The 143,077-nt window shown below is 43.3% G+C and overlaps 6 protein-coding genes and 1 long non-coding RNA gene across 17 annotated transcripts in view; 2 read left to right on the plus strand and 5 right to left on the minus strand.

The window, feature by feature from the left end:
- Positions 1–1,834: 1,834 nt before the first annotated feature.
- Positions 1,835–86,245, minus strand: LOC308482453 (protein C19orf12 homolog). 5 transcript variants are annotated; one of them, XM_081015574.1, is made up of 4 exons: positions 86,227–86,245; positions 5,721–5,797; positions 3,579–3,747; positions 1,835–2,238 (listed from the first exon to the last, which is right to left on the minus strand). In XM_081015574.1, exons 3-4 carry the CDS (start codon positions 3,736–3,738, stop codon positions 1,973–1,975), a joined length of 426 nt encoding a protein of 141 aa, XP_080871700.1. In that variant the 5' UTR covers positions 3,739–3,747; positions 5,721–5,797; positions 86,227–86,245; the 3' UTR covers positions 1,835–1,972. The 5 variants fall into 5 exon arrangements, with proteins under 5 accessions (XP_080871700.1, XP_080871699.1, XP_080871697.1 ...); XM_081015573.1 differs by lacking the exon at positions 86,227–86,245 and adding an exon at positions 26,730–26,821; XM_081015571.1 differs by lacking the exon at positions 86,227–86,245 and adding an exon at positions 6,175–6,856.
- LOC308482451 (protein C19orf12 homolog) lies at positions 9,032–16,110 on the minus strand. Of its 2 annotated transcripts, none has more exons than XM_081015569.1 (3): positions 14,302–16,110; positions 12,372–13,652; positions 9,032–9,774 (listed from the first exon to the last, which is right to left on the minus strand). In XM_081015569.1, exons 2-3 carry the CDS (start codon positions 12,532–12,534, stop codon positions 9,500–9,502), a joined length of 438 nt encoding a protein of 145 aa, XP_080871695.1. In that variant the 5' UTR covers positions 12,535–13,652; positions 14,302–16,110; the 3' UTR covers positions 9,032–9,499. The 2 variants fall into 2 exon arrangements, with proteins under 2 accessions (XP_080871695.1, XP_080871694.1); XM_081015568.1 differs by having other exon boundaries at positions 12,372–12,547; positions 13,575–16,110.
- LOC308482452 (protein C19orf12 homolog) lies at positions 16,241–22,328 on the minus strand. Its single transcript, XM_081015570.1, has 3 exons — positions 21,996–22,328; positions 19,214–19,389; positions 16,241–18,520 (listed from the first exon to the last, which is right to left on the minus strand). The coding sequence occupies exons 2-3, from the start codon at positions 19,371–19,373 to the stop codon at positions 18,255–18,257; spliced, it is 426 nt and encodes a 141-aa protein (XP_080871696.1). The 5' UTR covers positions 19,374–19,389; positions 21,996–22,328; the 3' UTR covers positions 16,241–18,254.
- Positions 39,974–65,874, minus strand: LOC308482445 (uncharacterized protein F13E9.13, mitochondrial-like). 5 transcript variants are annotated; one of them, XM_081015562.1, is made up of 8 exons: positions 64,340–64,598; positions 64,065–64,140; positions 63,581–63,648; positions 62,887–62,969; positions 55,884–56,064; positions 48,448–48,598; positions 47,633–47,760; positions 39,974–42,490 (listed from the first exon to the last, which is right to left on the minus strand). In XM_081015562.1, exons 1-8 carry the CDS (start codon positions 64,398–64,400, stop codon positions 42,300–42,302), a joined length of 939 nt encoding a protein of 312 aa, XP_080871688.1. In that variant the 5' UTR covers positions 64,401–64,598; the 3' UTR covers positions 39,974–42,299. The 5 variants fall into 5 exon arrangements, with proteins under 5 accessions (XP_080871688.1, XP_080871687.1, XP_080871686.1 ...); XM_081015561.1 differs by lacking the exons at positions 63,581–63,648; positions 64,340–64,598 and adding an exon at positions 65,770–65,874; XM_081015560.1 differs by lacking the exons at positions 63,581–63,648; positions 64,340–64,598 and adding an exon at positions 65,496–65,703.
- CCNE1 (cyclin E1) lies at positions 65,992–83,627 on the plus strand. Its single transcript, XM_081015551.1, has 12 exons — positions 65,992–66,118; positions 66,940–66,982; positions 67,465–67,555; positions 69,661–69,729; positions 75,743–75,888; positions 75,983–76,118; positions 77,843–77,989; positions 79,175–79,270; positions 80,844–80,978; positions 81,065–81,176; positions 81,271–81,428; positions 83,024–83,627. Exons 2-12 carry the CDS (start codon positions 66,969–66,971, stop codon positions 83,144–83,146), a joined length of 1,227 nt encoding a protein of 408 aa, XP_080871677.1. The 5' UTR covers positions 65,992–66,118; positions 66,940–66,968; the 3' UTR covers positions 83,147–83,627.
- Positions 86,246–116,195: 29,950 nt separating the features above from the next.
- LOC308482456 lies at positions 116,196–136,115 on the minus strand. The gene is made up of 4 exons (XR_013989273.1): positions 135,556–136,115; positions 128,264–128,369; positions 116,562–116,635; positions 116,196–116,353 (listed from the first exon to the last, which is right to left on the minus strand). It is a non-coding gene; the product is annotated as an uncharacterized lncRNA (long non-coding RNA).
- Positions 136,116–136,152: 37 nt separating this feature from the next.
- The window catches only part of URI1 (URI1 prefoldin like chaperone), a 48,379-nt gene continuing 41,454 nt past the window's right edge, over positions 136,153–143,077 (plus strand). Inside the window, exon 1 of one of the 2 annotated variants that reach the window (XM_081015536.1) lies at positions 136,153–136,366. In XM_081015536.1, the coding sequence (XP_080871662.1) occupies positions 136,295–136,366 (72 nt within the window). In that variant the 5' untranslated portion in view covers positions 136,153–136,294. The remainder of the gene's footprint in view (positions 136,367–143,077) is intronic. The other variant, XM_081015537.1, reaches the window with a different exon arrangement.

The following is a 143,077-nucleotide window of genomic DNA, read 5'->3' on the forward strand; positions in this document are numbered from 1 at the left end:
GTCCTATGGAGCGAAAAATACGGTAATAGTACAACTCTTATTCTCGGTACCACAATTTAAGAAGGATATTGACAAGCTGGAACGTGTGCAGAGGAGGATGACCAAGATGATAATGTGTCTGGAAACCAAGCCTGATGAGGAACAATTGAGGGAGTTGGGCATGTTCAGCCTGGAGTAGGGGAGGCCGAGAGGAGATATGGTAGCCATTTTCAAATATCAGAAGGGCTGTCACATGGAACAAGCTTGTTTTCTCCAGCTCTGGAGGGTAGGACTCAAAGCAATGGCTTCAAGTTACAAGAAAGGAGATTCTGACTTAACATTGGGGAGAACTTTTGGACAGTAAGAGCTGTTTGATGGTGGAATGGACTCTTCAGAAAGTGGTGAACTCTCCTTCATTGTAGGTTTTAAAGCAGAGATTGGATTGTCATCTGCCATGGATGCATTACTTGATATTCCTGCATTGTAGGGAGTTGGACTTGTTCCCACCCATCCCAGTGAGTGCTCCCTTTTGTCTTTGTCCCCACTTCCCAATTTGTTGATTTGTGTGTATTCATTTTGCACAAACTGAGCATGTGCAGGAATCAGCAGAACTGTGTGTGCGAACAGTAACACACACCCAGGCATTCCCAATTTAATACAAGCTTGCATGGGCACTCATGTTCAATCCTAAAATGGCACCATTTCACATTCCAAAACAGGAAAGTGCTTTGATAAGCAGTATCTGAATGAATAGAGTACAGCCAGCCAACCGACCAATTTCCTAAAAAATGGATATGAAACATTTGCATTGTGAATAAACTGAAGCAGCTCTTCCACATGTGCAGGCTATCGCTTTTTCAATTGCAGTGGTGCCGGCCCTACCATTAGGAAGAGTATGGTAGCTGCCTCTGGCAGCAGACACTGTGGGTCAGGCAGCAGTGGTCAAACGCTTATGAAAAGAAATCCATGTGGCCTGCCATACACTGCCTAAGATGCCATCAGGTGCATTGGAAGATGCTGTCCCATCCACTGACATCTGGATGACCACATGTTCCCCATCCCTGGCCTTGAGTCAGACAAAACATCCTGCATAAAATCAATGAGTTCTGCTCTTGCAGACAGCATTTGAGAGAGACTGGTTTGTGAAAATGTCCACGGGCTGTATTCAGTGTTCTCTGACCACTAGTTCAAGGGCTCTTGCACCAATGGGCAGCTGAATTTTAATGTTGGAAACAGAAGAATCCCGCCCAACAGGTTATGTAATCTATTGCACGAAAAGTTACCAGCTTTTGCATGCCCTTGCACAGGAGCATTCTGCTGGTGCAAGACATCTCGCCTACTTAGTGACTTTAACTTGACGCTACATTGGATACAAAGGCTGACAATTTGCTGCCTGGAATAAACTTTCTCTGTGTCCATTGTGCAGAAGCCAGCTACTATTAAACTAGCAACTGAATCTTCAGACTGGTGGGTTCTGGGTTGGTTTGTTTTTTGCAGGTGTGTTCTGTAACCCAACATTGCCACAGAAATACAGTGGTACCTCGGGTTAAGTACTTAATTCATTCCGGAAGTCCATTCTTAACCTGAAACTGTTCTTAACCTGAAGCACCACTTTAGCTAATGGGGCCTCCCGCTGCCGCCGCACCACGGGAGCACGATTTCTGTTTTCATCCTGAAGCAAAGTTCTTAACCTGAAGCACTATTTCTGGGTTAGCGGAGTCTGTAACCTGAAGCGTATGTAACCTGAAGCGTATGTAACCCAAGGTACCACTGTAGTGCATTAGTGGTGGGTTTGTACTGGTGCTGTGCAAAACTCTCTGCATCCTTAACAAATAGTTCCTAATGACTCTTAAAGTAGTATTGTAGTCCTTTAATTGTGTAATCTCTGCAAAGCCTAGGACTTGCACCAAACATCCACAGTATAGTTGGCGGGATCTTCAGGCAGCATTGACTTCTCTATGTTGCTCTTCACAGATTGCTGCTCTTATGGTTTTTACTCTCCATACTTGATTGTAGCGCCAAGCTCCTTGGTGATGTAGTTTGTCACCACCATGAGCAATTTCTCTTGAACAGATGAGCTTCCCATGACCAGTGCTGTGAGCTGTGCCACATCCATCCAATCCATGTTCCTAACAATGGCCCGGACATCTTCATAAAGCTTTTTTTGCTCTCTTGGAGGCAGTTCCAGAATAATCTGAGGGACGGGCTTAAATTGTCCACTGGCCATTGAGGCTGCAATCAAGCCACCAAGTGCCCCACCTAGAAAAACAACACAGAGAGGTGTTTTAAGCCACCCTGCTCTCAAAGCATTACGCCTCTATCTAGAAAGCATTTTTGCAGATTCAGTCCTTCTGCTGCATTCATTCACTCACTCATACACCCACACACCCCTTGTCTTCTGATGTGGAGATAGATTAGAGCAGGGGCCAGCAACCTTTTTCAGCCATGGGCCGGTCCACCGTCCCTCAGACCATGTGGTGGGCCAGACTATATTTTTTGGGGGGGAGGGAAATGAACGAATTCGTATTCCCCACAAATAACCCAGAGATGCATTTTAAATAAAAGCACTCGTTCTACTTGTGTAAAAACACCAGGCAGGCCTCACAAATAACCCAGAGATGCATTTTAAATAAAAGCACTCATTCTACTAATGTAAAAACATGCTGATTCTCAGACGGATTCTCAGACGGATCTGCGGGTCGGATTGAGAAGGCGACTGGGCCGCATCCGGCCCACGGGCCTTAGGTTGCCTACTCCTGGATTTGAGCTCATAAACTTGAAAACCCAGCCAGTAGGCCCACTGAATTTACTGAACATGTGTTAGCCATGTCCTTTGACTACAAATATGGTCACGCTGAGTAGGATTAGCATTTGATACAACCTAAGTAACGAACCAGCTCTTGGGGGCTGCTTTTGGAAAGGAGAAATCCCTCAGAGTAAGGAAAGTTAGGAGTAAGCTAGAGCAGGGAGTTGAAAAACACATGGGGTGGCATTTGGGAGGTGTAGACATTTTACCCATTGACAGCTGTAAGGCGGAAATGGAACAGGGTAGAAGATAGAGGGGAAATAGCTCACTGGATTGAGATTGAGAGGATTTCTGGTTCTGATCACATCCATCCCAAACTGCAATTTAGTGTTAGTTCAATGTGTTTGTTCACCTCTGCCACCTCAAAAAATCCACTCTAGCTGTACTTGCACAGTGCATAGTGCTACTCCAAACCGTGGTCTGCCACAAATGTGCTGTCTCCCAAGGAGCAGATTGCAGAGTCCTTTTAGCTCTGCACGGCACAACAAGTAAGCCAGCCAGGATCATGATTTAGTGAAGCTGCCTTAGATTGACACCCTCTTTACTGCTTCCACTGACTAGCAGCGGCTCTCCAGGGTTTCAGGCAGAAGTCTCTCCTAGTCCTACCCTGGCAGGTGCTGGCAGTGGAACCTGGTACCTTCTGCTTTCCAGGCAGGTGCTCCTTCCACTGAGCCACAGCCTTTTCCCTTCCCTTCACCAGCCTGTGTTTCCGTATTCATTCACTAATGTTTTAGTTCAATGGCAAGATCATTTTGCACTGAGGTTTCCCTTTGATAAGGGAGCATGTTCTCACCCACTGCAAGTCCAACCGGTCCGGCCATCAAGCCTCCAGTGAAAGCACCCAAACCTGCCATAAGTGCTCCTCGTCCCGAATGTTTGATGGCCGCCTTCATTCCCCGCACTTCAGATAGTCGGCACAGAAGTTGAATCACATCATTCACATGAATCGGCATTGTTTAGACCTTGAATTTTTTTTTAAAAAAATGTACAGTGGTCACAACACATGCATGCACAATTCAACAACTTGTTTTAAAATTATACAGACAGAAAACACACACATAAGTGTGCTGGGCAGCTGCCTTCCACTTTGAGTCAGGCCACTGGTCCATATAGCTCAGGGTTGCCTGCACTGATTGGCAGTAGCCCTTCTGGATTACAGGCAGGGAGTTTTTGTTGGGAATTCCATTCCACCCTTTGCTGTAGATATGTGGGATTTCTCAGCGGCAAGGCTGAGAAGGGAGACTCTTCGGCTGGGGCCAAGCCAGCTGGCTTTCCTTCCCATGGTTCTGACAGTTTTCTCTTCCACACCTGGAGATGCAGGAAATTGAATGTGGGACCTTCTCCTTGCAAGGCAAATGTTCTACCACTGAGCCGCTTCCCCTCCCAGCTTCCCACAATATCTTAAGCTTGACAAGCCTCATGATTCATCTGTTGGTTTTGAACTGCAATGCTTTGGGCAAACCTTTTTGGGTCTTAGTTGCTGTTCTTTTCTCATATGCAGCCAGAGACCAAAGATCTACTCCCTGTTTTGATTGGAATGCAAGAAGATACAGTGGAACCTCGGTTGTCGAACGTAATCCATTCTGGAAGACCGTTCGACTTACGAAACGTTTGACAACCAAGGCGCAATGGGCGGTCGGCAATTTCAATGGAGAAAATTGAGAAATGCGCCTCAGAAGCCATTTGACTTCCATGGTGCATTCGAAAATGGAAGCAATTACTTCTGGGTTTTCAGCATTCAAAAACCAAAACGTTTGGCTTCTGAGATGCTCGAAAACCAAGGTTCCACTGTACAAGGTTGCAATCAACAATCTTCTTCCACAGCTGCAAAGAAGAAGAGGAGGAGGAGGAGGAGTTTGAATTTGACATCCCGCTTTATCACTACCCAAAGGAGTCTCAAAACGGCTAACATTCTCCTTTCCCTTCTTCCCCCACAACAAACACTCTGTGAGGTGAGTGGGGCTGAGAGACTTCAAAGAAGTGTGACTACCCAAGATCACCCAGCAGCTGCATGTGGAGGAGCGGAGACCCGAATCCGGTTCACCAGATTACGAGTCTACCGCTCTTAACCACTACACCACACTGGCTCTCTTTGGTCTTGTTTTATGACCCATATTTTAGGCCTTCTGGCACCCCCATACTTCCATTTAATTTCTTGTTATCTTACAATACATTTCTGTGTGTGCTTAATAACCTCATTTATTATTGTTTTTGTTATTATTATTTGAACCTATTAATAGTGGGGGGGTTTTAAAAACATAAGTCAGAGTCACTTGTAATCATACATTAAAACAAATATGAAATTAAAACAGAATAAAAACAAAAGGCAAAAAATGCAATCTTTTTTTAAAAAATGTAAACAGCAAGACCAAGGCATCCCACCCACTGAAGGAGCCACAGACAATTAAAAACAAAGGTCTGGCAGAAAATAAACATTATTATTATGTTTTAGTTCAGTGCAGCTTACACCCAAGTGCAAGCAGAACTGCAACCTTCATGATTTAGTAATAGAATAAGGTGTAATACAAACCCTATGGGTGGTATTCGGTGTTAGTACTACTCTCGAGTTGACCCACTGAAATTACTGAGCATAAGTTAATCATGCATATTAACCTCAAAGACTCTGCTCTGAGTAGAATTAGCACTGAATGCCATCCACAGAATTTGAAAAAGGAATATAATCTGAAAAGTGAAATGTTGCATTGCAACTAATTTTTTTAAAAAACACCCTACTCCTCTCCTTTTTCGTAGCTCAATGAATAACAAATCCTACCTTGTTTCATTTAGCAGAATGCCCAGTAAAGGATTCAGGCAGCGGTGCCTGCATACAAGGGAGTAAGTCTCATTGATGTCAGTGGGCCTTACTTCTGAACAAACATGTTAATAAAGGAAACTCAATTAAAAATAGTTTAAGAGATTTTACAATATCACTCACGCAACAGCTTCTCTCCTAGAGGAACCTCTTCAGATAGAATAAGACAGCAAAATGGACCTCTTCAAGAGATAGTTCTTCTGGTTCAGGAAGCAGGCAAATTAAAAAATGAAAGTAAGCAACTTTGAATAAAACCTGACTTTCAGTTTAACAAAAACCCACTGCTTACCATTTATTGCTAACCCAATCAAGCCTCAGACACGCCTCCTTTAATCAACTGGCTCCCTCTCTGCTCCTGTGTCTCACACAATCTTGTCAGTTTTAACTTCAAAGCTCTCAGTAGCCAAGTCTGTTATTTCTCAGCCTGAATGTCCACATAAGAGTCACCTTTGCTCCTTCAGTTTCACCACACCCTAGAGTACAAAGGTTCTCCCCTTCTCAAATAATGCCTGGAATTCTCTCCCAGAATACCTAAGTCACACCCCACCTTTGCTGTCAAATTCTTCTTGAAACCCACCTGGTCCAAGGTACCTTTTGCTTATCCTCCTAATCCTGGACTCCTGTGTCCTCTCCTGGGCACCACAAGTTAAGAAGGATATTGGCAAGCTGGAATGTGTGCTGAGAAGGTGGAGCAAGATGATAAAGGGCCTGGAAGCCAAGCCTTATGAGGAACTGTTGAGTTGTGTATGCTTAGCGTGGAGAGGAGGCGGCTGAGAGGTGATAAGATTGCATCTTCAAATATCTAAAGGGATGTCACTTAGAAGATGGAGCAAGGTTGTGGGGTGGTTTCTAGCTGGGATAGTTGAATCTGCATTTCCTCCCTTCTAACCCTGTGAGTAGACATGGGTTAAGAGAAGGAGGTGTCTGGACCAGGGATGAAGGAGGGGAAAGGACCTTCCATGCAAGTAATGGCAGGGAGTGGGAGGTCTGGAGGTGGGTGAAGGTATCCATTGGGGAGGAGGAGAGCTAGTTACATCAAAGCACTGGCTTCCTCTGTTTGCCCACCATATATCAGAATCTGTGAATGTTGACCAAGCAAATCCCTTGTCTGTCCAGAATAAAGCATCTATCATAAAATTAGAAAGTTGGAAGGGGCCTCGATCATTGTCTAGTCCAACTCCCTTCATAGCAGAAATCACAGCTAAAGCATTCCTGACAGAGGACCATCCAAGCGCCAGTGAAGGAGAGTCTACCAACTTCCTAGGTAGTCTGTCGAACAACTCTTACTGTTAGAAAGTTATTCCTAACATTTCATGGGAATCTTTTTTCTTGTCATTTGAATCCATTGGTTTGGGTCCTAGCCTCCGGAGCAAGAGAAAACAAGCTCACTCCATCTTCCATGTGACAGTCCTTTAGATATTTGAAGATGGCTATCACATCTCCTGGGACGCGGGTGGCGCTGTGGGTAAAACCTCAGCGCCTAGGGCTTGCCGATCGCATGGTCGGCGGTTCGAATCCCCGCGGCGGGGTGAGCTCCCATCTTCGGTCCCAGCTCCTGCCCACCTAGCAGTTCGAAAGCACCCCTAAGTGCAAGTAGATAAATAGGTACCGCTTTATAGCGGGAAGGTAAACGGCGTTTCCGTGTGCTGCACTGGTGCTGGCTCGCCAGAGCAGCTTCATCACTCTGGCCACGTGACCCGGAAGTGTCTCTGGACAGCGCTGGCCCCCGGCCTCTTCAGTGAGATGGGCGCACAACCCTAGAGTCGGACACGACTGGCCCGTATGGGCAGGGGTACCTTTACCTTTACCTATCACATCTCCTATCGGTCTCCTCTAAATCCATGCTAAACATCCCCAACTCTCTCAACCATTCCTCATAAGGCTTGGTTGCCAGACCCTTGAGCATCTTGATCGCTGTCCTCTGCACGTGTTCCAGCTAGTGCCCTCATGATTTGATTGTCAGTGAGAGGGACAACCTGACATGTGTAACTGGGCAGATGTGCTCAGAAACGCTGTGCTATCAGCTCCATCATGGAGGAAGCTTTGGAGTTGATGCAAGGTGTCTTCCTTGGACGTACAAAAAGGTCTCACCAAGGAGCTCAGAGTGGTGTACATGGTTCTGCCCCTCCCCATTTAATCCACACAACCCGCCCCCCTGCCCCGTGAGGTAAGATTAGGTGAAGAACGGCAGTGACTGGCCCAAGATCACCCAGTGAACTTCATGGCTGAGTGATTTGAACCCTGGTCTCTGCCAGGTCCTAGCGCAGCACTCTATTCCACTACATCACTCTTGCATATGTGCAATGCCTACACTAAATCCTGGAAGGCTCTGCTTTCCCTTTAGCCCATATTGGACTTCAGAAATTGAGTCAGTAAAGTCATACCACCTTATACATAAGTTAATGGAGAAGGGGGGGGGCTCTCCTATCTCTCTGCCTTAACATCTTCATAAGTCTCGCCTTTGCTCCTCTAGCTTCACCCCACTCCTCAGTTCAATGGTTTCCTCTCTCCTCAACTACTTCCTAGAAGTCTCTCCTTGAAATCCCCCAACCACTGCTTTATCAAATTCTTCCTCAAAGCCACCTTGGTCCATGAAGCATTCGGCTTCACCTCCAAATCCTCATCCCGATGTCGTGAGTTTCATGGCCAAGTGGGGAATTCAGACCCTGGTTTCTCCCAAAACCTAGCCCTGCGCTCTGTCCACTGTGTCTCTCTGGCATATGTGTGATGCCAAAGGGAGCTTTGCTCCCATGCAAACAACAGCTTCACAGGAGCCATTCTTATCATGACCACAGCAGGGAAGAAAATGGTTAAAATCCCTCCTCTGCACCACCATCAGCAATTGTTGGCTTCATTCGCACCTCAACTCACAACCCAGTGACTGCAATTTGCATGCAACATGCAGATTTAAAAATAATAACAATGATGCCGACACTTTTATCACCATGTCTACTTTGGTTCAGAGACAAATGACCATAGCTCATCTCCTGAAGGATTCTCTGCTCTGGTTGAAAGCAGCTTTCAGAAGTGTTTCATAGCCTAGATAACAGGACCCTTGTACCTGGAGATGAGAGCAATCAAACACTGGAGCTACAGTCACTCCCCCAGTCTACAGCCAGACCCATATTTACATCACAGGAGGCTGTCCAATGTGCCTTGCCTGCATTTGCAAGCATTTTAGTGTGGATTTCCCCTAATAAATATTTTGCTATGCAATTTTGACTAATATATGCATTTTTGCATACATTGGCTGGCTGGCTAGAGAACTTCATCACAAAATTTTGAGAAGCAAATTTTGAAGGACAGCTCACATATTAGTTCTGGAACGCAAATTAAAATGCGAATTCTATTAAAATGAAAACAAACTCGATTTTCCCCCTCATCCCTACACAGGAGACTTGTAAACAGTTTTTAAAATGCAATCACACCAAAGCTCACAAGGGGCAGATTTATTTGAATTCAGCTGCTAAGGAGGGGTGGAAACAGAAACTTTGTTTTTTCTATGTTCTTGGCACTCTGTTTCAAAAAGGCACGTTCCAACTCTGAACTTTTCTTTTTCTAATCAAGATTAGCAGGGAAATGGAAGAAAACAAGCATATAAGGATAAAAATGGGAGACAAAAGGCACCCCGCACCAATGGATCTAGAGCTGTGCGTGCGCCATACATTTAAAGGACACCGCTTTCTCCCAAAATAATCCTAGGAACTGTAGTTTACTCCTCGCAGAGCTATAATTCCCCAGCAACCTTTTAAAAGCTACAGTTCCCAGGATTATTTTGGGGAAAGTCAAATGCTTTAAATGTTTGGTGTCTGCTTAGCCTAGGACCTGCACCACACATCCCCAGTGAGGCTGGTGGTATCTTCATCTGGCATCCGCTTCTGAATGCACACACATTGGTTTCGTCAAGGTTTCGTTTTGTCGAACTTGATTTCGGCTTTGAGTTCATTGGCGAGATAGTCCATCACCACCCCAATCAGTTGCTCTTGTATGGCTACATCCTCCATGATCAGGTTCATGAGCTGCACCACGTTCGGCCACTCCATGTCCTGGATGACTCGAAAGGCTATCTTGTACAGTTGCTGCTGCTTCGCAGGAGGCATTTCCCGAATAATCTGACGGGCAGGCTTAAATTGTCCAGCTGTCATCTGGGAGCCGACCAAGCCACCAACTGTACCCCCTAGAAAAGCCACACAGAGAAAAATATTGTTTTGTAAGCCATCCTGCTTTGAAAGCTTTGCAGCCCAATCCAGAAAATCTTTTGCAGATTCAAGAGTTCTGGTACATCTATGCATTAATAATAATAAATATTCTGCCCATCTGGCTGGGTTGCCCCAGCTGCACATGCACATGCACATGCACATGCACAGGTACACACAACACACACCCCTTTGTCTTCTGGTATAGGTGAATATGAGAGCCCAGAGGACCCTGCCTTGGAATGTTTCATTTCATACAAGGATTCTGTCCTGGTTCCCAGTTGCTGAGGAACAAGGACTTGAAGGAGGAGCCTTCCAATAGGATTTAATGTTTAGATCACCACAATATACATGTAAATCGCTAGCTTAACCTAATACAGGGCAATACATATAATTAATTCTGCATGCATCTACAACAAGGGCAGGTGATCTGCCTCCCAAAGCTTTGAATGTTGCTCTGATACTGACACACACCCTTGCTATCCTATATATAGGAATGAGGCAGGCTCAGCTTAGTGTAGCAAGCGTTTCTGCAATCTCTCACTTAGGTGGATTCATCTATTCCAGGCATAGGCAAACTCTGGACCTCCAGATGTTTTGAGACTACAATTTCCATCATCCCTGACCACTGGTCCTGTTAGCTAGGGATGATGGGAATTGTAGTCCCAAACATTTGGAGGGCCGGAGTTTGCCTATGCCTGATCTATTCTTTCCTCTTTTGGTGCCTTCTGGATCTAGGTGATGAGGGAGGTGTCTCTGCCCCCATCAGAAGTGGGCTACACCAACTGAACACCCCTCTCTGGAGAGGCCGGCCCCTCCCAGTGTCCAATGGCACTGGGGCTGGGGGCGCAACAGGCATTGTGCAAGTGTCAAAGAGAGGATCTGACAGCTGTAGAGAGGCAAGTGGTGACAGAGAAGGAGGCGGGGCAAGAGAGCAGGTTGAAGGAGCATCTCTCCCCTCCCCAGGATCCTCACTCTTAAAAGGTAAAGGGACCCCTGACCATTAGGTCCAGTCGTGACCGACTCTGGGGTTGCGGCGCTCATCTCGCTTTATTGGCCGAGGGAGCCAGCGTACAGCTTCCGGGTCATGTGGCCAACATCACTAAGCAGCTTCTGGCAAACCAGAGCAGTGCACGGAAACACTGTTTACCTTCCCACTGGAGTGGTACCTATTTATCTACTTGCACTTTGTGCTTTTGAACTGCTAGGTTGGCAGGAGCAGGGACCGAACAACGGGAGCTCACCCCGTCGTGGGGATTCAAACTGCCGAGCTTCTGATTGGCAAGTCCTAAGCTCTTTGGTTTAACCCGCGTCCCTCACTCTTAGGCTGCCCCAATTCCAGCAGAGACCTACACATCCCACTGGCCCAGGTCATAGAAGCATAGAATTGCAGAGTTGGAAGGGACCCAGGGGATCATCTACTCCAACCCCCTGCAATTCAGGAATAACAGCTATCTGGTCCTCAGCAGTCCATCCATTTGCAAAGTGAAGGAGTGAAGGAGTGAAGGAGACATTAGCGTATTTAACACTGATCTCCTTGAGGGTCTATATACCCCAAACTTGACTCTTAAGAGTTAACCCCTCATAAAAAAAAAGAAATTAGCAAGATTTATATATACTGCTTAATTAGAAGAAGAAACGATTCTCTAAGTGGTCTACATGACTAGGACTCTACTGTAGCCAATCCATTAGGCTATTAACAGAAGGGGATCAGTGGAGGCTGGCCCGTTAGGGAGAATGGGGCACTGCCCCACCAGCAAATATCCACCTTTCTTTCAACCAGTCCTGCTATGGCTCTACATTTCATTGTCTCCACCTGCTGTTGATTGCCTTGCATTCTGCTCTACCAGTCCCAACAGACTTCAACCACCAATGTTAGATATTGCACATGGGACGTCTCTGCCTCTCTGTCTGGCAAGTGCTCAACCACTGAGCTACAGCTCTCGCTCTGTAGAGCCTCAGAAGGACAAGACATTGCACAAAAGGTTCCCTGGCCCTAGCGTAGCATGTTGTCCAAACCCAGAATCATGGTGGCACACTCTCCTTCTGAACCACGGGCAGCTACAGATTGTGGGTAAGGAAGAGAGAGATGAACCATGATCCTGGGTTAGGACAACACACTGAGCAGGGCTTAGCTGCCAAGCTAAAAGGACCAGGGAGAAACCAAGCAGCACTCGGAGTAGATAATCGTTTGGGCTCACTGTGATGTGTGAACCAGGTCTTTGACTGCCATTAATTCTGGGTGATTGTCCATGAAAGGAGTTAAGACTCCTTCCTGGACAGGAACACAGGAAACTGCCTTATACTAAGTCAAACCATGAGTCCATCTTGCTCAGTATCATCTTCTGCATTGATTGGCAGCAGCTCTCCAGGGCTTCGGGCAGCCCTAACTGGAGTTTCCAGGGATTGAACCAAGAACCTTCTGCCTGCAAGGCAGATGCTCTACCACTGAGCCACGGCCCTTCCCCAGCGCTAACCATAACATGTATGCCTCCATACCCATTCACTACCGCTTTAATTAAATAGGCAAGGCAATTTTGCACTGAGATTTCCGGTTCATAAGGAAGCACATACTTACCTACTGGAATGCCAACTGGTCCGGTCAACAAGCCCCCAAACAGGGCCCCCAAACCTGCCGCAAGGGCAACTCGTTTGGGTTGCTTGGTGGCAGCCTTCATTCCCCATATATCAGATAGTCGGCCCAGAAGCTGCATCATCTCATTCACGGCAATTGGCGACATGTCTGGCTTATACCTTGAAAGCAGAAAGGAAGATCCACTTCAATGAGCATGCCCACAAGATGCTGCCATATACAGTCAGGCGATTTGGTGCATCTAGGAATGACTTGACATAGTATATGGCAGAATAGAGCTCCTAATGGAAGCAGCTCTGCACAGTTTCAGGCAGGGAACCTCTCTCAGCCCTGCTTGGAGCTGAATCTGGGACCTTCTGCATGCAAAGCAAGCCCTCTAAAATGAGAGCCTTTTTCTTCTAGACACCCCACAGTATCTGCTGCTGAACAAGTCTCATGACTCTTCCCTCGGTATTGAACCACATTGCTTGGGATGAATATAGTTGGTCAGATTTGCCTTGCTTTTCTCTCTCACAATCACAGACCTAGAAATCTGCTTCTTGCATTGTACTCAACTAAGTCCTACTTGGAGAAGGCCCACTGAAATTCATGAATGAAGTGAGGCATGTCTATTAACTTCAATGATTCTCATCTGAGCAGGACAAGCACTGAATACCACCCCTTGTTTAGACTGGCATACAAAACCCAACATTGCAGACAATAACCCATTTATACCGGTGCCAAAAAAGTTGTATATTGCCTTATGGTTCTCATATTTTCGAGGTTTCTCACACCCCATGCCTCCATTTAATTTACAGTCTTACAACACAGTTCATGGGGGCTTACGCCCAACTGCAGGTAAGACTGCAACCTTTGCAATTTAGTAAGATAATTAGTTGTCAGGGTATGGGCGTGTCTTTATTTGCTTTATTTGCTATAATCAAGAACTCTCAAAAAGAAAAATAATCTGAAAGTGAAACTAAGCCAAACAAATCTCCATTCCCCCTTTGTGTCTCAATAAATAGCAAATCGTATCTTGTTTCCTTTAACAGAAAGCCCATTAAAGAGGTTAAGGTCAATAGCTAAGACAGCAGCACATTTACAGGGGTGAAACCCTCATTGAAGTCAGAGGTCCTCACTTCCAAGTAAACGTGTTTAGGAAACATATAAGTAATATTAATAGCTTAAGAGAGTTGCAATATCACTTACCCAGTTGCCTGACTCCTAAAGAAAACTTCTTTGGCTACAATATTTCCACAAACTGGACCACTTCAGGAGAGGGTTCTTCTAATTCAGGATGCAAATGAGGAAATGAACCTGAGCAGCTTTGTAGAAAACCCCACTTTCAGTTTTTCAAAAACAGGTGCTCCTCTTTGCTGACCCAATCAAGGTTGTGCCTGAGCAGCTTTGTAGAAAACCCCGCCTCCTTAAATCAAACCCTGCATTGGCTTCCTGCCTGTTCCTGTATCCAACACAGTCTTCAGCCTTACCTTGGAGCCACTCAGTCCTCAGCCATGCTGCTGTTAGCTCCCCCACTTCCAATATCTTCACTGGTCTCTAGAGTCTTACCTTTGCTCCTTAGACTTCACCAGGTTCCTCAGTCCAGAGGTTTCTTCCGTCCTCAAGCAATCCCACCAGCCCTGTCTTGCCAATTTGGAATTATCTTGCAGAAGACCTTGATGGTGCCACCCCTTTCCCACCTGCCTAATCAAATAATTCCTCAGACTCACCTGACCTATGGAGCCTTTTGCTTAACTGCCCAATCTCCATCCTTCTGGTGTGATTAATTTTACCCATTGTTTTGTTTTGTTTTTTGTTTAATCAAAACTGTAACACCGAAAGCTGCCTTTAGAAGCCCTAAGCGCTGAAAAGATCATGGCATCTCCCCGCTCTCTATATGCAATTCAAAATAAAAACAATAAACAAAACAACTTACACAGCGTATTCTGTTTTTCTGCATATATAGATTAGAAAGGGGAAAGAAACAAAGTTTGTATAACTCATATGAATAAATCTTTAATAATAAAACATCAATTTATTACTAAGCTTGATAGGATCTGATTTCTTTCCATTATTTCCATCTATGTTGACAGGATGGTCCCTGGTACAGGTGGGATAAGTGATAAAAATAGAACAGAAAAATCTAGTGCCATGTAAGTAGGTGTAATAAATCTTTCCCAATGACTACTTTGATGCTTTCCCCCCTTTGAAATATCATATGCCAAATTCTTTCAGAACTTTGGTTTTTTTGTGGGGTCAGGGAGCCCCTGCTTTGCTGGTACAATAAGCATATGGTTGGTCTGTCTGTTGGGTAACCCAGCACCACTTATTCCAGTCAGACCACTGGTCCATCTAGCTCAGTATTGCCTAAATTAGGTAGTTCTCTCCCTCCCCCTCCCCCCAGTCCATTACAGCCTCGTGATTTCACATCAGCCACTCACATAATTGCAGGCCCAGATGATCAGTCGTCAAAACATTTCATTTTATGGATAGGCTGGTGAAATAGGGTGTTTCGAAAGAAGGACCTGCTATATGTGTTAGAATTAGAAAGGCTTACAGTGTAATCCTAAAGCATGTTTGCTCAGAGGAAGGGATGGGAGAATATGTCAGTTTTCTCAGTTCATTGCTTTCCCCGTCTTAAATTCAGCTGTCCACATTTCCACAACAGTTTGCAAAAATAAAGCCCACCTCAAAACACACACACATCAGCAACTGAGTGCCAGTTTCTCCAAAACATACACATTTTAGCATGCAATTTTGCCTAGCACAACACATATTGGGGTGTTATTTCCACTAATTGTAAAGCACACTTTACCCCAGCATAAGTATTTTTGTGCACATTACAGTGGTACCTCAGTTTACGAACTTAATCCATTCTGGAAGTCCATTCTTAAAACAAAACCGTTCTTAAACTGAGGCACGCTTTCCCTGAGGCCTGCCGGTGCCCTTCCGCCGTTCAGATTCTGTTCTTAGACCGAGGTAAAGTTCTCAAACCAAGACACTATTTCCGGTTTTGCAGAGTTTGTAAACCAAATCATTCTTAAACTGAGGTACCACTGTATTTGGATAGAGAACTGCACTGGAAAATTTGGAGAAGTGTGAATGTCAAATGATGGCTGCATTTCTGTTCACATCTTGTTCTGGGAAAAGTGTGAATGAAGCAACTTCACCTTTCAAAGCAAACAGAATTGAATTTCTCCCCCAACTCCCTACTCAGAAATTCCAGTGTTTTCAGTGGGGCTTACTACCAGGTAAATGAACCCAGAATTTCAGCTTTACTTAAAGGAGCCCCTGCAACCACCAGTAGCTTGGTGCTGACTGCATGTTGGTGGAGCCATTATCCGGGAGTGTGATGTTAAAAACAATTGACTCAACAGGTTGTTTTGGGCCTTTGATCCTCTGCCAAATACGGCCACCACAAATAGACAAGGAAAGGACCTGAATCCAGTCTAATCCTATGCACTGGATGGGTGCTTGTTGACTCAACGATGGGAGGATGACTGCCACTCCCTGGCTGTTCTGCCATGCCCCATACCCCAACTGTCCATTAGCTGGGGATAAAGTAATGCCACTGCTAACTGAGTCTGCTCAGAACTCAATCAGAGCATCTGGCTCCAGGTTTAGGAGGGCCTTTGGAAAAGGCACCCTCCATGATGACAAGATTCAGTAAGTCAGCTTTCTATGTTCCTATGCAATCAGAATTGAAAGTGAGGTTGTGCGCATTCTACCCAAATTTCGAGCCAGGGCAAACTCAAACAGATCGGTATCACACGTGGCTTTTAATTGTGTGTTTTTTGTCTCCAAAGGCAGGTGAATCAGCTGTCATGCAAACACACGCTATATAATAGTTTTAAAAAAACAGATCTACCTCTGAGTTTCAGTATGATAATTTATTTATTTCCAACACACACACACACAAAACTAAGATAATGCTACATTATTGGCTCTGTATGTTGCATCTTCAAAAAAGGCACCTTGAGGCTTCAAAGTTTTATTTTTCTCCGACAGCAAAAGGAAACATGATTGATTTTTAAAGTAGCAAAAGTCCCTAATGGCACAGTCCTAGGATTCCTGGGTGATTGCACCAGGGGCCATGCAATATTTCAGACCTCCACCTTGGAGAAAATTGATAGAAAGGAGGAGAGGGCTGTCAATGGCTATTAGCCATGATTGCTCCGCCTCCATTGACAGAGGCAGCAATGAATCTGGCTACCAGTTGCTGGAAACCACAGGAGGGGAGAAGGCCCTAGTGGTCGGGTCCTGCTTGTGGGTTTTCCCCTTGAGGCATCTGGTTGGCAACTGTGAGAGCAGGACGCAGGACTAGATGGGCCACTGGCCTGATCCAGCAGGCTCTTCTTATGTTCTTCGAGAAGTTTTTTCTGTTTCTCATATACTAGAACCAGGGAACCATCCAATAATCCAGTATACCTACTGGATCACCTTATCCCATGTTCCCCATCATCAACTTCAATCAGCGGAACTGGCACGATAGGTGCCACGTAATACCCATTCCGCATTTGCAAGAACTTTATCATTTAGCGTGGCAGCACCTATACTTTGGAACTCCCTGCCTCTTGATATCAAGCAGGCGCCTTCACTGTACTCTGTATGGTGCCTGCTTAAAAAATAATTATTTATTTAGACACCCCTACCCAGATGCTTAGAAAGCAGAGGTGAATATTAGTATTTTGCTATTTTGACTTTATGTTTTAAACTATTGTTGTAATTTTTACTTGGTTTTTCAAAATATTTTTGTAAACCACTTTGAGGTTTTACAATCAAGCGGTGTATAAATTTTATGAAATACATACATGAACATTGGAAGATTCAGGGTAGACAAAAGAAAATGGGTCCCCCCCCTTCCAGATAGCAACTAGTTAATCTGTGGAACTCACTTCCATGAGATGTAACAATGACCATCTCAAAAAAAAAAAAAAAGAATTAGATAAATTAATGGAGGGGTATCAATAGCTACTACTCATAGTGGCAGAGTAGCACCTTCAGCATCAATGCGAGATGTCCATCTCTATATATGTTGTTGTGGGTATAGGGTGGGGTGGGGTCACTCTGGATGATGCCCTGAGCCCCTTCCAGTTCTTAGGATCCTGTATCTGTGTATCCTGTATCTGTGTGGATTGAAGGTATAAGGGAGCAAGCTTGCCGAACCCCTATATTAAGGTAATGACCTTGGCTAGCTAGTTACCAAAGAAGCATTACCAAAGAAGGTGCTCTGTGCCATAGAACAAATGGGAGGGTTGCCAGTTTTTCCCCCATGTGTGGGTGTGTCCGTGGATTCGGACTTCTGGGGATGTCTCTGATGCACCCAGCTTACACGGCAAAGTGTTTCATTGTGCAGTGTGAATGGCCTATCCCATAATAACAGTGAGCTTCATTCATGCCAACAGAATTCTGTTGTGAGCTCCATTTAACCAGAGGCATCTAAACCAGGATGATCCCTTTGTCAGCATTATTCAGTTAGGACGCCAGATAGATAAGCACTACACCGCCACACACACACACACAACCAGCTACCGCAGGACTGCCGCAGGCACTTGCCGGTCCTAGTAGCCACAAGTGGTCAACTTCCAGTGAACATAATTCTCTATGTGCGTATACATGTGCTCTCGCGAGTCGACACGAGGCCTGAAACTGAGGTATCCACAGCAGCCAGAGCGATGATAACGATATAGAAAGGCAGAGGCTCATCAAACCACTAGAAACACTATTCTGAGATTGGTTTGAAGAACAGAAGTTAAGAGTGTCACAATCTCCAGTTGCAATGGGAAAATCATTGATCCAAACAGATTTAAGATATTCTCCACGCTACCAAAAAAGAAGGGGGGAGGGGGAGAGAAGTCTACTTAAGCACGCTCAATTTCACATCAGACCCTAGTTTTCATACTTGATTTCGGCTCTAAGCTCGTTGGTGATGTAGCTCGTCAGCATGCAAAGCAGCTGGTCTTGGATGGCTCTGTTGCCCATGACCAGGGCTATGAGCTGCGCTGTATCGGTCCAGTCTAAATTCCCAATGATGGCGTAGGCGTTGTCGTACAGCCGCTGCTGCTCCGTGGGAGGCAGTTCCAGGATGATCTGAGGGATGGGCTGAAACTGCCCAGAGGTCATCCAGGCGCCAAGCAAGCCCCCAACAGCGCCCCCTAGGAAAGCAGCACAGAAATGTATTTTAAGCCACACGTCGCTCACCAATGCCAAACACCCCCATGTGGCAAATCATGTGCAGATGCACAGAATCCAGGGTGCAAACCTCCTGATGGGGATGAAGACCAGAATTTGGCTTTAGGGTATTTTGTTTCATATATTGGTTGCTGTTACATTTTGATGGCATATTATTAAGGCTGCAACTCTAACCTTGGAGTCAGCCCCATTGACCTTGACAGGCCTTATTTTTGAGTAGACATGGTTAGGCTTGTGCTATGAATTTATTGTTGCCACCCCATCTTGCAGGGCTGGTTTTTTGTTTCCTGTTTTTGAGCAAAATCAGGATATTAACATTCTAATTCGCTTGTTCTCCAAATTGGGAAGTACTATCCCCTCCCCTGGGAATTGTTAAGAGGCAAGTGCAGGGCAGCGCTGGAAGAGTAAAAGACTATCAGACTTTTGAAAAGCTGGTATCACTGGACCAAGGGCATGAACTTTGTTCAAAACAAATAGTTTGGATTTGGAATAAATGTGCAATTCGTTGTTGCCATTTTAAATTTTATAGTGCCATGCAAACCACTATGGAGCCAAGTTGGGTTGCGGGGTCCGAAAAAGTTTGGGAATCGCTAGCTCTAAAGCAAAAAGGCAAGGTAGTTTCTACAGACCCTCTGCAAAAAGAGAGCCTCACTTACCGACGGCTATGCCAGGAGGGCCACCCACCAAGCCTCCCAAGAAAGCAGTTGCCCCAGCCACGATCGCTCCTCGCCCCGAATGCTTGAAGGCCGCCCTCATTTTCCGCTCGTCAGACACATGGCATAGGAGCTGCATGACATCGTTCACGCTGACCGGCATCTTGCGTAGCTCACACCTTGAAAGCAGATGGAAAGGTAAAGGTACCCATGACCGTTAGGCCCAGTTGCAGACGACTCTGGAGTTGCACGCTCATCTCGCTTTACTGGCCAAGGGAGCCGGCGTTTGTCCGCAGACAGTTTTTCCAGGTCATGTGGCCAGCATGACTAAGCCACTTCTGGCGAACCAGAGCAGCGCACGGAAACGCCATTTACCTTCCCGCCGGAGTGGTACATATTTATCTACTTGCACTGGTGTGCTTTCGAACTGCTAGGTGGGCAAGAGCTGGGACTGACCATTGTGGGGATTTGAACCACCGACCTTCTGATCGGCAAGCCCTAGGCTCTGTGGTTTAGACCACAGCGCCACCTGTGCCCATTATGGAAAGCTACAACACCTTAATAGAAATGCGAGAGAACCTAACTTAGGCTCAAGGGCCACATTCCACCATGAGCAACTTTCTTCTGGGTGGGGGTGCACCCCAATGGTGGGCAGGGTGTAGCGGATGTGACTCAGACAGCAGGCAACTGTGAAAAAGTATACACATGCTTCCATCCAAGCAAGCAAAGAGGCGCTGTCGAAGTTCAAAGGCACATTCCAACCAGGCAAAAAGGCCCTGAGATGGACCACTGAGAGAACCCTGAGGACCAGCCAGAGAGGTCTGGAGGGGCAGAATTGGTCCCTGGGCCTGAGGCTCCCAACCCCTAACCTAAGAGCTCTTTTATACCCCATGTAGCTGCTGCCCATCTCTATTTACGAAAATATTTGTATAGCGCTTTATCATTAAAAAATATCAAAGCAGTTTACAGCACCAGATATCAATTAATCAGTGTGAAAGGATGTTTTCTTAATTGCTTCATTGCCACGCTTGCTGGGGCTGAGGGGAAGTATAGTTCTGCAATATCTGGAGGGCCAAATGTTTCCTATACTCAATGTAGGAGGTCGCAAGTTCAATCCACCACACCTCTAATTAAAGGCAATCTTGGGTAACAAGATTATTATTATTTTGCCTTTTCCCCAGACAGGGACCCAAGGCACATTACAGAGAAAAATGCACATACACAGATAAAATTGAAAAGATAATCATTAATAGTAATTAAACATCAAGACAATCAAAATACTATTAAAACAAAGATCTATTAAAAATACAGGTAACAATAAAAACATAACAGCACCAGACCTTTCTAAAAACAGTCAGTTCCTAAAGGCCTGTTGCAATAAATCCACCTTCACCTGCCAGTGAAAGGGCAACAAGGAGGGAAGCGGTCTAACACCTTTAGGAAGGGAGTCCCAAAGTCTGGGAGCAGCCACCAAGAAGGCCCTCTCCCATGTCCTCTCTCATCCCTGCTGAAGACCTCAGAGAGAGATTCTCTGTCGGAAGAGGAACAGTCTGCACAAAACACTTAGCCATGGTTGAGTTGTCCCACAGATGTTCAGACAAACCATGGCTAGTGTCTCCCAAATTTGCCTTGCTTCCCAGCTGCTCTTGTCTTGTGCCTTTGTGGTTCTGGGTGGCGTTTTGGTGGTCAAATTAAGGAAAGCTCCTAGGTTTACGTGCATTACCGAACCACAGTTAAAACAAACCAAGGTTCCTAAGTCAACAACAAACCATGGCTCCAGATCACCATTTGTTAGAAGTAAAGAAACCATCATTAAGCCACTGGGCAGGATTCACATATAGCATCACGCCATGATTTAGTGTTGTGGGGAAACCAGGCACTGGAGTAGGTAAACCAATGGTCTGTGAGACCAAGCAGATTTACTTGCAAGCACGTCAATGGGCTTTACTTCCTGGGGGGGGGGAAAGGCTTCATTGTCATCTTAAATTTCCAGCTCTCATGACTGCAGAAGTGGTGGTGGTAGGGGAATTAAAAATTCTCAGAATAAGTTTTTTTGTGGTTGCAAAATAGGAGTTCTGATCTGTTCCTGGTTTTGCAGACAGAGCAAACCTTCCATGGTTTCATCATTCTCATTGCAATCCAGAAACTCCCAGCTTTGCAAAAAACAAACAAACAAAAAAAACAAACACCTTAGAGTTCGTGGGATTGATGCCCTTACACAAAAAGATTGCTTCACGGGCATGATCACAGAAGTGATCTCACTCCCAAACCACAGGAGACTATTGCGATTCGAACACCTGCTCTGAAACCCAGCCACACCTGAGGTCCTTCATAGCGGATTCAGATTCCTTTGATTTTTGCAGGGATTAAGAACCCACCAGTTGCCTGCATATTGGGGGGTTTCCCCTCTCGTTTGATAGAAACCGCTCTGGCTTCCTTCTTATTCGCCCCGCCAGAGATTTTGCATTAGCCACGCTGCCTGTCAAAACAACCACGCCTGGGGCTTCTGTCGTTCAGCCCCCGCCCTCCCCTTCCAAGTATCAGGCAAAAGTCCCTCCCTGCATTTCAGTCCACAGCCTCCAGCAGTGGACAGACAAGTGGCCACGCATTGCTAGCTACGGTCTTTCTGTTGTCATCAGCGGGGCCAAAGCAAGAGAAATCCGTAGTGTTTAGCCGTGATTTTCAGAGCAGCAGAGCTGATCGTTCAGAATCGCTGCGCGCTTCCTGCAAAGGAGGGTCCCAGTCCACGCCAGCTGCTAGTCCGCAAGCCTAAACTCTCACTTACCTGAGAGGAAGCCCTTTTAACCAGCCTGGAAAGGCTTGACCTGGAAACCCGTTAGTCCTTGCGAATGTGCTTCTTTAATTTTTGGACTACAATTCCCAGCACGCAAAGCCGTGAGCAAGGGGTGATGGGAGATGTAGTCGGCGCCTTTGCAAAGCGGCCTCGGAGGGGATGGGGAGCCCCTTCCGTCCAGCCCCGGCAGGCAAACAGGGCGCTTTCCTCGAGTCTCTCCCCAACCCCCTTTGCAAACTCCTACTCTCCGCCCCGGGGCCATGCAATTCGCCCCCGGATCCGGAAGCCTTCCTCCCTCGGCCCGGGTCTGCGCGCACAACTCCGTCTCGGCCCAGCCGGGTCTCCGAGGTCGCTCCCGCCCAGCCGCGGGGGATCACAGAGGGCGGATCTGGGCCTCGCTTTGCGTCCCGACGCACAGCCACGGTTGCAACTGCGCCGAGCTTGCTCAAGTTTCCGAAATGTCGGCGGGTCTGGGGCACCGAAGCCCCAGCTGCAAACTATAGGGCTAGCTTGTCTTTCTCTTGCGCCGCTGTCAGGGCTCCTGTGCTTGCAACAGCTGCTTTTTAACAGGCAGGCGTTCTGCAGGTGAAGAGCTTTGCGGCTGCGCCTCCTGAGTCCCGGTGTGCCAGAGGCGCCGGAAGAAGCGGAAAGCTTTTGCGGAGAAGGATTAAATCTGTCCGCTTTCCACGCGCGCCTCCTTCCTCGTTTTGCCTTGGAAATGCTTAGGGTGGACGTCTCCCCTCCCCTTTGGAAAATAATAATACTTTATTATAGATAGGCAATACATAATTATTCAATAAATATATTAGCTTTAAATATGTTAAGTATATTAACACACACATATGATAAGTGTTGTTGTTTTTAATGTCTTGCCCACCCTTTATCAGCAAACCCAGGGGAAGTTTACGACAATTTAAATTCCAGTATGAATAAACGTGTTTCCATTTGTTTTCTTCCTTTAAAGCTGTCTCTCCTGCCTTCCCAAGCAACTCGAATTTCATGCTAAACTCTTTCTACTTATGCTTATATATACTGTAGTATCTAGCAACCTTCCACATACATGATCTTATTGATCCTTAAAACGGCCCTGCAAGGTACGCACATATTAGCATTATTATATCACAAGGATCAGGAGCTGCTGAGAGACAAGATTTAGGGTGCTTGGAGGTCTGTGGTCCTGGGCGTCGGATGACTCCAGGGGGTCGTACACTCGGTGGGGTGGGGCCAGCAAAGTGGAGTTTTTTAGCTGCCTCAATTGCAACTTTTAGCTGCCTCAATTGCAACATCAGTATTGTCCGCTGCCCTGAGGGCATTGATCTTGCGGATTTCCTCAATGGTCAGTATTGTAATCCTAGGGCTCTTTAAGCCTTCCCTTCTGTTTCTTTCTGTCAATTCACATTCTTGCATTGTGCTGCTTCTAGCCAGCTCTGCTTTTAAAAGGTTCTACATACTGGAACACTCTTTCAGACTGTCTGCTTGTCCACTTCACCTGATTCTGAATTCTTCATTCTCCATACCACCTTCCTCTTCTCTTTTCTCCTGTCTTTTCTTCCTCAGTCTCTTTGCTTTGGGGGTTGGGTAGGGGGAACCTCATTTAGCCCTGGTGCAGTTGCTGCATAGGGTGGAGGGGGGCTAAGTATTCCCCCCACCTTTTCCTGGGTCTGGCAAGACTGCTGTTTTTTTTTTCTAACTTGTACTTGCTGCCATACTGGGCACAGTTTGGCATGGCACGGGTAATCAAACCCCTAATTATTTTGGCTGGGTCCTCTTCGAAAGGATTCTGATTTAAGGTGCTTGGAGGTCTGTGGTCCTGGGCGTCGGATGACTCCAGGGGGTCGTACACTCAGTGGGGTGGGGCCATCAATTGTCCGCTGCCCTGAGGGCATTTATCTTGTCCACTTTCTAAATTAATTCTGAATTCTTCATTCTCCATATCACCTTCTTCCTCAATTTCCTCTTCTCTTTCTTTTCTCCCTCAGTCTCTTTGCGTGGGGGTTGGGTAGGGGGAACCTCATTTAGCCCTGGTGCAGTTGCTGCATATTCCTCCTTTGTCTTCAGTGTCTGGCAAGACTGCTGGTTTTTTTTTCTAACTTGTACTTGCTGCCATACTGGGCACAGTTTGGCATGGCACGGGTAATCACAGTTCTACTTTTCCTAAGCCATGGGGGACGGTCAGGAACTTCACATAAGTGTTGAAGTCTATTTTTTTCTTCAGGTTTTTGATACTGGGATACTGGGACACTCCCTCCTCCTAACGTCATTTCCTCACTCAGTCACAGACCACACGTTGCTTCCAACCTCTCACACACTCAAAACATTCACTGGAGTGGCCCCACACACACATTCCGAAAAACCCATGCACCTCCCCCAATCCCCTTTTTATGAAAACCAAACAACCAACCGGCAGCGCTTCACAACTTCGACCGGGGCCCAAGAGCACTTTTTTTTTTTTTACTGCTTCTTCTGGGCACAAAACCAACAACCAACCACAACCGGCAGTGCTTAGACTTCGACCAGGGCCCAGCAGCACCCTTTCTGCTGCTTTTTTGGGCAAAACCAAAACCAGTGGCACCTTTTACTGCCCTACTGGTGGAGCTGATCAAACTCTCTTTGCTCCCACCTATCCCTGTGGAGCTTACCTTTATCCTCGAGGTACCTTCTTTCTGCACGGCCGTTGCTTTTTCTCCGGTCCTTGCAGTGTGTCCACTCAGGAACGGGTGGCAATTCCTCCCACGAACTTGGCAGGATGTGCACTGGAACTGCTGACACGAACCAAGCTGTTCACCGCAGGGACGCCTTGAACCCACATCCCTTATCCTCAGGGAATCTGTTTTTCCCGGCCAAACGGACCAAGAAATGTAGCCTTATGAGGCTTTGCCCTCGGGTGGGAAAAATATTGCGCCCGGGAAAGGGAAGTGGGAGTCAACAGACACTCAAGGAATAGTTTCGGAGAAAAGGCTTTTATTTCTACCATCCATGAACTGGTAGAAGGAGCAAGTGTGATAAGTCACAAAAAGCATGCACGAGTTCACAATCATGTGCACAAGCATATATACCCCTTTCTAGTTCCCTCCCCCTTTCTCCTCCCTCAGGAGTCCTGCCCCATGTTGAGGTTCCTGAGCATGTACAGAAAGCTGTCTTGGGACTAATGTGGACTCTTGGCACCCTTCCCAGGAAAGGGGGGGGGGAGTTTCAGAGTGTTCAGATATGTTTCAATCTCTTGTTCTGGCATTGTTCCCGGACAGAAAGCAAGTTGCAATGTGGTTCTTTAGCAAGACCAGAAGGCATGAGAAAGGCCTGAGAAACAATGGACTGTTCTCTACCTTTGTTACAGCAGAGCGGAATGTTTCTGATGCTTAGCTGCTGAGAAAATGATTTTGAAAAGCTTTGAGAAGCTTTGAGCCTGCTTTTGGGGGGGGTGACTTCGGGCCTAGGTGAGGTCACCTGTCCTCACCTTCATTCCTTCAATAGAACCGGAGAGTTGTTGGAAGGGACCTTGAGGAGTCATCAAGTCCAACTCCTGCTGCTTAAATGCAGGCTCTATTATGCAGGATGTGACCTGGAGTCTTTGCTGGCCTGATGCACCCCCCCCCCCCGGCAGATGTAGTTGGGTCACTTCGCATACAAAAAAATGGAGGGCGGGGAGCACACCAGGAAACCAAGGATGTTGATGAATTTTGTTGGGGGGGGGGTCAGAACAGCAGGAGGTGAGAGGTTGCCTCTGAAATTGCTTTTGTTACATAAACAGCCCCATCTGGCGGTTGCATTAAAATTTCGCCCTGTAACATGCCCAGCAGTGTTTGGCTAGTAGAAACTCTCTTAAGGACACATGAAGATCAATCTGCATGTGGTCATGGGAAACTTATATCTCCAAATGCACCTGTCCTCCAGGAACGACAAGGATGTGATGGAAAGTACAGGCAATGGATAGGAGTCTTCCTTCCTCTTGGTGCTCTTACACTTCACTGTCTCAGAGCCAGGTTCCCTTTGAAGAGAAGAAGAGTTTGGATTTGATATCCCGCTTTATCACTACCCGAAGGAGTCTCAAAGCGGCTCACATTCTCCTTTCCCTTCCTCCCCCACAACAAACACTCTGTGAGGTGAGGGGCTGAGAGACTTCAAAGAAGTGTGACTGGCCCAAGGTCACCCAGCAGCTGCATGTGGAGGAGCGGAGACCGAACCCAGTTCCCCAGATTACGAGTCTACCGCTCTTAACCACTACACCACACTGGCTCTCTGATGCCGCATCAGAGCATCCCTAGGGCATCACCCACAGTGTAGTTTAATGAGCATAGGAAACTTCCCATGCCTTCATTGTCCATATGATGCTCTCCTCCAAAATGCTGCCTTCCCACACTTTTTACCTCCTCAGTCAAGATTTTCGGGCTACCCCTGATATAAGAAAACCTGGATTGCGGGAGGGGGGAGTGTAGCAAGGAGGAGAGCATCGTATGAACCACAGAGAATGAATGGACGTACAGGAAACTCCCTAGCCATATTAAGTGGCATTATGGATGAGCTCTGGGAGAGTGATGGAGGGAAGAATCATAGAATCATAGAGTTGGAAGAGACCACAAGGGCCATCGAGTCCAACCCCCTGCCAAGCAGGAAACACCATCAGAGCACTCCTGACGTATGGTTGTCAAGCCTCTGCTTAAAGACCTCCAAAGAAGGAGACTCCACCACACTCCTTGGCAGCAAATTCCACTGTCGAACAGCTCTTACTGTCAGGAAGTTCTTGCTAATGTTTAGGTGGAATCTTCTTTCTTGTAGTTTGGATCCATTGCTCCGTGTCTGCTTCTCTGGAGCAGCAGAAAACAACCTTTCTCCCTCCTCTATGTGACATCCTTTTATATATTTGAACATGGCTATCATATCACCCCTTAACCTCCTCACTCCAGGAAGAGTGGTGGAGGGATAGATGGCAGGTGAGAAAAGTACATGCCTGTGAACCTCTTTTGTGCTTTAGGATTGCATCCACTGCCTGCCTATCCTGGTTTATGCTTGATTGGGGCATTTGAAGGCATAAGTATCCCATCCTATATATGAATTTCAGGATTTTTATCCCCCCCCCCCCTTTCTAACCTACCAGGATACTGAAGTTTTAAATTATATTTGTATAAATATTTATTGATTGCTTTTAACTTTATTGTATTTTACATTGTAAGCCACCTGCATATATTTTATGAATGTGTGGCTCATAAATATTCAAATAAACAAAAAAATTAAAATAAATTGGCTACGTACACATTAGCGACTTAAACCCTAGCAAGGTTGTCTGACCTTCCCAGCTGCATTTCAAGTCATATTTGCACATCACTGGAGGGGTGGGGATATCTTCATCGGATGTGCATTACCTGTTTGGTTTATGTGTGACTGCAGCTTCCCCCTGCAACATGTGCAATGACTGTCTCACATGTGCCCTGCTCAGCTTAACTGCACAGTGAGTATCGCTTACGTTTTTCAACTGGAGGAAGACTGTTTCTCAAGAAACTGCAGGATAGATATGGACTGTGGCTAATGGCATGTGCACTAGGCTTCAATCACCAGCAGTGGGAGCACACTGGCGCCAAAGCAAATGGTAACAGCCCTCAAGTGCAGTTGAAGAACCTGCCCCATTTCTTGTGCTGACGTGAGATTCAGTTCCCCCCTTTTTTTACATGGAACAGGCAGCAAAATGTTGGGCCAGCCAAGTGCAGCAGAATGATGGGATACAGCCATCGGAGACTGGTTCATTAGGGCAAATGGGGCAATGCCCCACCAACCCAACCACACTCTGTCTTCAGCCAGCCCCCACCCAGCCTACCTGCCTACTTCCACTCAGTCCAGTGGGGGATGGCACTGCCCATCACCTTCCTCATCTCAGTATTCCCCTTGTGGAGCTCAGCAGGGAGAAGGCAGATGGGACAAAGTCGGAATGAGTTGGCTCCGCTGGTCATTGGCTCTGGTGCCCTCTACTGTCAGTCTCCCTGCTTTCTGCCCTACCAATCCCAGGGTGTAGGTAGGATATCACATTTTGCATGATTTCCCTCATGAAAAACTCCCTGCATGCAGAATTTCAGAGAACAGCTTGTCTCAGATCCTTTGCTATGGTTAAGCCATCCATCAACAACCCCCACTCCACCCCAGTTATTTCAGCTTTTTCCTCACAGATTTTGCTTTCCCAACCATGATCGCCTCTGCAAACATTCTCACTTTTATACAAAGCCTGCCTTATGACAGAATTCCCAAATGTGGTATTCAGCATTGGACAAATTGCCTACCAAGCCTGCAGTGCTGCCATGTGCCTCCTTTACTATCTCTCAAACGGTAGATGTCTCCCTTTGCTTGTGGCTGTGTGATCTGCCTTGCATGTGCGCTAGGCAAACATTGCCAGCCCGTATTAATTTTCCTTTCCCATGCTAACATTCCCATCATGCTTTGTAGAGAAATCCACAGGGGAGAGCAGATAACGTTGAGTACAAGCACAGAGAACAGAGCACCATGAAAGCAACAAATTATAAACTCCACCAAAGAGAGATTCGCGGCGTTTATTTTATTTCATTTTTTTGCTGTCTCACTCTGCCCCTTCTTCCCCATCAGTAGGATCACAGGCCTGGTACTTTAGTCAAAGCCTGCATCCTTGCCAGCAGGTTCAAGAGAAGCATCTGTGAGCACTAAGTGATTCCTTTCAAGCGGAGATTCTCAGAACGGCGGCAGCAACCAAACGGATTACAGGGGACAAACAGCAGGAGAGAAAAGCCGCTTCACAATAATGCGGCGGAAGACAATGGGGTCGCCGTTCCAGTAGCAAAGCAGTGCATGGGAGGGAATTGCAGTGAAAAGGGAGTCTGGAACTTGTGCACCTTGGGGGCTGCGAAATTTGGCGGGACGCGTGTTCCTCTTGCTTGTTGCTCTACCAGTCAAACAATGAGGCCAAACCCCACATGTGTAAGGGCTGGTAGTACGCTGGCATCTATATATATAACTAAAACAAAAAATAAATAAATCTGCTACCTAATCACACTGCATGCAAAATCAGGAGAACAAAAGGAGTCTGCGATGCTTCTCTTACCAGTGGGGAGATAATTAAGAATGAATGAAATATTGTTCTGTGGATTTGAAACGAAATTGTTCTTAGGAACAATTCGGTTTGTTTTGTTCGGGGTGAAGCTCCTTCCCCCGCCGCTGCCCCCCTTAGGGTTGTCTGCCTATGTGGAGGGGAAGAATTGCATGGCATTTAAATAAATACCCGACGCGATGGCAAACTTTATTTGCATAAACACACAAAACAGGTCCTTCCATTATGATTGCAGGAAAGATTTTTGTCTCTGTCCCAATTCAAAATATTGCAGTCAGTCACTGGAATAGGAAGGGAGAATGCATTAGGGATATCCTACGAGACTACTCAACACCGTCTCACCACCAATCCCCACCCGGGCTCTGAGCCTTTATCCCTTGGGGGTTCCCCTGCTGTTGCCTCACCCCGCCCCCAGCATCCAGCCAGTCCATGACATTTAGGCTGCAAGCACTGAACCAACGAAGTGGTAAGGATTCCACTTTGGGAATTTAGAGGGCAACAGGTGAGGCAAACAACCACTTTGAAAATGTACCTAAATATTCCATACTTTAAAAAACAACAACATGAATTAATATGAATATGACAACTGTGACTATTATTATGTGACCTTTCAGGCCTGTTTTGTGATCTTGTTTGTGGTAGAGTGGGCCCACAAACTGACGTTTTGGGTTCCCCTTTCCTTGCAGTATCTGATGATGAGATGAATGCAGCTGTGCTGCAACAATTTTACAGCTCTTACAATGCCCACCCCCTTTTTAAAAATGGAAATCAAACACATTTCCCCAAGGTACTCAAAGGAATTTGGCTAGCTCGCAATAACTCTTTAGTGTGTCAGCTTCTGTGAGGCACCTAAACCACCTCGTTCTGTTTTCTAATTTCTTGATATCACTAGGGTGTGCTATAGCTCATGAAATCTCACAGAGGTAGCACGTTACCCTATGCTTTAAATTAGGGGAAATCAACTTCAGTGAACAAATACCCACATATGACATGACGCACGTTATCTGGAAAAGGAGGAGATCTGTATTTATTAGTCTACACAGCATTTGTTTTGGAGTCTTCTAAAAATTAAAGCAATTATATATAGCTATAGCATGTTTAAGTGTTCAAAGCACTTTACATACATTATTCTTCCCAGTGCCCCCCCCCCAAAAAATCTTTAGGGATACTCTCATTTTCCTACTCATATTGAAATAGTGCCCCTCAATGAGGCCAAACTTAGATTCACAAAATGTTTAGGGGTATGCGTCCCCCCATAAGAAAACACTGGTTCTTCCTCTCAAAGGCCTTTGACTTTGAAAGAACAGTAGCTCACCTAAGGCCTAGTTCTGACTGAGGGGTATAAGATTATGATTATGATTTACCATGATATGTATGTCCCACTCCAAGGGCTCAAACACATATGCTTCTTTTATCCTCTCAACAGCCCTGTGAGGTAGGATAGGCTGAGAGACAGTGGCTGTTGAGCTTTGTGGCTAAGTGGGGGATTCGAACCCTGGTTTCCCAGGTTCTATTCAAGCACTCCAACTGGACTACTGCAACTTTGAACTGTAGGTGGGGACCCATATGCTCTTCCACAGATTCTCCCATCTCTTTAAAGTATTCTTTATGCCCATTTAAATGATTCATCAATTATAAACTTTTCTTCATTTGGGTGGCAGCCCTACTCTACAGACACCCAAGTTCTCTTCTCACAAAAAAACAAATTTCTGGACTTAATATTCATGGGAGAAAGCACAGAAACCTGCGGACAGTGATGCCAAAACCAAGAGTAAAAGTGTCAAGGGATTATGGGAAAGGAGGAGAACGGCTCCACACCGTCCCTGAGCACAATATTTTTAGCTCGCCGCTTGATTGCTCTGGTATTGTTCCTCCTTGTTCTGTTTTTATTAAGACGCTGCCTTTCAATCTTAATTCATTGGAAAGCTAAAGATGTTTTCTAAAAATAACTTCGGAGCTGCTAAAAAATTCAGCCTTTCACTTGCAAGTTTCTGCCAGCTGGGCCTGTCTTGCTTTAGAACTGACACCCTTGAGAATTTACAAATAGGATTTAAGAAGAAAGGGCGGGGGGAGGAATGAGATGGCTTGTGAGCATGACAAACATACATATATATCCCTAAAAAAAACACAACCACACATCCGACTTCAATTTATAAAAATATTGTGCAGAACCCTCTTTGCGAAAAACAATTATTTTAATTATTTCACTGCTGATTATATTTCCCTAACATTTTCTTTGACTGGGTAAAGGGAAAGGGCAGCGGGGGTGGGGGCGGGGACGGGGAGAGGCATGTCACAGAATTATAGTTGATTTTAGACTACCCATATTAGGCTTTACATTAATATGGTTTTGCGTATTCAGCAGGCCTTTTCCTTGTTCTGTTACCGTGGAACCTTGGTTTTCGAGTGTCTCGGAAGTCAAACGTTTTGGTTTTCGAACGCCGAAAACCCGGAAGTAACTGCTTCAGTTTTCAAACGCTTTTCGGAAGTTGAAAGTGCCACATGGCTTCTGTATCGAGTTTTCCCTAAGTAAATGCTTCCAGAAATGCATGCTTCAATTTTCGAATGTTTTGGGAGTCGAACGGTCTTCCAGAATGGATTACATTCAAAATCCGAGGTCCCACTGTATACAAATGAAGAAGCAGGGCTTAATTTGATCCCAGGCTTAATTCTGCAGGCACAGTAGCACAGAAAAACTTCCTGATCCCAAACCAGGTCATTGGTTTCTTTAAGCCAAAGATTGTCTGCAGTGGTGGCAGTTGACCTGTGGACCTCCAAAGATGTTTACTGGACTACAGTTCCCATCATCCCTGACCGCCAGCTGCATTGCCTGGGGCTGATGGAAGCTGGGGGTCCAACATTGTCCAGAGGCCCACAGGTTCCCCATCCTGGGTGTAACACTGACAACTTCTCTCCAGGGATTCAGGCAGGAGTCTCAGCCCTACATGGAAATATGAAAGACTGAATTGGAGATCTTTTGCAGCCAAGGGCATGCTCTAGCAAGGAGCTTCAAGGCCTTCTCCTTAGCCTGAATCTGACCACTGTTTTCAAACCTGCACTGGTACGTTTTGGTTTAAGATTTCCAGAGCAATGCTGAGTACAGTGCTACTCGCAGCAACATAAAGGAAGCGGAAGAGGAAGAAAGCCGTCCAATAAATCTGGCAGTGATGCAGCAACCATGAAAAAATTGGTTCTCTCCCTCCAGCCACCTCTGATTACTGGGCAATGGTTCAAGTACAGTGGTACCTCGGGTTAAGTACTTAATTCGTTCCAGAGGTCAGTTCTTAACCTGAAACTGTTCTTAACCTGAAGCACCACTTTAGCTAATGGGACCTCCTGGTGCCACCGTGCCGCCAGAGCACGATTTCTGTTCTCATCCTGAAGCAAAGTTCTTAACCTGAAGCACTATTTCTGGGTTAGCAGAGTCTGTAACCTGAAGCATATATAACCTGAGGCGTATGTAACCCGAGGTACCACTGTACGCCGGAATGCAGCCCCAGGTTTCATCTCACGGCGTGATCCACAAAACCAGCAAAAAATAAATAAAACAAGGGAAAGCTCCCCCGATTTTCTAGGTCAGGCGTCAGCAAGCTTTTTCAGCCGTGGGCTGGTCCACCGTCCCTCAGACCAAGTGGTGGGCTGGACTATATTGGGGGGGGGGGAATGAACGAATTCCTATGCCCCACAAATAACCCAGAGATGCATTTTAAATAAAAGGACACATTCTACTCATGTAAAAACACGCTGATTCCTGGGCTGTCCGCGGGCCGGATTGAGAAGGTGATTGGGCCGCATCCGGCCCACGGACCTTAGGTTCTCTACTCCTGTTCTAGGTAGGATTTTTTCCCTGGAAGCAATTAACATGGAAATGAGCAGTAAAACATCTGCTGGATTCCACTAGATTTCCACAAGTGGCTTCTACGCCGCGTGAAAGATCACATAAAACATGGAAATTATCAGGCAAGGAAAAGTGGGGGAAATGGAACAAAGCGATCTCTGAAATCAGCCATATTCTCTTCAGCTTCCCTTCTTGCTACTTGTTAAGCTACTTAATTTCTCAGAAATCTGCTGTAGAGACAATGAAGGTCCCCTGAACACCAGTTAAGTACAGGCGAGTAATGAGAATAAATCATAACCACATACCAATTTCCACCACTCTTAGATGGAGTTAGACCTTCGTACATAAATATCCGCTGCAGAAATAAATCAGAGACATTAGCAAGAGCCTTGCCATATGAAGCAGCAGCAGAAGTCTTAACAGTTATCAGGCCAGTTAACAGAATAAACCTATTAAATAAATAAATTTGCTCTCCACCAATTTATGTCACCACTGTACTTAAAAGTGAAACCTTTTAAATGAACAGATTTACTGTGTATGGAGGTCTCCACTGGGCCTGGGTAATTACACAAAGGCAAGGCGTTACTTTTTAAAGTGGATGAATGGGCTGATACTTTTTTGATTTACTGCTAGAAACAGAAAAATGGTAATGGCATGAAATAAGCTTTTGCAAAACCCTTTTGGCAGACGGAAAACGTTTGATTTACCTAGGGCATCCATCAGGTTCTGTATTTTAGATCAAAGCAGATAGATGGCAAGGCAAATGAGTATTATTTTGCAAGGGAGGTGGAGAGGCATGTGTGTTACTGCTTCTCTTGCTTCCTGACTGCTTCCTAGACAACAGACACGAATGTGAATGAAGGGAGAGCAGCAGCAAAATGGGAGGCAGACCCTTGACTGTTGCATCCACTATAGTTGTCATCACCACCACCACCACATTAATTATAATGCAATGCACCAGGTTGAAAGCTCTAGTTTTCAGTGCAAATATCAGCCACCAACAAGAAGGCTCATGCATTCAAAATAGTTTTCTGGGTGCAAACCTGGTGGTGACTTTACGGTGACTCTGTAAACTGCTTAGAGGCAAGACTACTGTAGTTAATCAGTATATAAGGTCCTTAAGGTCCATATATAGCAACACCCTAGAGATCCAGGGCCCTAAGGAAGTTAGATTAGCCTCAACCAGAGCCAGGGCCTTCTCAACACTGGCTCCGGCCTGGTGGAACGCTCTGTCTCATGAGACCAGGGCCTTGCGGGATCTGATTTCTTTCCGCAGGGCCTGTAAGACAGAGTTGTTCCACCTGGCCTTTGGCTTAGAATCAGTTTGATTCCCTCCCCCTCTTTATTTTTCCTTTCTCCTCCTGTGAAGAGGCTGAATCCTAATGTTTTAATGTTTTTATTATTGGTTGTTAGCCACCCTGAGCCCGGTCTTGGCTGGGGAGAGCGGGGTATAAATAAAAATTTATTATTATTATTATTAATGGTTTAAATCAATAAACACAAGTATCAGTGTTGGATGGGAGGAAAACACCCACACACCTTCTATTTGTCTTTGTGTAGCAATATTTTTGCACTTCTATAGATCTAGAAGCAAAACCCTTTGAGATATGGAGGCATGCGGATTTCTGTACTGTACCAGACAGATTTATGTAGTTGAACATACTAATGTCCTTTGACCTGCTTAAAAATAAACATGACCTACCAAATTGTCCTTTTTACGAGTATTTATGGCAGGGGCACTTTGTAAACTTAAGAAGTAATTTCCCCCAAAGGAAATCTGCACTCTCAAACCTTGATAAACTGTTGAAAATGCAAAGTGCTACAAAATGTCATAGTTTCTCTCTCCAGCAGCACCAATCTCTAGCAACATACAAATCTTTTACAGGCTGCATTATCTTTACAGTCAGGTCTTACTAGAAATAGTTATCTGTTGCTTCCAATTAAAAGAAGTAACCAGCATTATACTGGCAAAAAAACTGCATTCTGCATCTGCAAATCCTAAGTGGCAATACACAAACTACAGGACAAATGAAGGCTGCCCCTTCTGTCATTTTATCTTAGCTCAGAAACCTGCAGTCCTGAAACTTTCATCTCTTAGGTTTCTAGTCCTCATGACTAACGTGGCAATAAGGTTAAGAAACCGAGGACAGTATGCTTGAAAAGGCCAAGATAACGAAGCAGTAAATATCAAGAACCCCACATCTCAGTGCTGTTGTCTTAGTCCAGGAGAGCAGGGGTCATGTTGAATACAAGGATCTAGCCTCTGCCTAATGCAAAGGGTGACATCACCACCATAATCCCTTACCTGAGTCCCCCAGATTCAAGTGAGCTGTGTCGTTAGAGATCCTGAACAGCTCAATAGAAAAGCAATTTCAGAATGTAAGGACTAAAATAGAATAATGCAATTATAGTGGGAGCATAAGTAAATTCTGATACATGGAATTGTCCAATTGTGGACCATTAATGATTGAAACAAGAAGATTCCTCATTTCTACTACAGTGGTACCTCGGGTTAAGTACTTAATTAATTCCGGAGGTCCGTTCTTAACCCGAAACTGTTCTTAACCTGCAGCACCACTTTAGCTAATGGGGCCTCCCGTTGCCACCACGCTGCCGGTGCACAATTTCTGTTCTCATCCTGAAGCAAAGTTCTTAACCCGAGGTACTATTTCTGGGTCAGCGGTGTCTGTAACCTGAAGCGTCTGTAACCCGAGGTACCAGTGTACTGCTTTGCCTTCAGGTGCAGATATGCCTAAGGCTGTATAGGAAGGAAGGAAGGAAGGAAGGAAGGAAGGAAGGAAGGAAGGAAGGAAGGAATCTAAATAAATAAATAAATAAATAAAAAAAAATTGTCCAGTAGCACCTTAGAGACCAAATAAGTTTGTTCTGGGTACTGTATAAGCTTTCGTGTGCATGCACACTTCTTCAGATACACTGTAAAGGAATACACAGTTACTTGGGCACAAATTCCATTAAGCTCAACAGAGTTGACACATAAAAGATTGGGCTGTAAAGTCTGCATTGCAAAGCAGAGGGAGAACTTTAAAGATCCTGCTGCAACAGGTTTCCACTCATAAGTAATGACAGGGATGACGATGACAACAACAAACTTCCAACAAAAAATAGTAAAAACACAATACATCAAACACTAAAGACTTCTCTGAACACGGACTATCCTGCTACCATTTTCAGAGACTGGACAATGAAACGTAGTCTTAAGTCTAGCTATGGAAGCCCCACCATGGATAAAAAAGAACAAGATTTCATACACTGGCTACAATCAATTCAGAATAAGGAATCTGGGGGTCCCTTTAACCACACGTTCAGGATTGGGGACTCCTCAGTTAGCAAAACCTGTGGTTCTGACCCTTTTCTGTGGAGTGTTAAGTCTAACCCCTCCTTTACTTGGTCCTTTCTCTTTACAGTCTATTTTTTTAAATAATTTTTATTAAAGTTTCAAAGAAAGAAAAAGAAAAAAGAAAAAAAAATCAAAAAAGATACACAAATACACAATACAAATCTCAAAAAGAGAATAACAAAAACACACACAAAAAACAAGAATCAACAATAAAAAAGAAAACATAACAATTAAAAACAATATCTCTTTTCCATTTCCGTTTTTAAATTTACTTATTTTCTGGACTTCCTCATACCTCCCTCTTTTGTATTCCAATCCAAATTGTTTATCCAGCAATTTCTTTTCCACTTTTTTGATCCCAATCTTTAATTTTAATATAATATTGAAATATATAACTTCAACTTCTTTAAACCTAATCTTTAGTCTTAATGTAATGTAACATTAAAATTTTACCTCTTAATTATCAAATTTCCATTTCATCAAACATCTTTAATCCTAATCTTTAATCTTAGTCTATCATTAACCTTAACCTGTACAGCTGGAAACCGCTTATTTTCAGTCCAACATCACTCTAACATTCTTTAATTTTACAATGCTTCTGAAGATAGTCTTTGAATTTCTTCCAGTCTTCCTCCACAGACTCTTCTCCCTGGTCACGGATTCTACCAGTCATTTCCCCCAGTTCCATATAGTCCATTAGTTTCATCTGCCATTCCTCCAGCGTGGGAAGTTCTTGTGTCTTCCAATACTTTGCGATGAGTATTCTTGCTGCTGTTGTTGCATACATAAAGAAAGGTCTATCCTTTTTTAACACCATTTGGCCGACTATGCCCAGGAGAAAGGCCTCTGGTTTCTTAGGGAAGGTATACTTAAATACCTTTTTTAATTCATTATATATCATTTCCCAGAAAGCCTTAATCTTTGGGCACGTCCACCAAAGGTGAAAAAATGTACCTTCAGTTTCTTTACATTTCCAACATTTATTATCGGGCAAGTGATAAATTTTTGCAAGCTTGACTGGGGTTATGTACCACCTGTATATCATTTTCATAATATTCTCTCTTAAGGCATTACATGCCGTAAATTTCTAAACCTGTGGTCCACAACTGTTCCCAGTCAGCAAACATAATGTTATGTCCAACGTCCTGTGCCCATCTTTCTCTTTACAGTCTAAGCCCATATTGCTCTTGATAGAAACTGCAGTAACTTTGGAAGCCTGAAATGTGTGCATAAGGACAGATCCTACCAGACAAGAGGCAGCTATCTGACATTTTTAAAAGGGCAAATCGAAAGCAATCAACACCCAACAAAATGCTGTTGCGTAGACTGGAGTGATAGCTTAGGATACTATAACGAACCTGGCAAGTGCTGTAGTGTTTTAATGTAAATTAACGCAAGATAATCTCTTTGCATATTTAAGCGATGCACTTCAAATTAATTAATACATATTTAAGAGATGTCTCCTTGAACAGCTGTTATTTACTTCCAGAGTTTCCTCCACATTAACATGGCTTGCTTTGTTCTCCTCCAAAGTTATTCATGCTTCTTATGGTTACTTTGAGAACCCGCATGGTGTAAAATTGAGCATTCCTTTCTCCCAAAGAGATGAGCTGCTCTGATAACTTAATATTTTAACATTAAACATTCAAGCAATTTTCCAAAACAGAAAGGTCAAATCCTACTTACAGCATCTGCTTGCAACAGACAAGCAGATGCTTAACGCTACTACACAAATACTTGCAGCGGTGAACATGATAAAGGGGAGGCAATCAATCTTCCCCTGTGGATTTTAAAATCAGATTTACTTTGATGCTAGCCCACTAAATCCCAGAGTTAGTTCCTTTTTTTTGGTGCCTCATAATTTAAGGCCAAATTATGGGCTTTTCTGCAGCTTCTAAAGTGCTTGGACTTGGTACGTGGAGCTGCAGTAATTAAACAGAGACGCCATGAAGCTTTTGATGCATGTTCTAAATACTGTGCACATTCAGGAAATGGATGTTTCCCCCCCAGGTGCATGCATTCTTCCTCTTTTGCAGCTCACTGGGACATAGTTGCAGCATGCGAATGCTTGTTTTTCTACAGATCTGTGTAAAAAACCATACTCTTAAATTTGCATATTTATTTATTCATCCAGTCATTCATTCATTTATAGACCACCTTTCTGCCAAGGTGATTTTATTATTTTAAAGGACTAAAACAAATGATGTTGAAGAAAATAATAATTTCATAAAACTGTGTCATTTTGATAGTTCCATTTAAAAAATAAATAAAAAATTGGAGCCTATGGCCTAGCTAAACTGAAAAGCCCTGTGCCTAAACTTTCATAGTACAGAACTGTATGTAGTGAATGTTCACTCCAAAACCCTGAAATCTATGGTGGCCATTGTACGCATGAAAAGAGAATCGGCTAGGCATGGCAATTGTGATTAATCTTGAACTGTTTCGCAGGTAGGTGAAATAGGATATTGGGAGACATTTAATGAATAGGAAAATTAGTCAAAGTCTTAAGAAAGAAAGACACTGATAAATGGTTATATGGAATCGCATGATGTTATGATGAAGGCTGATCTGGAGAGCTAAATGGTTTTGACTGGCTCAGGATGGTGACATTGGGGACTCATCTTTGTTGTTGTTTCGTCGTCTTAGTTGTGTTCTACTCTCCATGACCCAATGAACCAGAGCATGCCTTGGAAACTCTTTCTTCTCAAAGCTTCTCCTTTTTTATGTCCGTGGAGTTTTCTTGGCAAAATACTGGAGTAGATTGCTAGTTCCTTCTCCAGGTGGATCACATTTAGTCTAAACTCTCGGCTATGACCTGTCCGTCTTGGGTGGCGCTGCACGGCAGGGAGTTATTCAAGCCCCTTTGCCACGACAAGGCAAGGGAGGGGACTCATCTACACAGCTGCAAATAAACATTTTATAAAGAGCAATATACAAACGTGACACTAGATGGTAACCGTGAGCTATGCAAAATTCAATGTATTTTTCAAAACATTTTTAAAAAAAGCTTTTTCACACCATTTTTAAAAATGTGTGTGTAGATTCCACCTGCATGTGTGTGTAGATTGCAACTGCAAAGGCTGATGCGATCCTCTGATGGCTGAATAGAAGTCATGTGCGTAATCTGGAAGTATATAAGAAATATTGCTTTGGATGTGGTTCTTTGCTACTCCCCCCCCCCCCAATGTTGTCCCTATGAGCATTTGTATTTCCTCAGGCAGTGGAAGCCCTCAAGGCAGTGCTCCACCGGTGGAGAAGCGGTGCCGGCTTTGGCGCTGATTTATGGTGAGATCTTGCTGAAATCTCATGAGATCTCATGGAGTGCAAGACCTCACAAGAGCTCTCACCATAAATTGGTGCTGGTGCTGCTTGTCTGCCAATGATGGAGGTGGCAGGCAGCGCAGTGGCAGACGGCATGGCAAAGCCAAGTGGCAATTTCCGTTTCCCCTTAAGTGGCAAAACGGGCCACATACCTTCAGACTTGTGCCCTGGGATTCCAAGGAGTTTGTGCTTCAGACAATGAAATGCTCATTGAGATCAAGGCAGCATATAAATTCAATACATTAATACATAAGCAAAACAACTGAATAAGTAAATCTGTGTCAGATTGATCCTGTCCCGGGATAAGTGACCACTGTCACTTATCACAGAGCCTCAAGGAACATACCAGATTGTAGAATGGCCCATCTTGAAAACACTCTGAAAGACTGAGCTTAGACATGCATGCATTTATTACAAAAGGCCTGCCATAACTCGTGTTGAGCTGTGCATGTGAAACAGCAACTATACAAGGAGGGAAAATATATATGAGACAACATCTCAAGCACACTTTTCACCAAAGACAGTTCACAAATGATTATTTAGCATCTTATTTATTTATTTATTAAAGTATATACTGCCTATATGTCATCCAAGCAGTTTACAAGTATAAACTCAATTATAAAATCCGTAAGCTATTAAAATTCACAATAAACCAATTCAATCAAGGCAACAAAAGCTTCCATGGTTTAAAAAGGCAAGAAAACAAGCCAGTTAAAATTTCTAATAATTAGAACAGTTAAAAACCACATAATTAGATCTCAAGTTCAGGGGAATACCTGCCTAAACAGGTGTGCTCTTCAAGAGCCGGCAGGATGCCAATAATGATGGGGCCTCTTCGCATTTCAACAGGGAGGTCATTCTACAAGACTGGTGCTATCGGTGATAAAGCCCACCTCAGTGCTGCACATTCAGCAGAGAGTCATCAAGTGATGAACAATTTAGCTGTACTTCGTATGTTGCAGCTGCAGTATGGGCACAACACTGGGACCCTGGCACAGTTGGCAGTAATTACTGCAAATAACCAGCAATGGTTAAGATGCTGGGCTTCCACACAAGCAGTTTTGTCTGGACACAGCTTCAACAGCACCAGCAATGATTACACTTTGAATTAGATGAGTATAAAGGAGCGAATCGAGTAATCTTATTCCCCCCCCCGTTAACGTGCATCACTGCAGTAACACATTATAGCTTCACCTTCCCAGTAATGAATGAATGTGACTTCTAGCAAGTCAGTATTTGTAAAAAGAAACACACACACACACACACACACACACAAAACCCACCTCACAACTATCACCACTCCTAAACAGTCATTATCGGTGTCTCTTAATGCAGTTTTTAAATGGCTTCCTAGAATTGTGTTTATAACACTTGAAAAACATTATGCTGTTTTATTAGCTGATGTCTTGGGTTCTAATGGCAGGGAAATCTAAAAGTGTGCCTTTGAAGCTAGTGTTGATTTCATTAGGGGGAAAATGTAGCATGACAAAGGAAACATTTGGACTGCTTTGGGGCAGCAGGGGTGGGATGGGGAGAGACTTCAGACTTAGAACTTCTTCCTGGTCTTACAGCAAAGGTGGCTAACTTGTGGCCCTCAAGATATTGTTAAGATTCTCCCTCTCCCACCAGCCCTAAGCCAGCACAGTCAATGGTCAGGAATGATGGGATTTGGAGTCCAACACAGGATCCCCTTTAACCGGTGCTTCAAGAAATTCCGTAACAGACTTGTAAGTTTTCTGTAAAATATGTTCTATAAAACTTTAAGTCTCCCATGGTATTCTTGCAGAGAAGCTGGTAAAATGTGGGTTGGATGAGGTAACTGTTATGTGGATTTGTAGCTGGTTGACTGACCAAACCCAAAGAGTGCTTACTACTGGTTCCTCATCACCATGGGAAAAAGTGGCAAGTGGGGTGCTGCAGGGTTCTGTCCTGGGCCCATTGTTGTTTAACGTCTTTATAAATGACTTTGATGAAGCAATTGAGGGGTTTTCCATCAAATTTGCAGATGACACCAAACTGGGAGGGGTAGCTAATGGTGCAGAAGACAGAATCAGGATTCAAGAGCACCTTAACAGATTAAAGAACTGGCCCCAAATTAACAAAATGAATTTCAATAGGGACAAATGTAGAGTTCTACGCTCAGGCAGGAATAACCAGCTGCACAAATATAAGATGGAGGACACCCGGCTTGCCAGTAGTATATGTGAAAAGCATACAGGGGGACTTAGTAGAACAGAAACTCAACATGAGTTAACAGTGTGATACAACAACAAAAATAGCTAATGCTATTCTAGGCTGCATTAACAGAATTATAGTGTCCAGATCAAGGGAAGTAATAGTCCCACTCTATTGTGCTATGGTCAGATCACACCTGGAGCGCTGTGTCCTGTTTTGGCCACAATTTAAGAAACATATTGACAAGCTGGAAGCTGCGTAGAGGAGAGTCACCATGATGATCAAGGGTCTGCCAACCAAGCCTTATGAGGACCAGTTGAGGGAGTTGGGTATGTTTAACCTGGATAAGAGGTGACAGAGGAAATATGACAAGCATCTTCAAATATCTAAAGGGCTGTCACATGGAAGATGGAGCAAGCTTGTTTTTTCCTGCTCCAGAGGGTAGGACCCAAACCAAAGACTTCAAGTTACAAGATAAGGTGCTGGGACTAAAGGATACAGTGGCATAAGGGCTGTGTATGATTACCGTAGGATCCAACAATGTCACACTCTCAGTGCAGCAGTGTAATCCATGAACCGCTTCACACGATCTGGGTCAATGTTATTTGCCCAATAGCTTTCTTTCTTGAAATATGAACCAACGATCAAGGCATTTGCACCCAAGTAGTTCTTCAAGTTTTCCAGAGTCACTCCAGATCCAACCAGCACTGGTATCTTCACAGCACATCCAACTTCTGGAGAAAATTAAGAAGGGAAATTGATTTAAAAATCCTTATAAATGAAGGCAAGTTGTGGCAATGGCCACATACGGTGGCCAGCTTCACATACTTCTAAGGTTTAAGAGACATAGGTGCAGTTCAAATGTATTTATCATACATCTTCTTAAGAAATACATGAGGCTTTTGCCCACATGCTACATCCTGCTGCCATTCCATCCTTCCTTGGACCTTTGGAGCAATCAATCACAATTGCCTATGACTTCCAAACCACTAAACTGTGGTTCCTGGGACAAACAAAAACCAAAACCAAACAGAACCTTAAACCAACTTCACTCCGTGGTTTAAGGTTCTGACTTGTTGGTTTCCTGACCACTATGTTGTGATTAACCCAGAAAATCTTCATATGGCCATGGTTTCCTGTAACATCCAAATTGGGGAATGGGAAGCACAAGGGTTTGTGGCAGGCACAGTTTATTAAGCGGAATATGTACATTCAAACCAGGAAATAGAAGTGCGTTCTAAGGAAAGTCCTTCTCTATTATGAACTCAGAACACAAGGAATAAAGCACTAGGGGGATCTTTTGAATGAACAACACCTATCCACCATCCATGACTCACAGTGTCCTCACTTCAGCTGCTCTGATAGCAAACAACATTTGGTTTCTCTAGGCATAAATACCAGGAGGCGCTAGGGCTTTTGACCTTGCTTCATCAACAGCAAAAACTTTGCTGAAGTTGGTCTCAAGTAGCCCAGTGCTAGAGAAAGGGATCCAGTACAAGGGCCAGACCCAGAAGTGGCCAACCCTCCATAGGCTCCATTGACTGGATGGCAAGGCTGTCCACCTGCCATGTCAAGGGATGCAAAGCTCAAGCTTCTTCCTCAGCATACTCTGATTGAGTTCAAGCTATGGCTGCAAAGAAAGAATCTGGACTACACTCTAAAGTGTGCTCCAATTTATTCCTTTGCAGCCAGGTGGTTGTTTTTTTCAGGCACCTTTTTCTGTTGCCACGCAGGACGGCAGAGAAGTGTGCCAAATAAAAACAAAAACATCAGATTGGGAGGATACATACGAGTCTTTCTGTGCAGCCTCAGGGTGAACTTGCCAGCACCCAACGTTACATGATGTCAACCATGTGAAAGATGGCTGTAGTTCACTCAAAACAGCCAGGGAGACCAACCTACAAGGCCTGGTGGACCTAATTAAGCCCATGGGTTGAAGATTACTCCTCACTCCTATGAGCAGTCTTTAGCAGAGCTAAGAGTCTCTCTGCAATCTGCCTCTTGCTCAGGCATAGCAAACTTGGCCTTCCAGATGTTTTGAGACTACAATTCCCATCATCCCTGACCACTGGTCCTGTTAGCTAGGGATGATGGGAGTTGTAGTCCCAAAACATCTGGAGGGCTGAGTTTGCCTATGCCTGCTCTTGCTGGTCTGCTCCACTACTTCCGCCTTTCTTTATTCCTGGGCTGACTTGTTAAGTGTTAACATTCCTCTTTATATCAAGATGTATTCAGTAACCACTGCACCATACGAAATGCTGTCATTAAACTGCCGTGTAGCACACTGTCTTTTTTTTTTTTAATTGCTCCATTAATTCGAAAGAGCCGGCAAACACAGCAACAAGGCATACAACTCCCACTTCCTATGACCAACATCAAAAAAAGAGAAGCACAGCAATGCTGGAAGCAAATGTGATATAATCTCACTCTCCTCCCTTTTCAGTTCAGCTTTCAAAGAGACAAGTGATCAGATCAAAACACAAATTGGCTTAAGCTGTCAATGGGTTTATTTTGTAATATGATGAAAGGAATCCAATTGTGTCTACACTTAAGCAGCAGCAGGGTTCCAGTGGCAGAGACAGGCTCAATTTGCTGTCATAGATCTCCATTAGAAGATAGACAAGCACTCTCTCCCTCTGTCTGTCTGTCTGTCTGTCTGTCTCTCTCTCACACACAAACACAAAGCTTGTTTGCTTCGTTTTCACCATTCAGAATTGCTGCACTAGAATGAGCTATGCTAGCTACCTGTGAGGCCACAAGTGCCACTGAGTAAACACTCAGGAGCAATTACAGCAAAGAATCCACACCCCGTGTAGGTGTGTCGCAGAAACCTTCGATGCATTGTTTTCTTGGAATCACAGAATTGTAGAGTTGGAAGATACCCCAAGGGTCATCTAGTCCAACCCCCTGCAACGCATGAATCCTGTCCACAGCTGTTCTTGGGCAGGCTCGAAATACCAGCCTTCTGGCTAACAGCCAGACACATTGATCCATTGTGCCACCTGGGTCATCCCTTCCATTAACCCCCCTCAAAAGGGAAGTAAAAAACTGTCGGCATTGATTATATTCTGTGCTTGAAACAGCTGAACTCTACACCAAGGAAATAGCAATAACAACAACAACAATCCCCCATTTTAAGAAATCGTGCTTGTTAGACATATTACAGATGACATTCCTTGAATGCCACCCTGCAGAATTTCACAGCATTTCTAACCCTTTAGATGGTAAAAGGCAACTAGGTTAAGAAAGTAGACAGTAAGTTGGCCAAGACTACATTTCTGTAGCTACTGCAAGTCCAAAAAAACTTTGGTTTTGGAGACATCAGGCTATTTTGCACCACTTTTAACAGTCATGGCTTCCACCAAAGGGTCCTGGTGACTGTAGCTTGTAAAGCAGGCATCCCCAAACTCAGCCCTCCAGATGTTTTGGGACTACAACTCCCATCATCCCTGACCACTGGTCCTGTTAGCTAGGGATGATGGGAGTTGTAGTCCCAAAACATTTGAAGGGCCGAGTTTGGGGGTGCCTGTTGTAAAGGGTGCTGACCACACAAAGCTTCAGTCCCCAGGATTCTCTGTGGTGGTTAAAGTGGCATAAGAGTTACTTAAATGTATGGTGTAGATATAAACTTATTAAAGCGGAAAGTGGCTTAAACTGAAGCTGAGAAGATTTGAGCTATATAGAAGGAAGAATGCGGCAGAGCACTGGAGCACTAGAACGTATTGCCTAAAGTTGTGGCAGTATGACTCTGAACACCAGCTGCTGGGAAGCAACCGCAGGTGAGCACAACGCTATCATCCTCATGCGCAGCTTGCAGGCTTCTCAATAGGGCATCTGGTTGGCCACTGTGAGAACAGGATGCTGGACCAGATGGGCCATTAGCCTGATCCAGAAGGCTCTTCTGATGTTGTTGTTTTTAAATCAGTGGGAGTCTTGAAGAACAGATTGGATAAATGGCTGGATTAGTTAGGTTGGATCTTGCCCTTGGTGGCAGAGTTGGCTAGACAGCCTTCTAGGAACAAGTGCCCATTTCAGAAGATCGGAGACCTTTGACAAATAATGATATATATAGGACTCTTCCTTATTTCAAGAGGTTGTCATTGCTGACTCATGAATCCATGAACTAATCGGAGATCAAAACAGACTATTTTGCCTATTTGAAGTAAGGACATCAGGGATAGCATCTTTGCCCCCAAACCTATCAGGTACTTAATTGCTCCAGCTACTTTCTCCTAGGACATACATCAAGCATTTGGAACCAGCTAGCAAAAGCAAACTCCCACTGGTGTCCAGTCACTATTATTTATACTCCACTCTGTCAGATGTTGTTCTTCCTGCTGGAATGTCAGACCCAAGTGCAATCTCCTATTTCTTGCCATGTTAAGAGTTGTGTTTTTAATTTACCTTCATTAGAAATAACCTTTTAAGAAAGGTTATGAAGAATGTCATCATTCATGAGCAACAGCTATCAAAAAGCAAGACTTTCCGTCTTTTCTTTTTTTTAATTAAGAGAAATGAGAAATATGTATGTACATATCCACTTTCCTGGCTAGCTGCTTAATATGACAGCTACTTATACCTGACAGGAACTGAAACATTTGCCACAAGTGGTTAGAGAAAGGATACTACTGGTAACATATACCCTTTACATTGGAGAAAATGATGTCCAATTGCATTATACTGTGTAAGAGCTAAAACAATGGACACATGCAGCGGCGTAGCGTGGGTTATCAGCACCCGGGGCAAGGCAAGTAATTTGCGCCCCCTAACCCGGGGCAAGGCAAATAATTTGCGCCCCCTAACCCGGGGCAAGGCAAGTACAGTAATTTACTCTCCCAAGCAGCAGCAGCAGCGAGGCTTCTCTTTCCCCCGCGCTCTCCTGGAGCTGCCTCTTTTCTTTCCTTTTTTCCCTTTCTCCAAGGCTTTTCGCTTTCTCTCCTTAATTGATTCCTCCTCCACACCGCAGCGTTTCCTAGCTGCTTCCCCCCCCTTCCCCTCTCTCTCCTCCTCGCTCTGCTTGCCTTGCCCTGCACCGGCAGCAGCAGGCGCAGCCAGACCCCCGCCAGCCAGCCCGCCCGCCCGCCCACCCGGCTTCCTCTCCTTTTTTTGCCCGCGGCAGAAGGCTTCGCTCTCCCCCTTCCGCGACCTCCTCGCCAAGCCGAGCGAGCGCGGGCTCCCTAACCCGTGGATTTTAGTAGGGGCAGAGAGCTGCTAGTGCGAGCGCGCCCCCCGCCCATGTTGCGCCCGGTGCGGCCGGCCCCCCTGGCACCCCCCACGCTACGCCACTGGACACATGTCATGATTGAAACAAACAAATCTGCACGCACTGATTTAAAAAAATAACAATACAATGTATGTAAGCAAGCAATATCTCAATAGAATTTCAAGTCATGTTTGGTTTTCCAGGGTTCATCCAAGTTCATAATCGAGCAAAGGGAACACTATCTCTCTAGCAATAGTGAATCTGTATACTTCATGTGCCTTTGCAGGCTTCTTGGCGGCTGATCCCAGATTTTGGGACTCCCATTCCAGAGAAGCTAGACTGGGCTCCCTTCATCTCATTCTTCCACTGGCAGCTAAAGATTGTTTTATTCCAACAGGCCTTTCAAAACTAACTTTTCTTCCTCTTCTTCCAGGAAAGGGCTTTTAATAGCACTGTGATCCTTTTATTCTTTTCATTATCTATATTTTAATAATTTGTTTTTACAATGTTTTAATTCCATTGTAGTTTAATTACTTTTTAATGATGCTCTTTCGTGTGCTTTTTCAGCTTTTTGCATTTTGAATGCTCTATTTTATCTGTAAGCTGCCTTGAGTCTGGGGGAAAGGCAGGACGTAAGTAAATACAAGAAATATAATCGTCATAATCATACCACCTTCCAGTTCTTTGGGATCTGCCTCCAATCCAGTGGCAGCTCCAGTCAATATGACCCCGTCAGCCAGAAAGAATTCAGCAGCCTTAGCCGTCTCTGCTACACTGACATCAGCTGTCAGAGCGTGAGAACTGCCAACAACAGAAACCCAACCTGTTTACTTTTGGCAGCCATACCAAGTTATTGAAGCTCCCCACCACCACCACCATGAAGTGGAAGGCCAGCTTTCCAGCACCATCATAATGTAATAAATCAAGGAAGTGAGCAAATCACTCACAAGTGACATTCTACACTCACATCAGTGTAGCTGGTGTTCAGACATTCAATCTCTCCAGTTGTAATTATATAGCAAATATTTTTAGTCCACACATTCCCAGATTATATCCCAGAATGCTTAAGGACTTAAGAAGAGCCTGCTGGATCAAGCATTAATTTTTAATGCAAGTTGCCTTAGGGTCAGTCTGTGAGAAATACAATCATTCAACAAGTAACAAATGCAATTACTATTGTTAATCATAATAGTGGCCCATCTAATCCAGCATCGTGGCAAGCACAACCTGAGCACTATGCATTCCTCCAAGTGGTAAAATCCCCCAAATTCTCACTACATTAAAAGGCTAAGTTGGGAGTGAGAATATATGTAGCTGCAATAACAGAGCCAATGGTCTACTGGTGGAAGACTCAGTTGTAAAACTTGGGGCTTCTGTCACTTGTAAGTGGTAACCATACAAATTTAATGCAGGCAAAAGCCGACTCACTGACAGCACATGTTTGGCAAGTATAGGTTTCTAACACATTTTGGCGTGAACCCTAATTACCTGTGTTTCTTTTTCACGTCAGCAAAAACCTGAATGTGTTCTGCTCCAATTTGCTTCCGGTATCTGAGCAAGTTGCCAGCACAGGCATTCAGAATCCCTTCATCGGCCACGTGAGAAAAAACAAAGCCTTCCGCTCGAATGAAGTCAAGACCTGCAAATGACAAGAATACTGTGATAAAGCTGACTGAGGGCCAGGCAGGAACTGTAAATCACGGTCACTTACCAGATGTATCCCAGCACGAAATGGGATACATTACGAAAGGTCAGTGGTCCATTAGCACACAGAGTGTGTACACAGGAGATCCAAAATTAAATCACTGCTCGGCTGTGATGTTTGCTAGGTGACTGTTTGCAAGTCGCTGTGTCTTGGAACATTGATGCCCTGATTTGATCCCCCATTACAATTCATTGATTCGTAAGTCGTCAAGTACAGTACCTTGGAAAAAGCAAGAACCTTAATCAAAGGTCTCTTCATCAAGGGGCTGTGCATTTTGGGTCTTCTGGGATGGACCCCAGTTCCCTTAAGAGCAGGGTGCTCAACATCAGGTCTAGGGCTAAAATGCAGCCTTCCAGGACCCCTTTTTTGGCTCTCAGAACTCTCTCCAGTCCACACCCCTCGGTAGTCCTTCTTTGTGTGGCAGGAATGTGTCACTGAGTTCTGATCATGCCCCCTTTCTTGCCTGAATGGAGGACAGAGAGGGGTGTAAAGGGAAAAATTTAAATCTCTTGCTCTACCAACTTTTGCCTTTGGTCCTACCAAATATGTGACACTGCTATGTGGTCCTTGAAAGGTGATCTAGAAGGAAATGTGGCCCTTTTACTGGAAAGGGTTTCCCGCTCTTGCCTTACGAGGCCACCTAGTCAATTCTGCCTCCCAGAACTAGATGCGATTAAATTAATCCAACCATTTAGCCGATGCACTCCTCTAACAGTGTGTACTAAGGATAATATGGGGTGCTAGTTCTGCAGCTCTGTTTCTGCCTCTAGAAAAGACAATTCCACCATCAGTCACTATGATGCCAGGTTCTCCCTTAAAGTCATGGATTTTGCCCTGAAATCTAAGGAACTATTTTATACAAGAATCAAAACTATTGGTTCCTTTGCCCAGTATCATCCAATCTGATTGGCGGTGCCCCTCCAAGGTTTCAGACAAATGACTTTTCCCAGTCTTGTTACCAGATCTTTAACTGAACATAAAATCTGGGACTTTCTACACACACACACACACACACACACACACTGCTTTACCTGTCCAGAGTAAAGCAATAATGTTTGCAATAAGTTACAAGAACCAGAAGGGGTCGATGAAGGCAACTTGTTCCCTTACTGGTTTCCTTCTTGAGTAAAAACTTGCTACTTCCTTCCTGCTTCTTCTTCAGCATTACGACGTTTTGTTGTTGTCATTAACCTCATGACTCTGTGATGGCCACATGTAAGCTTGTAAATGAAAATGGCTTTGCTTGCCTTAAAGGTAAAGGTACCCCTGACCATTAGGTCCAGTCGTGGCTGACTCTGGGGTTGCAGCGCTCATCTCGCTTTATTGGCCGAGGGAGCCGGTGTACAGCTTCCGAGTCATGTGGCCAGCATGACTAAGCCGCTTCTGGCGAACCAGAGCAGCGCACGGAAATGCCGTTTACCTTCCTGCCGGAGCGGTACCTATTTATCTACTTGCATGTTGACGTGCTTTCGAACTGCTTGCTTGCCTTAGGCTTCCTTAATTCTTTCAGCCCATATATATTTCTGCACTCCACTGCAATATATAGACAGAACTCCTATAATACCACTAAAGAAATAGAAATACTGGCTTACGGGGATCAAATCCGTGATTTTGGGGGGTATTATTAGCACCACGCTCCAGTCAGGTGTGCAGAATTGTAGCAGGGAAGCTAGGAGGGCACAGAAAGCAAAGGACGAGGGTTTAACTTTCATGTAATGAATGCTAATTATTACATCAGATACTAAAGAATACAATGAGGTCTCAGGTGGGGTCAATCTAACCCAGACTTGTGGACTGAGTGTTCCCAAATGTTATCAAGAGGATGGGAAAATGATAGCTGCAGTGTAGGCAGTGCCTGTATCTTTATCGCCGCCATAAATGTTCCAGAGACCCAATAATATGCATCATTCTGTGCAGCCTCAAACAGATGTAGTTAATTAAATCAGGATCTACGCACAGGAAATTAGGCACTACTGAAGAACACATGGTACACCTGTTAATAATGAAGCAGTTGTGAACAAAGCTTGGTGAGCCGTTTCAGACATGGGAGAACTCTTGCCATTCCCCCTCAGAAAGAAGGAATAATCAAGATGGCATGCAGCTTTTGCCAAGACAATGACATAAATTGCTTTTTGATGTTAAAAAAAAGAAAGATGTTCTGCCGTAAAGCAATGCCTCAAATAAAAAAACCCCAGACAATAATGCTGAACTCTTTAGCAGAGATGTAAGGTTAACTTTGTAGAGTCAGTAGGTGAGGATAAGTAAGAGTCGGGGCCTTTTCTGTGCCAGCCCCCAAACTGTGGAACTCACTCCCCCTAGGGGTGCATTTGGCCCACCACTGCAAACCTGAGGCCATTAAAACTAAAAAAACCCATATATTTGGGGCTTTTGTTCTTGGAGATCTATATGATGATAGATAGCTTCATGATAGCAGGATTTTTATATTGTTTTATTTAATTGGCCTTTTAAAAAATGATTGCTAATGCTGCTGTTGTTTTGTTTTGTTGTGTGTGTGTGTGTGTGTGTGTGTGTGTGTGTGTGTGTGTTGTGTGTGTTGTGTTTCTACACTATGAAAACTGCCTTGAGTGGCCTAAGTCCCAAAAGGCAGCCTTTAAGTAACTGTATAAATGAATAAAATAAACATTGATCCCTCAAAGTGGATGCTGGCTCTTAGATGTTAATTTTGTGTTAAGTATCCATTCTTATTTCTTCACAGCATCCTTACACCCTTATTTTTCTTCCATCAACCTCCTTCAGATCAGCTTTTGCACAGATTTTATTTTATTTTTTTAGGAGCAGGGGTACAATGTATTTGTATGTCTAGGGTCACCATCAACAGCCCTAGAAGAATCCAATAGTTGAGAAACAGAATGTGTGTGTAATCTAGAAACACTCTGTATTGCTTTTAAATGTTCATGGTGTTTTTACATAGCTCTGACCTTTTAAGAGGGCTGCATATGAATAATTTTAAAAATAAAAAAATAAAAGCACATGAAGATTAGATGCAACTATGGAAAGGCACTGGGAGTCTGTTTCGCACCAAACAAAAGCACCAAACTACACTAGTGGTTTTACATTGAACCTTCAGTACAGCAATGAAGATGGGCTTTGCTCTCCACTTAAAACAGCCTTTAAACTGGCAGTTTTGCATATAGGAACAAATTACAGTTCAGTAAAGATCTACTTACAAAAAAAAACTGTTGTCTTAAAAAATATAAAAGCCTTGGGCAAAGATGACTGAAGTACCATTTGAGATGCCACCCTGAGAAGTAAAGGACCTCTGGATGGTTAATTCCAGTCAAAGGCGACTATGGGGTTGCAGTGCTCATCTCGCTTTCAGGCCGAGGGAGCCGGCGTTTGTCCACAGACAGCTTTCCAGGTCATGTGGCCAGCATGACTAAACCACTTCTGGTGCAACGGGACACCGTGACGGAAACCAGAGTGCACGGAAACACCGTTTAGCTTCCCGTTTAGCAGCGGTACCTGTTTATCTACTTGCATTGGCATGCTTTCGAACTGCTAAGTTGGCAGGAGCTGGGACAGAGCAATGGGAGCTCACCCCGTTGTGGGGATTCGAACTGCCAACCTTCCGATTGGCAAATCCAAGAGGCTCAGTGGTTTAGAATAAACAAATAGTTTATTCACTGCATTTCAGTCTAAAGGCAGAAGGAGAAACATATGAAGCTGCTTACACTGAGTCTGACCACTGGCTCGTTAGAATTGTCAAAACTGACTGGCAGTGGCTCTCCAGGACTTCTCCTTCCCAAGCCCTGTTTGGAGGTGCTGGAAATAGAACCCAGGACCTTCTACATGCAAAGCACTGAGCTGTGGCTCTTCCTGCCAACCCACAGGGGATATGCCACCACAGGTGACACCACAGTGGGTACGTCTCCTGTGGGTTGGCAGGAAAGGCCGTAACTCACAGATGTGCGTTATCCCACTATTTGGGTAAATAATCCAAACCAGCGTTACTGACTGATTTCTGTATATTTGTCATGGCCTCAGCCCCTGCTTAGGTCTGCTTGCAAATGTAGCGTTGGGCTCCTGCGGAGAAGCCAGCCTTCAGAATGCACACTCCTCTCAACTTCAACACAAATTCCACTCTTTCTTCCTTGTCATCTTTAACCATGGTTTCGTGTTACATCCACAACCGATGCTAGGCAGTCAACACGAACCAGCTGACTTGTAAGCCTTAGTTGCTTACAAACCCTGGTTAAGAAGGGTGCCTTTTAAAGTATTATCCATGGCTAACATCAATGCAGATATAATGAAAATAAGGAAAGGGGATAAGTCTTTTTGCCAGAATTGAAGTGTATGGCCCCCAAGCTGGCCCCTGATTAGCAAACCATGGCTTTCATGGAACAGCATTTGCACTGGGCCTTAGTGACTGTGCTAAATTGAGTTTGTGGTAAGCTGTGTGAAGAGAACTGATAATTATGTTTGTCAGCTTATGCATGCCTAACAGCTGCCAGAGCCTATCCACGCTTACTCAGAGGTAAGTCCCTTGGGTTCAGTTGTATTTACTTCTAGCTAAATATGCATAGAGTCAGGATCCAAGGGTGATGTGAATTGCTAGAAATCTGTATATAATTCTAAGTTCTAGGAAACTGTTCTGAATGAAGTTGAAAAGATAATTCAGCGGCCAATTTAATTCAATATAAATGAAGCTTAGAGTGTTGTGCCTAAGCAGAAAAGGGGCAAAATTGTTCTAAGTAGCCTTTTCTAAAATCATAGGAAGAATGTGAAAGAGAGAGGAGAAGAAATAGTTAAAATTATTGAGTGCACCTGAATATGAAGACATATCTGCTGTCTAATCAATTCTGCATATTGACTGAAGATCCTAGTAGTTTAAGTAAACTAAAGCATTCATCTGCAACAGTGAAGTAGAAAAAAAATGGCATTATCATTTTTTTGAAAATAAAATGCAATATGTAAAAGTAGTGCCAATCTAGGAAACAGATGTTAGATATAATAGACTATTCATCTGTCACAGTTTGCATCAAGATACATTAAAGGGATTGTGTAAAAGTAATGTATGTTTTTAGCATTAATCACCTATCATTCTTGAATCAGACATATCATAAATGAAATGCTAAAACTTTTATATGAGCATTCCAGCAGGCAAAAACAAGGCTGCATTAGAGCAATTTGTATTATTAATGCTCATGCCATAAACAAAATTGACTTTTTGCTTAAATATAATTTCTGTGCTTTTGTCTGAAACTTACTCATAAACCAAGTTACAGTATGCCCACAATGATTCTTACTGTACACACCGCTTAAGCACGACATTTGCTAAGTGCGTAACTGTGCAGGTTTCCATCATCTCCTCAACAAGCCTGTGAATGGAGGTGGCCAGCGTTCGAAACTCCCATTGTTCTAGGCGCGTTGTGCGACAGGGAATTTCATTAGCGCTAGCAGTTCCTGAGCTCTGCACCTAAGATTTCAGATCAAAATTGCAGAGTGGAAGGAAAGGAGGAGTTTTTTCTGCCTCTTCCAGTTACTCTCTGAAGACCGGATAAGAAACTCTCTTAAGAATATTAGGGGGATGGGCAGGGGAAGGACTAGACCATGTGGAAAATGAGCATAATATTTTAGCTGAAGTTCATTCATTTTCAGGTTTGTATTCTAGTTATAAAAAAGCATGCCTAGACATTCCATTGTTGTGCCCACAACCTAGGTTTAAGGTGCCATTTAGCTCCTAGCTTTCATCTCTCAGTTTCTAATACTGGAGGCGGCCACTACTGTTCCCATTTCAGAGGAAGGTGACCAAAGGTGAACTATAAGAACATCTAATGGTTGCATAGATGAGCTAAAATTTGAATCCAAAACCTAGGATGGGCACTAGCCATTGGCCTACAGTTATTCTCTTTAAATTCAGGTTAATTTAATTTATTCTTAAGTGAATTTCATTAATTCAACAGAGGTATAATAGTTCATTACAGCAGATTACCGTGATATCCTGAGGTGTAACTGGAATTTGATGAGCAATGATAATGATTTAAATTAATCCCTTATACCATTTTATAGAACTAAATGGAAGGAAGCCATCAATGGATATTTATCACGAAGAGGCATAAAGCAGGTGTTAATACGGTTATGGGGAACAAGAACTTATAATGTGCTTTACTCTACAGCACAGAAAATATCCACCCGAACAACACAGTTTCCTACCGTCGCCTAACCATGGTTAGCTGCAGTTTACAAAGAGGGTAGAAGCCAATTTGCACACCCTGGCCAAAGCTAACCAAGCTTAGCATCAGCACTGGTGCATGCATAATGCCATACCTTTGTTAGCTCTGAAAAAGTGTGTGTGTGAGAGAGAGAGCAATTCATGTGTGAGAAGGAAGGAGGTTTGGGGAAATGAGAACATTATGCCTCCTTAGGGCTTGTGAATAGGACACACATACTTGAGGGGTGTACAGCCTAAACCTCACTCTCTTGGATTTGGTAGGTAAGCTTATGCCAGTTGAGAATGGGAGAAGGTAAACCACTAAAAAGAGGTACGCCTCAAGTGATTTATTTTATGAAGAATATCCAGCGTCTTCAACCATTGGTCTTCCTCATGGGCAAAGGGTAAGAATACTTGGATGCGCTATAGGAAGGCACATGAAATCCTTTTATGCAGCGGAAGACTCAGAAGTACTGCCGAATTCAATGGGGCATAGTTCCAGGTAAATGGGTTAGGAATGCCGTTTTAGACATCCTGTATAAAATGAAGCGCTACTACTAGTACCCTTTGCCATCAGCTTGAGGTCCACCTTTTCCTTCACTCCGCAGGTATACTAGTGTCAATTCCCCCCACCTCCTGACTGCGGAAATACCAGGCTGCTGAGGGAATAAAACAGTCATGTTGGCTTTGCAGAAAAGTGTGGTGAGCTGGAGCAAGCACGTGAGCTGGAGCAAGCACGTGTGGTGTAGTGGTCAGGGTGTCGGGCTAGGACCTGGGAGACCAGGGTTCAAATCCCCACTCAGCTTTGAAGCTCACTGGGTGACCCTGGGCTAGTCAATGTGTCTCAGCCTGGCCTACCTCACTGTTGCTGGGGATTAATGAGGAGAGGGCAGAAAAGACATACACCACCTTCAGTTCGTCAGAAAAAAAGGTGGGATATAAATGCAATTAGAAATGATAATATACCGTACATAAAATCTGGTAAGCAGCCTGTGATTAGGTCTCAGAATGCCAATACAAAAAGCAATCCCAAGTCAGTTCACTTACCAGCAGCAAGAGCGACTGCTATAGCATCTTGGTTTGCAGCACTTAGGATCTGAACACCCACTGGGAGATGGGGGCACGTCTGTTTCACAGTGGCACAAATGACTGCCATGGCTGCAGTGATTTCTGCACCCACACCAACTGTGTACGGCCGATCATGCATATTTTCTACAATCAAGCCATCCTGTTGGAATTAATATAGAGCTATTAAAAATCAGAAGAGCTGCTCAGAAATAAACAGAGGGCTCTGCATACAGTGGATAGACTGGCAGATAACGCTCAAGGAATTTTCATTGCTGTCATGCACAACAGCGCAGAATCTGCCTTCCTAGCACAGAATCTGGAGCCTTATACAGTATTCTAAGACTTCTCAGTTTTCACTGCCAGAAAAGTGCTTAAGTTACAGGAGAAAAGACTGGTGAGCTTTTATTAAATCTGCAAGGCACAAACTTTGCTTGAGCCAAATCCCATCTTTGTCATATCCTTCTAAAAAAAATTAGCTAAGGGAGCCATCACAAGAGGTAAGGTAGCTGGGACCCCTCCTATGCCCCGTCCCCAGTAATTCATGCAGGAGTAAGAAGGAATACTACTTTAACAACGCCAATAAAAATTCCCAGTATATGTAGCCAAGCTCATTAAAGAGTTTTGGGGGGCCCCCTGCAGATAATAGCAGCAAACAAAGGTGTAAAAAAACCTGCCCACCTTCAAATACTTCTGCAGAAGATAATTTTAAGTGAGAATGACTCCGCTTGTAGAAACCCCCGCTTGCTAAAGGCTGACCCAACAACATGATTTTTGTAAAACAATCATAAAAAATTAACGTTGTGCTCAATTACAGTATATCCCTTTCAAATGAATCTGAAGTGCAAAAGCCATTAAATTGTAACTTTCATTTTCACCAAGTCAAGCCTTAATTTCCCCAAGAGAACAGGGGGCCTTGGCTCAACTGCAATAATCGAGGGATCTGATAACCAAAAGGAATTAAATGAAGACAGTAGAGGAGATGCTTGTTGAGAAGAGCTGGTGGTTCTGTTTTTTGACCTGTTTTTCTACTGAGAGATTAAGAAAAGAAGCAAGTCACTATTTTCTCAGCCAACCCAAACTCACAGGCCTCTTGTGAGGATTAATGGGGTTAGGGGTGGAAATACCATGCGATCCACCCCAAGGTCATGACGTTATCAGGGTGGTCTTTCAGTACTATTTGTGCATGTGGAAGCTTTGAGGCAGTCTTACTGCTTCACTTCCAACCAGTACCTACCCTGTAACTTCCTGATTAACTCCCGTAACTTTTCATACCACAAATTCAAAATTCAAATCATACGGGGTGGGGTGGAGTGGGGACATTGTTCCACTTTTGTTGTGCTGTCACCCCTCCAAACAGCAAAAACTTGGTAGCATTGCGGAAGCATCACAGAACAACCAATAACTCAGAAGAAACCTACCACAAATTCACTCCGATTGTGTCAAGAACATGCTGCAGAAGGGGTTCCTAGTTTTTTTACAGGCTGTAGCTGCCCACTTGGACCGTATTTAAATTATGAAGCCGAGGGCCTTCTGGCGGTTCCCTCACTGCGAGAAGCCAAGTTACAGGGAACCAGGCAGAGGGCCTTCTCGGCAGTGGTGCCCGCCCTGTGAAACGCCCTCCCACCAGAAGTCAAAGAGAACAACAACTACCAGACTTTTAGAAGACATCTGAAGTCAGCCCTGTTTAGGGAAGCTTTTAATGTTGGATGCATTGCTGTATTTTAGTATTTTGTTGGAAGTCACCCAGAGTGGCTGGGGAAGTCCAGCCAGATGGGCAGGGTATAAATAATTATTATTAATAATAATACTAATTGCAGTTTTGCCTCTCCTCTTTCATTTTGGGTACCGTCCCTTCTTTCCCATTCAAGCAATCCCTGGCTGAGCACACGTTTCATTCCAAATGCATGTTCAACACTGTCCACTGAACTGCCCACTGTTGCTCCACCTTGACAAAGTGGTAACTTCCACAAGGAACCAACGTCACTCAAATTTTGGATTCAAAATTGCTAGATGGAGAAGTTTTGCCTTTTTCTGCATTCTGTAAACGAAGCACTGCATCCTCTGTGTTTTGGAGCACGTAGCTCCACCCTCTGAGTACAGCTCAAATTCTAGACAGCAGACCATTATTATTTTTTAAATGACTTTAAGGTCTTCTGACGGCACTTAGGTAAAAATAATAAAATTCTCGTATTAAAATAATAAATAAATAACAAAAGACTTGAACACGATTCTTTTGAGTACAGCCAGTTGTGTATACTAGCTCTAGACCCATTAGAAAAATCAATATGGTTTTACATTTTATTGCTCTAGTATTTTCTTCACTTGTGGGTGGGTCAGGCGCTAATAAAAAATGAAAACAAAATTCACCCACAGCAATCAAGCCTACGTATTTTTCTTTTCTCAGATATTTGTTTGTTTTCAATATTTTAGCACATACCACCACTCACAACTCAATTCTGCTATCAAATTGGTGATTAATTCCAACTGCAGGATATGTTAATTTAAAGAACAAATACCACATTTTCCGGAATTTACATAGCTGCCTACTCATATGTCTTTATATTTTTACAGAAATAAAAAGTATGTACATACCCCCTCACTTTCTACTATTTTTTTGTGTTTTTACTAAATTAGCATGGATGTCTTATGTTATGATACAACACCTCTCTATTATATCACAGAATTTACTAAAGAAGCAGAAAGAAAACTGGCGATTTGCAGGTTTAAACACATTTCACAGCACAAATTAATGACTTGCTCACTTCGGCAGCACATATACAAGTTAAAAAAAGAGTTCTTGAAGCCCTTTCCTGTGGAATCTGAAGATGGCTCATATTTTTACTTGGTGTACATAATTTCATTTTTACTTCCCTCAAGTGACTATATTCTGCTATTGATTTCATCAATGTGCTTTGTTCATGCTGTATTAGTGCAAAGCCCAGCAAAAACAATAAAATCTTTTAAGCTGAATGCTTCCACTCTTAGCAAAAATGGCAAAGCTTTCAAGTTGAATGCCTGCACAAGCACACACACACACACACACACACACACACACATTGTGGCAAGAAACCACATCAGCCCAAAGAACCACATCAGCAAACTATCACATCTGGGAGCTTCCCAAATAGGATTTATTGAAGGGTGCTTGGAATAATAGAATTGTAGAGTTAGAAGGGACCACGAGGGTCATCCAGTCCAACCCCCTGCAATGCAGGAATTGTAGCTCTAAGGGGGTCCTGCGGATCTCAGGATTCTTTGTGGATAGTCATGCACCTTAAATGTGTAGCGTATATGCAGCTCCTGTGAATTAGGTTAGACTGAGAGGCTATGATGGGCCCAAATGTAGCATTTGGCTTGGGAAGTAGCATTTGAATTCAAAGCCTGTGCGGTTCATTGCCTGTAATGAGAGAGAGGCAGTGTGGTGTAATGGTTAAGAGCGGTAGTCTCGTAATCTGGGGAACCGGGTTCGCGTCTCCGCTCCTCCACATGCAGCTGCTGGGTGACCTTAGGCCAGTCACACTTCTTTGAAGTCTCTCAGCCCCACTCACCCCACAGAGTGTTTGTTGTGGGGGAGGAAGGGAAAGGAGAATGTTAGCCGCTTTGAGACTCCTTAAAGGGAGTGAAAGGCGGGATATCAAATCCAAACTCTTCTTCTACTTCTTCTTCTTCTTCATGGCTGAGCAAGGACTTGTACTCTAATGTCCAGGAAAACTATTTTCATTTCCCCACATAAATAGACATGGAATGATCCTAACCCTGAATAAGTGTGCAAAGGTTTGCAAAAGTTTTTAAAAAAAAAATAGGGAGGAAGTCAACACCACACTCTTCTGATTTTTCCACATTTTAGCTTGCCCCATGGAAAAATCTCCCCTCTCCTCCCCTTGTGTGTTCTGTTGGTTTTCCAGACCTCCAGAATCAATTGGGGAGCATGGCGGAAGGGAGGTGATATTGCACTAGCAGGACTTGTTCTGGCTTCCATTAGTGCAACTACTTAATAGAACCTGGCCCTAAGAGAATCACACTTCCCTGAAAACAGCCAAATAAGTACTGAGCATGTTCAGTAGCCAGAATTCTAGTATGGGGGGGGGGGAGAGATTTACTTCTCTCTGTACCATTCATAATTTGAAAAATTTAGAAGAGAATGGAAGATACGTAGGAGAAAAGGCATTATCAAAATCTACAGGGTGCAGCCTCTTCAGTGACACTGACGTTTTACAAAAGGCCACGCATGAGGCAAGAAGTTCAGTGATCTAGTAAACGCAATAATGTTGGTATATTTCCCGTCCTCTGTAAAAATGAAAGCCGAACATGGCAAAATTGAGAGGGTTCTAAACTCCTTGGAATCTGTCACTGCATATAATCTTGTCATGGCAATTTTGATTGTGTTTGGCAAAACAAGCATATCGCAGCTACAATTTTTCAGCACAGATGGCATCATGTCTGAGCATTCACTTGTTTTCATTAATATGCTCCAACATTATAAATCTTCCATATTTATTATGTTCTTTTAAAAAAGCACTAATGCATCAAACAAGCCACCTTCTATATAGAAAAAAACCCTGCGGATCTGCTTTCATCAGTCATGTCTGCATACCACTTTGAGACAGGAAGATGTACTTGTAATCCTCTCTATTCTACTCCACTGTTTCAGCAAAAAAAATTTTTTAAGGGGCTAGGGAAGAGTTATAGCTACAAGAAAGGCAGCAATGGATAGAACAATCACATTAGCATAGATCCCCTCAAATCAGTGGTAATGCATGAGCGTTAAAATGCTACAGTCTATAATGGTTTGGTGAAATCCAAAATGCACAGTAAGTCAAAAATTGTAATGGCAAGCCAGCTTTTGAATTCTCCAGAACTTTTCATCAGAAAGGCTGTTAAACGAAACAAGGGAGCAAGGAGGGGAGACTGTGGTGTTGCTGCTCCCCAAATCTACAACTTATAATAATGACCTTACGGAAGGCAGACGTTTTGCAGACCTAATTGGATTCACATCTCAAGGTGCAAGAAATAGTTGCACCCAGGCTATTGAGAAAAATTAAGTCATCCAAGTTGTTGGCCATTAAAACATATTGGATTGGGGCAGGGAGAATCCAATTTTAAACTATGCACTATGTGAAGAAGTCTGTTCTGTGAAGTTTGTCTGTTCTGAGACTTCCAACATTCAGCTTCACTGGATGACCTCAGCCTGTAGCATCAAGAGGAAGGGAGAAAAACTTCTCTAGGATTCCTTCCCCCGTATCATGCATAATTTTACACACTTCTCTCATGTCCCACACTTACTCGCCTCTTTTTCTAAACTAAAAAGGCCCCCAAATAGGGAGGTGGTTCAGCATCATGATCAATTGGGTCACCATCTTCTGAATCTGCTCCTGCTCTAGCAATATTGTTTTTGAGATTTTGCCTCCAGCACTGTGCACAGTACTCAAAGTAAGCCAGAACTGTATTATCTAAGCATATAACCCTTTCTCCACCTGTACTTCAAGGCCACATGTAAATCTACTGCATTCCCATCTTTGACTTATCCTGCATTTCCCCCATCCTTCCTTATAGGCCATTTCTGTCACCCACCTGTCCCAAAAATATTTCCTGTTACATACCTTCATCAACTCTTATCAATACACCCATCAATACACCCATTGAACTTTCTTCCATTCTTTTTTGGCCTTCGGTCCTTTTGTCTTTTGACAGACTAAATTTAGACCCCTCGCTTGACTCTGGCTGTAAAGAGGTGCGACTTTATGAAGCCATACAGAATGCTTATTGTAAAAAAAACACAAACCCCAATCGTTTCTAATTTAAAAAAAGAAATCAGTTGAGAAATAACACCAGAACCAAAACTATGGTTCATTTAAGTTCTGCTTGAAGGCTGGTTACCAGGGCATCACATCACCACCATGCCAGGAATTTATATATTCACTGCAGGCAGGTTGATGGAGAAGTGTGAAGCAGCACAGGAATACAGGGTGCAATGGAATGTGTAAAGCATACCCTGACCTTTTAAAAGGACATGCACCCCGTTAAAAATCTGCTGACCTATGGAAATTACTGCAACACCTGAGGACCAATGGAAATTCATTGGTACCTGACTGTTATTGCCTCTGGCTCAAAGTGGCCTTTCAGGTCTTGCCTTCTAAATACACAAAGCAAAAGACTGCTTTCCATCGACAGATGTATCACAGTGACGTTGTGGGTGGGCAACAGTACAGACAAGTGCAAGCTGCATTTGCTGTATTGCCTTTTAATAAGTTAGGCTACGCTGCTCTGCAAAAACCTTAACTACAACAGCCAGGAAGTAGGCACCAGAATGATAAAAAGACGACAGCTTGAACATATATGATATGTATTTAATAAACACATGCAGTGCTGTAGAGAGTGCATGACCATTGGTCCATGGAGCTCACTTTGTTGGCTCTTGACCAAAAGTAGATCTCCAAGGTCCCAGACAGAGGAATTTTCCTCCCATTGCTCAAGATTCTTTAACTAGACGAACCTGGAGCATTATATATGCAAAAGCCGAGCTCTGCCACTGAAATATGGGCCCTCCTTTTGTACCTGCTTCATCTTAAACTCCTTGATACCAAGAGAAAAAGGGATTGGCAGACTGTAACCAACTTGAAAACAGAGTGCTGTGTAATTTTTGTATAATGCTACGTTTTTTCTGTATGTTTTTATTATTGTCTAGTGTCATTGTTCCCCACTCTGGGCAATATTGAAGAGTACATTATAAGTACTCAAAATAAATAAATAAGCATCAAAAGAATGAAACTGGAACCTAAATATATATTTAAAAATGTGCACTCCAGTTAAGTTGACAGATTGCTATTTCAGACTATATACAGAACATTAATTTTTGTTTGAATTTCAAATGCACCATCACCACTTTTTATTTCGATCCAGAATTTTGCACAACATTCAACCATGTAAAACATTAACTAGGAAGTTTCAATAAACAAAAGAGAAAGGAAGAGATAGCTCTTACAACTCCTGCAGCCTTGTAAATCTCAGCTTCCTGACAGGCTTCTTCAATGATCTGAGGCAATGGCAAGGTATTCCTTGGGGTTCCTGCAAATATAGAGTTGTCACCACACTTATACAAATACATACACACACTCTAGCTTTTGATGCCGTCAAGGTTATTGCTATTCTATACTGTGGTGAGTGACAAATTAACCTTCCTTGTCATATGATCAACCAGTGACAAGAACAAATTTCACATATTGGCTATCAGCCCTTCCAGAATCCTCTTGTAATGCTTTCTTACAAATTAATACCATTTAAGTACCATAACTGAAATAATGAACAATAAGGCACTTATATAAACAGCAGGACTTCATATGCACTGTAATAGGTAATATTAAACATTAATAATAATAATACATGTATAGGATTTATTCAGATACAATGATAAAGTACAGTTACAGGAACAGGCCATAGTGATGCTGCCTTCCTCTTCTGAAGAGATCCTAAGTTTTAGCTTCCATTTTTTTTATTAACTGCAGCTCATATTAATTCCAAACTCAGAAGAATTGTGGTTGATCTTACCTATGGTTTATTGAAAAAAGCCAACTTCAGACCTTGCTTTAGGAAGCTGGCTTATTTCAACAGACCACAATTAAGATGTACCACAGTTTAGGGTTACTAAACTGTGTTTAATTAAAAACGGAAGCAAATACCTCTGATCTCACCGCCATCATGCCTATGAAGGGAAGGTCCAAATGAAGCTGTAGAAAGGTTCACTAAACTTAAAAGTCAGGCAAAGTATCCTAGTTTTGTATATTCCTTTATATTATATTAATTTAACAAGATACTATATTGGGAACAAGTCCTACATAGCCTTGGGCTAACCCAGTAAAATGCAGGTTAAAAAGAACAAAGTCAATACAACTATTCATTAATAAAATCACATTAATATATATGATTTTCTGACAGCAACATTTTAGGAAGTATGAAATCCATAAACACATTTCATTTGGATAACTGAACTAACTAAGCATCAGTTAGCCATGCATCCCTTTTACATATTCCAAGGTACCTGGCAGTGCCTGGCTTTTTTTGAAGCACAGAAGATCTTTGCCATAATAAATTTCCCCCTAGCACCTGTTAATATTCTCTCCTATCCTGTTGCTTCAAATAACAATTAAAAAATGAGGCATTCACCTGGCAGCGCTTTCACATGGACCATCCCAATGATGACTGATCGTAATCGCCCGAAAAGCTGCAAAAACTTCATCATCTAGAGAGATGGAAAGATCCTCATAAGCATATGACTAATTGGTTTCTTTAATCAAGTAACAGGCCCCAAAAGCAACATCTTGCAAATGAGAACAGTCTGCTTTTGTTTCTTTACTTTCTTTCAAGATATTCACAACCTTCTTAACTCTGTGGGCCCTCATTTTATACAGAATAGGAATTTTATCTATAGGATATCTTACCAGGTTTTCCATCACTTGGGCAGTCCTGTTTTCTAACAGCAGCATCAGTCAATTTACACATATTTAAAACTACTTAACAGAAAAAGTAAGTTGTAATGATGGATAATTTCTTTATAATGTCCTCCGCCAGTGGGAAAGATGGGAAGCAGGGCTCATTTCATCAGCTTTGCTGGAGGCCCAGTTCCATCAGACACCTCCTACTCCTGAACAATGCAAGCTGGTCATTACAAGAACAACAGTTTTAATAATTTGTTCCGAAGTTTGACTCCCCACCCTCCACTTCCCTCCCTGTCCCTTTCCCCATGTGTGTCCTGCTTTTGTAAACTGTTAGTGTTGGCAGGAACTGCTTTCCTTTAATTGACTGTATGTAAGCCACTCTGGGAGCCTTTTTAGCAGCAGAGCAGAGTACAAATGATGTAAACAGAAAATACAAACTTACGCCAAGGCTCTCGTGTCCTCTAGAACAGTGGTTTTCAACCAGTGTGCAGTGGCATCCACAGGGTGCCATGAATGATGGTCAGGGGTGCTGTGGGCAACACTGACCTCTGTCCCTCTTTCCTCTGCCATTTCGGCCTCCCAAAGGATTGCACAGCTGTTTGTTACAGCAGCCCTGGCCACAAGCTCTGCAGGTGAATGTTGCCTCTGGGGCTGGTCAGGTGTTGCTGGTTGCCAGTAGCTGAGGCTGCCAGCTCTGCAGGCAAGGGGTGACATAACTGGGCTCCTGAGCCCCACAGGGGTGAGGCAGAAAGAATGCAATTGCTCAAGGGAACCATGGACCCAAAAAGGTTGAAAACCTCTGCTCTAGAGAAACCTTATTCATGAACTCAGACATGTTGTGCTACCACCACTGCTACCAGCAAAAGGCACTCTGCACATGCTCAGGTGCGCTTTCCCTGAGGAGACTCCTCCCAGTCTTTCCCATACTCAAAAAAGTAATAGAAAGCAATAGAAACACTTAAACTTGCAAAAGCCCGGTCCCCAGGTTTGTATGTATGTATGTATGTTTTTTTACATATTAAAAGCAACCCATTGCACCATCTCCCAAAGAAAGCTCAACAACTTATTGCGCCATCTCCCCCCCAAAACTCAACTTTTTGCGCCCCCCATCAAAAATCCTCTCAATATCGCCACTTCCCACTCAATGAATCAGCCGTACTCTGTATATGCTCAGAGGCAGCGAGACCCTGGGAAGTTTGAGGGGAGAAAGGTGGGGGGGGGGAGTAGCCGACCGTATAGAGAAGCGCTTCCTCGCCCTCTTCCCGCCCCCAGCAGAGGAAGGAAGCGACCGCCCGTTTCTCCTTCCCGCTCAGCAGCAGCAGCAGCAGCACCGCCTCTCCTCGCAGAAGCCCCGCCCCAGCCCCGCCCACCCGCAAGCCACGCCCCCGGGACCCCCCCCCCCCAGCCAACCTGGGCCGGGGCCTCGCGCTCACCTGGAGGGCCCCCCTCTGCCCCCCCCCCGCGGAGGCGCCTCCACCTGCCCGAGCCTGGCCATAGCCTTAGCCGGGCTGCAGGGCGGAGGGGAATGGGGCAAGCCGAAGGCGGCGGCGGCGGCGGCGGCCCTGAGGCGGCAGAAATGCCCGCGCTCGGGGCCTGGGCCCGCCCTGTGCGCGCCGAGAAAAGGCCGCGCTGGCCTGACACGGGAGCCGGCACGCCGTGAGGAGGCGAGAGGACGGCGGCGGCAGCAGCAGCGAGGAGGAGCCTTCCTGTATCCCGCCGGCCCGCCCACGAAGCCGCCAGCCACACTGCCAGCGCCGGCCGGCTGGCCGACCTCTGCTCCTGGTAAAGTGGGGGGTGGGGGGAGGAAAGAGGAGCCCCTCACCCTCGCCCACAGTTGGGGATCCGGATTCAGAGGGGTTTCCCAGGCATTTCTCCAGGGGCACGGGTGAGGGGGTGGGGGGGTGAAATGACAGCCTCTCCTTCTACTCTTGGGCATCCTGAAACGAGGAGAGAGGGGTGCATTTTCTCTCCATTCTTGCATTTTCTTTGTCTTGGGGTGTTTTTTGGGGGGGGATGTTTAACCCCGTTATAAATATGGGGTGGGGGGAGTTAGCATGCTGCCTTGTATGTAGGTGGTTATTTTGTTTGTATTATTTTCGATTTATTGGGGTTTTTGGGGGGTGGTTTTGAGAGGTGGCTGGGTCAAGTTTTCCCTTAATAGCTTTCACATGGAGTAACTTGGATGGGTGCAGTTAATAGGGTGTTAAGAGGGATAGTCCTTTTTTCCTTACCCGGTGCCTCTTTTTCTGGGTGAAAAGACACACACACTCCCCAATGAAACTTACCAAAATATGGGTTTGCAAGTAGTTTCTTAATCCCCCAGATGTGCAACTGTTTCATCTACATGCTGTTGCTGCAGAAGGCTTATTTGGGCCTGCAACATTTTTTGGAGGCTTTTCTGTTCCTTTTTTGTGTTTGAGATGCATATTTTTCTCTCTTGCCTTTCTAAGCCTTTACCAATCCTAAATTTTCATCCTTTCTTCCTATACATTTTCCTCCATCTTACCTTTTTTCTTTGAAAGTAAGCCACACTAACTGAGATATTTATATGAACTGAAAGTGTTTGCAGATTCATCACTGCAGTTTTCTCTTTTCCCCCCCAGGGTTGAAGTCTTGATCTCTCCAGACCACCATGTCCAAATCCAGGTGAGTTGTATGCACCCCTGTAGTCTAGGGGTTCCCAAACTGCAGGCCATGGAGCGCTTCGTTTAGGTGGTCCTTGGCATGTCTGTTAAAATGCAATTTAAAATCACGCAGCATCTAGCTCACTGCTTTACAGTTGCTGTAACAGGCAGAAAAAATAAGGTCTAGGCCACCAGCAATTTCCAAGTGGTCTGGGGAATGAAAAGAGTTTGGGAACCACTGCTCTAACCTTTAGCAAGGCCTGTTTCAAAGGCAGCTTGTAGACCTGGAATGCCCCCTTGCAAATCCTGTTTCAGGAGGAACTTGTAAGCCTGGAACTTCCTGTATAGCAAATACAAAAGAAACTCTCAAGACCATGTATGAACAAGCATGTTGACAGGTGGGTGAAAGGGTGTACTCACGTGCACTTCATAAATGTTTTCTACAGTGAAAACATGTTTTTATAATGCATGGCATGATAGGACTGAATCTTCCCCTCTCTGCAGTGATCGCAAGGACAAGAACACTCCCACAGAAGATGAAGCTCCCACCGACTTCACTGTTCGAACCCGCAAGAGAAAAGCTGATGTTGCCACAGTAAGTGCTTGTATTTGTGGGGGAACGATTCCAGTCATCGAAGAGCACTGCCCAAATCCGATCATGTAACTAGCAACTGTATCCGTTTGAAAGGAAAAACAGCGTTATGACTCACACTCACCCAAAACCTTTTTCATGACATTATCTACTCCTGAAGATAGGATTAGCATACTCGTCAGTTGATTGCCTATTTTAGTTTGGTTAAATAGTCTGTAAAGCGAAGAATGTCACTCTGCATGGTAAGTCCCAGGCAAGGTTAGGAGCAAAGGAAGCTGCCTTATCCTGAGGCTGATTTGCTCGCCATAGTAAGCCAAGCTGTGGCTTACGAAGCCCACACAAACGGGCGTGTTCTCAAAGAGTCCTTTTTACTGCTGCACCATACTGTGCTAAGCCAAGGTTTCGTTTAACATGTTTTCCTGACTGGGGACTTGCGGCCGCACTCTTTTCACTAGCCACAAACTGTAGCTAAAGATTGATTGTAGAGTCTTACTTAGCCATAACTTCATTGACCATGTTACATGAACCAGGTCTGTGTCAGACTACTGGTCCATTTAGCTCAGTGGCTTTCAGTGGTTTAGACAGAACATGTTCCCAGGTCTACCTGGAGATGTCAGGATTGAACCTGCATAAAATGCATGTACTCTACTACAGAACATATATTCTCCTACGGGCCACCTGCTAATAACAGCAGGTATCTCTGAACAGGTACACAAACAGCTGTTTGGGGCAAGGGCCGCTGCCCAGCACTACCTATGGCTCCATCTTTCTGGCTGCAAGAACCAGGAAGTACCCTCTCCACATCAAGTCATCTGCTCTGAGAAGAATTAAACACTAGTTTGGAAACTTAGTAACTTCTAAAAAGTTAACTTCCTTGTTTCATAACGGTGGTTATTTTTATTTTATTTTATTGTAGCTGGGAAAAGTATCAGAACAGTGATAAAAGTATCTATTTTCATTCTTAATGCATTCAAAGTACTTGACTGTTGCTCGATTGATTAGCTGCTCTATTCTCATTTGAGTGATTCTATACTCAATCCCACCTAAATAAATCCCTTGCCTAACTTTCAGTAGAAAATTGAATTGCAGACTTTTAGCAAGCACACTGCCCCCCCCCCACGCCACCTCCACATAAGTAAAATAGTTGCAATGTGCATGAGGGAAACAACGAATTCCTTAAGGTTTTTCCATTTACGCTTAGGTTTAACCTTGGCTAAAGGCAAAAGGCAAAACATAATTATGTAGACACGTGCTAGCTGGCAGATCTTGGTGGATTCTATCTTCGCAGAATAGATGGTAGTACAGTGGTACCTCGGGTTAAGAACTTAATTCGTTCCGGAGGTCCGTTCTTAACCTGAAACTGTTCTTAACCTGAAGCACCACTTTAGCTAATGGGGCCTCCTGCTGCCACCGTGCCGCCGGAGCACGATTTCTGTTCTCATCCTGAAGAAAAGTTCTTAACCTGAGGTACTATTTCTGGGTTAGCGGAGTCTGTAACCTGAAGCATCTGTAACCCGAGGTACCACTGTACATTTGTGCTCATGTAACCGTATCCAATCCTGCTAACCTAGCAGTTCGAAAGCACATCAAAGTGCAAGTAGATAAATAGGTACCGCTCCGGCGGGAAGATAAACGGCATTTCTGTGTGCTGCTCTGGTTCGCCAGAAGCTGCTTAGTCATGCTGGCCACATGACCTGGAAGCTGTACACTGGGTCCCTCGGCCAATAAAGCGAGATGAGCGCTGCAACCCCAGAGTCGGCCACGACTGGACCTAATGGTCAGGGGTTAGGGTCCCTTTACCTTTAACCGTATCCAAAATGAGTAGTGAAACGCATGTGAACAGCCATCGCATATGTAAAGCCTGTATTTTAACTTCCTTGTTATGATAGCTAATGTTCATGAACTGCCTTAAGACTATAGCATAGGGAGACCTCGGCTGAATCAGGCCAAAAGCCCATCTAGTCACTTTTCTCGCAGTGGCCAACCACATGCCTGTGGAAAGCTCACAAGCAGAGCCGGAGTCATCTAATCCCAGAGCCACTTCTCTCTATTCACCGCCCCCCGTTTACTGCAGGCTGGTAAACCTCACTTCATTTTTTTCCATGTAGTTTTTACAGGATCCAGATGAAGAAATTGCCAAAACAGACATGACCAAGAAGAAACAGAATGAGAGCCAGGTAATTACTTGGTAGTTGGACTGGTATTCAGTTATACTGTTTTAATTTGTATAGCTCTGTTGGGTCCTAAAGCATTAAGCCAGGTGTGGAGAACCTGTGGACCTCCAGCTCTTGCTGGGCTTCCATCAAACCTGATCACTGGCCATGCTGGCTGAGGCATGATGGGAGTTTGAGTCCAGCAACATCTGGATGGTCACAGGTTTCCCATCCCTGCATCACACCTATGAGACTTAGAGGATACAATCAGTTCCAACTTTCTCTAGTTCCCAGGCACAGAGGCATATTTGTTGTTTGTCCCATGTACCTGTGGTAGGATAAAATAGGGACTGTGAAGTTGTTGGAAATTCTCACTTTTCAGGGTTTCAACTTCTGAGCAGAGAGAGGTGGGAGATGCTGCCTACATCTGATGCATATTCACTCAAACACCAAGGCATCATGCCATGAATAGGGTGCCTTTTCATATGCTTCAAATACAGTATTTTTAGACTATGTTTTCCCCAGTAATACGTTTAACCAAACTGAAATAAACACAATGGGTTACATTCAACTAAATCCTAACCAAAGGAAACCCTTGAAATTAATGAACCTAAGTGTGTAATGCCCATTCATGGGTCCACTCAGAGTAGGACTAATGGGGAATATCACCCATTGTCCAGGCTTTTCCACTGGAAGAGGACAGGCTGTTGCCAAGTAAATGTAACCCAGTAGAACCCAGTAGGTGGCATGTCCCTATCTTTAAACTGTGAAATGTTGGGAGGGTGCAATATATTGCAATGTAGTGACCAAATGTTTTGAGTTGTGGTATGGATGTCTTAGCTCAGCTTTACCTATGAATGTACTAATTGCTCTCATTCAAGCCACAATCTTAATTAGAAGGTTTGAGACAAAATTTGTGAATTCTCATATCACTAGATGCCCTGGACTCCCAGATCTATCAGTGAGCAGTAGGGTCCCTTTAAAAGGAAACCAAAAATATTTGGGCTTTGCATCTTTTTTAGAAAAAGTCCCACTTTTTATTTCCATCTCTTTGCTAGGCACAGATACATAGGACTATGAAGAGCTCCATTTTTGTTGAAATGAGCCTGCATAATCTTTGTGCACAGAGATGAAATTGGCTGGAGCTGAAAAGAATGCATCAGCTTCCTTTGTCTATTGTGACAGTTTTCAGGGTGGTAGTTAAACTGCGGAAAGAGTGATCAGGAAATGTTGCTTTTTTTTTTTTTTTTGTCCACTGGCTAATCCAAAATGTGGTATACCTTCCCAATTAAGGCAGCTGGAGATCTAGAGGCTAATGCTACCATAGCAGATGGGCTTTGTTTGCTATGGATTCTGCTTCCTACAACTCCCTATTCCAGTTGTCGGTCAACCTGTTCAACATTCACTTTCTGGACCTTTCCTTATGAGGAGGGAGTTTCCTTCCCTTTCGTCATCATAGGGGGAGATACAATATTAACTAATCAGGTTTGACCAGGGAGGGTTAACCGGCTTTCACCACACTGTCTGGTCTTTTTCCCCATTTTGCTGAGGTGAGATCCATCAACTGACCTGGCAAAGTTTTGATGGAAATAAGTGACCAACTTGTTTCTTAAGATTCCTTAAATACTAAATTTAAGTGTACAAATTAAACCATGCATATTCCTAAAAGAAGATGGTTGAGAAAACATGTCTAATTAGGTCCACTACTCAGAACTAGATCATGGCTCCTTCATGAGTGCTTTTGTGGTTGCTAACCCAATTATGCCACATTACAGTAGGGCTGTGTGATAAATTGCCATATTGTTGAACATAAACAAAGAACTGGAAAGCACTTCTTCTCTCACACTCACCCCAGCCGGAGGGGGAAGAGTTACTATTTTCTGGTGGTAATTATGTTGTTGGTTTGCCCTAAATAACTTCCCTCTATATAAAAAAGGAAGGCTATTTATTTATTTATTTATTTATTTAAATGAGACTGGTGGGATGAGGACCCTTCGGGGTGGGTAATGGAGAGAAGAAGATTTAGCTGGTTGCCTTATGCTGAAATGGGAGGTTGGATACTATGTGAGTTTGATGGGGAGGGTGTTTTTCGGTAAGCAGGGCAAGCAAGTGCATGTCTACTCACAAGCAAGCCATACTGAATTCAAAGGCCCTCCACCGTCATACGGAGCCATGTCAAAGCCTTCGGCTGCTGCGGGGAAGCGCGGTGCACCCTCCACCGCCATGAGGAGGCATGGCAAGGCCCTATGCTGCGCGGAAGCGCAGCAGGGAGGTATGGTGGGATTCTCTGCCACCATGGGGAGGTGTAGCAAAGCCCTTTGCTGCTGCAGGGAAGTGCGGTAGACCCTCCGCTGCCATGGAGAGGTATGGCAGGAAATTCTGCCACTGAGGGGAGGCGCAAGGCCCTCTGGCGCTGCAGGGAACCGTGGCACATCCTCTGCCGCCGCTGGGAGATATGGCGGGACCCTCTGCCACTTGGGAAGGTATGGCAAGGCCATCTGCTGCTGTGGGGAAGTGCAGTGCAGCCTCTGCTACCATGGGGAGAGATACGGCAGGACCCTCTGCCGCTGCGGGGCAGAGCAGCTAAGCCCTTCACTACTGCAGATATATATAGAGATATTGTGATACTTAACTGGTGAGATATCGTGATGTTGAAAACCAGATCTCTCCCAGCCCTTCATCACAGTGTGTTTAATAGCCCTTAGATGTGTCATTCCACATGGTGTTGCCTTGCATCAGGTACAACTGCAATATTCTGCCTACACTTGGCAGAATATTTTAGATATTGTGGAGATTGTAGGAATAATTTACATTAACTGTTTTACCTACCCTTTTCCTTTTCAATAGTGTGTAGAAGAAAGCTCAAACAGCTGCATGGTTACATTTCCAAAGCAAAAGTTTGCATAAAATGCATTTGCCTTGCAGCTCTTGCTCAGCAATAAAGCTGTTAGCACAGCATCTGTTCCTATATGGAGAAAGTGCTTTGCTGTAACAATATGTTGTGCTGGCTATCTTGAAGGCTTATGAAGCCATCATCTGACAGCTCAACAGCAGCTCTGTAGTCTATGGTATAGCATTCATAGATTTATAGAGTTGGAAAGACCCTGAGCGTTATCTAGTCCAACCCCCTACAGTGTAGGAATCTCAACTAACGCACCCATGACAGATGGTCATACAACCTCTGCTTTAAAACCTTCAAGGAAGAAGACTACACCACCTTCAGAGGAAGTCTATTCCACTATTGAGCAGCTGTTACCATCAAAAAGTTCTTCCTGATGCTTAGTCATAACCTCTTTTCTTGTAACTTGAAGCTATTGGCTTGGGTCCTAACCTCTGGAGCAGGAGAAAACAGTCTTGTTCCATCTTCCATGTGACAGCCCTTTAGATATTTGAAGATAGCTATCATATCTCCCCTCAGTCATCTCTTTTTCAGGCTAAACATACCCAACTCCCTCAACCGTTCCTTGTACGGCTTGGGTTTCCAGAACCTTGATAATCTTGGTCACCCTTCTCTGCACACCTATCTTGTCAATATCCTTAACTTGTGGCACCAAGAACTAGACACAGTTCCGTAAGTTACTTCTTGGTATGAATTGGTTTCTGTCACTAATGAGAATGGATCTTTTATCAACACCATATACCCAGCTATTGGAAAAACAAGAGAAGCTTTAAAAAAAGAAACCCAGTGAATTATGAATTGAAATATGCTTGACTGTTCCATTGACTGGATGGAGGATATTTCACTGTCAATATCATGCATAGAAGAAGCACTGTCAGTCCCACTTAAAGTGTGCAGAGTTCATTGGTAGTATCAGCCTAACATAAGGCTAGAGCTTTTAATTGCAACACAGCTCCCTTTTTACATTAAGAAAGGGCGGTTATATTGCCCAGTTGGCAGAAGCAGATTTTTTCAGCATGTGGTTCTCAAGACGATTGTGTCATAGCTAAAAATGCTTGCTATTTCTCAAACTAGCCCTGTTTCTTTTAACTCATACACAGGTAGCTTGATTAACAAGCAGCTTGTGATAAATTGTGGTATGTTAGTTGAAATCAACATAGTTTTTAAGGGCCTATGCAGGTAAGCTGAGCTAGAAAAAGAGCTGTAATTTTGTTCCCTTCAACATGCTTTTTTACCTGCTGAATACCAGCTATCTTGTTTTATCTCCATACCCTTACCTGGTGATGGTGCTTTTTGTAGAAGTGATGTGTTGCTTTCCATGTTGCACCTTCATTTGAGCAGGGGATGATAAAGAAACTCTTCTTGCTTTCCAAAGATGGAAAAAACCAAAGAGCAGCGCCTTGTGTGCTGTGATTGCTGCAGAACTAGCCGTTTTGTTTCTTTGGCACTTGCTGTGTTATGAGACCTGGTAGTTTCAGAATAAGGAAGGAGTGTGTGCGTCTCCCAGCCTAAGTAGGACAAAGAATAATTTAGATCTGACTTGCAAAAATGGACAATGTTTAAAACAGGTATGGGGATCCCTTGGCCCTAACAAGTAACATGCACTTACTTGTGGCTTTCTTCTCAAAAGGCTTTGAGACAGTGAGATCTGTACCCACAAGGTTTCACTTATGCTGTACTGTTGTAGTAGAGTAGATTTTGGATGTGAATCCAGATTCTAGGTTGCTAAATGACTTCTAAGCATTAGGAATCTAGCCTTTTTCCAAGCTGCCTTCTGGGTTTGTTGCTTCCTGCCAGCCATATGTTCACTGTAACTTCAGTATAGATGATTTAGGGGCATAAATGTCAAACAAACATGTTGAGGAGGAGAAAGCAAAGCAAGGAGCAAGAGGAGAAAAGCAGCACAACTTTCTGAATTTCTTGTGGGCCCAGGTCAGAATACAGATGGAACTTTTGCTGGATATAGTACCATTCTGCTTCATCTGACATCCTTTGGGTTTTTGCTCGAAAACTAATTGATACATATAGAGTCCAGAAACACTGTCTGGTAAAGATGTTGGTTTCATGTTGAGTCACCATTTACGTTCACCCCAGTGGTGACTTTCAGTGATCTAGTTATAACAGACCAGCAGTTTTGAGCTGTTTCTCATGCACATGCAATTCCCTTGCACATGCAATTTTCACTATGATTAAACAGAGAGCTGTGGTTTTTAAAGGTGTTAAAGAAGAGGCAACTGTTCAGAAAAGTTGAGTTGTGTGCATGTGTAAAAGAATTCTGAAGCTTAGAAATCACTTTTGGGGTTTGGAGTGAAGTGTTCTGGTGCGCTGCTAATGCTACCCTTTCTGCAAAATATCTGCAACATCAGTTATCAGCTTGAAGATTCCATATACTGCTGGGAATTTGTATTCCTTCCCTTGTACATAGCTAACATACTTCAGTTTCTCCTTGATGTGCTAGTTTCACATGAGTATAATTTTCCAAAGCATACAATTCCAGAATGCGAGGAATGCTGTGCATGCCAATTTGCGTTTGGCACCCGAAGTTTTCTGTTAAGATTAGTTGTATTGTAATCCCAAAACAGCTAAATTCATACACTTTTAGTTATTCTTGTGCATGCATTGCAGGGGCAACAATCTTTTTTGTTTTTTAAAAAGCCAGCATTGTTTTTCTTTTTGTGTTCATTACCACAGGAACTCAGAGAAAACAGGATAACTGTTTGGGACTTCCATCTGTTTCCTCCCCACCTGAAGTCCTAATCCCTCTGTTTCTTGATTTCTACTATCAAGGATATTGCCATCAGGTGGAAAATAAACAGATGGGATTCTGAAACTGAAAGCCTGTTTTCCTTCATACAGAATATTTTTGTGCCTGGCAGAGCAAGTGCAGTGTCACAAGTGCTCTTTTAAAAAGACCGCTTGCTGAGTTGGTGACCATTTGTCTCTTCTCTTGAAGCAACAATAGCTTTTTTCAGAGGCGAACATATGAAAGGTAAATTGCCATATATTTGAGCGCGGTGACTAAAAACACTTGCCTTTTAACTCTTTCTGAATTTGTTGTGGGGAGGACTAATCAACTGTTCAATGAACTTTATAACTGTGAGATTTAATGGCTCCCCCTTTTTATTTTTTCTTCAATAGCCGTTTTCAAACTATGATGTGTGCGCACATCCCCATATGCTGATCCCAACACCAGAGAAAGATGATGAGCTGGGAAGCCCAAACTTCTCTCCTTTCATGCTCCAAAGCCTTGCTTCATCTAGAGATTCACCGTTGCCTGTTTTGGGGTAATTTTTCCTAATTTCATGGCCTCCTGTTCCATTATTGCCTGTTACACTTTTCCCCCCACATTTACTCTTGTTCTTTCTCTCTCTCCTGCAGCTGGGCAAATAGGGATGAAGTGTGGAAAAACATGATAATAAAAGAACAGGCATACGTAAGGGATAAACTATATCTGCAAAGGCATCCACTCTTGCAACCTAAAATGCGGGTGATTCTTCTAGACTGGCTAATGGAGGTGAGACTGTCTTCTTATGCTAACATTTGAAACAACGAACACATCGATGTGAGATTGTTATCATAGTCTGTCTGGAGTTTCCTTGGGAGCAAAGGGTGTTTTGGAACTACTACCCTGGTAGAAGGGGAACTTATTCCTTCAGTAGCTCCTAGTTCTATTCCCAGCATAGGATAGATTGCTGCCCGTCTGATAGAGCTGGTTCAGAAGGGACTAGAGATCCAGGTGAGGAATATCAAGAGTTGCTAATAGGGAAGGAAGGTGGCGGGGAGAGTTCGGAGAGGGACATGCACACAACAGCTTCACAAAGGCACTCTGGTAAAAGTGGCTGCTCGGAAGGTTGTTCTCAGAAGCATTGGGATTTTTAGAAAACTAAACCACTAGGATGCCATGGGAAATGAAAGGGGACACAGATGTCGGGACACTTCATAGCTAAGCAATAGCAGTTGGGTAGCCAGAACAGTGCCCAGGGCTCTCAGTATTGTCAGTCAGTGTGTGCATTTGGGCGTGGTAGGGATTGGATCTCCCAAGCAGGGTAAGCCATTTTCATGCCCATACAAGTCCTAGGATGCTCGTTTCCATTTCAATGGACGGATCCTGAGGGTAGGTCCTGGCCCCTACAATCAGGCCTCAGTTTCTTGGAGCTGTTTTGCCTTGTACAACAGCCATAGGCAAGGCAAAAAGGAGTCCCCATCACAAATCATGAATTGACTCTCCTTGTCATAGCCTGGAAGTCAGGCAGTTGTTCTTTATAGGAAAACAAATACTCTCTCTGCAAAGACAGTAACACTTAAGGAAAACATTCTTCTAGTTTCAGCAAACTTTTCTTCATTGTAGGCTTTATGCTTCGGTGAATAAACAAATGTTTACTGCACTTTGGTTCACTTCTATGTTTCTCTGCCAAAATGTTAGAGAGGGGCAATGAGGGGAAATATTTCCAGTCCCTATCCCATCTTTTTATTGTGGCAAACATTGCTGTATCCTTTCTTCCCTCTTAACAGGCGTTTTTCTGCACTCCAGTCCATTTTTTGCATTTATCAGTGCAGGGAGACTTTTTTATTTACTTTTGCTGGTGCCACAGGGGCTTCCCTTCAGTTTTCGTGTCATGTCATTCAGCATGTATTCATATTGTCAGACCAACGCCTCCAAAACAAAGGCCCCCAGGGTGCTCCAGATCCTAGGAAAACTTTGTGGTGTTCTGCTAGCAAGTAGTCATTCCATTTGCAGTTGCAGCTGGCCCAGTGCAAAGTGAGGTGGCTGCTGAAGTAAGATTCAACTTCCAGTTAGGTTGGGTTTTGTACTTCTTTTGCAGGGCGAGGAACAGCATGTAGTCTTTTGCTTGGGGCAGCAAAATGTCTTGAATCAGCTCTGCTTATAGTACAAAAATGAACATATTTTGGGGCAGGAAAGCATAGCTATATCATAGATTAAATCAGCTCATCTTTAGGAAACACTATACAGTTGTACCTTTGTTCTTGAACGGAATCCATTCTGGAAGTCCGTTCGACTTCCAAAATGTTCAGAAACCAAGGCACGGCTTCCAGTTGACTGCAGGAAGCTCCTGCAGCCAACTGGAAGCCGCGTTGGATGTTCGGCTTCAAAACATAGTTCGCAAAATGTTCAGGAGCCAAAACGTTTGAGTTGTTTGAAAACCATTAAGAAGGTCCCTGGTTCATCATGGAGTTATGCAGCTGAGAAGCAGAATGACACCCTTCTGTCTCCTGCAGGTTTGCGAAGTCTACAAGCTTCATAGAGAGACATTTTATTTGGCACAGGATTTTTTCGATCGATTCATGGCAACGCAACAGAATGTTGTAAAGACACTTCTGCAACTTATTGGAATTTCATCCTTATTTATAGCCGCAAAGCTTGAGGTAAAACGAGTCTTGCCCTGCAAACCTAAATGCATTTTCTGTGGTGCAATCTCCACTTAACGTGGTGAGACTTGCTTTCAAGTAAATATGCATAGGATCACACTCTTAAAGTAAAAGAAATTAGATGTCTATTCTTTTGTGAGCCATCTTTTGATGGAATGCAATCTGGGATTGAAAATGGTTTGGGCTTTGTTGTTCTGCTCCTACAATACTATTTTTATATAAAATATAATCTTTTAAGCTTGGAGGAATCATTAGTGGTCTGCAGATGTTGGAGTACTATTCCCATCATCCTTGGTGATGTTGGCTGGAGCACAAAACCTTCTGATTGAAACAGCTGGGGAAAGCTGCCTTAAGAGGTTAGCACGTCTGTTTTAAAGCATGGGTTACTTTAGTAACAATCCATGTTATCAGAAGTACATTCTGCCTCCTTCCAGTCCAGTCCTGACCTCTGGTCTAAATCCTACAGTGAAATGCCACACTTAAACATTTTTAAACTTCCAAGAATTATTTACGTTTTATGGTACTTGTAGGTTGCCTCTCTGCCTGAAAGCACCCAAGCTACTATTTAACATTAATAACTAAAATGGGTGTGGGTGTGTTCGTCATTAAAGTTCAATAAAACCAAATTGAAGTTGCCTTTCACTTGCCTCCCTGTTTTAAGATGAATCAGACACACACCAGTGACGTTGACATACTGGCAGATGTGTGATAAGCCTTAAGCACTTTTTTGTAGAAGACATCTTTGTAAATTTGATAAGAACACCAACTCTTGTGTACAAATTCTGGTTCCTCAAAGTCCTTCTTTGTATTTCCTTCCCCACTGCAGCTGGTAATATCATAGAAATGAACAGATATGGGGCTGCAAACTGCAGGAAGAAGAGAAAGGCTGTGTTTTCACACACATTTCAAAGTAAAAGGCTTTGTCACCTGCCGTCTTGGCCATTTTGATTGAAGAGGCTATGATCCTTGATGGATCTTGTGCTCTTAACAGCAGCCATAAAGTTGCTATTACATTTGCTGCTGGGCCTAATTGATCTGAGTTCGGGAATCCCTGTACATCAGAATAGTGCTGTTACCCCCCCCCCCAAATTAGGCATTGATAGCTGTCAGTGTCTGGAACCATCTGGCTTTGCCATTTACCACTGTTGACAATGCATTGATGTCCCATCTTCCATGTTTCAGGAAATCTATCCTCCAAAGTTGCAGCAGTTTGCATATGTTACAGATGGGGCTTGTACTGAAGAAGAAATTCTTAGTATGGAACTCATCATTATGAAGGTAAATGTGATTGTGTGTGTGTGTATGTTTGGAATGGATTGTAGGGAAATTGCATTCTTCTTTTTTAAAAGTCGCATCCTCGGTACCTTGAGCAAAGCCTTTCCCAAGCCACTCAGTGCAATCAGCCATGGTGAAAAGGCAGCACTTTTTGTTGCCAAAAGCATGTCAGTTAATCAGTGGCATGTCTGTCTTTCAGTTCTTTATCTTCCATTATCAGTGATTCTTTTATAGCTGTGTAGATAGAAATCTCCTGTCCATTTTGAGACATCTGAAACAGCTTGGCTCAGCATGAAAGACTGCTGGTGCATTTTGACATAGAGTAGTACATTTTGTAAGTCCATGGTGAAAGTGACCCAAATTCCATCTGTGTACTAATTCTGTAACTTGCAATATGTTATTGTTAGTAGTAGTAGTACTTACAAGTAGGTGTAAGTGCAACCTCAGGGTAATAATGCATGGGATTTCTTTCTCTTTCTAACCCAGCCCTCTCTTTAATCATTGCAACAGCCCTGTGTAAGGTTAAGCGAGAGTGACTGGCACAAAGTCACCTGGGGAAGTTCATAGTTGAGTTTAATTCCAGTCGCCTTGGTCAAAGACCCTGTCCTCTACAGCACACTGGCTCTCATATTTATTTTTTCATAAGTGTGTGCAGTGGTACCTCGGTTTACAAACTTAATCCGTTCCGGAAGTCTGTTCTTAAACCGAAACCATTCTTAAACCGAGGCGCGCTTTCCCTAATGAGGCCTCCCGCCGCCAGTGCCCTTTCACCGTTTGGATTCCGTTCTTAGACCGAGGTGAAGTTCGCAAACCGGGACACTACTTCCAGTTTTGCAGAGTTCGTAAATCGAATCATTCTTAAACAGGACTGTTTTGAAACTGAGGTACCACTGTATATGAATGTGCAGCGTGGCAGCAGGATTGCACTTGCCACTTGTGCATTCTGGATTAGGCCAAAGGTCCAGTATTCTCACACTGGTCATCAGGTTCCCAAAGGAAGCCCGCAAGCAGGACTCAAGTGCAACAAGACTCTAGTTCATATCTGTCCAAGTGGGTGGCCATTACTGTCTCTTGAGGGAGTTCATTTCATAGTTTAACTATGTGTTGTGTGAAGAAGTACTCCAGAGATGCCCTGCCTCTGCACTCTGATGTAAAAGTGAATGTCGGATACCTGCATTGCAGGGGGTTGGACTTGGGAATCCCTTCTGACTGTGATTCTATGCTAAGCATAATTGTAGCATCAGTGCATTGGAATGAATGCACATGTGTCTCCTGTGCGTACTACCATTAGTATGTGGAATCAAGGCCTGATCTGCTTCTTTGTTACATGTTTGGCATAGACTCTTGCCCCATAGGTTATTTATTTAGCCTCCATGTCGGTGCCCACGAAGGAGAGAGCTTTCTAGGCTTGCTGTGATGAGCCCCATCGCAGTTTTGTATCAAAGCTGTTACAAAAGTCGACGACTGTTGTCAGTCCGTAACCACATTCAGTTGTGTTTGCAAAGAAGAGCAAGCAAATACCCTGTGGGTGCTAAAGAAACTCACTTTACCTCCTGACATGCACGCTCTCTTCTAGGCACTCAATTGGAATCTGAGTCCCCTCACGGTTGTGTCCTGGCTAAACATATACATGCAGGTCGCTTATCTAAATGAAATCTGTGAGATGCTGCTACCGCAATACCCCCAGGAGATATTTGTGCAGATAGCTGAGGTAAGGACGAATTCTGCCCTTAAACATTTCACCCGCCACTTTTGTTAGAAACGTTTCCTTTCAAGCTCTCTATCCCCTCTCTCCAGCTTTTGGATCTCTGCGTGCTGGATGTTGGCTGTTTGGACTACTCCTATGGCGCTTTAGCTGCTTCTGCATTATATCACTTCTCCTCTTGTGAGCTGATGCAGAAGGTTTCGGGTAAGCTGCGTTTTAATGAAAGAGAAGAAATCCAGTGGTTCTAAGTCAAGTGGAGGCATGACTTACAAAGGCGGGTATCTTCTTGATTTTCTAGGTTACCAATTATGGGAAATACAGGACTGTGTGAAGTGGATGGTTCCCTTTGCTGTGGCCATCAAGGAGGTGGGGAGCTCGCCGCTCAAACACTTCAGAGGCATTCCTTTGGAAGATTTGCACAATATACAGATGCACATTAACACCTTTAACTTGCTGGTGAGTGTTCTCATAGATACATCTTAGTGGCCAAAGGCCTCCTTGCTTTTGTAAGGTAACAGTAAAGGGACCCCTGACTGTTAAGTCCAGTCGCAGATGACTCTGGGGTAGCAGCGCTCATCTCGCTTTACTGGCCGAGGGAGCCGGCGTACAGCTTCCTGGTCATGTGGCCAGCATGTCTAAGCTACTTCTGGCGAACCAGAGCAGTGCACGGAAACGCCGTTTACCTTCCTGCCGGAGCGGTACCTATTTATCTACTTGCACTTTGATGTGCTTTCAAACTGCTATGTTGGCAGGAGGTGGGACCGAGCAACAGGAGCTCACCCCATCGCGGGGTTTCAAACTGCTGACCTTCTGATCCACAAGCCTAGGCTCAGTGGTTTAGACCACCATACTTTGCTTTCATAGAGCATGAGAATAAAAGGTGAAATGTGTGTGTGTGAGAGAGAGAATGTTGTATTCAACTAACTTTTAGAGTCGGCCCAGTGAAATAAATAGACCCAAGTTAGTCCCGGCCATTAATTTCACTGGGTCTAACTCATGAGTGAAAGATAGTTGAATGCAACACTAAATGTTCAGAAACTCCCTCAAAAGTGTTAAATGCAAGAGGACATCAGGGTACCTTCCCAACCCCTGGCCCTCAAGCATATACAGCTGGGCTGTGATGAAGTGAGGCCTGGTAAGTCTCATCACTTCATCTCTCCCTGTTTGTCTACATCAGGTGTGGGGAACCTTTAGCCCCTCTTGGTGAACTACAGCTGCCAACATTCCTGGCCATTGGCCATGCTTGCTAGGGCATATGGGAGCTGTTGTTCAGCAAGGCCCCCCACTCCTGGTCTAAAGTGTTGGACTTAAACCTGAGAGACTGACTTTGAAAACAGACTTGAACTGTGTGATTTAGTGATTAGATCAGGAGAGCATATTTAAAATTTAATTCCATTTTTGAATCTATCTGAATCGTCTCAAAGCGATAAGCAGAAACATCAACAATAAAAACTATTTAATATATAAAAACTATTTAATATATAAAAACCATTCAGAGCCAGTGCAGATGCAGGAAGCTTTGCAATCCTGTCCCATTAGCCTATATAACTTAGAACCTAGTGACTTGCCTTTCCGGTTAACGGGAAAGGGTTGTAAAGCACTCTTGCCAGTTTTGCAACTTAAATCGCATTCCCGATGCAGCAAATGTTAGTGATTTCTGGAAATAATGTTTGAGCTGTAGCAACGGGGAGTAATATTCCCTCATTGTAATGTTGAATTCTTAAGCCTGCTTGTGTACAGATTTGACTTTTCATAACTAATTCTCAGTTTTGTGCTGGAATGCCCACCACATATGATATATATGTATGCTTTGGCACTCGTCATTTTAAAACATGGTCACGCAGCAGAGGATTGGGGTCCTTCTCATGTATTTTAAAGTTGTAAGTACACAAACACATAGACTAGGTATCTGTGTCCAGATGCAGCTTTCTGTATATATTCCTCTCTGAGTATGTGTCATGAGTTTGCTCTTGAAACCTAAAAACAACACAGGGATTCTGGACACATGAATGAGCAGTCAATCATTCACTCTCGGCGTTCTTCTTTTCTAGGACAAAGTTCAAGAAAAACAAGCTGCATTGGCCAAGAAGAGGAGGAGTTCTCCTCTACCCCTGGGTGTCCTCACCCCACCTCAGAGCAGTAAGAAATTGTCTCTGACACCCAAACAGCTGTAACTTTTTCACAAGCTACTCAACCTGAAGACCTCTTGGCCAAAACGCCTTTATAATTCTTGATTCTTTACTGTGAGATGCTGCCAATGACTTACCCAAATGTCTTATGTATTCTAAAGAGGAAAGTCTTCACTTTTTTATGATGGAGGAAACCTGCATTATTTTTATGGGACACTTTGATTTTTAAATGAACTGATGGGGTACGCCAGCCACCCAAAAACAACAAGCATTTGCTTGGATTGCTGCTAAGGAGGGCGATACTCGTTGTGCTGACTCGAAAAGGGGGTGGGAAGAGAAAAAGGGGTTCTGCCCTCTGCACTTCTGGGGCATTAACCATACTCTGGATTTTGCTAGCTGTGGATGGCAAGCTCCTTCTCAGACCTTCCTAGTTTACAACTTGATCCTTTTTTAACTAAACACTTTGTATAAATGGTCTTATGTGTCTTAATTTTAAAATAAAATGCTATCAGCTGTGTCCTAGGCAGTCTTGGTTTTATATGTCATAACTCTGGAAGGTGAAAGACAGCTAAAACTTTTATTTCCAATTACAGTTAAGGAAAATACTTGGTGCTGTCATTGTACATGCTGCCGTACAGAATTCAGGAAGGTTGTAGGTTTCTCCCATTCACAGCTAAATAGCAGCTCTAGGGGAGGGGAATGTTTGGATCAGGGCTGTGATGGAGAATTGGACTCTTTCCCCCCCCCCCCCCCAATCCATATTGGTTGGGGGCCTGGCCTATGTTTTTTTATCTCAGATATCTTTTGGCAATCTGTGTTTTGGAGATGCCCTGGAGGGTATGATGCAGAAAACATGCGTTTTCCTAATTCAGACAGCTTTTTGAAATAGTAGAAGGTCTATCCTGTTTGTGTCTTACGAATATCAGACTTTCAGAAGGCGGCTGTAAATTGGACAGTAACAGAATGAGTATAAATATCAACTTTGATGGTGTAAAGCTGACAGCTTGATTGTTTTGTTACAGATTAGTAGCAGCTATGCATTCAAAAGACTGGTCTTGTATTATCCTTGGATTCATATCTGATTAGATTCAAATCTATTAGGCTGTAGTGCAGAAGATGCTGCCATAATTGACAGTGGCCTCTTTTTGGGAAGGGCAGGGGGAGGTGTTTACATATCCCTAATTTAACTCAAATGACCCCAAGGCATTGAATTACTTCTTAGTGGTCCAGAAACAGGCCACTCGCCCTTCAAAATTTTATTGGACAATAATATTTATTTATGTCATAAAATGTATACCGATTGAGTGTAAAAAAGACAAAACAAAAGTGGTTGACAAAAAGAATAATATCATAATGTTATCGTTTAAAACAACTATTTAAAACAATGGGTCAGTCGTGTCTGGCTGTTAACCCGAAGGTTGGTGGTTTGAGCCCACCCAGGGACGGCTGTGGGCAAGGCCTTGGACTAGATAACCCATGGGGTTCCTTCCAACTCTGATTCTATGGAAAACTGATTTAATAGTTGATTTGGTATCTTCCTCTCCAAAGAGGGCAGCCTCATAGCCCCAACCAGCACCCAGGTCTGAGCACAGTTCCTACTATTCTTCACTTAAAATGCAAGAGTAGAATTCCAACCATGGGCGTGGCCAGGATTTATTGGAGGGGGCTGGCTTTATGTTGGGGTGGGTCAGTTGGTTAGGTTACAATTATTATTTTTTACTTTATGGGGGCCAGCTGCACCCCCCTGGCTACACCCATGCTTCCCACTGGGTAAATGTGAGAAAAGCATCTCTAGCCACCTCTCCCCACAAAAGAACTTATACAGCCTGGCTTGATTTGGCAGAGTAGGAAAGATGCTGGTGGCAGGCAGCTGTGAAAGCAGGGGCTGTAGCTTGCACCATGAGAGAGGGATGAAAGCAAATGAGCCACACCAACTCTTGCTTTTTCCTTCTTGCCACCAAGTGGATCCCCTCCCCTCCAATCTCCACTAAACAGCCCTTAAACCTTTTGGACTTTTAACAAGCCTGGTCTAATATCCTACACTGGATAGGGCAGGACGCCACTTAGGCATGGCGTGAATGAAAAAGTCCTCCAACCAAACTTTAGTAAGCCAACAAGTTAATTGGTTTTTGATTTACAAATAATTTCGAGATGGCAAATAAAAATAAGCAAGAGAAGTGGGTCCAGCTATGCCTGTTTTGGCCAGTTTCCATCGCCAAAGCCGGTACTTTTCAGTTTGCACATCAGCTCACAATGTTGTGTGTCCTGGGTGACCTCCCATCCGAATAGCTTACAGGGCCAGACCTTCCCTAATACAACCACATCATGCATCTTTAAACTATTTTCTTTGCGGTGGAATGAGTAGTAAGGTGTGTCCTTGAGGTGTGTTTTGTTCCAGTCCTTTCACTGCCATCTTTGTGGCGGTTCAGTCCTGAACTTACATTTCTGTTTGGCACACTATGAGGGTTGTAGGCTGAGGCTCAGTTGCTTTTCTCAGCCGAAGCAGCTGGAGCCTCTAAAATGTGTGTGAGAAGGCTGGCATAAAACTAAGTATAGCCTTGGCTAGGAATTAGATATTCACTCACCGCCGCACTGGTGGCAGCCAAAGCACTTCTACGTCTTCAAAAATGGAGAGGCAGCAACAGCTGCACTCTGCAAGGTTTGCAGAACAATCGGTGGCCTGGCTATAAAAGTTTAGGTAATGCGGATGTTTTCATGCATCTCCTGGCATGGGTTAAACACAAAGTAAATGTGTTTTAATCCTGGAAGGATCGCCTACTGAACCTGTAAACTTTGCAGAAATGGGTTAAAAATCCTTATATTTCTTATTAACCTTTTCCCAAACACCGCAGCAAGAAAATAGAAAGTTGGCATGTAAAAATGGTTGGGTCTTACTTTACTGGCGTTATTAAGAGAAGGTACACAAGCACCACCTTTGCTTAGAATCATAGAATCATAGAGTTGGAAGAGACCACAAGGGCCATCGAGTCCAACCCCCTGCCAAGCAGGAAACACCATCAGAGCACTCCTGACATATGGTTGTCAAGCCTCTGCTTAAAGACCTCCAAAGAAGGAGACTCCACCACACTCCTTGGCAGCAAATTCCACTGTCGAACAGCTCTTACTGTCAGGAAGTTCTTCCTAATGTTTAGGTGGAATCTTCTTTCTTGTAGTTTGGATCCATTGCTCCGTGTCCGCTTCTCTGGAGCAGCAGAAAACAACCTTTCTCCCTCCTCTATGTGACATCCTTTTATATATTTGAACATGGCTATCATATCACCCCTTAACCTCCTCTTCTCCAGGCTAAACATGCCCAGCTCCCTTAGCCGTTCCTCATAAGGCATCATTTCCAGGCCTTTGACCATTTTGGTTGCCCTCCTCTGGACACGTTCCAGTTTGTCAATGTCCTTCTTGAACTGTGGTGCCCAGAACTGGACACAGTACTCCAGGTGAGGTCTGACCAGAGCAGAATACAGTGGCACTATTACTTCCCTTGATCTAGATGCTATACTCCTATTGATGCAGCCCAGAATTGCATTGGCTTTTTTAGCTGCCGCGTCACACTGTTGGCTCATGTCAAGTTTGTGGTCAACCAAGACTCCTAGATCCTTTTCACATGTACTGTTCTCAAGCCAGGTGTCACCCATCTTGTATTTGTGCCTCTCATTTTTTTTGCCCAAGTGCAATACTTTACATTTCTCCCTGTTAAAATTCATCTTGTTTGTTTTGGCCCAGTTCTCTAATCTGTCAAGGTCATTTTGAAGTGTGATCCTGTCCTCTGGGGTGTTAGCCACCCCTCCCAATTTGGTGTCATCTGCAAATTTGATCAGGATGCCCTTGAGTCCATCATCCAAGTCGTTGATAAAGATGTTGAATAAGACCGGGCCCAAGACAGAACCCTGTGGCACCCCACTAGTCACTCTTCTCCAGGATGAAGAGGAACCATTGATGAGCACCCTTTGGGTTCGGTCAGTCAGCCAGTTACAAATCCACTGAGTGGTAGCATAGTCAAGACCACATTTTACCAGCTTCTTTACAAGAATATCATGAGGCACCTTGTCAAATGCCTTGCTGAAATCAAGGTAGGCTACATCCACTGCGTTCCCTTCATCTACCAGGCTTGTAATTCTGTCAAAAAACGAGATCAGGTTAGTCTGACATGACTTATTTTTCAGAAATCCATGCTGACTATTGGTGATCACAGCATTCCTTTCTAGGTGCTCACAGACTGTTTGCTTAATGATCTGCTCCAGAATCTTCCCTGGTATTGATGTCAGACTGACTGGGCGGTAATTATTTGGGTCCTCTCTTTTCCCCTTTTTGAAAATAGGGACAACATTTGCCCTCCTCCAGTCTGCCGGGACTTCGCCCGTTCTCCAGGAATTCTCAAAGATGACTGCCAGTGGTTCTGAGATCACATCTGCCAGTTCTTTTAATACTCTTGGATGCAGTTCATCTGGCCCTGGAGACTTGAATACATCTAAACTAGCCAAGTATTCTTGTACTATCTCCTTAGTTATTCTGGGCTGTGTTTCCTTTGCTGAATCATTTGCTCCAAATTCTTCAGGTCGGGCATTGTTTTCTTTATCGGAGAAGACTGAGGCAAAGAAGGCATTGAGGAGTTCAGCTCTTTCTGTGTCCCCTGTTTGCATTTCACCATCTTCTCCTCTGAGTGACCCCACTGTTTCTTTGTTCTTCCTTTTGCTACTGACATACCCATAAAAGCCTTTTTTGTTGCTTTTAACCTCTCTAGCAAGCCTGAGTTCATTCTGTGCTTTAGCTTTTCTGACTTTGTGTCTACACGTGCTGGCTATTTGTTTTAATTCCTCTTTGGTGGTTTCCCCCCTTTTCCATTTTTTTGTACACATCCTTTTTAAATCTTAACTCAGTTAAAAGTTCTTTAGATAGCCACCCTAGCTTCTTTAGGCACCTTCCGTGTTTCTGTCTCATTGGTATTGCCTGACGTTGTGCTTTTAGTATCTCCCTCTTAACAAACTCCCAGCCATCATGAACTCCCTTTCCTTTTAGTATTACTGTCCATGGGATCTCACCCAGCACTTCCCTAAGTTTTATGAAGTCAGCTTTCTTAAAGTCAAGAATTTGAGTCCTAGTATGCTTGGCTGCTCCTTTCTGCTGTATAGTAAACTTCAGAAGAGCATGATCACTCGCGCCTAATGATCCTTCCACTTCTACCCCACTAACCAGGTCATCAACATTGGTTAGGACCAGATCTAAAATGGCTGTTCCTCTTGTTGCTTCTCCCACTTTCTGGACAATGAAGTTGTCTGCAAGGCCAGTGAGGAATCTGTTTGACCTTATGCTCTTGGCTGAGTTTGACATCCAACAAATATCCGGGTAATTGAAGTCCCCCATTACTACTATCTCCCTTCCTTTTGCATGCTTGGCCATCTGTTCCAGGAAGGCATCATCTATGTCCTCCGTTTGGCTTGGGGATCTATAGTAAACTCCCACAATGAGGTCACTGTTATTCTTCTCTCCCTTAATTTTGACCCAAATGCTCTCACTTTGGCTTTGAGGTTCTAAATCTTGGATCTCTTCACAGGTATACACATCCCTGACATATAACGCCACTCCTCCTCCTTTCTTGTCTGGTCTGTTTCTCTGAAATAGATTGTATCCCCCCATTATTACATTCCAATCGTGGGACTTATCCCACCAGGTTTCAGTGATGCCTATTATGTCATATTTAGTTTGCTGTACCAAGAGCTCAAGCTCATCTTGTTTATTTCCCATGCTTTGCGCATTAGTGTACAGACATTGAAGTCCATTAATCATTCCCCCGTGTCTCTTATTTAAGGATTTTTTCCTCCCACCACTAGGTCTGTGTGCTGTTTGCTCCATTTGGTCTATGACATTTGGATGATCATCTTCATCAATTGATAGACTCCTACCTTCAGGAGCACTGTCTCCCTCCCCCACATTAGTCAGTTTAAAGCCCTCCTGATGAGGTTTCTGAGATTTTTGGCAAAAACATTTCTCCCAACCGTTGTGAGGTGCAGCCCATCGCTTGCCAGAAGTCCATCTTCAAGAAACTGCAGTCCGTGATCTAAGAATCCAAACCGTTCCTGTTTACACCATTTGCGAAGCCAGCTGTTCACTTCCACTATTTTCCCCTCTCTCCCTGGGCCACGTCGTTCAACTGGGAGGACAGATGAGATCACAATTTGTGCATTTAATTGCTTCAATTTCCTGCCCAGAGCCTCGTAGTCTCTTTTGATCTTCTGGAGGCTATTGCTTGCAGTGTCATTGGTTCCCACATGAACCAAGAGGAAGGGGTATTTGTCAGTGGGTTTTATGATTCCTTGCAGTCGTTCAGTTACATTTTGGATCTTAGCCCCGGGGAGACAGCACACTTCCCGAGACATCTTGTCAGGCCCACAGATCACTGCTTCTGTTCCCCTCAGTAGGGAATCCCCTATCACAACTACACGCCTCCTCTTAGGTTTGGTCGGGGTTCTTCCGTGAGCTGTCCGCTCCAAGGTCGCCTGCACATTCCCTGAGGACTGACTTTGCTGCTCGTCTTCATATACCTGATCGACTGTAATGAGGGAGAGATCCTCAAATGGAGTCTGCTCTTCGTCTTCCATGCTAGGGGAGAGGACCTCAAAGCGATTGTGTATTTCTAAACAATCAGAGCGAACCCTGGGCCTCCTACTTCTTTGAGTCACGTTTCTCCATATATCTGGCTCCTGTGTTGGTGAACTAGCGTCCTTCTCAGGGGAGTCCCCTGTCTCCTCCTTGGTGGAGACGGTGTGCTCTGTTGCTTCCAAGAAGAGCTCCAGCTCTCTAATTCTTTGGAGCGTAGCTACACGTTCCTCCAGTTGCTGTACTTTGTCTTTTAAGAGGGCAATCAACATGCAATTGCTGCAGGTAAAGCTGCCTGCAACCTTTGGCAAGATGGCAAACATTGCGCAGGAACCGCAGGCAACTGCAGCTGTTCCCTCCCCCTCCATCTTGAGAACGTGTCGTTGGGGGTGGCTACAGCGGTCCTCCATCATAAAAAGCGTGAAGACAGGAAAAATAACTCCCCCCACAAAAAAACCTTGGTCTCCCCCAACAAACGTTTGAGACTAGCTCTCCTAAATCTAAAAGATGGATCAAACTGCGCGCGCCGCTAGGCGCGCGCCGCTACCCTGCAAACTCTGATAAGCTCCTCCCACAGCTAATCACCTGCCTCAACAGAAACCCTGCCCCCTCTGACCTTTGCAGACCTTTGCTTGGCTACATGTGAAGGTGCAAACCTTGTATACTAGGAATTTAGAAAACTGGAATGTCCCTTAAGAGTGGGCTGGCTTCAGCCTTACACTTGTGGCCTCCCTCAGCCCTCCAGCATGACTATGAAGAGGAATTTGGAAGCTTTGAGTTCTGTCTTTATTAACCACAGGCAAACCATGGTTAATCTTAACTATGGTTAGTTGGAACAAAAATATAAAAAGAGCCCTGATGGATCAGACCAAATGCCCACTTCATCTAGCATCCTTCTTGCAGTGATGCCTTGCTAGATGCCTATGGGAAGCCCCAAACTCCCCCCCCCACTTAAGATTTCCTACAACCGGTTACCATGGGCATGCTGCCTCTAGCAAATGAAGGGGGGCAGTTGGGTGCCATTTTTTTGTTTTGCCTTGTGCAGCATGATGTATTGGGCTGGCCCTGGATTCTGGATTAAAAAAAACTACAAACTTTTGTGCTGCAAATGGGTCAGTGCATATGCACCCTGTGTTGCATGGCTGGGGGGGGTGTCCCTTCACCAGGCCGCCTTCCTGCACACATTGTGCCAGGTTTAATTAAACTCAGTTGCTTACTGTGGATTAGTGCACTTTAACCCCATTAAAATTAAAAGACGCCTGCTTCTTGGGAGAAAAGCAATGACAAACCTAGACAGCATCTTAAAAAGCAGAAACATCACCTTGCCGACAAAGGTTCGTGTAGTTAAAACTATGGTTTTCCCAGTAGTGATGTATGGAAGTGAGAGCTGGACTATAAAGAAGGCTGATCGCCAAAGAATTGATGCTTTTGAATTATGGTGCTGGAGGAGACTCTTGAGAGTCCCATGGACTGCAAGAAGATCAAACCTATCCATTCTTAAGGAAATCAGCCCTGAGTGCTCACTGGAAGGACAGATCCTGAAGCTGAGGCTCCAATACTTTGGCCACCTCATGAGAAGACTCCCTGGAAAAGACCCTGATGTTGGGAAAGATGGAGGGCACAAGGAGAAGAGGGCAACAGAGGATGAGATGGTTGCACAGTGTTCTCGAAGCTACCAGCATGAGTTTGACCAAACTGCGGGAGGCAGTGGAAGACAGGAGTGCCTGGTGTGCTCTGGTCCATGGGGTCACGAAGAGTCGGACACGACTAAATGACTAAACAACAACAACAACCACCCCATTTTTGAGCTGCTCTAATCTCCGAGAAAGCCATTCTTAACCGCAAGTCAAAATTTCAGCGTGTAACATGCTGATCAGCTCCTGTGTTCCAACACCTTTACATTGTATGATTCTATAACTCAAAAGAGTAAATTTCTGGTATAAGCTAAGTTGAAATGGAAGAGAGGGAGAAGAATGCATACACCAGCTTGAGCTCCTTGGAGGAAAAAAAGTGGGATATAAATAATAAATTAATAAATTAAATTCAACATAAGGAAGTAGTTCCCAAATAGCAGTGCTGGCAGAGTGAGAGTGACAGTAGGGAAAGTATCCTTGATGATTGCAGGCTTTCTGTAGCAGTGTACAACAAATAACAGCCATGGGGAAAAGGAAGTGCACCGTCCTTGAATTCTGTGGTTTTACATATGAAGACACAATAACAATATCTGTTCCTTAGTAGGTCTTAAGATTAGATAAATACAATCTCAGATGAACAACAACACATGACATATTACACTGTGTCATGATTTATTCAACAGAAATAAAGCCGAAATGGGAAAAGCCATGTGTGAAAAACTAATTACACCTTATGATTCAATAGCTTGTAGAACCACATGAAGTACCGGTAATTGTTTTCTGTAGGACTTTATCTGTCTCACATTGTTGTGGAGGAATTTTGGCCCATTCTTCTTTGCAATGTTGCTTCAGTTCATTGAGGTTAGCTGGCATTTGTTTATGCACAGCTCTCTTAAGGTCCTGCACAGCATTTCAATTGGGTTGCGGTCTGGATTTTGACTGGGCCATTGCAACACCTTGATTAGGTTCTTTATCAGTCATTATGTTGTAGATTTGCTGGTGCACTTGGGATCCTTTTCCTGTTGCATGTCCCAATTTCAGCCAAGCTTCAGCTGCTGGGCAAATGGCCACACATTTGACTGTAGAATACTTCGGTATACTGAGGATTTCATGGTCGACTCAATGACTGCAAAGTTCCCAGGTCCTGTGGCTGCAAAACAAGCCCAAATCATCACCCCTCCACCACTGTGCTTGACAGTTGGTATGAGGTGCTTGTGCTGATATGCTGTTTGGTTTATGCTAAACGTGGCACTGTGCATTATGGGCAAACATCTCCACTTGGGTCTCATCTGTCCAAAGGACATGGTTCCAGAAGCATTGTGGTTTGTTCAGATGACACTTTGCAAACCAAAGCCATGCTGCTATGTTCTTTTAGAGAGACCAGGCTTTCTCCTGAACACCCTTCCAAACAAACCATACTTGTTCAGTCTTTTTCTAATTGTACTGTCATGAACTTTAACATTTGACATGCTGACCAAGACCTGTAGAGCCTGAGATGTAACTCTTGGTGAGTGTGTGTGTGTGTGTGTGTGTGTGTGTGTGTGTGTTGCAATTTCTCTGAGCATTGCACAGTCTGACCTTGGGGTGAATTTGCTGGGGTGTCCACTCCTGAGAAGATTGGCAACTGTCTTGAGTGTTTTCCACTTTTGAATAACCTTTCTCACTGTAGAATGGTGGACTTAAAACTGGTTGGAGATGGCCTTAGAACCCTTCCCAGTTTCATTGGCAGCAGCACTTGCTTCTCTAAGACCATTGTGTCATCTTTCCTCCTTGGCACACCTGAATGCTCCAGACCAGCAAAATATTATAGAGGCAGGCACACTTGCTGATGATCAATTAAGCAAGGGCATTTGATTAGCAGCTCCTTCCTGCTACTTAGCCTCCTATTTCCTATGGAATCAGTAAGGGTCTACTTAGTTTTTCACGCATGATTTCTCCATCTTGGCTTTATTTCTGTTAAATAAATCATGACGCTGTATAATATGTCATGTGTTGTTGTTCATCTGAGGTTGTATTTACCTATTTTTAAGACCTGCTAAGGAACAGATGATTGCTATTGTGTCCTGATATGTAAAACCACAGAATTCAAAGAGGATGCACTTTCTTTCCCCCTATGACTGTATATCTATCTATCTATCTATCTATCTATCTATCTATCTATCTATATATCATGGAGATGTATATTCAGTACACAACAATTTAAAAGCAAGTATTGGAAACATAAAGCACAAATCCAGTATAGGTTATTAAATGGATGAGTTTTCAACAGCTGCCTAAAAAGCATGGATGCTGGTTCATTGTCTAATTTCAATTGGAAACTAAATTAGTATATTTCATTATTGCATTTGCAGCCCACCTTTTCTCCAAAGAGCTCAAGGTGGTGTAAACGGTTCTCCCCACTCCTCATGCAAGCCATAGAGAGGAACTGCTCTCAATTTTGGGGAGACCCATTGCTCAGTTTTTACCCTCAATCAAATGTGTTCTAAATTTCCTGCACCCACACCCTAAATGCACCGGCTTTGCCTTTGCTTTCTTGATACTCTTACTGACATATTTAAAATGACAGTAAACTGCAGTAAACCTGCCTTCCTGTCCATTTGGCTGGGTAGGGGTCCCCATTCTGATGCAATCTACCGCCTCCATAGCCAATGGACATAGCTTCCCATGAAATGTAGCTAACCTTTCACAGAACTACAGTTCCTGGCGCCCTTAACAAACTACAGTTCCCATAAGTCTTTGGTGGGGGAGTCAAATGCCTTAAATGTACAGCATGCCTTCCACCTGCCAGGGGTCTGATTTCCTTCTGCTTCTTCCTCCCACTGAATCCAAAGCTGCCACAAACTTTAGAGCTTCTTGCCATACATTCAGGAAGATTTTGCTAAAATATTTCTTGTTTTCTCAAGTTTACATCTCCGCAGCTTTCACGGTTGCTATGAGGCAGCCTGCCTGAGAGATGAAAATAAATCTGTGTCATTTCATTTATTTCTCTCTCTCTCCCCACCCCTTATGTGTGAAGTTCATTTCCGCTTATTTCTCCCGTACATACACACATATGCACAATTATGCAGGCTTAGTAAAATACTTACACTCTTTGTCTAATGCTCTCTCTGTGAAAGGATGCATATGCACAGACCTCGCTGTTCTCGAAATACCATATGCTTGGGTCTGTCAGCTTAAAATACCCCAGCAAAGAGATGCTTTAATGCAGCCAATAAACTTCCCCTCTACCTCCACCCATCTCCCAAGGTTAATTAATCTCTTTTCAAATCCCTATCAGCAGAGAAAGTGGTCCCTTTGGCATCAGTCAACTGGAAGAACCTGCGTAAGGTGATGAAACAGTCAACGGGAGATTTAAAAGACTCGAGGAATCTGTACAACTTCTGATTTTTTCTAGTTTAGTCCATTTCTGTCCTACCTTTCAGCAGCTCAAGGTAGATTGCATAGTTCTCCCCTCCTGGTTTCACAACGACCCTGTAAGGTAAGGTAGGTTAGGATTGCCAGCCGTCATGTGGGATCCTTGCTATTTCAGTTGCTGCTGTTCGCCTCTTTTCTGTTCAAAACCTCCTTTCGGCCATGCATGAAGATTTGGCAACAGGGAACAAAGCTTGCAACATGTACCAGGATGATTCAAATAATGATTCAGAATACCAGTTGCTGGAAACCAGAGGACGGGGAGAGCTCTCTTGTGCTTGGGGTCCTGCTTGTGGGATTTCCACAGGCATCTAGATTACTACTGTGAAAACAGGATCCTGGACTAGATGGGCCCCTGGCCTGACCCAGAAGATCTTCTGATCTTCATATGCTGTCCAGGATGAGGGTGTGACTGGCCCAGGTTCACTCCAACTTCAGGCTCCACACTGAAGAAGGTATCCTCAGCATGGTAAGGTAATAGTGGGCATCGAAGAACATAATAAAAGCCTTGTGGCTCAGGACAGTGGCACATCTAGTCTAGCATCCTGTTCTCACAATGGCCACCCAGATGCCTGTGGGAAACCTGCAAACAGGACCTGAACACAAGAGAATGCTCCCCTCTTGTGGATCCTAGCAATTGGTATTCAGAAGAAGATCATCTAGTTCAACTGCCTGCAATGCAGGAATATACAGCTGTCCCATACGGGGATTGAACTTGCATCCTTCGCATTCTCAGCACCATGCTCTAACCAACTGTGCTATCCAGGTAATGACCGACTGGGAGAAGTGCTTTCCAACATTCATCACCCGCATCGTACAGCCCGGACACTGAGATCCAGCACCGAGGTTCCCACACTGCGAGAAGTGAAGCTTCAGGGAACCAGGCAAAGGGCCTTCTCGGAGGTGGCACCAAGCCTGTGGATTGCTGTCCCATCAGATGTTAAGGAGATGAGTAATTATATAACATTCAGGAAACATCTGAAGACAGCCCTGTATGGGGAATCTTTTAAGGTTCAATGTTTTGCTGTGTTTTTATATATGCTGGAAGTCACCCAGAGTAGCTGGGACAACCCAGCCAGATGGGCGGGCTACAAACAAATAATGATGATTATCATCAACATCGGATGTCCACGAATTGTAGTGTTATGGGAGGAGAAAAAAAAATTCTCAATCCACTTTCTCCACCCCACACATAATTTTATAAACTTTTATCACATCTCTTCATCACCTTTTCTCTAAACTAAGAAGTCCCCATCATTGTAATCTTTCTCCACAGGAGAGTCTCTCCACTGCCTTGGATCATTTTGCTTGCCTTTTTCAACTCTACAATATCAATTTTTTTGAGGTGAGGCAACCAGAATATACTGTACACAGTATATTCCAAAAGTTTAGCCATGTACACAGCGGGGTTAGAAAGTTTGCCACATAACTTCCAGACCGACGTGGGGCCCATGAATTCATCCTGCGTGCATCCTCTCAGTCTCTCCGTCTCTCTCCCCAGCCTGGAGAGGAGAAACGCCTCCTCCGCCAGAGAAACATTAACATTTTCAGTTAATAGGAACTAGCCGTACCGCGACGGAATCTGAATCCAGCTTTGCTTACTTATTAATGAAGCTGCAAAGTGCCTACACTTTAGACTTCACTTAGCTGAGGGGAGCCTTCGAGCACCAATTTGACTTCTATTAAATGACTAATGGCTATTGAGACATAATGTCCTCGCAGCAGATATCACATCCTATTTAGTATTTAATGTTTAAATATTTAATTAATTAAACACTGCCAAATATTTAATTAAATGCCATTGGAGCCATCCCGGCTCTTCCAGCACACACTATGCAAAAAAAAACGGGGGGGGGGGGAATGTGAGGTAGGGACAGAAAGAGAGGGAAAAAAGGGGGACATACATTACTTTCTCCCCTCCCTATACCTTCAGCGCTAACAACGGATTCTTCTTCTTTTCTGGCCAGGTGGGCCGCTGAAATTGTGGTGGCGGCAATAAAATCTGTGGGAAAAGGCGACCCAGCCACAATTATGCTGCGCAGCTAACGTAGGATGCTGCAGCACGATTGCTGACAGGAGGGAGGCCTCATCAGCATATGACACCCATGCTCAGAGATCAGCACTGCCTGCCAGTTCGCTACCGGGCCGAGTTCAAGGTGTTGCTACAGGCGATGACCATTCCACGTGGGGGGTTCCATTCCCGGCTCCTGCACATGTCAGCAGAACGTTCCCACCACCTGCCCCATTACGCCCCCCATCCTTCCCTCTTCCGGGTCCAAAAGGACCCACACGTCAGCGATTGTGCATCATTTGGACGTGCCTTAAATGGTTGCCACCTGTATTATAGTATATAAATCCTTTAACGTCTTGGGATTTTTACCTACAAGACCCACTCAGCCACTTGGACCTGCAGAACTGGCACAGAATGAAAAGCAACATTGTGAAATGTTGGATTAGCGGTGGGGAGACCAAGGTTCACACACCACACATTTAAAGCACAGTTAAACCACCCCTGTCTCAGAGAGGCCTGGAAACTGCAGTTTACCCCACATGGAACTATGATACTCAGCACCCTTAACAAACGACAGTTCCCAGGATTTTCAGTGAGTATGTGTCTTCTAAATGCACCCCAATCTCCAAGTGGCAAGAGACTCCAGGGGTCCTAGGTGCTTATCCAGGTTCAATTTCCTTGGAATGAAGGTCAGTGGAGACTGTGGTGTCTTGAGGATATATGTTTTATTTACACATATGAAGTCAGTTTTCATTCCAGAGAGACCTGAGGTATGCTTGAAGCTTCTCAAAGGTACCAGGAACTGCTAGATCTCTGCACACCTGCGCCATGTGGTGAGCCACTGAACTGCAGTTGGTAACTTCTCCCTTCCTGTTCCCTTTGAGCTCCTTTGGACGAATCTGGTTTTACTGAGCTCTGAATTTGGTCTTTAGTCCATACTCCTGAATTGTGCTCCAGTTCTGACTTACCTACTCTTTGGCCCTGATTGAAGGCTGGACTTGTGTCATTTCAATTTGTTGTCTACAAACCAGCCCAGCTCTGAAAGAATGTGCACAATTGGCAAGAAAGCTAAACACAGCCACTCAGTGGCGTAGCGTGGGTTGTCAGCACCCGGGGCAAGGCAAGTAATTTGCGCCCCCTAACCCATGGATTTTAGTAGGGGCAGAGAGCTGCGAGTGCGAGCGCGCCCCCCCAGATGTTGCACCCGGTGCGGCCGGCCCCCCCTGCACCCCCCACGCTACGCCACTGCAGCCACTTTTGACTTTTCACATATAAGGGGACTGGTTAATAGGAAGCTGGAAGGCAAAGTGGAGAGGGTCCAGAACAGGAAGCAGAGAGTAAGAATAAGGGGACAGTTTTCACACAGGAGGGATGTAAGAAGTGGCTCCTATAAGAATTGTTATTGAGACCTGTACTTTTAGACTTGCTCATGAGTTACCCAGAGTTCAGAGTGGGCAGTGAGGTGGCCAGTTTTACTGATGACACCCAACTCTTCCGAATGGTTAAAACCAGTGCTATTTTCTAGAAAAAGAAGTGCTAGAACTCACCATGAATGCCTCCCTTATTCTCTTAGAATGGCAATGGTGTCCACCTAAGAGATGCCAGAACTGAGTTCTGTCTGAAAAAAAGCCCTGGTTAAAACAAAAGGTTGTGAGGATGATTATCAAGGATTTGGAAGCCAAACCTTATAAAGAATGGTTGAGGGAGTTGCATATGTTCAGACTGGAGAAGAAAAGACCAAGAGGTGACATGATAGCCATCTTCTTCTTCTTCTTTTAATAATTTTTTATTAGTTTTCAATATAATCATACAATTTTATCCAAATTTTACCTAATTTTAACAAGATACAAATTTTGGACTTCCTTCAACTTCTCTGGTAATCATCCATTTTTACCCTTCAGTACGCATTCCTTTATTTGCATTGCCATTTGTCTTCCCTTCCTTTTCTATTTACTTACAGCAATACCTCTTAAAATTTTACAGTGCTTCTTGAAACCCCACTAGCGTTACTTGCACCTCACATATATTTTTCAGATAGTCTGCAAATTTTCCCCAATCCTCAATGAACTTTTGATTTCGGGCATATCTTATTTTCCCGGTCAGTTTGTCCAGTTCCGCATAGTCAGTCAATTTCATTCTCCATTCTTGAATCGTCGGTATTTCCTCTTGTTTCCATTTCTGAGCCAATAGAATTCTTGCTGCCGTAACTGCATACTGGAAAAGTTTGTAGTCTTTTCTTCTTATATCTTTTCCTGTAATCCCTAGAAGAAAGGCTTCTGGTTTCTTCACAAAAGTGTATTTTAACATTTTTTTCAATTCATTATATATTGCTTCCCAGAAACTCTTTACTTTCTTACATTCCCACCACATGTGGTAGAAAGTTCCCTCTTTTTCTTTACATTTCCAACACTTATTGCATGTTTTATACATTTTGCCAATTTTACCGGAGTGATATACCATCTGTAAAACATTTTCATTACATTTTCCTTCAACCCCATGCATGCAGTAAATTTTAAACTTTCCTTCCATAATTTTTCCCAATCTTCAAATTGAATGTTATGTCCAAAGTCTTTGGCCCACTGTATCATTACCGATTTAACCTCTTCGTCTTTCGTAAACCATTCTAGCAATATCTCATACATTTTTGACAGAGTTTTATATTCATTATTTATTATCTCTGTTTGGAACTTTGAGTCTTTTTCTGCATATCCACTTTCCTTTAAATCTTTTTAAAACATTTCATTTACCTGAAATTTACATGATAGCCATCTTCAAATATCTGAAAGGCTATATTTGAGCATTCAGTAAAGAGCCAGTGTGGTGTAGTGGTTAAGAGCAGTGGACTCGTAATCTGGTGAACCGGGTTCGATTCCCCATTTCTCCACAATCAGCTGCTGGGTGACCTTGGGCTAGTCACACTTCTCTAAAGTCTCTCAGCCTCACTCACCTCACAGAGTGTTTTTTGTGGGGGATGAAGGGAAAGGGAGATTGTTAGCCACTTTGAGACTCCTTCGGGTAGTGATAAAGCGGGATATCAAATCCAAACTCTTCTTCTTCTTCTCTTCAATGAACCTGAATGTTGGAAGGTTCAGGACAGACAAAAAAAGTGGTTCTTCATACAGCATGCAAGTTAACAGTGGAACTCACTCCCACAGGTGGCAGCGACGGCACCAACTTGAATGACTTTAAACAGGGTTTTTACAAATTCCTGGAAGATACAAGCTACTAGCTATCATGCTATGCTCTGCCTTCAGTGTCCAAGGCTGGATGTCTTTGAATATGAGTTTCTGGGAATTGCAGGGGGGCAGAGCGCGGTTGCAATCATGTGCTGCTTGGGGCTTCCCACAGGCATCTGGTTGACCATGGTGAGAACAGGATTCTGGATTAGACGGGCCTTTGATCTGGGCTTCTTTTTTTTGTAGGTGTGGAGATCGGTAGTAAGAAACAAACGTCCCAGGACTTCCGGGACAGCACCATCGGCAATGGCGGAGTTCCTCTGACAGAGAGGAACCCGCTCCCTGAAAATCGGGTCTTGCCGTCGTGGCGAAGGCGGAGACCCTTTAAAAATCCCAGGTGGAGGAAGCCTGGGAACGTGGGATTCGGCTGACACCAGGAGTGCCTCCCCTACTCGCAGGGAACCCCTTTTGCGGGGGTCCGAAGCGACGTGGGGTGAGCGGCGCGGTGTTTTGAATCAACCGCTACTTTTACGGAGTGAAGCCGCACAGCCGTTGCCAGAGAGCGCTGACTTTTTCCTGTGGACAATTGGACTCTAAACAAGTACCCGTGAGTAGAACAGAAAATTGGATTAAGTACTAAGAAATATTTTAATTTGGCACTGAAACGGGAAGGTTCTAAACAGGAAGTCCGCCTCCCGTTTTTTGTAAATAGATTGAAGCAAAAACTTTGTAAGCTAAAGTCTGGAAAGTCATATATAAAGTTTTAAATTTCCTTCATTCATCACCACCAAAACCCCTCTTGGAAGCAGGAGAAAAGAGGGGGATTTTTGACTGTTTAAGCCTGCAGGAGAGAGAGTAAAGAAAGATAAATTTTCCACCGTCTCAAACCTGGGAACGAGGTGTCAGAGACAGAAATTTATGGGAAAAGTTCATCGACTGTGAATGGAACGTCTTTTGACAGATAGTAAAAAAAAAAGAGAGAGAAATATATTGATTCCAATGTTGCTTCTCGTAATCAAAAGAAACAAAGTATTTGAAAAGTCAAAGTAACTTTTCCTTGTTGGTCCTGCTTTTAAAAGATGGAGACAAATAGAAATTGTCTCCTCTAGAGGGAGCTTGTTAATTTGTTGCCGGAGCTGATCTGGGGACCTCACAGCTGTATGATTAGGATCATGGGACCAGACTTTAACCTTGGGGGAAAAAATGTGTTTACAAGAAGTTTTGGTGCTTGCTTTTTGCAAGACAAGTGCCTTGCTGGAGCAGATGCATGAGAAGATGGATTTGATGACTGTTGCAGTTAAAAACTTTGGACAAACAGCAAATACCCATATAGAAACTATTCAGGAACCAGGAATCTGGTTTGATAGGGCAAGAGCAAGGGCAGAAGAAAATGGAGGAGGTTGTTGTTGAACCTCAAATAACACAAATGGAGAGACCCGAGGCCTTGCAGGAGTATAAGCCATTGTTCTTGAAGTTCGAATCCGGAGTGGACCAGGGGGGGTCTGGAGTTGTGAGGGCTCTTAATTCTGGAAAGACTTTGAAACATGCTTTTAAATACTTTCTGGATTACAGTGTTGACTGTGGGGAATGGGACTGTGGGGAATGGACTGATCTGCTGAGGAGAGATGGAGATACTTTTGGATTGGAGTCCTCCCGAGACCTACCCCCCCAATGAGAAAGGGAAGAAAACAAGAAAAAGATCAACAAAGATAAAGTAAAGGGCAGGTATAAACAAGAAGGAGACCTGCAGAAGGGACATGGAAAAGATTTAAGAGCCTCGGACATAAGAGCACCAGGTTGATGGATTAGATAGACGAGAAAGGACTGACAAAACCCGAGACCAGGAAAAAGAGACGATGGATGAAGATTGGAAGAAAGTTTTAAAATTTATTTAGAAAAGTATTGTAAAATTAATGAGTATTAGAAAAATGTTGGAATGAAATTATTTGGCTTTAGCAGAAATGTCAAAAACAATTATGAAAGAATATGTTATGGTTAAAAGAATTTGGTATATATAAGTTTTAAGTTTTAAGTTTTAGGGTTTTTTAGGTAAGATAAGGTTAAAATAGATTAAGGTAATTTAAATGATAGAATATTGTGAAAGATGGAAAGGATTTGCTGAGATAATTAACAACTAGAATACAAAAAAGGGAGGTGTGAGGAGGTCGTTGAAATAAGTTAATGAAAGTTAAGGATTTGGGAATATTAGATTTGTTTTTTTTAATTGTTTGTTTATTTTTGTTTTTTGATTTAGATGTATTGTGTGTGGTTTTTTTTTTTTACTTTGGTTTTTTATTGATCTGTATTGTTTAATTGTTATGTTTATCTACTTCTTTCTCTCTTTTTCTCCCTCTCTTGTTTTTTCTTTCTCTTTCTTTTTTTTTTATAACTTTAAAATTCTCAATAAACATCATTAAAAAAAAAAAGAAACAAACTTCCCAGAAAACCTTCTTTCCCAGGTTTTGGGGTCCCTTGGAAAAAATGCTCTCAGGGATGACCTGTTCTTTAGAAAGTTGCATGTTCCTGAAGCTAAGCGACATATGAGGGCCATCAAATTTGAGCATTGCCAAATGGGTATTTGAGGCTCTAAACTAGACCCACAGAAAGTCAGGAGGGATTGAAGCATCTCCTTTATTTAGTTTTGTTATTTATTTGGTGGGAACTCTTTGAAAACTGGCAAATGACATTGTGATGCTGAACTTGAACATCATTCCACTGCAAAAGAAAAATGCTTTTTCCGAATCCACAGAAAAATGCATTTGTCGAGTGGTACACTCCCTTCAGTGCAAACTTAGTGTTCTCTTAACAGCATGAGAAAACAGTTTTTAAAAGCTGCTGTCCCTCTTTAAAAGGCACCAGGTACCTATTGATTGCTCAGAAAGGAGATTTCAAAGATTCTACTGCCATCTTGTGGACAAGCATACATCTTCCTTTAATTTGGGCCACGTGCTTAGAGCCCAAGGGTCAAACCGCATTACAGTACTTGTCCTGGGGACAGGCCAGCTAGTTTTACATTTGAGCTTAAAATATGACAGGATGGTTTTACTGAGAAGCGCAGAATGTGATTTTGCACGTCATCTGAATGCTTGCTGAACTGTGCGGAGCTGGAGTGTGCAAAGGCACAGACTTAGCTAATTATTAAGAGCTGGTGGGAGTAGCAAGTTCTCTTGCATCTAGCTTCATCACCAGAGGCTGAAGTTGCCTCCATGGCACCAAGTGTCTCTTACCAGCTTCAGCCGCTTTGCCACAGCTGCAGCCACTCCTGGGCAGAGGCATTCTGGCCAGAGTCCTCCGTGCTCTGCTGGTAACCTTCTGATTGGATGGGTGCAATACTTTACATGCTGGACTGCCTTCAAAGATGGTTCGGAAGTATCAGCTGGTCCAGATTATGGCTGCCAAGATTTTGGCTGGCGCAGCATATTTGGATCATATCTCGCCAATGTTCAGGGGAAAGAAATCCACAAGCTGCCTGTTTGCTTCCGAGCCCAACTCAAAGAGCCAATACACAAATGAATACCTTCTCCTATACAATCCTGCATGCATTCTAAGCTAATCATAAGAACATCAGAATGTTCCAGCCCTTCTGGTCTCATGCCTAGCTCCACTGAATGTTGCTAAGGAAGAATTGTTCTATCCTTCAAAATATAGGCGCTACAAGAAAGTGGATCAGCCTGGCTTTAGTACTCAGTGATGGTCTGGGAAATTGCTGTGATACCATAGCTCTTCCAACATTCAGGTTCATTGCATGTCCACGAGTTCTAGTGTTAAGAGAGAGGGAGAAACAACTTTTCTCTATCCGCTTTCGCCATTGTTCCTACCCACAAACCAGTATCTGTGAAATTGGCTACCCAGAGCACTGAAGACCTCTCCACTCACTTGAGCTCATCTCCTTGAGGTAGCTCCAATTTCTTGGTGATATGAATGGCCATTGCTCGCTATTTCAGCTACGATAACCAGCATTTGAACTGCAATAAATGAGGCCAATCAACATTACTTTTGTCTCATTACTTCAAGAGCTTACACATAAATTTCCTCTTATCCCTTTCCCCCTTTGGTCTGGAATTAGCCATGGCATTCAGTGTCTGCTATTATACCCAGGTCTTCTCAACTGGAGATCAAACGGTTTGATCTCTGCTGGGTTCAGCAAATTGATTGGCAAACAGGTTCTGCTTGCTTTGGTTTAGGAAAATCTAGGTTTTTTTCTTCTTCTATCTTATCCAGCTCTCTCAGTTTTCCCCGCTGTACTTTATACTCTGTGTGGTAAAGGTTTGACATCGACACCAGATCGAAGAGAGTTAAATGGCAACATCCGTATTAAGCCACTAACATCTCCCTCTTAGTTCTGCTATATTTTTATTTAGATGGCAAAAATGGGAGAGGATTCCAAAGATTCCTGGGGTTGTTTTACTGAAACCCAATGATACATGAGCCGCTGCCCTGTAGGAAAGTAAAAATTAGAGCCTATCGTAATATGGTGTTTAGAAAGTGGATGACTGCATTTGGATATTACAGACCATTGGTACATCTTCTGAAAGAGGCGGTCATTAAACCGCTTCTTAAAAAAATATATTTAGACCTGGCCCATATGGGCAACTATTGCCCATTCTCAAATCTTGCATTCTTGGGCAAGGTGACTGAGCGTGTGGTTGCTGAACAACTCCAGGCATGCCTGGAAGAAGCAGACCACTTGGATCCCTTCCAATCGGGATTCAGGCCTCATCACGGGACTGAAACTGCCTTGGTCGCTCTGGTCGATGATCTCTGGCAGGCTAGGGACAAAGGTGAGAGCTGTTTCCTAGTTCTGCTGGATCTCTCAGCGGCCTTTGATACCATCAACCATAACATCCTTCTGGACCGTCTAGAGGGGCTGGAAGTTGGGGGCACTGTTATACAGTGGTTCCGCTCCTTCCTCCTGGGCAGTGTTAAGAAAGTGGTGGGGGGGGGATGAGTGTTCAGACCCCTGGGCTCTCACTTGTGGGGTGCCTCAGGGTTCTGTCCTCTCCCCCATGCTTTTCAACATCTACATGCAGCAGCTGGGAGAGATCATCAGGGGGTTTGGGTTGGGTGTTCATCAATATGTGGATGATACCCAGCTCTACCTCTCTTTCAAATCAGAACCAGTGAAGGTGGTGAAGGTCCTGTGTGAGTGTCTGGAGGCAGTTGGAGGATGGATGGTGGCTAACAGATTGAGGTTGAATCCTGACAAGACACTAGTACTGTTTTGGGGGGACAGGAGGCGGACAGGTGTGGAGGACTCCCTGGTCCTGAATGGGGTAACTGTGCCCCTGAAGGACCAGGTGTGCAGCCTGGGAATCATTTTGGACTCACAGCTGTCCATGGAGGTGCAGGTTAATTCTGTGTCCAGGACAGCTGTTTACCAGCTCCATCTGGTATGCAGGCTGAGACCCTACCTGCCTGCGGACTGTCTTGCCAGAGTGGTGCATGCTCTAGTTATCTCTCGCTTGGACTACTGCAATGCGCTCTACGTGGGGCTACCTTTGAAGGTGATCCAGAAATTGCAATTAATCCAGAATGCAGCAGCTAGACTGGTGACTGGGAGCGGCCACCAAGACCACATAACACCAGTCTTGAAAGACTCCCAGTACGTTTCCGAGTACAATTCAAAGTATTGGTGCTGATCTTTAAAGCCCTAAACGGCCTTGGTCCAGTATACCTGAAGGAGTGTCTCCACCCCCATCGTTCTGCCCGAACCCTGAGGTCCAGTGCCGAGGGCCTTCTGGCGGTTCCCTTGCTGAGAGAAGCCAAGTTACAGGGAATCAGACAGAGGGCCTTCTCGGTAGTGGCGCCTGCCCTGTGGAACACCCTCCCACCAGATGTCGAAGAGAACAACAACTACCAGACTTTTAGAAGACATCTGAAGGCAGCCCTGTTTAGGGAAGCTTTTAATGTTTGACAGACCACTGTATTTTGATACTTTGTTGGAAGCCGCCCAGAGTAGCTGGGGAAACCCAGCCAGATGGGCGGGGTACAAATAATAAATTATCATTAAAATTATCATTATCTAGCTCTCTCTCGACTACACTGATCAGCAGCAGCTCTATGAGTTCATTTATCTATTATTATTGTGGTTTCATAAAAATTATACATAGCTTGATTGTAAAAATACCAACAACGCTAAAAGTGGTTTACAAAAAGGTAAAATAATAAGAAAATTCAACAACAATAATTTTAAGACTTTCAAAAAGTTAACATAACGAAAGAATAAAAACACGTTGAAACTCACACCAACTTTCTAAGGGCTTGTCTAAACAAAAAGGGAAGGCGCTTTCCTGATGTCAATGGGCAGGGAGTTCCAAAGTGTAGGTGCTGCCACACTAAAAGATAAGATTTATTACCAATGTGGAATGGGTATAATGTGACACCTTGTAACAGTGCCAGTTCCACAGATTGAGGCGGTCAAGCGGGCCTATGTGGGGTAAGGCTATCTCATAGTTTATGAAGTATGTTATGTGTGGAAGGGAGGTGTCAATTAAAGCCACTGATAATTGGAGGGTCAAAGGCAATAATGTTATATGACCTATGCTTTTACCAGATGCATTTAAAAAGCGCCAAATGATCGTATGAAATGGCACTGAGACTCCCTTTGTGGGTGCTGTCTATAAGGGTCACTGAACAGCGCAGAGGGGAACCTATATTTTTGGGAAGAAAAGAAACAGTTTGGGTAACCACGTAAAATATTCTCCCGAGAATCATGAGCGCTTTTCCATCTGATTCCAGCTCCTCCAAGGAAATCACCCCGAGGTGAATGTTTGGGTCAAAGTTAAATACAGCTGCTTGGGGAGTTTGTGAGTATGAAAACAGACTAATTTGGGGCATATGTCATTTTTATGGCCCTAATTTCCTGTATTACATGCAGAAATGGTCCATAAATGGCACAGAAGAATTTAGTAAGCTGAATCCTAAAAAACCTTTTTTTTTTAATTTGCAAAACTGGGTCTTTGTTTATGAAAGTATCACAAAGAAAGTCTTGACACCTCCATTTTTTGCAAGATCCTTTCCCTTCGAGTTCTTTGTGTTGCAAATCCCTATCCTAAGCATTCTTAGGTCTTCTATTGTTAAGATCAGGGGTTTTTTATCCACTGCTTTCTAAGAAGCTGTCAGTCTTCTACTATTAATGTTTGGCACCTTTATTTATTCTTATGCTTCCAACATACGAAAATGCAAAGGTTGTTTATTATCACCCTGCTGAAATATTTCCCTAAACTAACCGTTTTATTTCTTTCTAAGGTTTTTTTTCCCCAGGCCCAAAGGAGAGTTACAATCATGAAAAATACAGCTATAAAAACAGATGAAATCATTACAATGATAAGATGTGTCCAACTCTTCCAAATGAACACAAAAGAGGTGGGTCCCACAAAACAAACTTGTAAGAGGCTGAGGTAAAGAGGTGCGTCTTCAGCTTATGGCAAAATACAACAAAGATAACTGGACACACCTCAGTGGGGAGGGAATTTAGGGACTGTCACAACCCACCCTCTCTTAGGCCTCTGTCTCCCAAGAGAGTCTCCTGTGCAGATCTTTAACAACCAGGTGTTAGCAGTCAGTTAAGTAAGGAGTCCAGAGAGAAAAGTCTTGATAATGCAGAAAAGGAGAGGGTATGAGAAAATCCGGATTGTGGGAGGGGAAAGTGTGGGAAGGCAACGATGCAGAGGAGAAAGTCGTGATGGAGAACTAATGGAGGGGCAGGAAGCATGCTCTCCAAAGAACAGTGTGAATGAGCTGTGGGGTGCCAGCCCCTGGGGGACCCCCCTGGAGTGTGACATCTAGGCTCATGCTCTGGTATCTCCTGCCTGGAGAGCCACTGTCTGTCAGAGTAGACAATACCAGGCTAGATGGACCAAAAGAAAATCTAGCTTGGTATGAAGCAGCTGTCGTTGGTTTCGTTTAACCCAAGTCTCCAGCTTTATCTGGGAGGTTTGAGCATCGTCCATATACCCTTAGGTGGATAAAAGCTTTATCATAGCCAGATGCCGTTCGTGGCTTGAGGTCTGGATTTTATTCCATGAGAAATTATATCTCTTGCAACTGAAGCGCTGATGTAGGGCGGGTGGTCTCTGAGCCAGATGGTTTTGTCCCAAATGTTCCAGATTTATGAATTTCTCCTGGTGTCATGAAGGAAATGGCAAGTTGCAATGCTTGTGGAAGGGTTCTCCTTGAACAGGTATCTATGAAAATTATATATATACATATATATATCCTAGATTGTATATATTATCAGTGTATGAACATTCTTGGAGATGAGAGAAACGTTCCAATTTCTATTGTTCCAAAGAAGTTTATATCGTTTTCTAGAATTACCCGGCATCCTGCCTCCTCCCTTTTGAGTTTAGTGCTCCCTTTTCTTTTTCCTGTTCTGATTTCATCTTTTAATAGGAATTTCGTTCATTCTGGCCAGGATCCATAGAGCAACTTTAGACACACTCAAAAGCTCCTGAATCTTCTAACAGAATGATTTAAACCAGTGGTTTCCAAACTTTTTGGGGCCACCACCCACTTGTTTCCATAACCTCATCCCCGGTGCCGCCTACCCTATAAAAAAACCAACATTCAGAACAATGGTTAGCACAACCCACTAAGGAAGGTAACAACACAATGCAATTCAAAACAGTAACAATGAATTGCGCATTTATTCAAAATTCAATTAAAACCAATGAGTTTAATTAATTCAGCAAAATGGATGAACTTGATCCAGTGATGCCAGTACCCCCTGCTTCCCCCTTGCCCCATAGTGCCACCCTGAGTAATTTTCCCAGCCCTGAAAGGGGGCAGCACCACCCACGTTGGGAACAACTGGTTTAAACTAACCTTGTGCCTGGCTATACCATAAACTGCTTTTGAAACCTTCCATTACAAAAGCACTTTGACAGTATGGTGTAGTGGTCAGGGTGTTGGGCTAAGTTACTGTGGTCCAAAGTAGGCATTGGGTGGAATTCAGTTCTTTAGTTCCCTGCATTTTTATTTTTTAAAAACCCTTTGTACAGTAGGTGAATGTCTACACATGTTCTCACACACCTGTCTTCAGTCCAGACAAGCAATAGACACTATCAGAGTTCAGAAACACAGCACAGCAAGGCAAAACTAGCTGGTGTGTGAAGCAGGGGTACTGAGGGGTATGCCCTGGGGGAGAGTATTTGGCTGTACAGTAGTATTTAATCCCTGGACCTGAGGTTCCTCACCACTTCCTTAGAGAAAGGATAGCATAGAAATGAAATAATTCAGCCTGGGGTTTGTAGTTGAGGGAGTCTGCTGTTTGAGGAACACAAGTCCAAAGCCCCTTTGGGAAATATGGAATTACTTGCTTTGTTCTTTGGATCCTGACCTTATCTTCTAACTAACTGGAGACTTTATTCTTGCAGAAATATTTATTTATGCCATTTTTAATCATACTCTGCAATAAGATGAGTTGCTTCATTTCCTCACCCCCTTCTCCATCTTTGAAAGAAAACTGGCAGGCAGTGATTCTTGTCTTCTTTGAAACCTTACCTGAACCCATGAGCTGACTCCAATGAAATGCATGAAGGTTGTGTGAAGTGGTGCAAATGTTATATCAGATTTGTTCGCTCTTTGGTGGCTCATTCAAACATGCTGCAGTTATCAAGGGAAAATGTGTGTGTGTGAACTGTCCCTCAGGCATTGGATTCTGAAGTTCATTTGAGTTCAGCTTTGGGATTCAGGATGGATGGATGGGTGGATTTTATTGCTACATCATCCAGCTCAAGCTGGTTCACATATGGCCTCCCATCCAGGCACTGGCTAGGTCCAGACCTGCTTAGCTTCAAGAAGCTTGCTGCTTTTTCTACCTTCTATCCTAAGATACAAAAGCTAATTGACTATGAAAGTTTCGCAGCTCGGTTTCTGAAAGTGTTCAGATTGTGCAACTCTGATTCAAATCAATGTAGAGTTTGGTTGAACAGCATCTCTGTCAATCGTTCAAAGAATTAGTTTAGGGGGGGAAAGACCCCAATAGGGGAGTTGCAGTAGCCCTTTGATCACTCTGGTTGTCCTTTCTGAACCTTTTCCAGCTCTGCAACATTCTGTTTGGGATGAGGAGACCAAAACTGTCCACAACTGGCTCCATTGAAAAAGCATTCGCCTGGATGCAAATAATGGCGACTAGAGGAAAATCAGTCACTGATGCTGCTCTGCAAAGCCTCATTCAAGAGTCCATGCACTGCAGTAATAGGAAAGAGGATGATAATCGTTCTCATACTTCTCTTTTGGGTTTAGATTTGCTTTCCTTGGATAGCTCTCTAGGATAAGATGCAAAACAGTATTTCCATAAGATTTCAGATCTGTTCCACATGCCAAAACAGCCACACATTTGAATTCAACCCATTGAATTGGATCCCAACTAAGTGGAACTTAGGTCCCATTGAAATCAATGTGACAAATTAATCATGACTTAAGTTAAGGGGGAGGTACCATAACTCAGTGGCTTTACGTTCAAAAGGTCCCAGGCTCAACCACCAGCATCTCCAGGTAGGGCTGGGAACCCCGAAGAGTTACTGCCAGTCATCATTGACAATACACCAATGGTTTGACTTGGCAGAAGACAACTTCCAATGTTACTAAGTTCCATTGATTTCATAGAATCATGGAATCAAGAGTATTCTAGAGTTGGAAGGGATCCCAAGGGTCATCTAGTCCAACCCCCTGCAATGCAGGAATCTCAACTAAAGCATCCATGACAGCATAGGAACCAGATCCAGTTAACTTAGCCTGGGTCCAACCCATTGCATTGCAGATGACACATAGGGTAGTATAAAAGTTCTGTTGACGGTGATTAATCTGTGTTCGCTCCTTGGTGCATGATACAACTCATGAGTTATGAGTGTACATATAATTAACTAGCTCTACATGTGCTTTGGGACACTTTATCATCTCATCACTTGCTCTGTGATGGGGCCCTGACATTAATTAAAACGGGTTCCAGGGCTTAGCCCTGCCTCAAATTAAGCCCACTATGTTGAATGATAGTTTTGAAAAACCAAGGCCTGAGTGGCTTGCTAATTAACTCATTTCCCCTCCCAGCTTATGCAGTGAGTACAGTTGGTCAAGCCATCTGGACCTGCTGCTTTTCCTCTATTCATCTTCTTTCTAAAAGGCAATAGATTTCAAACGCACAGGTACGTCACATGCCATCTTTACAATGACTGCTTCCAATGCCCATTAAGACCACTGCTTGGAGCAGGAACGGACAGCACAATATTAGTATTGCAGTAATATCGTCATCCTATTACAGTTATAACTTCTAATGATGCATAGGGAAAAGATTCAAATGAAGCAAAGTTCAGCCATGTGAAATCACATCTGACCATGATGTCTGGGCCTCGGATTAATTATGGAGAAGTCAACACATCAAGTTAAAAAGGCTATAAGAAAGATACAACCTGATTCGAATAATAGAATCATAGAATTGTAGAGATGGAAGGGACCCAAAGGGTTATCTAGCTCAACTCCCTGCAATGTATGTTTAGGAGGAGAGAGAATGCTCCAGGGCAGGTCCACAGGTTAGTGGTAGAACGTCTGCTTTTCATGCATAAGGTTCCTGGTTCAACCCCCGGTGTCTCCAGGTAGTGATGGGAAAGACTTCTGTCTGAAATACTGGACAACAACTGCCAGTCAGTGTAGACAATACTGGGCTAGATTGAACAAAGATCTGACTCTGTATGCAGCAGCTTCTTTTGTTTTAGTTCCTGTGCTTACTTCTGAGTAGTGGCACCCTAGTGAAGGAATGCTGTCCCCAAAGAAGCTTGCCTGACACCTGCATTCAGCACCAGGTGAAGGCATTTTTATTCTCCCAGACTTTTTAAAAATGATGGTTATTTTGGGTGGTGTCCAATGCTAAGCCTACTCAGAGCAGGTCCATTGAAGTTAACGGGCACAACTAACTTAAGGTCAGTTATTTCATCGGGTCTATTCCAAGTAGGACCTTGTAGTTGGCTGCAAGCCGTTTGTGCTAGTTTACACACACACACTGATGCCGACTTTCAGAGCTGCTTTTAATGTTCTTGATCTTACACTGCTTTCGCATGAATTATAGCGATGCAAGTTTCTTTTATTGATCGTTTTTATTTTGACTGCATTTGTATTGCATTTATTTTTAAATCTGTGAAATACCCAGAGGCATGGTTCATTGGGCAGGATATAAATGCCAAGAACAAATGAACACTTGAAACAGGTTATAAGGGGTTCAAATAAGTTTGACTTTCCTTTCCTTCTGCATCGGTGTCATGTGTGGAGCTGCTATTAAGGGCTGGTTAGAGGTTTGCGGGGAGCCCTTGGATTCCCCTCCCTGTTTGCACCCATCTCCTCTTCCTCCTCCCTGTTGCATATTCCTAGAGTGGGGAACCTTAGGACCAAAGGCTGGTTGTGGCCCTCAGGAGGTATGGCGGGCCCATACCTCATTACATCTTCCTTGACTGCTTTTGCCTGGTTTGAATACGTCTTGAATTCTGCTGATGACTTTTGCTTGTCTGGATGGAAAGGTAAAGGGCTGTGTGAAAGGGTGCAGAAATGAGCCTACCTGCATCCTCCTCCCGCCATTCAATCATCCAGCTGTTGAGAGTAAACACCTGTAATAAATCAACACCTGCAATAAATCACCTGAACCGGGGCGGGGAGCAATAGAAATGTAGTCTCTTCTTCCGTCACTGATTCCTTCCACATGTTGCCATGTAGAGTGTGTTTGTTCAGGCTTCCCTCCCTCCCTCCCTCCCTTCCTTCGTTCCTTCCTTCTTGTCCAGCTAGTCTTTCTCTTTATGCCTTGGTCTTGGAGCTTCCTCTTGTTAACCTCATGACTCCATGATAGCAACATGTAAGCTTGTGCTCAGAATGGCTTTGTCTCCCAGGAGGAATAAACCTTAAGTTTCCTTATTCCAACAACCAGCCATCTTACCAGACTCTTTATTCCCGCACTCCATATATACACACACAAAACCTAATGCCTGCAAAGCTGTCTACCATTTTGGTCAATGCTAGGATGAGACGAGAGCTTCTGATTCCTTGTTGGGTAAGTAGGACCTTAGGAGACTTGCTGTCCTGGAACAATCGACCTCACCAGGACGTGGTGATCTGAGATCTGTTTCTATACCAATAATTAGACATCACAATGTACCAGGCAGGAATCATGCCCAATCACCCCCCCCTTCCCACCCTCATGGCATTCTAAAATTTGGATGGGATACAGACAGAATGCAAACTCAATTGTCTGTAGGACTTGCAAAAACAATCATGTGACCCTCTTTCCATCTGCATGTTAATGCCTGTGTTTTTTAGAGTCTCACTTAAGTTCTTGACGTACACTTCTATTCAGAGGCTCCTGCTGTACTCTGGGTTTAATATACTATTTGCTTAATGGCCCATTGACATAATCATTTGATATAGATCCTAGTCATACCACATTACCAGGTTGTGATATATTAATATAGCTACATATTAATGTTGGATGGGAAACCTATTACATCATTATCCATGAGCAATTAGTTGCTATCTGTCGCAGGTATACACATCTAGAGCTAAGTCATTAGGGGCCCTGCATTTTCAAAGTGCTGGACACTCACAGTTAAGATTGAAATCAACTGGAAATCTTGCCAGATCTATCACTGATGTGTGTGTGCGTGCACAAAGAGGGATTTGCTATAATTTCCTACAACTGAAGTCAAGAGGAGAGTGCAATTTCTCTAGAATAGTGAGAAAAAAGATGGGCTGTGTCCAATGTTAGTCCACTCAAAGTAGATCCATGGAAATTAATGCACACAACTAGCAGCTGAATACTTTTTTCGTTTTGTTCCAACAGGTTTTTCCAACTGGATAAATGGGTCTTTATCATGAGCGTCCTTTTGGTAGGCTTTTCATCTTGTTTTAAATGTATTTGTAGTTTTTGTGTTTTTAATTGTCTTATGTGTCAATCACCTTGGTAAAGTATTGTAAAATGTGATTAATATATTAATTATAGTAATGAAAACTTAGGTCCATTAATTCCAATAGATCTACTCTGGCTGGAGACAATCAACATAGCTTAAGGAACCATTTTGAGCTGCACTTCTTGCTGACCAAAATTGGTCTAGCTTGGCTGAAGATAAAGGTCTAATTTTGTGCATGTATTTTCATCAGAAGCTAGATAGGATTGGACAGAATAGGTTTACAAGGCTAACTGTGCAGGAAGGACAATGGATCACTCTGGATTTCTTTTAGAGTGTATAGCATACACCCAGTTTACAGTTCAATGCAACTATGATATTACTGAGTAGACGATGAGTCCTGGGTTCATTTGGGTTGAGCTGACCCAAGGGCGGGTTGGGCTCTGCAGGTGACCACTGATCACTTTGTATTGTTTCAACAGTGAGTCAAATGTAAAATATAGATCTACCAAAAAACAAACAAACAAAAACGGTTGGGTGGTATTTCATGGAAGCAGCAAAAACAGAAGCCAACCACATGAAAAATATTAGCATTTGCTCATAAAACACCTTTAGAAGAAGAAAACAATTTGGAAAACTGCACGATTGCTTCCATGTGTGTGCATGCAAATATAGATGTACAGTTCATAAACCTACCAAAAAGAACGATCCAATTCTCAAGTTGCGCTAAAAAGAAATGCCAGTTATCGTATCTGAGCGACAGTGCTCATCAGCCAAAAATACTTACCCAGATTTTGGAAAGACCTTTCACTAAACATTGGATAGCTCCACATTGGCCAGATGTAGGCCATGTGCTAAATTACTCTTTATTACTGGAACGTATTTTGGGTTTAGGGCTACATAACTTTGGAAGCAACACGTTTGCCAAAGCTATGGGATTCGCTATCATAGCTCAGCACGTTTCATTTCTAGCTTTTCATAGCTTTTAAACAACTGTTTTATATTTATTTGGACCTGATTTTATTGGGTTGTGGTAATTATTTTTGCTGTTCGGTAGTTTCTTAACTTTATTATGTCTATACTTGCTTAGATTTTAACTGACCAATTTTTTATGAATTGTTAGAAGCTCTGGAAACCCTTATGGGTTGAAGTATAGAATAAGAATGTACAAAAGATACAAAAATTAATAAACAGTTTTGCTAAAAAATGATATTGTTATGCATTCTCCTGTTTTATATGTGATGAGATTTCAGGGATCCCTCAGAAAAACAATTTTTGGGTAGTGCAACCAGTTTGGCTGCACTGGGCACCACAACAATGATTTAGAACGGAGTGTGAGGGGCAGGAGACGCACCAAATTTTTGTCCATAACTGCCTTCAGAGTTCTGAAGGAACCTCCTAGCTGTGACTTTTTATAAGACTCAGCTGCAACTCCCAGCTGTTTCCATTTCTGCAGACACTGACCACTTTCTTACATAATTGTAAGCTAAACTTGGCAGCTCATCATGATGTATCAGGAATGAGCTGTGTACTTGTGCACACTACAATATTACTCCCACTTAGTTCTTCCCCTGACCACAAGCTTATCATGGTTTATCCTCTGTAACAAGTCAACCACAAACCATGGCTACAAGTTGGTGAGCAATCATGATTTGTTAGGGAGCGACAAGCCACAACTCCTGGTTTGAAGGTAACACAATCACCAAGGCCGCCTGGTTTGTTTATCACATACATGTTAGGCAACAAGTGATACACGAGCAAACTGGTAGCTGATGTCAAACAGGACCATATTTGTGAGGAGACTGTGATTCCCGAGGAGTCTTCCCCTTATCCTGCGTTTTTGGGGGGCCGGGCTTTGCTGACTTTTCAACATTTCCCTGAATACATGGGAACCACTTGTCCTTGAGCAAACCCAAACACAAACAACAGGGCTGATCATGTGGGGTGTCTCCCAGAGGAATAGGCACCTGGGAAGCACACAAGAAATCAGCCCTACCCACGTGGATCACCCTCACCCCCAGATCTAGTTGGGTCCTATGCACCACTAATAGCTGGGCTCTTCCAGCTGTGGCATGATGCAACTTCAATGACTCAAGCATGTGGATGAAGCTGATTGCATGTGTTCACCAGGTCCCCATTCTATATGATCAGCCCTGACTAGGTGGCCTGCATCATTCAGATGCAGCCCCCTACCCCATCGTGCTGGCTCACAGACGATTGCTTCCCATGTGGTCAGGACAATGTTCAAAGGTCACCAGAGCTGGGCCAAAAAAAGAGACAAGGGGAAAGGAAGAGCATTTTTTGTCGGCTCCAGACATAGATGAAAAACCTTTGTCTCTTCCTCTTGAACTTAAGACAACTGGCAGCCATATGTGTAAGCAAACAAAAGTTTTACTACTTTGCTCTTACAGAGATCACTCTCAGATCTTTATTTCTCTGCCAGTTGGCTATGGAATGAAGAAGAACAATAGATTCAAGATAAAGCTATTTGCATTTGTGATGAACGCAAGGACTATCTACCTTGCATTATCCTAAAAAAAAAGAAAGAAAAGAAAAATTAAACCACATTTTTAATTAACTGATAAACTATTAATCAAATTTTTGCAATGTTAGGTGACACATTATTCATTTAGATAGAATGACTGTGAACTTAACTAATCAAATCTGATTTGCTCACATATGCTTGATTGAAATACATTTTAACTAGTATATACAAAGAGAAAATCTTGGATTTCTTACCTAATCTTCAGAGTATACTGCTGAGTTAATAAGGGCAGTATTTTTTTTTTTAGACGAGACCACCATTTCTTAATCTGCATATCAAAATCAAGAGCAACTTAATTGCAAAACACATATTCCTGAAATCTAATCATTATACTGCTTTAGGGTATTTTATTGAAGCATGTTAAATTATGGACAGAATATTAATGATGAAGCTAATCAAACCCAATTAGTCACTTCTAACAATAGTCACATAAATATACAAGTCAGGTACTGAAGTACCGTAGGTAAGGTTTTGATTTTTTTTATATCAAATTCATGTGGTATTTATGAATTGCATACTTGTTATTTTTAATCTAAAAATCTAGGACAGGTCATTTCAAAGAAAATGAACAGGGCTAAAAGGCAAATGAACCTCTTTCATAATATTTGTATTGGTGCTATTGGTTTTTCAATGTATATATACTATGTTTGCTGCAGCGCTGCGCATATGGAGAAATTATGTGAGCGGAAATACTGGAATGAAAAATGCATGTAGGAATTGCATTAAGAATATATCTAAATGCAGATTCTGCAACAGAAGATCAGTGCAGTGCAGATATAGTCATGTGTTGGCCTCTGAACATACCTGTGTAAGAATTTTGGTTTTACTGCAGGATCAGACCAAAAGCCTATCTAGTCCAGCATGCTGTTCTGACAGTGGCCAGCTCAATGCCTATGAAGGACCCAAGTGCAACAGCACTCTCTGCGCTTACGATTCCGAGCAGCTGGAATTCAGAGCCATCATGGACTTGCAGCTATTGATCACTGTATTCTCCATATAGTTGTCTACTCTGCTTTCAAAGGAACCAGAATGCAGTAAACCGCCTTCTGAACTTCATTAATTGTTTTGATTTTAATGTACTCTTTACCCCCCACAGATGCATTTCTGTATGCATTGCTTGGCTGCAAAATTTGGAGAAGAGTGAATTTTGAAGGGTGTGTGTGCTTCAGTTAATGCATTGGTTTGGAAAGTGCAAATTCAGTAGGGTGGCCATCAAGTGTGAACTGCATCTCTTCCCCAGCATCCCTACCTTTCAGCGGCTGATCACAAAGAAGCAGAAACAGTCCTAAGACAATAGTTGAAAACAACGGAACGAAGATGATGGTGTTTGGTGTGTATATAGCAGTGGAGTACAGAAATAAATAGTGAAGAAAGAACAGGTTGCCTTTTTGTCTACCTTCCCTCCAGTAGTTGAGGTAGCTTTTTGCAAGCACCGTCACTTTACTTCCAACAACAACAAAACCCCACAACAGATGCAGACTTCACAAGGAAGCAACCGGATACAAAGTAAGTTCACACATGGCTCAAACACCAGCTGAAACACGCAAGACAATAACCTTGCTTGGGTGTTATTCCTGAACAGGCTACCCCATAGGGCCATGAACACAAGCCCTGCTCCTAGCCTGACCCTTTCCACATTGAATAGGAATGTCATATATTCTCCTGAACATGGTTACAAGCCTCCCTGTGATCAGAAACCCCAATATTGCAGGATTCCTGCCTGCAAAAAGGTTCACAACATGCTAAGGATCCCCCTTAAGACCTTTCCTCTCACCATGGGTGAAGCAGCTACATGTGGGGATGTTGGGGAGGAAAGAGACATGTGTCTTCATTCCTGCACCATGAATTGAGATACTACATGTAGGAATAATGTCTTGCTGCTAGCTGCAAAGCAAGCCATTGTGAGGCCAGATGGCAGTCCATAATTTAGGGTATCCCGCAATTTGGGTGTCATGTACAGAAAGTCCCCAATATTCACCTATCCACGTGAGTGCATGGGCAGCACATGTCAGGCCCATCCCCTCTGCAGTTGAGGTTGGGGTGTGGTGAAAACTTAGTAACCTTAGGGGAAGGCTGGGGGACATGTGGCCCTCCAGACGTTATTGGACTCCCATCATCCCCAACAAGCATAACTAATGGTCAGGGATGATAGGAGTTGGGAGTCCAACAGCACCGGGAAGACCAAAAGTTCCCCAGCCCTGCCTTAGGGACAGGTGAACTAGTAGCACAGAGCAGCAAGTGCACCTAACCTCATCTGGAAGCTTTGGTTGGGACATCGCCTGACCTGCTCTGGCTTGTGTGCAAGAAGACTACATTGATTAGATTCTCCACAATTCTTTCTTCTGGACAGAGTAGGGAAGGCCAACATCCTTCAGATCCCAGGTCAATCTGATTTTGGAACATAGGAAACATAGGAAGCTATCTTATATTGAGTCAGACCACTGGTCCATCTAGCTTAGTACTGTCTGCACTGACTGGCAGCAGGCCTCCAGGATTTCAGGAAGTTCTCCCATCCCTACCTGAATATGAACCTGGGACCTTCTGTTTGAAAGGCAAATGCTCTACCACTGAGTTATGGCCCTTCCCCCATTTTGCAGTCTGGATGCACAAAGTCTACTAAATGTACATTCAAATGCGTAGTTACAGTATCATGAGAATGTAAGAAGAGCTTGCTAGAGCAGGCCAATGGCCATCAAGTCCATCATCCTGTTCTCAGAGTGCCACAGTGGCTATCCCCCATTAAAGTCCACTGAGCTGCCTTCAGAAAGGGGTTGTTTGGGTTTTCTTTTGCATGATTTTGCCATGTAAGCTAGTAATGTTGCAAAATCCTTTTTGTGATGTGTATGTACATGGTTCCCACTTTAGAATTTATAAAAGATTGAAAGGATTTGTGCTCTTAAACCATTTCTTAGGCAGTTTTTAAAAAATGTATATCTACCACCCACTGGATCTGCTTCAGTATTGGCATAAAGAATAAGAGTCTGTGGTTTCTCTCAATTTGTTTCACAGCCTCACTACAGTTCCTGTTTTTAATAAAGATTAATGCAATGCTCAGTAGCATTTGGAAGTTGACTGGGAAGAATTAAACAAAACTGGTGGGGAGTCAGTAAATAGGAGATGCCTTGGGCAGGAGAATACGGTTTGTTAGAACAGAACAGATGGTAAGGAACAATACAAAAGGTGAAGGAAATAAAAGGAGTAGTGGGCACTAAGGGAAATAGATTGAATTTTAGCTGTTAAAAGCACCGAGTTTGTTAATGAATATATTATATCAAAATGAATAGGGAAAATAAATACAAAGGGCTTGTGTCATTGTGAGGAGTGAAACAAAACGTGAAAATAAAAGGATAGGTAAGGACTTTAAAGATAAACAGGGTAACAACGAAACATTAGCAGTGAAGCTGCTTATTTTTCATGCTTGCCTGAAGGCAAGGAAATTGGTAATGTTCCATTGTTCCCTCTTGTGGGTGAGGTACTAGAGTGAAGTCACTTAAGTCCCAGGCAAACGGGTTGGTTTACCTTATTTATTGAGGACATCTTGTTCCAGCTTGCCTTTAAAGTGAAGTCACAACCATCTGAATTTGGAACCGAGTGTCCTGTTTTGCAAATAGATTGCAGCCAGATGCAGTTGATTAGATCACAAAATTCCTCCTTTTTGGAGCAGAGGAAGGGAAAGGAGGAGGCTTGTGGAGTGCAGCTGAAAATTTGGGCTATGAGGATGTACAAGAAATTTGTAAGCCTTGATCGCAAGCTTAGGAGTGATAGCACACTGGCTCAATCTAGCTCAACTGCAGGTGCTCAGAGAACATACAGATAATGGGAAGGCCCATTTTTTACATCTGCAGGCGTGGCAGTGGATGTGCTAGATTGATGTCTGGCCTCAGGGACTGTATAAGTGCCAATAAACTGAAGTTTAATCCTTGTAAGATTGAGGCGCTGTTCCCTAGACTAGTGGGATGTGGTATGGCCTGCTCTAGGTGAGGTTACACTCCTTCTGAAGGAGCAGGTACAAAGCTTGGGGTTGCTTCTGGATCCACTACTGTTGCTTACATAACAACGTAAGAAGAGCCTACTAGATCAGACCAATAGCCCATCTAGTCCAGCATCCTGTTTTCATATGAACCAGCCCAGATCCTGTACTTGTCATCTGAACCCTTTTTCTGTGTGCTTCCTCTGAATAGCGTGGAGCGTGGTGACATAAGAGAAAGTGACATAAGAGAAGAGTGGTGGCTCCTTGTTTGTGAAATGCTCTCCCCACTCATGCCCACCACCAAACCTATTTGTTCTTAGGTACCTGGCAAAACATTTTTATTCACTAAGTCCCAAAACAGCTGGAGGGCCAAGTTTGGCCATCACTACACTAAGGCCTTTGGACCTTAATTTTCTCCTTATCTTTTAGTGGGGTTCTGTTGGATCTGCTCTTTTATATATGTAATTGGTGAGCATTTAGGGGTTGTTTTTCCTCTTGTTTTTAAAAGTAAATTTGAATTCACCTTTCTGAAAAAAGCAACTAATAAATAGAACAAATAACTCTTTGAGCCTTATTTTTTATTTATTTTATTATAGATCATGGTTTTTATCCAGGGATCTTGAGACAGTATAAACTATATTGTCTAGCTGTTTCCTCACCTGGCAGTGATTACTAGACCAGATCTGCTTAGCTTCAGGAAGGTTGCTGCTTCATGTACTTTCATACTATGCTCTTAGAAGAATGAAACATTTCTTATCATCTCATCCAGTAACCAGGTGGACCTATTCTCTATAAATAGATCAGTACTTTGGAAAATTCCAGACTGGGAAGCAGTTTAGAAAGGAAGAATTTAGTTACAGCATGCAAGGGCCCTAAAGAACCCATTTACTTGTGAATAATTCCAGAGAACTTCACATAATCATGACTTTCTCAAAACTTCAACTGTTCCCCAAGGTCTCTTCTAACAGGAAATGTAAAGCGTGCAAGCCCCATTCTTTCCATTTCCCTTTGATCTGCTTTCCTCTGGTCTGAAGACAAAAGCAAGGTCCTAAGAAGTATTGTGTTTTGTCTCTGCTGCACCTGGTAAAAGTTCAAACTCTTGTCTTCTTGACCTAGGATATGCAACCACTTTCACAAAGTTCCTCTGAAAAATAGCAAGTCCCCTCAAGCTGCTGTGCTGGTGCAGCTGCATGGTTCAGAGCTGACATCTCAGGCACAAATTTCATGGAGAGATGCAACATTGAAAGCTTATTACATTGATTAGACATTTGTATGGGAATAGTAAAGAGGCATTGTGTGTGCATGGGTGTGTGTATACTGGGCAAGCTGCTCAACTTTAAATCCATCCAGCTAACTTTGAGACAATGGAAGCCCAAAGCCTTGATTTATTGACGTAATCTGTGGCAAATACTTGCAGGCTGGAATATATAACTCTGATACTATGACATCTTACCTTTAAACGGTTATATGCAATGCTATCTCTACACAGAGGAGGCTTTATTTGGCTACAACAACTCAATGCTCCAAACTGACAAAGCACTGCAAAATACCGTGGATAAATACTCCTCACTTGAAGCACCTTTTGACCACAGAGTGCTGCAGCAGTCTGGCTTAAATAAAAAAATATGTTACCCCCAAGCATATTTAGTAATTAATAACTAGCAATATTATTGATTGATTCTGACAATTTATAAACCACTTATTTGAAAGTACCTCTAAGCAGTGTACAATAAACTTAAAAAAACACATCCAGATAAAGTTAATTAAAAAGTTTGTCACTTAAACTGCAGACTGAAATAAATAGGTCGTCATTAGGTGCCAGGTTTTCAACAGGGAATGGACTTTTCTGGTCTCAATGGAAAGGGACTTCCACAAAGCTGGACCCTCAGTTCTGAATGCAGGATGGCTCCCGATGGATATGATCTGTGTACCCAAGCTACGGAGAAAATCGCTGACCTCAGTGATTGGGCAGGGATATAACTATATAGGCATCCTGGGCCCAAGTTAAGGTCCTTGTAAATTAATACAAGAACCTTGAACCTGGTCCTGTAACCAATGCAAGCTTTTGAGCACTGGAGTTCCGTGCTAGCGATAATCTGTCACCATCAACAGCCATAGTATTTTGCACTAGCTGCAGCCTGAGGGTAGCCCCAAATTGAGTGCATAAGAGAAAGAACAGTAATAATAGCAAAGTTCCTCCTAACCAAAATTCAAGATTAACATGCTTTGTAGATGTAGAAGTGTTTTGATCATACCCCAGCATGATCTGTAACGGCTGGTTTCAGAATTAACTGCAACCTTGGTCAGGCTTTATAGATTTTTTATATATCACAACAATAGTTTTGATGTTTAGAACAGCCTTGCAGCTGTTTCATCAACATTTTATGCCATAAAAGGACAGAGAGAAAAGAGGAAGTATAAGATATTGAGATGAAGTTGATGATGACCAGCCATATCCACCAACACCCACGTCCTGGGCTAGATTCATCTCTTGGGTTTCCACTTGGCATTCCAGAAGCATAGCACATGGACTATCACTTTCAGTTGTAGTTCAAATGTTGGGGGTTTTTTTGTGTTGTTTTTTTTTAATCCAGCTTTGAAGTCTTAAATATGATGACAGCTGGAATTGCATCTTCTTTTGGGTAGAAGCTCTTTCCATCCTCTAAAAGTGGACTAAAGGCTATTTTCTTAGCAAACTTGCACACCTAGCCTTCATCTTCTAAACCGAGCAATCCCAATTAACAAAATGCACCTGCAGAGTCTATGCTTGTAGGATGCTAAAATTGTTCTCAGTGAGAAACTCAAGACCTGACTTTTCATTCGCATTAACTCTCAACAGGTGACATAAACTGATACTGTTTTAAATACAGTCTATCAGTAGAGCTGAATGTAATTCTATGATTCTGGGCATAGGAGCGAACTCCTAGGGGCTGAGGTTCCTTTGTGTCCCCCCCCCCCCATAAAATATTTGAGGGCCCCCCCCAGTTGATGGGCATTGCCATTCAAATGGTGTGTGTGTGCCACGTCATGTGAACAATTATGTGGGGTGAGGCCTACTTGCCCCCCCCCCAATATTTTATTCCTGTGGTACTCCTGATTCTGGGTGAGGCTACAATGAACCTACAGTGAAGTCTGGAAGAAGCATGTTGGCCAGCAAAGTGGACCAAGTAGCAAGAGTGAGTGATCAACAAGTAAAGACAGTAGCAACATAACACCCCAGCTCTCCAGTATATCCAGGGTGTTGCCCCAAGTGCTATGAATCATTGCCCTCAAGCATCCACAGAGCAAAAAATAAACACAGGAGAGGGTGGCAATAAGTCTACAATAAATTGCGGGTGTAGTGCCTGCATTGTGGCTTTGTTTTTTAAAAAACTGTCTCTCCCAGAAGAATCATGGAACTATATGTGACGTGTAGTTCTACCTTAAGTAAAAAAGAGTCGGAATCCATTAGGTATGTATCTGGTTAGCTTTGAAAGTTTAAAATTGACAAGTTCAAAAGTTTACCTCCTTAACACAGAAAACATGGGGAAAGTCCACTAAAGTGACACTAATCTTATTTAAGCCAGAAGATTTTCTCCCGCATGAGACTGAATGCAGAAAAGCTGGAATTTCCAGGTGATGCTAATCAGACCCAGCAGAGAAGCAACTAGAAAGCATACAAATTAGCCCTCCAGTTTCTACAATGACAGCAAATAAGAACTGGATTCAGTAAGGTATCCATGTGATATGGGAACTGAGGAACATGCTACTGGTGTGATCTGTTACTTTTTTCATTTTAGCCCCAAATCTCAATTCAAAGGTAAATTTTAGACGTTTTCTTCAGATTTTGAAATCTGATTCCCAGGAATATACTGATCAGCTGGTGACAACCAGCTACTCTCCTCTTTCTTCTGCTGACTTGCCACTAATTATGTTGTTGAGCTGGGGGAATGAAAATACTTTGGCATGCTTTGTGTTACTCCTGAAGCCTCATTGTTTCTGCTTTGTGTGAGATTTTCTTAGCAAAGGAGGAATAAGAAGCTAAAATTAAGTCCCGTCCTTAATCTTCTTTATTTTAGACCAAGCATATCCCATCCCTACATGCTTCCCATGTAAGAATTTCACGGGTTAAACTAAGTACACACTGAATTTTTGCCTAAAGTGATGTATCATATTCTTCTAGGGAAGTGTCTGCCTGACACAGTTAGAATATTTTTCCTGTGGCAGATTAAATGTAGACAGTTCAGTAACCACCCCACAGTTCGGTTTGTATATTAACAGCAATATAGGCAGTACTCTGACAAATGACGTACATTGTGAAATGTTGCCAATTGCCGGCGTTGAACTAGACTGCAGATGCCGTGTATTTTAGTCACTAAAGCAAAGATTAGTGGCATACCCACTGGTGAAAAGTTGTATAAACTGACACAACTGGAGCCATTTCTGTGCTTTCTCACCAAATTTAACAGATGCAAAATGGTGCTTGTTGACATAAATTTACTGCCCCATGTCTCATTTGTTTACTTCATGCTGCTTTGTGCTCTATCATGGCAGCAGAGTCAATTTTAGGGGGCGGCGGTGCTTCAGTGTTCTGTCTTTTGGCTTTCCCAACAGTTTGTGAAACAAACAGGCATTTTGTAAAGCTTTCAGTATCCATAGCATCTGAATGCCACATATTAGCAAGTTCCTGATTATAAGGCTGATTACTTAATTAGGATGTTTCTAATGTTCAAGAAGTGAAGTAAGAGTGTCAAAAGGAAGTTATTTAGTAAGAAGAGCATAAAAAATAATAGATTTACATAAAAGATCAGGAACTAAAACTAGAAACTTCTTGCTGGGTATGCTGAGAATTATGCAAGAATTGTATTCAATGCAAAATTACTGTAATAATTCCATTCTGTGGAAGAGTGAGGCTGCATATATCTAAGGCTCATATTCTTAAATGTACTACTGATCTAAGAATAGGGAGATATTTGATTCAGTTCACATTAAAAGGCAAATCAGCCAAATTCGCACTTTCAAAACTTATATGAGAACCAAAACACAGCTATCCTTTGAAAGTCACACATCCGAATTTTGTGATGTAGTTCTCTAGTGAAATAATGTTCACAAAAATGCATCCATTAGGAAAACATGTGCATAAAAATGAGATTAGTGAAAATAGCACACAAGAATACACCATATTATGGGAAAATACTTGCAAAAATGTGTACATTTCCATATAAAAATATGTTTATTAAGAGACATTCACACTAAAACATTGACATATTTTCAGGAGGGGGGAAATGCTGCAAAAATGTAGAGAACTGAATGTAGGAAAAATAAGAAACCGAAAGAACCAAAACTGATTGATCCTACCATCCCTGTCTAAGGAGTATGTGAAGCTTAACAAAGATTCACCCAATTCCATAGAATTGTACTGTTGGATTCATTTCAATTGGACTAAAAATGAGGCCTCTATTTTAGGTAACCATAATGGTTGTGACAACAAGCTTTTTATATGTTTCAGAGCTTAGAGACAAGAGTAGTGAAATGTCAGTTGTTGGGTTGTTGTTTTTTAAATACAATACTTCCTCACAATAAATATCCAATTAAGGAGTAACCTGGTAGGTCAGGGGTCGGGAACCTTTGGCCCTACAGGTGTCACTGGAGTACAACTCCCATCATTGATGGCCATACTCTCTGGGGCTGATGGGAGTTATAGTCCAAAAGCATTTGAAGGGACACAGGTTCCCCACCCCTGTGGTAGGTGATGGGGCAAACAATGCTGCAAGAAGGACCTCTGTTCTATTCATCAGGAATGCATAGTGAAAATGATACCACCTCCTGGGGCCAAACTAGACAGGATGTTAAATGCATGAATGAATGTAATGTGTCTAATCTTGGGGTGGATTGTTCCCCCTGCCTTTAAGTGAGCCCTGAAAAACTTGTTTTGGGTAAGCTCTGACCACAAATTTTATTTTGAGAGCCTGAAGGAACATTGCTTCGTACCTACACTTCACAATTCTAGAATAACAAATCATCCTGTATAATTATTTTTTTTAAATCTGGATTTTACAGACACCACGGTTTCCAGTCTAACCCAATGCTTTGTTATTACAATGGTAAGCAACATGCTTACTCCTTGCCTAAAAAGCATATTCTATAACAGATACCTTTCCCCTTATCAAATTATGGTTACCCACTTGATGGAAGAAGGCACCACACCTACTCAGAGGAGCATGTCTCTGTTATCACCTCGTATATGCCAGGTCTAAGACCAGTCACTTGCAAAACAGATTGTGGGACAAAGCCATGGCTGAAACAACAATCTGATGGCATTGTAAACACTCTCAAATATTTGTAGGATAGAGAAATGAAACAATGTATAGATATAAAAAATGTAACAAGTGTCACCAACTTTTGGGAGCCGAAGGGCACATCTGCAAATCAGAGCAAATGTTGCGGACACCACACACACATAAACACACACAGTGCTGAAATACAAACTACAGCCTGTTCTATTTCCTGTAAGAGAATGTTTTTAAGCACTTTGAGGGGGAAAGGAGGGGACCCTGTCGGAGCTAGGGAAGGCCTCTGCAGGCACTGGCAACCCCTACAATATGGATTCAACGTATGTCGTCTTCCATTGCTTGGTATATGTGTTCTTTCCTTTCCCCAGTCCTTTTGTGAAGATTTACAAGTCTAGCCTACCCCGTTAGGGAAATGATTTCTTCCTCTCTAGGGAATGGATAAAAAGCAAAGAGCAAGTCTAGCTCAATTTGAATGATAACCAAGGCAGCAAAAATCTAATAGCTCAATGTTTTGCCAGTGGAGAAAAACTCTTCCCGGTGATTGGCTTGCAATGATTATTCTTACAACACACTTGCAATAGTGTGTATTTCTTTGCGTTTTGCCACACGTTTTAAATATTTTGGTTCAAATTCTGTTAACAATTATTTCACGATAAGACTCAGATTTAGAAGTCACAACCTAAAGTTCACTATTTTAGAGCTGGATAGCCACTGTATTTTGACACAGGTTCTTGGATTATTGGACTTACTTCTAAGTAGTTAAAAATCATAGAGCTCAGTGAGATTCATTCCCAGGGTTGAATTCAAGTAAGTTCTACTCAGACTACAACTATTGAAATTAATGAACCCAAGTTAGTAATTAATAAACTTTAATGGGCCTATGCTGAGTAGGAATTTTGTCTCATATTTCAGGTTCTACAAATGCCAGAACTGTTGGGTGGTAATCCTACTCAGAAGTAAACCCTACTGAATCCAAGGGGGCTTACTCCCAGGAGGTAAGACAAGGCCTAAAGCCTTCATCTTTCTTAAGAAAGCATTTCTTGCTTCATCTTACTTCGGAGCAGATATGGGTAGGATTGTGTTGCAATAAGCATTAAAGCTTCATATACATGGGTGCGGCGTAAGAATTTTATGTTTTCTTTTTTGTGGTTTTATACAGGCAACCCCATTTATGTGCATTCCATAGGTGCGTGAATGACAGCACACAAACGCATCATGCCAAACCCAAAGTGACCCAAAAACTTCACAAAAAATTGCGGAATGGGGTGTTTGCAGGCTTTCTCAATGGTGTTTCAAATATATGTGATTACACTTAAATGTGCAGTGCCTTGGAACGCAATTCCTCATGTCAATGGTCAGGTGGTTGCCTGCCTGTAATGCAAACTGCCCTGTGACCTCAGAAGGAGGGCGCTATATAAATTTAATAAATAAAAAGCAGTGACCCTAATCCTACCTACTCATAAATAAATCCCATTGATCCCAAGGGGACTGACTCCCAGCAGGTCAGTGGGATGAGGCCTGAATTCAACCTCTTTCTCAAGAAGTATCACTCAGATCACCTCTTGGGTAGCCCCAGGTAGGGCCTGCACTGCAACACACATAGAAAGCTCCAACTAAGTCCTATTGTGAGCAAGCACTTCTTACTGCCGCTTACCTCTTGAGTAGCTGCAGTAAAAACTGCATGTACATGAGAGCAGCCTCGGAAGCAGCAGGCCCTATCCATGCCTATTCAGATTTCTGACACTGGAAAGAACAGGTCTCTGAAAATAAAGAGACGACATATGTACTTTTGTAAGCCAAGAAAACCCTCAATTAAAACAATTTTTAAAAGATTTTATGTTTAAATTAGATCGAAAGAATGGATTTCTGGACCAAAGCTCACAATTTGAAAAAGAACTCTTACAAAATAAGGATAAACTTTTGTCTAAAATGTAAAATTTTCTACTAGAATGGGAAGCAAAAGACACACTTGTTAAAGCCTCAATGACACACTGGGCAATAGATATAGGACACAATATAGATCTCAACCTCTAGGAGAAACTCTGGAAAAGTGACCTGAAATTTATAGCATGTTAAGCGGAGACCCACTCTGGAAAACCACAGGCGGCAAGAGCCTGTGGTCTCGAGGCTCGGTGGGCGCCTAAAGCGACCCTCCAAACGTCAAAGGAACCCCGTAAGGGGCTCCGGAGCGTGGAGGGGGGTTGCGGCACTGTGAGCCGTTTCGCAATCTGCGGAGCGAAGCCGCGCTGCTGCTGCCGGTGAGCGCTGATCCCTTTTCCTGTGAAATTCGGATCCGAAACTAAAATCAACTTACTCGTGAGTAAAGACTGAATCACTTGAAATTAGAGACTTTAAATTAAAAGATTTGAACTTGGCCGAGAGCGGAGAGACGTGGAAACAGGAAGTCCGTCTTCCGCCGCCATTGAACTTGAAAAAGCAAAGAGCTGGAGGAGTGGAGGCTGAAAAAAGAACCTTTAAACTTTACGGATCTAAGCATCCACTGAACCTGCAATCTAAAGTAAAGACTTTAAGTTAAATGATTTGAAATTATCATTTGTATTTGACTTTCCTCCTTATATTGGATTACAATTAAAAGGTGAAACCCAGGGTCCGGAGCTGCCTGAGCTTTGAGAGACTGAGCTGTCAGTACTGCAGATTTGGATACTGTATATTGGAACTTGCAACAATCTGAGGGTATTTAGACCTTCTAATTTGAAACATTTTTTTGGAGACAAGTAAGCACTGCTTGTAACAAAGTGATTATTAATATCAACTCTGCTAAATGTTTGTACTTGAAGGTTCTTGGACATTAAATTAGACTCTGAAAGACATTTTAAGCTCCCTCTAGAGGATTGGATTAAAACAGTGACTTTACATTTACTTTCGATTCCCTGGCCGTTTGCTTTCTCTGGGCCTTTCTATTCCCATGGGAATAACTCAGTGTGACCTTGACTGATAGATAACGTTGGAATGAGTGGCACAAGAAGAAGAGGAAGAGTTAGACAAACAACTTTGACAACTCTAACCTCAGCCTCACAGACACGCAGATCATCTGTACCTACTTTGCCTTCAGAAGTAGAAGTAGAAGAAGTTGCCTCGTCACAGGCAAAAGAGGGAGAAATAGAGCAGTTACAATTGGAAGATATGGCCTCAGGAGCATCTGCTTCTATTTTAGATAAAATTTTTGAAAAATTGGAAGCTTTGGACAAGAAAGCAGATGAGCAAACAGCAAAGATTGACCAAAATACAGAATGCCTAAATAAATTAACTGTACAAGTGGCACAGAACACACAGGCAATTGGACAGTTAACGGAGGCCACAGCAGAAAATCGGAAATTGGCTGAGGACACCAGACAAAAATTAGAAAATTTAGAACAAGAGGTAAGACCACTCACCAAACAAGTTGGGGAACATCAGATTTATCTTTCCATGATAGAACTGCGAAATCGTGAGAATAATTTGAGGATTAGGTCGCTACAAGAGGCAGAAGAAGGAAATCTAGCTGAGTTTTTAACCAAAGAATTCTCCAAGTTCTGGAATTTGGAGGAAAAGGACTTTAAAATTGTGTCAGCTTTCAGACTTGGAAGATTTATAAAGAAGGAGAGGCCCAGAGATTGTTTGATAACATTGAGATCAAAGGAGGAAAGGGACAAGATTTTGGGCCTACACTACGGAAAGTCACTGGATATTCTGGACAGAAGAATTGAAATTTACAAAGATATTCCAAGACAACTGTTGGATCTTAGAGCCGCCTATTCTGAACTTGCCAAATTATTAAGGAGCAACGCAATTGCATTTAGGTGGGAATTTCCCCAAGGAATATCCTTTACCTTTAGAGGGAGAAAGGTTAAAATCAGAACATCGGAAGAGAGAGACAAATTTCTGTCTACATACGGAGAGGACCTTCAAAAAGGAATTGAACTACCTTCTGGGCCTGGGGCAACGCCAGTACCAACACCAGCACCTGGGGAACCTGAAGACCCTGTGAACAAGATACCACCCTTGGAAAAATAACCAGATTAATTCAGGATGTCTCTGCAACTGTTGAGCTGGAATATTAATGGCTGTAACATTCCGGAAAAAGGGAAGAAAATATTTCATATATTAAAAAAAGAACAATTGGACATTATTTGTCTACAGGAAACACACGTGACAAGGCTCCACAGAAAAGTGTTAATAAATAAAAGATTGGGCCAGGAATTTATATCGTCGGACAAAGTTAAGAAGAGAGGTGTGGTGATATATGCGAAAGAGAGCCTGTCACCTAAATTCTTATTTAAAGATGAACATGGAAGAATTTTGGCAATTGAGATACAACATCAAGGAGAGAAATTGTTGATATTAGGAATCTATGCACCTAATGAAGGGAAATCGGAATTTTACAAGAAGCTGCAGGAGACAATGCTGGATTATCTGGACTACAACAACATCATAATGATGGGAGATATGAATGGGGTCGTATCAACTAACATGGACAAGTCACAAAGTCAAAATGTCACAAAAGACGGCAGACTACCTAAAATCTTTTTTGAAATGACAGACAATATGGATTTGATTGACATCTGGAGGACAAAGAACCCACTAGGAAGAGAGGGAACATTCTTTTCTGAAGCCCAACTGACCTGGACAAGAATCGACCAAATATGGATATCTAGAGGCCTGGCACCTAAGGTCAGAAAAGTGGAAATCTGCCCAAAGACCTGCTCCGACCATAATGCAGTAAAGATGGATATGACACTACTACCAACCGGATCCTTTAGATGGAAGATGAATGACAATTTGTTCAGAGATCAGGAAATTACCAAGAAGGCCCAAAAAGTTTTGAAGGATTACTTTGAGATAAATATGAATACTACGGTGGAAAAAAGAATCGTCTGGGACGCAAGTAAAGCCGTAATGAGGGGATTCTTGATACAACAGAATGCCGTAAAGAAAAGGACACAAAATGAGAAAAAAGATAAGATCTTGGATAAAATAAAAGAATTAGAGAAGAAGTTAAGAGTGAATCCGAAGTCACAGCCAACTCTGAGAGAAATTAAACTTTATCAAACACAATATTCTAAATTGATAAATCAGGAAATTGAATGGAAGGTTAAACTAATGAAACAAAAAACGTTTGAGTCGGCGAATAAATGTGGAAAACTGCTAGCTTGGCAGTTGAAGAGAAGACAAAGATTAAATACGGTTACAAACTTAGAGGTTGAAGGAAAAAACATTCAGAATCCTGTGGACATTAGAAAGTGTTTCCAGAGATACTTCAAAAAACTATACACTCAAGGGCCGCAAGACGAAGCTGAGATTAAACAATTTTTGGCAAAAAATGGACTATCCAAATTGTCACAAGAAAATAGGACAATCCTGAATTCCAAAATAACACGACAGGAGATTGAACAAGCCATTCAGAACACGCAACTGGGCAAATCTCCAGGGCCAGATGGGCTGACCTCCAAGTACTATAAGACATTAAAAGACTATTTGATACAACCTTTGATGGAGGTCAGCAATGAAATTATGGAGGGGAAGAGGGCACCGGAGTCGTGGAAGGAAGCGTTTATCACATTAATACCAAAGACAGAAGCTGAAAAGACACAACTTAAGAACTACCGTCCCATCTCCCTTTTAAATGTGGATTACAAAATATTTGCAGACATTTTGGCAAGTAGATTTAAAAAAGTTTTAAATGAAGTAATCCAAAAGACCAGGCAGGCTTTCTCCCAGGTAGACATTTGTTTGCTAATACAAGGAACATTACTGACATTTTGGAACTTTTGCAAACAGATATAAACACAAAAGCAGTTTTAATCTTTATAGATGTGGAGAAGGCCTTTGACAACATCTCCTGGAAATTTATGATGGGAAATTTAAAAGAGATGGGAGTGGGACGGGGTTTTGAGAATGGGATTGAGGCGATATATTCAGAGCAGAAAGCTAAACTGATAGTTAATAATGTGGTTACAGAAGAGTTTAAAATTGAAAAAGGAACACGACAAGGTTGCCCTATCTCCCCTTTGTTATTCATTTCGGTTCTGGAAGTGCTATTGAATATGATTAGAGGGGATCGGTTGGTGGAAGGAATTCAGGTCGGACAGAAACAATATAAATTAAAAGCCTTTGCAGATGACCTGGTTTTGACCCTGCAGGAGCCAGAGTCTAGTACGAAAAGAGTATTACAACTGATTAATGACTTTGGTCGGGTGGCTGGATTTAAATTAAATAAACAGAAAACTAAGGTTTTGGGAAAAAAATTGACAGATACAGAGTCAGAACGGTTTCAGAAAGAGACAGAACTTAATGTGGTTAAAAAAGTAAAATACCTAGGGGTAAACATAACAGCAAAAAATCTAAGTCTATTTAAGGATAATTATGAAAAATGCTGGGCAGAAATTAAGAGAGACTTAGATAGCTGGTCAAAATTGAAACTTTCTTTGTTAGGCCGAATTGCTGCTATCAAGATGAATGTATTGCCAAGGATGTTGTTTTTATTTCAAACACTTCAGGTTTTGGACAAGACGGAGTGCTTTCAGAAGTGGCAGAGAGATATTTCTAAGTTTGTCTGGCAGGGCAAAAAGCCCAGAATTAAGTTTAAGATATTAACTGATGCGAAACAAAGAGGGGGCTTTGCCCTGCCAGATCTAAAGTTGTATTACGAGGCCGCAGCGTTCTGCTGGCTAAAAGACTGGCTACTTCTTGAAGACACTGATGTGTTGGATTTGGAAGGGTTTAACAATGCTTTTGGATGGCATGCATATTTATGGTATGACAAGGTTAAAGCAAATAAGGCCTTTAAGAACCATATTGTCAGAAAATCACTGTTTAATGTCTGGACAAAATATAAAGACTTGCTGGAAAATAAAACTCCAAGGTGGCTTTCACCTTTGGAAGCTAAGGCCCGAAAAAGACCCAATATGGAGGCCAAATGGCCAAAATATTGGGAAATTCTAGAAGAAGATGGAGACAATTGGAAACTGCAGAGTTTGGAGAAAATGAAGGATAAAGTGCGAGACTGGTTACATTACGCTCAGATTAAAGAAGTTTTTAAAAATGACAAGAAATTAGGGTTCCAGGTGGAGAAATCGAAACTAGAAACAGAATTGTTAGAACCTAAGAGTAAGGTACTTTCAAGGATGTATAACTTGCTGTTAAAATGGAACACACAAGATGAAATGGTTAAATCGGCTATGATAAGGTGGGCACAGGACATTGGGTATAATATTATGTTTGAGGACTGGGAAAGGTTGTGGAGTACTGGATTGAAATTTACTGCATGTAACGCTTTGAAAGAAAATGTAATGAAAATGATATATAGATGGTATATGACCCCAGTCAAACTTGCAAAAATTTACCACCTGACTGACAATAAGTGTTGGAAATGTAAAGAGTGTGAAGGAACATTCTTCCACCTCTGGTGGACTTGCCCTAAAGTGAAGGCGTTCTGGGAAATGATTTATAATGAACTGAAAAAGGTATTTAAATATACCTTCACTAAGAAACCAGAGGCCTTTCTTTTGGGTATTGTCGGCCAAGGGGTGGTAAAGAAGGATCGGACATTTTTTATGTATGCAACAACAGCAGCAAGGATACTACTCGCAAAGCATTGGAAAGCTCAAGATCTACCCACACTGGAAGAATGGCAGATGCAACTGATAGACTACATGGAACTGGCTGAGATGACCGGCAGAATTCGCGACCTGGGAGAAGAGAGGACTGAGGAGGATTGGAAGAAATTTAAGAATTATTTACAAAAACATTGCAACTTGAGTGAATGCTAAACAGGATGCTAGATCAAAATAATTGAGCACCACTAATTTAGATGATTTAAGAAAATAAGTGAGATTGAGAAAATATAACTCTTTTTGAGAACTAGAAGATTATGAAATATAGAAGGGATATAAGAATGCAAATAAGATAATAAATTGCTGACAAAATGTTATAACGATGAAAGTGGGAGCGGGAGATGTGAGGAAGTCCAAAGAAAATGTGAAACTATGTTAAGATATATGTTACATTGTTTATTATGTTTATTTCTATTGTAAAACCCAATAAATATTTATAAAAAAAAAAAAATGAAATTTATAGCATGTTATTCATTGAAAGAGAATTACCTGAAAATGATTAATAGATGGTACTTAACTCCGAATAGGTTGGCTAAGATTTAAAAAAACAGAATCAGATATGTGTTGGAAGTATAAAGAAGCAGAGGGAACTTTTTTTTACATGTGATGTACATGTAAAAAGGTAAAAGTGTATTGGGAAATGATTTATAATGAATTGAAAAAAATGTTTAAAACTACTTTCTGAAAAAAAACTAGAGTCCTTTTTGTTGGATATAACTAATTCCTAGGTGTCAGAAAAGGTTGTTTATGTATGCAACAACTGTGGCCCATGTGTTGTTAGCCCCCAAAATGGAAAGTGAGCAAGGTCCTTCCAACTTAAAATGACTAAATATGAAAAATTGCAGACTTTATAAAGTAAGAAATCAAGAAGAACATGCATTTAAAGAAGACTGGAAAACATTTATTGAATATATGGAAAATTACTGCATACAGCTGAAAACGCTGGCAGTGTTAAGATAACTCCAACAGAGTAAATAAGTTTTGATGGATGTAAAAGTGGAAAACTTTGATTTGAATGGTTATAGTAAAATATGCATATGTAAAATGAACCATGGAAAGAGAGGAAGGGAAGTCACTGGATATTTTAAAAAGTTTGTAAGATGCTTGTTTGGAAATATAAAATTGAAAATTTGATAAATATATATGAGAGAGATACATATATATGACAGAGAAGATGTCAGTCCTATTGAAGCCAAAGGCACTTATTCCACTCAGGTAAGCGGGTTTAGGACAGCTGCCTTCAGGTAATATATATAAATAAAAGAGAAGATGTCAGCCCTATTGAAGCCAAAGGCACTTATTCCCCTCAGGTAAGCGGGTTTAGGATAGCAGCCTTCAGGTAAGGCAGCTGGGCCTGATCCTGCGGCGCGTCCGAGAGAAGCTGTGAGGGAAACTGGCGGCGGCGGCAGCTCCTCCTCCCGCCGCTTCCTCCTCCCCTTTCCTCGCCTCCTCCCGGCGGCGGCGGCTACCCAGAGAGCTGCACAGCCACGGCCAGGCAGGCGCGAGGAACGGGCCTCAACCGCCGCTTCCTCCTCCTCTTCCTCCTCCTGCGGGCCCGAGTCCACCAGAGGCTGGGGCGACGCTCCATCCCCGGCGGCGCGGCGACAGCACCCGCTACTCCGACTTACCCCTGGGCCCCGGCTGAGGAAGCGGCGCCGGCGCGGCCCAGCATGCGAGTGTGAGATGTTTCGCCCGTCGTCGTCGGCAGCAGCAGCAGCGGCTCCTGACTGGGCCCAGGCGGCTTCGGCGGGCCCCGCGCGGCGGATGCGACTCCGGAGCCGGCGCTTCGCCCTCCACAAACATTTCTATAGGACTCATTCGCCTTGCTGAGGAGAATATATATCTATCTACATATATATTCTCAATATATATATTGAGGAGAGAGAAACACATACGCAGGACCAAAAACAAAACCCCCTCCCCTCATAAAGAGAGAGAGAAGTAAGAGGCAGGCAGAGGCCTAAAGCCTCTCGAGCGGCCGTTAGTTTTCGCCCCTCATCAAGGCTCCCCGCCCCCCCGCTCACGCCACGCGCAGGCACCGACACTCACACCCCCGGGGCCCCGTTAGGTCCATGGAGGCGGCCGGCCGAGCCCCGCCGCTCAGCGCCGCCCAGCTGGGCCGCCTGCGGGACGAGCATGGAAAGGTAAACTGGGGGGCGGGGAAGGTGGGCCTGGGGAGGGGAGGGGGCGAGGGACGGAAGGCGCCTTCCTGGTGGGGAGCCGCGTGGCTGTGAGGAGGGCAAGGGGGTGTTCTGACGCCAGGCCCGGCGCCTCAGGCCTGGTCGGGGGCGCCTCGTGAGGTATGGGTAGGGGTAGGTTGGGGGGGTATTGCTGGTATTGGGGAGGGGCCCGCGGCCCGCGAGGGTCGGCTGGCAGGGGAGCGGAAGGGGACCCCGTCAGGGGGTGTGTCAGGCACGCTGCCTGTGTCATGGCAGCGCCATGTGGAGGGTTTGTTTTGCAGAGGGTTTCCTTTCCACTTCCCCATGTATGTGTGCATGATGGACTTGTGTGTGTGTGTGTGTGTGAGAGAGAGAGAGAGAGAGAGAAAGAGAGAGAGCACGCGCTTTAAACAGTGCAATTATTGGTAATCCCCCCCCCCCCCCCAAAGAAACCGTAGTGTGAGTTGACAGTGCAATTTTAACCTTTCCTACTTGGAAATAAGTTCATCTGGATGGTACCCAGTGTTGGTTCTACTCGGCTTAGACCCCTTGAAAGTAGCGTGGTGGTTATTGCTATTCTTACAACACTGTTTTAATGTATATTTACTTATATATTTTACTACAGTCATATCCTTCTTCTTTCTTGAAAGTGGCATACATAATTCTACCCACTCCTCATTTAATCCAACAACAACAACCACCCTGTCAAGTAGGTTAGGCTGAAAGGCAGTGACTGGCCCCTAATTATTATTATTATTTTTATTTATTTATTATTATGGACGGCTTCCAACAGAATATTAAAATACAGTAATCCACCAAACATTAAAAGCTTCCCTAAACAGGGTAGCCCCAGGTAGGGCTTGCTCCAAGGTCACCCAGGGAGCTTCATGGCTGAGTTGGGGACTTGAGCTCTGGTCTCTCATTGGCCCTAGTTGGACACTGTGTTATCTCTTGTCTCCCCAAGTCGGAATTCAAGGTAACTTCCAACATTTAAAAACAACATTATAAAATACAGTACAAAGTGATAAGCAAGCTCGCTTAAAAAAAAACTAGTAAAAAACAATAGATAAAATACACCACAACACATTTAAAACCAGTAATTAAAGTACAGTTTGCCTTGATCAGCAGTCCACTGATCAGCATCTTAGTTTTTGAAGGCCTGTCTGAACAAGGTCTTAGCCTGCTGCCGAGAAGGATTGCAAAGAAGGAGCCAATCTAACATCTTTTGGGAGGGAATCTGGGAGGAGCCTCAGAAAATACTGTCTCATGACACCACCAAAAGTTATGTCATATCCATTGCAGTGGTACCTTGGGTTACATATGCTTCAGGTTACATACGCTTCAGGTTACAGACTCTGCTAACCCAGAAATAGTGCTTCAGGATAAGAACATTGCTTCAGGAGGAGAACAGAAATTGTGCTCCGGCGGCGCGGCAACAGCGGAAGGCCCCATTAGCTAAAGTGGTGCTTCAGGTTAAGAACGGTTTCAGGTTAAGAACAGGCCTCCGGAACAAATTAAGTACTTAACCTGAGGTACCACTGTACTTCCAATGGGTCTATTCTGAGTAGAACTCACATTGGATACAAATCACGGTGCTTCAGGTAGGGCTTATGTCCAGGCAATTGTGCATGGAGTTGTAGGCTAAAATGCAAACTTTACTTGGGAGTAAGTTCCGTTGAACTTCAGAGGACTGGCTTCTTAATAGGCCAGAGTTGTAGATAAGCCCACAAAAGTTTTTGGCCTGCGATAAAAACTTTTTTAAAACAAGCCTGCAGAGGAATAGTAGTGTTTGGTTTCTGTGCTGGGTGCAATCACTTGCTCACTTGGCCTGCATTCAGTTCTTGACTGCAACTATTAGAGCTGAAATAGTGCTACATACTAAAAAGAAAAAAGACATCGAAGCATACTATTTAGCCTCTTGAAAGTTGCAGTGACACATTTATTTGGAAGCGAGTCCACAGAAATTGGTAAAACTTACTTCCAAGTATGTGGTTTGTTTATGAGAGTTGAGCATGTTCAGTAGCTACAGAACTTTTGAGTGTCAGTTTGGAAAGAGAAACACAAAGGGGGCCACAGAATGGGTTGCAGGGCTGCTGCAACAAACAGCTGCAGCTGTTTGTTGCAGCAGCCCTGGCGACAAGCTCTGCGGGTGAATGGTGCTTCTGGAGCTGGCCAGGGGGTGCTTCTCAGGTCTCTGTGGGGCAGTGTGAGAAGGCACCTCTCTTTGGGGCAGGGGGGCAGCTCAGAGACCAGGGGCGGCAGCTGCGGCTGCCCAGAGGAATCCCAAGGAGAGGGGAGAGGACAGGTGACTGAGGGAACACTCTATAAGAGAAGGTATTCGAGAAAGGGTGAGGGGCTGCCAGTGTCAGTATATGGAAACATCGCAGCTGCAAACAGCCAGCTTGTTGACATCACCTATCAAAATCTCTCTGGTCTGTCTGGATGTCAGCCAGAGGAGGTTACCGGTATGCAAGCTCCGAGGACAGTGAGAGGGGCCAGCCTCTAAGGAGGGGGCTTGCAAAACAACAGCCAGCTCTGCAGGGAAGGGGTGACATAACTAGGGTCCTGAGCCCTACAGGGGTGCTGCAGAAAGAATGTAGTTGGTCAAGGGACTGAGCCAGGGACTCAGAAAGGTTGAAAACCTCTGACTTAGGGTATTCTGTAGGAGTGATATGGCTGACTGACTGGAACCCTGAACAGGAGTGTTCCTGTTTGAAAGTGAGGACACAGCAATATATTGTTGCCTATCCCACATGTTACTCTAGGAGTAAAACAGAGCTGAATGATGGGGATAAACTGACCAATGGTTGTCTTCAGGCTGGACAGATTGGAAGTCCTGTGCTTATTCTGGCTATCAGGAAATCATATACAACATGCTGTGAGGGTATGATAGGACTACCACATGGGGAACAAGGCAGAAAAAGCACACCACTTTACTTTGGAAAGACATTACCATGGTTCATACATTCAGTGGGAGAAGTTGCTGTGGTACAGTGTGGCGGTGAAGTGGTGCAAGCAGCTTCACTCCATTGCACAACCTTGACTGTGCACTGAACCATCCACATGATCATCAGTCATGCTCAGGCTTGGTTCATATCTTTTCACCTCTTTCATATGGGATAAGCAACATCAACTGGGCCTCCGCATGACTGGCCATTTCTGCAGAAAGTGTGGTTTACACTGGAAACTAATTGTGTTTTAGAGGAATAGGACTTGGCTCGCCCATCATAGGGTCGCTGTTTTTTTGTTTGTACTTTCTACATGTGCTTGCACAAACACTGAAAAGTAACTTAAGTGGAGCAGAGGAGCTCCCTATATATTACAGTTCTTTGAATCCCTTTGCATGTTGTACAGGACTACTGTATAGACAAACACCAGGTCAGCTAGTGTGGGAGAATGCAGCAGAAATAATAGAAAAAGCAGCATTTGCAGATGGCTTAGTGTCTCCTGTTGAAGTGCTATTACATTCTATTTTCCTGCCCACAATCCCTAGTGAGGTGAGCAGAATACATTAGTTATCCATCCCTATGAGATGTTTTTAAGACACTTTGGATGGGGTGAAAATATGACTTTTTTGGTTTTGTATTGCACTGATAACTTTGGGAAAAATTTACATTTTATTTGTCTTGCAAGAGGATAGATTCTTGTTCCCAGCATTGTACAAGTAAGGGTGAAGAGAGCCCCTTCTGCTATGTTTAATCATAGAGATCTGATATAGTTGGGGTTATTTTGTTCTGTTACAGTTTAAAATGTTAGCATTAACAATATTAAACAATAGTAAGCTATAGTAGTGGTGGCATCACAATGCTCAAAATGGCTACAAGTTATTACATGAAATAGGTGTTAATTAGACAAGAGTAGCAAGAATCCCAGAGAGCTGAGAAGAGGGTTTAACATGGTTTCCACTGGCATATCCATTGACAATCCAGCACCTGACTCCAGGGGTCACTTTTCCATCTGCTCTATGTGAGAAGCCCACTCCCAAGTGATACGTAATGCCCTCACTTCTTGGCGAGGTGCATTTGCCCTTGGCTTGCTACAGGCAGTGGCAGGAATGCCAAAGAGCTTGGGGAAGTCTTTAACCTTCTGTTCTCTCTGTGTCGCTTTTAGCTGTCCCACCATCAAGATGGGTTAATAGCTATGTATTGAGTTGTATAATCTTTTATAAGCTGCTTTGGGGATTAATTTATTTTGAAAGGCAAGGTATAAATCTTTTAAAATAGATAAAGGGGTAAAACAAAAGGATTCACCAGCTTTTTAACCTTTCTCTAATAAAAAAAAATCTAGCACCTGAAAAAGAAATATGTCCTATGTTTATGGGAAGGTTCATTCATTTATCATGACCCCTTGGCATTCAGTTATAGGCATAAATGGTCTAACTTCTCACTGGAGTTCTATCCAAACTAAAAATCACTAATATGCTATTTTTGTGCTTTATTTCTTTTAAATCAAATCACTTCAGAATCACTTAAGGAAAGGTTCCCCATATGCTTACTGCTGTACCATCTGGGCTGTTTTCAGGTCATTACAATCTGTTGTGTAAATAAGTTCCATAATATGTAGCAAACATGCCCAGTTTTCTCCAAAATGTTGAGTCCGTATATAGAGGCACAGAGTCAAATTAAATTTGATCCAAAACTCAAGAGTGAACCTACCCCATCCTACCCCCACGCCTGGAAGTGATGCCTCTTAATCATTTCATGACTTGAAGAAAGTATGAATGGATTTCAGTAAGAAGCAGAATGCCTGAGGGGCTGTCAGTAGAACTGGATATCACATGGCTCTTCTTCACACATACAAACTACTAACTTAGGTTGCTGCAATAATCAAGTGATTAACACGCATGTGAGACACCATTATTTGAAAAGAAACCAGAGGGAGCAAAAATAAGAGTAGGTTATTGGTTCAGAAGAAGCGTTCCACTAAAATTAACTGCTGTGGTGTTAACTCAAATGAGCTATGGTCTTGGGGATACTTTTGTAACTTGTTAAGGCTAGTAGGCAGCCCACATATGGAAGGATTGCTGCTTTAAGGCATCTGCCCAATGTAGCAGATTGCAGACTGGACAGCAGTTTTATGCATATACAGTGTGAATTCCCCACCCCACCCATGGCAGCTTTCCCAGCCTGGTGCCCTCCAGATGTTTTGGACTACAGCTTCCACCAGCACAGCCATTGAGGAAGCTGGTATATTATTTGTCCCTTCTAACAGAATGGGACTGATTCTAGTCTTAGGATGGGTTGCAATGTCTTACTGTTGAGCTTGTGGTGTTCAGCAGCTTCAAATGTTTATTAAAAGGACTGCTTACCTATTGGAAAAATCTGGTGATAATTTGTAGAGGGGATAGTTAGGTACAGCTGTTCTATTTAATTTTCACTGTTCAGCTCAGAGACAGAAATACATTATCAGAGAACATCTAGTAACGACATTTACCTGAGAGTACTTGTACTTTTAAAAAGTTTCTTATGTTTTTGCAGAGAGAAACTTGGGAGAATAGTTTGCGTTCTTGGAACATCAAGTTCACTTGTTTGCATATGAAAAATATAAGGTCAAGGACATGGATCTGTGAATCTTCATGTTTGTTAAACTACTGGTAACTTACACATAGTGCATTTTTCCCAAGATTGTCCATTGAGAAGCTAGAGGAAAAGGCTGTTTTATAGGTCAGAAAGCTTTTCTTTGCCATCAATATGTGTAGCTTTACATTTTTCAGTGCTGTTTTTAAAAGGGATTTTTAAAAAATAAAATAGGAGAATTTCACAAAATATATTAGTTCTCTTCAGAATTTTGAATCTTTCACAGCCCAGTACTTAAGTCTATTTACTGAAGTAAGAGCTGCAGACTCACTTCATATATAAAATAAACCAGTTTGTCATTGCCCTTGAGACTGGTTTGGAAGCTGCAGTCTGGTTGCTGTTGTGCACTGGGGAACTGATAACATATAACACCTGTGTTGAGAGAGCTGCCAGTACATTGTTAGAGTATAAACCCCTAAACAACCTGGAGCCTATGTACATAAAAGGCTGCCTTAGTCTCTATGCACTTCCCTGATCTTTGTGATATGCTACCAAGGAACATCTGGAGGTGCCTGGCATGTCAGACCATCAACAAGAGCGCGTGAATTTAGTGTGGTAGCGCTAGGGTTAGGGAACTCTACCCAGTGCAATCAAATCTGGCACCAGTTGTAATTTGTTTTAGGCATGAACTTCAGACTTCATTATTTCAGCAAGTCGCCTTATGAAAATGATTTACTGTTTTTATGCCCTTGTTGTCGGGTAACCCAATCTGTACTTCTTTCTGTTTCTTTAATGTATTTTGATTCAGTTTTATTTGTTTTGTTTCTGTACATAGTGTAGATATATTTTATCCGTTTGCTATTTGGAAATGAATGAATAATAACAACAGTTACAAAAACAAGCTGTGGTAAGCCTTGAACTCACTCAGTCAATCCCCCTCTTGTGCATGTCAGGGTAATAGACTGAACGTTTTCACTTTCCATTTTGAATAAACTGCACCTTCTATTTACATCCAGATGAGATAAATTGTGGTGTATCCTAATTGTTTTCACAGATAAGGATCCAATTGTACTTTTAGATACTAGTTTGTAAGCTAACCATGGGTCCAGTTTAGCATTATGTTCAAACTGCAGTTCAGCATTGTGTGTGTTAGCTGGCCTGGACTCACCTGCTCCCTCTC

Source organism: Podarcis pityusensis (genome assembly GCF_964106645.2).
Source record: "Podarcis pityusensis genome assembly, chromosome: 8".
Taxonomy (NCBI): Eukaryota; Metazoa; Chordata; class Lepidosauria; order Squamata; family Lacertidae; genus Podarcis; species Podarcis pityusensis.

Bases quoted from the DNA above. Each gene is read 5' to 3' on its own strand.
- LOC308482453 (XM_081015574.1), bottom strand. From the start codon at position 3,738: ATGCCGATTCATGTGAATGATGTGATTCAACTTCTGTGCCGACTATCT. The intron at 2,239-3,578 runs GTGAGAACATGC...TTGTTTTTCTAG, and splicing joins ACCGGTTGGACTTGCAGTGG to GTGGGGCACTTGGTGGCTTG.
- LOC308482451 (XM_081015569.1), bottom strand. From the start codon at position 12,534: ATGTCGCCAATTGCCGTGAATGAGATGATGCAGCTTCTGGGCCGACTA. The intron at 9,775-12,371 runs GTAAGTATGTGC...TGGCTTTTCTAG, and splicing joins ACCAGTTGGCATTCCAGTAG to GGGGTACAGTTGGTGGCTTG.
- LOC308482452 (XM_081015570.1), bottom strand. From the start codon at position 19,373: ATGCCGGTCAGCGTGAACGATGTCATGCAGCTCCTATGCCATGTGTCT. The intron at 18,521-19,213 runs GTAAGTGAGGCT...CTGCTTTCCTAG, and splicing joins CCCTCCTGGCATAGCCGTCG to GGGGCGCTGTTGGGGGCTTG.
- LOC308482445 (XM_081015562.1), bottom strand. From the start codon at position 64,400: ATGTGTAAATTGACTGATGCTGCTGTTAGAAAACAGGACTGCCCAAGT. The intron at 62,970-63,580 runs GTATTTGCTTCC...CTATATTTGCAG, and splicing joins TGATGGCGGTGAGATCAGAG to GAACCCCAAGGAATACCTTG. The intron at 42,491-47,632 runs GTGGTATGATTA...AATTTTCTCCAG, and splicing joins AGATCCCAAAGAACTGGAAG to AAGTTGGATGTGCTGTGAAG.
- CCNE1 (XM_081015551.1), top strand. The intron at 75,889-75,982 runs GTAATTTTTCCT...TCTCTCCTGCAG, and splicing joins TCACCGTTGCCTGTTTTGGG to CTGGGCAAATAGGGATGAAG. The intron at 81,429-83,023 runs GTGAGTGTTCTC...CTTCTTTTCTAG, and splicing joins TTAACACCTTTAACTTGCTG to GACAAAGTTCAAGAAAAACA.